Raw genomic sequence first — 141,580 nt, 5'->3', positions numbered from 1 at the left:
CTCTTGGGACCCTATAGGGTCTCTATAGGGTCCCTAGGGTCTCTATAGGGTCTCTATAGGGTTCCTAGGGTCTCTATAGGGTCCCTAGGGTCTCTATAGTGCCTCTAGGTTCTCTCTAGGGTCTCTCTAGGGTCTCTAGGGTCTCTCTAGGGTATCTGTAGGGTCTCTAGGGTCTCTATAGGGTCTCTATAGGGTCCCTAGGGTCTCTCTAGGGTCTCTAGTGTCTCTATAGGGTCTCTATAGGGTCCCTAGGGTCTCTATAGGGTCTCTATAGGGTTCCTAGGGTCTCTATAGGTTCCCTAGGGTCTCTATAGGGTCTCTATAGGATCCCTAGGGTCTCTATAGGGTCTCTATAGGGTTCCTAGGGTCTCTATAGGGTCTCTATAGGGTCTCTAGTGTCTCTATAGGGTCTCTATAGGGTCCCTAGGGTCTCTATAGGGTCTCTATAGGGTCTCTATAGGGTCTCTATAGGGTCTCTATAGGGTCTCTATAGGGTCTCTATAGGTCTCTATAGGGTCTCTATAGGGTCTCTATAGGGTCTCTATAGGGTCCCTAGGGTCTCTATAGGGTCCTCTATAGGGTCTCTATAGGGTCTCTAGGGTCTCTATATGGTCTCTATAGGGTCTCTAGGGTCTCTCTAGTGTCTCTATAGGGACTCTATAGGGTCCCTAGGGTCTCTATAGTGTCTCTATAGGGTTCCTAGGGTCTCTATAGGTTCCCTAGGGTCTCTGTAGGGTCCTCTAGGGCCTCTATAGGGTATCTATAGGGCCTCTAGTGTCTCTATAGGGTCTCTATAGGGTCCCTAGGGTCTCTATAGGGTCTCTATAGGGTCCCTAGGGTCTCTATAGGGTCTCTAGGGTCTCTCTAGGGTCTCTACGGTCTCTCTAGGGTCTCTATAGTGTCTCTAGGGTCTCTATAGGGCCTCTATAGGGTCCCTAGGGTCTCTATAGGGTCTCTATAGGGTTCCTAGGGTCTCTATAGGGTCCCTAGGGTCTCTATAGGGTCTCTATAGTGTCTCTATAGGGTCCCCTAGGGTCTCTTTAGGGTCTCTATAGGGTCTCTAGGGTCTCTCTAGGGTCTCTATAGGGTCTCTTGGGTCCCTATAGGGTCTCTATAGGGTCCCTAGGGTCTCTCTATGGTCTCTATAGGGTCTCTAGGGTCTCTATAGGGTCTCAATAGGGTCCCCAGGGTCTCTATAGGGTCTCTATAGGGTTCCTAGGGTCTCTATAGGGTCCCTAGGGTCTCTATACGGTCTCTAGGGTCTCTATAGTGTCTCTATAGGGTCTCTAGTGTCTCTATAGGGTCTCTATAGGGTCCCTAGGGTCTCTATAGGGTCTCTATAGGGTTCCTAGGGTCTCTATAGGGTCCCTAGGGTCCTCTATAGGGTCTCTATAGGGTTCCTAGGGTCTCTATAGGGTCTCTAGGGTCTCTCTAGGGTCTCTATAGGGTCTCTTGGGTCTCTATAGGGTCTCTATAGGGTCCCTAGGGTCTCTATAGGGTCTCTATAGGATCCCTAGGGTCTCTATAGGGTCTCTATAGGGTTCCTAGGGTCTCTATAGGGTCCCTAGGGTCTCTATACGGTCTCTAGGGTCTCTATAGTGTCTCTATAGGGTCTCTAGTGTCTCTATAGGGTCTCTATAGGGTCCCTAGGGTCTCTATAGGGTCTCTATAGGGTTCCTAGGGTCTCTATAGGGTCCCTAGGGTCTCTATAGGGTCTCTATAGGGTCCCTAGGGTCTCTATAGGGTCTCTAGGGTCTCTCTATGGTCTCTATAGGGTCTATTGGGTCTCTATAGGGTCTCTATAGGGTCCCTAGGGTCTCTATAGGGTCTCTATAGGATCCTAGGGTCTCTATAGGGTCTCTATAGGGTTCCTAGGGTCTCTATAGGTTCCCTAGGGTCTCTATAGGGTCTCTATAGGGTCTCTAGGGTCTCTATAGGGTCTCTATAGGATCCCTAGGGTCTCTATAGGGTCTCTATATGGTTCCTTGGGTCTCTATAGGTTCCCTAGGGTCTCTATAGGGTCTCCAGGGTCTCTATAGGGTCTCTATAGGGTCTCTAGTGTCTCTATAGGGTCTCTATAGGGTCCCTAGGGTCTCTATAGGGTCTCTATAGGGGTTCCTAGGGTCTCTATAGGGTCTCTATAGGGTCTCTAGGGTCTCTATAGGGTCTCTATAGAGTCCCTAGGGTCTCTATAGGGTCTCTATAGGGTTCCTAGGGTCTCTATAGGGTCCCTAGGGTCTCTATAGGGTCTCTAAGGTCTCTCTAGGGTCTCTATAGGGTCTCTAGGGTCTCTCTAGGGTCTCTATAGGGTCTCTAGGGTCTCTATAAGGTCTCTATAGGGTCTCTAGGGTCTCTATACGTTCTCTATAGGTTTCCTAGGGTCTCTATAGGGTCTCTATAGGGTCTCTAGTGTCTCTATAGGTCTCTATAGGGTCCCTAGGGTCCTCTATAGGGTCTCTATAGGGTCTCTATAGGGTCCCTAGGGTCTCTATAGGGTCTCTAGGTCACTGTAGGGACTCTATAGGGTCCCTAGGGTCTCTATAGTGTCTCTATAGGGTTCCTAGGGTCTCTATAGGTTCCCTAGGGTCTCTGTAGGGTCTCTAGGGCCTCTATAGGGTATCTATAGGGCCTCTCGTGTCTCTATAGGGTCTCTATAGGGTCCCTAGGGTCTCTATAGGGTCTCTATAGGGTCCCTAGGGTCTCTATAGGGTCTCTAGGTCTCTCTAGGGTCTCTACGGTCTCTCTAGGGTCTCTATAGTGTCTCTAGGGTCTCTATAGGGCCTCTATAGGGTCCCTAGGGTCTCTATAGGGTCTCTATAGGGTTCCTAGGGTCTCTATAGGGTCCCTAGGGTCTCTATAGGGTCTCTATAGGGTTCCTAGGGTCTCTATAGGGTCTCTAGGGTCTCTCTAGGGTATCTGTAGGGTCTCTACGGTCTCTCTAGGGGTCTCTATAGGGTCTCTAGGGTCTCTATAGGGTCTCTATAGGGTCCCTAGGGTCTCTATAGGGTTCCTAGAGTCTCTACAGGGTCCCTAGGGTCTCTATAGGGTCTCTAGGGTCTCTCTAGGGTCTCTATAGGTTCTCTAGTGTCTCTATAGGGTCCCCTAGGGTCTCTATAGGGTATCTATAGTGTTCCTAGGGTCTCTATATGGTCTCTATAGGGTCTCTATAGGGTCTCTAGTGTCTCTATAGTGTCTCTATAGGGTCTCTAGTGTCTCTATAGTGTCTCTATAGGGTCCCTAGGGTCTCTATAGGGTCTCTATAGGGTTCCTAGGGTCTCTATAGGGTCTCTATAGGGTTCCTAGGGTCTCTATAGGGTCTCTAGGGTCTCTCTAGGGTCTCTATAGGGTCTCTTGGGACCCTATAGGGTCTCTATAGGGTCCCTAGGGTCTCTATAGGGTCTCTATAGGGTTCCTAGGGTCTCTATAGGGTCCCTAGGGTCTCTATAGTGCCTCTAGGTTCTCTCTAGGGTCTCTCTAGGGTCTCTAGGGTCTCTCTAGGGTATCTGTAGGGTCTCTAGGGTCTCTATAGGGTCTCTATAGGGTCCCTAGGGTCTCTCTAGGGTCTCTAGGGTCTCTCTAGGGTCTCTATAGGGTCTCTTGGGTCTCTATAGGGTCTCTATAGGGTCCCTAGGGTCTCTATAGGGTCTCTATAGGATCCCTAGGGTCTCTATAGGGTCTCTATAGGGTTCCTAGGGTCTCTATAGGGTCCCTAGGGTCTCTATACGGTCTCTAGGGTCTCTATAGTGTCTCTATAGGGTCTCTAGTGTCTCTATAGGGTCTCTATAGGGTCCCTAGGGTCTCTATAGGGTCTCTATAGGGTTCCTAGGGTCTCTATAGGGTCCCTAGGGTCTCTATAGGGTCTCTATAGGGTCCCTAGGGTCTCTATAGGGTCTCTAGGGTCTCTCTATGGTCTCTATAGGGTCTCTTGGGTCTCTATAGGGTCTCTATAGGGTCCCTAGGGTCTCTATAGGGTCTCTATAGGATCCCTAGGGTCTCTATAGGGTCTCAATAGGGTTCCTAGGGTCTCTATAGGTTCCCTAGGGTCTCTATAGGGTCTCTATAGGGTCTCTAAGGTCTCTATAGGGTCTCTATAGGATCCCTAGGGTCTCTATAGGGTCTCTATATGGTTCCTTGGGTCTCTATAGGTTCCCTAGGGTCTCTATAGGGTCTCCAGGGTCTCTATAGGGTCTCTATAGGGTCTCTAGTGTCTCTATAGGGTCTCTATAGGGTCCCTAGGGTCTCTATAGGGTCTCTATAGGGTTCCTAGGGTCTCTATAGGGTCTCTATAGGGTCTCTAGGGTCTCTATAGGGTCTCTATAGAGTCCCTAGGGTCTCTATAGGGTCTCTATAGGGTTCCTAGGGTCTCTATAGGGTCCCTAGGGTCTCTATAGGGTCTCTAAGGTCTCTCTAGGGTCTCTATAGGGTCTCTAGGGTCTCTCTAGGGTCTCTATAGGGTCTCTAGGGTCTCTATAAGGTCTCTATAGGGTCTCTAGGGTCTCTATACGTTCTCTATAGGTTTCCTAGGGTCTCTATAGGGTCTCTATAGGGTCTCTAGTGTCTCTATAGGGTCTCTATAGGGTCTCTATAGGGTCTCTATAGGGTCTCTATAGGGTCTCATATAGGGTCTCTATAGGGTCTCTATAGGGTCTCTATAGGGTCTCTATAGGGTCTCTATAGGGTCTCTATAGGGTCCCTAGGGTCTCTATAGGGTCTCTAGGGTCACTATAGGGACTCTATAGGGTCCCTAGGGTCTCTATAGTGTCTCTATAGGGTTCCTAGGGTCTCTATAGGTTCCCTAGGGTCTCTATAGGGTCTCTAGGGCCTCTATAGGGTTATCTATAGGGCCTCTAGTGTCTCTATAGGGGTCTCTATAGGGTCCCTAGGGTCTCTATAGGGTCTCTATAGGGTCCTAGGGTCTCTATAGGCTCTCTAGGGTCTCTCTAGGGTCTCTACGGTCTCTCTAGGGTCTCTATAGTGTCTCTAGGGTCTCTATAGGGCCTCTATAGGGTCCCTAGGGTCTCTATAGGGTCTCTATAGGGTTCCTAGGGTCTCTATAGGGTCTCTATAGGGTTCCTAGGGTCTCTATAGGGTCTCTAGGGTCTCTCTAGGGTATCTGTAGGGTCTCTACGGTCTCTCTAGGGTCTCTATAGGGTCTCTTGGGACCCTATAGGGTCTCTATAGGGTCCCTAGGGTCTCTATAGGGTCTCTATAGGGTTCCTAGGGTCTCTATAGGGTCCCCTAGGGGTCTCTATAGTGCCTCTAGGTTCTCTCTAGGGTCTCTCTAGGGTCTCTAGGGTCCTCTAGGGTATCTGTAGGGTCTCTAGGGTCTCTATAGGGTCTCTATAGGGTCCCTAGGGTCTCTCTAGGGTCTCTAGGGTCTCTCTAGGGTCTCTATAGGGTCTCTTGGGTCTCTATAGGGTCTCTATAGGGTCCCTAGGGTCTCTATAGGGTCTCTATAGGATCCCTAGGGTCTCTATAGGGTCTCTATAGGGTTCCTAGGGTCTCTATAGGGTCCCTAGGGTCTCTATACGGTCTCTAGGGTCTCTATAGTGTCTCTATAGGGTCTCTAGTGTCTCTATAGGGTCTCTATAGGGTCCCTAGGGTCTCTATAGGGTCTCTATAGGGTTCCTAGGGTCTCTATAGGGTCCCTAGGGTCTCTATAGGGTCTCTATAGGGTCCCTAGGGTCTCTATAGGGTCTCTAGGGTCTCTCTATGGTCTCTATAGGGTCTCTTGGGTCTCTATAGGGTCTCTATAGGGTCCCTAGGGTCTCTATAGGGTCTCTATAGGATCCCTAGGGTCTCTATAGGGTCTCAATAGGGTTCCTAGGGTCTCTATAGGTTCCCTAGGGGTCTCTATAGGGTCTCTATAGGGTCTCTAGGGTCTCTATAGGGTCTCTATAGGATCCCTAGGGTCTCTATAGGGTCTCTATATGGTTCCTTGGGTCTCTATAGGTTCCCTAGGGTCTCTATAGGGTCTCCAGGGTCTCTATAGGGTCTCTATAGGGTCTCTAGTGTCTCTATAGGGTCTCTATAGGGTCCCTAGGGTCTCTATAGGGTCTCTATAGGGTTCCTAGGGTCTCTATAGGGTCTCTATAGGGTCTCTAGGGTCTCTATAGGGTCTCTATAGAGTCCCTAGGGTCTCTATAGGGTCTCTATAGGGTTCCTAGGGTCTCTATAGGGTCCCTAGGGTCTCTATAGGGTCTCTAAGGTCTCTCTAGGGTCTCTATAGGGTCTCTAGGGTCTCTCTAGGGTCTCTATAGGGTCTCTAGGGTCTCTATAAGGTCTCTATAGGGTCTCTAGGGTCTCTATACGTTCTCTATAGGTTTCCTAGGGTCTCTATAGGGTCTCTATAGGGTCTCTAGTGTCTCTATAGGGTCTCTATAGGGTCTCTATAGGGTCTCTATAGGGTCTCTATAGGGTCTCTATAGGGTCTCTATAGGGTCTCTATAGGGTCTCTATAGGGTCTCTATAGGGTCTCTATAGGGTCTCTATAGGGTCTCTATAGGGTCTCTAGGGTCACTATAGGGACTCTATAGGGTCCCTAGGGTCTCTATAGTGTCTCTATAGGGTTCCTAGGGTCTCTATAGGTTCCCTAGGGTCTCTATAGGGTCTCTAGGGCCTCTATAGGGTATCTATAGGGCCTCTAGTGTCTCTATAGGGTCTCTATAGGGTCCCTAGGGTCTCTATAGGGTCTCTATAGGGTCCCTAGGGTCTCTATAGGCTCTCTAGGGTCTCTCTAGGGTCTCTACGGTCTCTCTAGGGTCTCTATAGTGTCTCTAGGGTCTCTATAGGGCCTCTATAGGGTCCCTAGGGTCTCTATAGGGTCTCTATAGGGTTCCTAGGGTCTCTATAGGGTCTCTATAGGGTTCCTAGGGTCTCTATAGGGTCTCTAGGGTCTCTCTAGGGTATCTGTAGGGTCTCTACGGTCTCTCTAGGGTCTCTATAGGGTCTCTAGGGTCTCTATAGGGTCTCTATAGGGTCCCTAGGGTCTCTATAGGGTCTCTATAGGGTTCCTAGAGTCTCTACAGGGTCCCTAGGGTCTCTATAGGGTCTCTAGGGTCTCTCTAGGGTCTCTATAGGGTCTCTAGGGTCTCTAGTGTCTCTATAGGGTCCCTAGGGTCTCTATAGGGTATCTATAGTGTTCCTAGGGTCTCTATATGGTCTCTATAGGGTCTCTATAGGGTCTCTAGTGTCTCTATAGTGTCTCTATAGGGTCTCTAGTGTCTCTATAGGGTCTCTATAGGGTCTCTATAGGGTTCCTAGGGTCTCTATAGGGTCTCTATAGGGTTCCTAGGGTCTCTATAGGGTCTCTAGGGTCTCTCTAGGGTCTCTATAGGGTCTCTTGGGACCCTATAGGGTCTCTATAGGGTCCCTAGGGTCTCTATAGGGTCTCTATAGGGTTCCTAGGGTCTCTATAGGGTCCCTAGGGTCTCTATAGTGCCTCTAGGTTCTCTCTAGGGTCTCTCTAGGGTCTCTAGGGTCTCTCTAGGGTATCTGTAGTGTCTCTAGTGTCTCTATAGGGTCTCTATAGGGTCCCTAGGGTCTCTCTAGGGTCTCTAGTGTCTCTATAGGGTCTCTATAGGGTCCCTAGGGTCTCTATAGGGTCTCTATAGGGTTCCTAGGGTCTCTATAGGTTCCCTAGGGTCTCTATAGGGTCTCTATAGGATCCCTAGGGTCTCTATAGGGTCTCTATAGGGTTCCTAGGGTCTCTATAGGGTCTCTATAGGGTCTCTAGTGTCTCTATAGGGTCTCTATAGGGTCCCTAGGGTCTCTATAGGGTCTCTATAGGGTCTCTATAGGGTCTCTATAGGGTCTCTATAGGGTCCCTAGGGTCTCTATAGGGTCTCTATAGGGTCTCTATAGGGTTCCTAGGGTCTCTATAGGGTCTCTATAGGGTCTCTAGGGTCTCTATATGGTCTCTATAGGGTCTCTCTAGTGTCTCTATAGGGTCTCTATAGGGTCCCTAGGGTCTCTATAGTGTCTCTATAGGGTCTCTATAGGGTCCCTAGGGTCTCTATAGGGTCTCTATATGGTCTCTAGGGTCTCTCTAGGGTCTCTATAGGGTCTCTTGGGTCCCTATAGGGTCTCTATAGGGTCCCTAGGGTCTCTATAGGGTCTCTATAGGGTTCCTAGGGTCTCTATAGGGTTCCTAGGGTCTCTGTAGGGTCTCTATAGGGTCTCTAGGGCCTCTATAGGGTCTCTATAGGGTCCCTAGGGTCTCTATAGTGCCTCTAGGGTCTCTCTAGGGTCTCTCTAGGGTCTCTAGGGTCTCTCTAGGGTCTCTAGTGTCTCTACAGGATCTCTATAGGGTCCCTAGGGTCTCTATAGGGTCTCTATAGGATCCCTAGGGTCTCTATAGGGTCTCTATAGGGTCTCTATAGTGTTCCTAGGGTCTCTATAGGGTCTCTAGGGTCTCTCTAGGGTCTCTATAGGGTCTCTTGGGTCTCTATAGGGTCTCTAGTGTCTCTATAGGGTCTCTATAGGGTTCCTAAGGTCTCTATAGGTTCCCTAGTGTCTCTATAGGGTCTCTATAGGATCCCTAGGGTCTCTATAGGGTCTCTATAGGGTTCCTAGGGTCTCTATAGGGTCTCTATAGGGTCTCTAGTGTCTCTATAGGGTCTGTATAGGGTCCCTAGGGTCTCTATAGGGTCTCTATAGTGTCTCTATAGGGTCTCTAGGGTCTCTATAGGGTCTCTATAGGGTTCCTAGGGTCTCTATAGGGTCTCTATAGGGTTCCTAGGGTCTCTATAGTGTCCCTAGGGTCTCTATAGGGTCTCTAAGGTCTCTCTAGGGTCTCTATAGGGTCTCTAGGGTCTCTCTAGGGTCTCTATAGGGTCTCTAGGGTCTCTCTACGGTCTCTATAGGTTTCCTAGGGTCTCTATAGGGTCTCTATAGGGTCTCTATAGGGTTCCTAGGGTCTCTATAGGGTCCCTAGGGTCTCTATAGGGTCTCTAGGGTCACTATAGGGACTCTATAGGGTCCCCAGTGTCTCTACAGGGTCTCTATAGGGTTCCTAGGGTCTCTATAGGTTCCCTAGGGTCTCTATAGGGTCTCTAGGGCCTCTATAGGGTCTCTATAGGGCCTCTAGTGTCTCTATAGGGTCTCTATAGGGTTCCTAGGGTCTCTATAGGGTCTCTATAGGGTCCCTAGGGTCTCTATAGGGTCTCTAGGGTCTCTCTAGGGTCTCTATAGGGTCTCTAGGGTCTCTCTAGGGTCTATATAGGGTCTCTAGGGTCTCTATACGGTCTCTATAGGGTTCCTAGGGTCTCTATAGGGTCTCTATAGGGTCTCTAGGGCCTCTATAGGGTCTCTATAGGGTCCCTAGGGTCTCTATAGGGTCTCTATAGGGTTCCTAGGGTCTCTATAGTGTCCCTAGGGTCTCTATAGTGTCTCTAGGGTCTCTCTAGGGTCTCTATAGGGTCTCTAGGGTCTCTCTAGGGTCTCTATAGGGTCTCTAGGGTCTCTATAGGGTCTCTATAGGGTTCCTAGGGTCTCTATAGGGTCCCTAGGGTCTCTATAGGGTCTCTAGGGTCTCTCTAGGGTCTCTGTAGGGTCTCTAGGGTCTCTCTAGGGTCTCTATAGTGTCTCTAGGGTCTCTATAGGGTCTCTATAGGGTCCCTAGGGTCTCTATAGGGTCTCTATAGGGTCTCTATAGGGCCTCTAGGGTCTCTATAGGGTCTCTATAGGGTCCCTAGGGTCTCTATAGGGTCTCTATAGGGTTCCTAGGGTCTCTATAGGGTCTCTATAGGGTCTCTAGGGTCTCTATAGGGTCTCTATAGGGTTCCTAGGGTCTCTATAGGGTCCCTAGGGTCTCTACAGTGTCTCTATAGGGTCTCTAGTGTCTCTATAGGGTCTCTATAGGGTCCCTAGGGTCTCTATAGGGTCTCTATAGGGTTCCTAGGGTCTCTATAGGGTCCCTAGGGTCTCTATAGGGTCTCTATAGGGTTCCTAGGGTCTCTATAGGGTCTCTAGGGTCTCTCTAGGGTCTCTATAGGGTCTCTTGGGTCTCTATAGGGTCTCTAGTGTCTCTATAGGATCTCTATAGGGTCCCTAGGGTCTCTATAGGGTCTCTAAAGGATCCCTAGGGTCTCTATAAGGTCTCTATAGGGTTCCTAGGGTCTCTATAGGGTTCCTAGGGTCTCTATAGGGTCCGTAGGGTCTCTATAGGGTCTCTATAGGGTTCCTAGGGTCTCTATAGGGCCTCTAGGGTCTCTCTAGGGTCTCTATAGGTTCCCTAGCGACTCTATAGGGTTCCTAGGGTCTCTATAGGGTCTCTATAGGGTCTCTAGTGTCTCTATAGAGTCTCTATAGGGTCCCTAGGGTCTCTATAGGGTCTCTATAGGGTTCCTAGGGTCTCTATAGGGTCCCTAGGGTCTCTATAGTGTCTCTATAGGGTCTCTATAGGGTCCCTAGGGTCTCTGTAGGGTCTCTATAGGGTCTCTATAGCGTCTCTAGGGTCTCTATACGGTCTCTATTGGGTCTCTATAGGGTCTCTAGGGTCACTATAGGGACTCTATAGGGTCCCCAGGGTCTCTATAGGGTCTCTATAGGGTTCCTAGGGTCTCTATAGGTTCCCTAGGGTCTCTATAGGGTCTCTAGGGCCTCTATAGGGTCTCTATAGGGCCTCTAGTGTCTCTATAGGGTCTCTATAGGGTCCCTAGGGTCTCTATAGGGTCTCTATAGGGTCCCTAGGGTCTCTCTAGGGTCTCTAGGGTCTCTCTAGGGTCTCTATAGGGTCTCTAGGGTCTCTATACGGTCTCTATAGGGTTCCTAGGGTCTCTATAGGGTCTCTATAGGGTCTCTAGGGCCTCTATAGGGTCTCTATAGGGTCCCTAGGGTCTCTATAGGGTCTCTATAGGGTTCCTAGGGTCTCTATAGGGTCCCTAGGGTCTCTATAGTGTCTCTAGGGTCTCTCTAGGGTCTCTATAGGGTCTCTAGGGTCTCTCTAGGGTCTCTATAGGGTCTCTATAGGGTCCCTAGGGTCTCTATAGGGTCTCTATAGGGTCTCTAGTGTCTCTATAGGGTCTCTATAGGGTCCCTAGGTTCTCTATAGGGTCTCTATAGGGTTCCTAGGGTCTCTGTAGGGTTCCTAGGGTCTCTATAGGGTCTCTATAGGGTTCCTAGGGTCTCTATAGGGTCTCTAGGGTCTCTCTAGGGTCTCTATAGGGTCTCTTGGGTCTCTATAGGGTCTCTATAGGGTCCCTAGGGTCTCTATAGGGTCTCTATAGGTTTCCTAGGGTCTCTATAGGGTCTCTATAGGATCATATAGCCCACTCCAGCACATTTTGGCCCACTTCAGACCTCTCCAGACCACTTTAGCCCACCACAGCCCAGTTTACACACTGCACACCAGTCCAGCCCAGCATATCTCACTTCAGACACTTGACCCCACTTCTGTACAGGCCACATTAGCCCTGTCCAGCACATTCCAGCTCACCCCAGCCCGTTCAGACCACTTCAGCCCAGCGCAGCCAGCTTGGCCCACTTCAGGAGAGTTTAGACCACTTTGGCCCACTTCAGACCAGTCCAGCCCACTTTAGCCCACTTCAACACAGTTTAGCCTTGTCCAGCCCAGCAGAGCCCAGCCCACCCTCGTCTGCTACAGGCAAAACGGCTCGTTTGCTACACAGCATGGCTTGGCACTACTTTGGCCCAATTCAGACCAGTCCAGCCCACTTTAGCTCAGTCCAGTGCAATTAAGCCCACCCAAGAACAGTTTAGCCCACTCCAGCACATTTTGGCCCACTTCAGACCTCTCCAGACCACTTTAGCCCACCACAGCCCAGTTTACACACTGCACACCAGTCCAGCCCAGCTTATCTCACTTCAGACACTTTACCCCACTTCAGTCCAGGCCACATTAGCCCTGTCCAGCCCATTCCAGCTCACCCCAGCCCGTTCAGCCCACTTCAGACAAGCGCAGCCAGCTTTAGCTAAGTCCGCTCCACTTTAACCCAGTCCAGCCCACTTTAGCCCAATTCAGACCAGTTTTGCCCTGGCAAGACCAAGTTAGCTAAGCGCAGCCCAGTACAGACCTGTCACAACCAATTTAGCACAGTTCAGCAGGGTTTAGCCCAATTCAGACCATCCAGCACACCTTAGCCCTCTTGAGCCCACTTCAGCACACTTCAGACCAGCCCAGCACACTTCAGACCAGTTCAGCCCACTTTAGCCCAATTCACATCTATCCAGAACACTCTGTCACAGTTAAGCCCAATTCAGACCTGTCCAGCCCACTTTAGCTCAGTCCAGTGCAATTAAGCCCACCCAAGAACAGTTTAGCCCACTCCACCACATTTTGGCCCACTTCAGACCTCTCCAGACCACTTTAGCCCACCACAGCCCAGTTTACACACTGCACACCAGTCCAGCCCAGCTTATCTCACTTCAGACACTTTACCCCACTTCAGTCCATCCCCATTAGCCCTGTCCACCCCATTCCAGCTCACCCCAGCCCGTTCAGACCACTTCAGCACAGCGCAGCCAGCTTGGCCCACTTCAGGAGAGTTTAGACCGCTTTGGCCCACTTCAGACCAGTCCAGCCCACTTTAGCCCACTTCAACACAGTTTAGCCTTGTCCAGCCCAGCAGAGCCCAGCCCACCCTCGTCTGCTACAGGCAAAACAGCTCGTTTGCTACACAGCATGGCTTGGCACTACTTTGGCCCAATTCAGACCAGTCCAGCCCACTTTAGCTCAGTCCAGTGCAATTAAGCCCACCCAAGAACAGTTTAGCCCACTCCAGCACATTTTGGCCCACTTCAGACCTCTCCAGACCACTTTAGCCCACCACAGCCCAGTTTACACACTGCACACCAGTCCAGCCCAGCTTATCTCACTTCAGACACTTTACCCCACTTCAGTCCAGCCCATTCCAGCTCACCCCAGCCCGTTCAGCCCACTTCAGCCCAGCGCAGCCAGCTTTAGCAAAGTCCGCTGCACTTCAGCCCAGTCCAGCACACTTTAGCCCAATTCAGACCAGTTTTGCCCTGGCCAGACCAAGTTAGCTAAGTGCAGCCCAGTTCAGACCTGTCCCAACCAATTTAGCACAGTTCAGCAGGGTTTAGCCCAATTCAGACCATCCAGCACACCTTAGCCCTCTTGAGCCCACTGCAGCACACTTCAGACCAGCCCAGCACACTTCAGACCAGTTCAGCCCAGTTTAGCCCAATTCGCATCTATCCAGAACACTCTGTCACAGTTAAGCCCAATTCAGACCTGTCCAGCCCACTTTAGCTCACTCCAGTGCAATTAAGCCCACCCAGGAACAGTTTAGCCCACTCCAGCACATTTTGGCCCACTTCAGACCTCTCCAGACCACTTTAGCCCACCACAGCCCAGTTTACACACTGCACACCAGTCCAGCCCAGCTTATCTCACTTCAGACACTTGACCCCACTTCAGTCCAGGCCACATTAGCCCTGTCCAGCCCATTCCAGCTCACCCCAGCCCGTTCAGACCACTTCAGCCCAGCGCAGCCAGCTTGGCCCAGTTCAGGAGAGTTTAGACCACTTTGGCCCACTTCAGACCAGTCCAGCCCACTTTAGCCCACTTCAACACAGTTTAGCCTTGTCCAGCCCAGCAGAGCCCAGCCCACCCTCGTCTGCTACAGGGAAAACAGCTCGTTTGCTACACAGCATGGCTTGGCACTACTTTGGCCCAATTCAGACCAGTCCAGCCCACTTTAGCTCAGTCCAGTGCAATTAAGCCCACCCAAGAACAGTTTAGCCCAGTCCAGCACATTTTGGCTTTCTCTAGAGCTAACCATTTACCTCCAGGCACCCTCTACTGTGTCCTCAGACATTCTGGCTCAAATACTACATTGGAATGCTACATCTCAAACCCCTTCCTGCCATTCTGACATTGTACCCCACGCCCTCTCCTCCTGCAGGAGGCCCTCTACTTACTTTGCGTAGTGCCATTCTTCTCAAGGCCGCCTCTCTGCTCAGAACTCCCACAGCAGACGCCAGTCATGTTGCTGCCCTTGCCAAGTTGCTCTTCGTCATCTGACAGAAACAAAAAAAGGGCAACACGTTGTGCTGGCCATCATCTCCAGCACCCCAGGCATCCAGCCCAGCCTTTTCCTTACCTTCCTTCTGCCTCCTCCCAAGCTCCTCAACACCATGCTTGCCTGTCTCAAAGCAACTCCAGAGTCTGATGCAGGGCCTCTTCTCCCCTGCGTGCCCTAGGAGTTCAACAGAAGCCAATTGCCATGGTTCTTGCTTAAGTGACCAACTCCACAATCCTTCTGCTTATCCCTCTGACTCATCTCAAGCACTCGTCCGACTCCCAACATAAAAGACAAGACCTGCAACACCAAACACAAATACTGAATCTTTTTGCCATGTTCTTCTAAACATGAGGGCATCACACTCAAAATGAAACCCTTTACCTTTTCATAGCTGGAACTGGAAGCTGGATGAAAGCCTTAGAAGGCTCCTGCTGATGTGACTGAAAAAAAAGCTGTCCTCTGCTTCATGTTTGTAAGTAATGAACACGAATGCCTGACCAGCTTTTAACCAGCCAACACAAGCACTCAGTATATAACGGACTAAGTTCCAAGAACAAGCTTAACACTTTCAGTTCTAGCAGTGAGTTGGAAGCACCAAAACAGCTCACAAGCTAATGCACTCATTAAAACAGTCAAGCTGTACTACCCTGCCCACTATCAGATGGTGCTAAAAAAAGTCCCATTTAATTTTCCTCATCCCCATGGTGTATTTCAAATCTCTTTCTGCTATCCTGATGCTGTTTCCCCCGTCTATTCTGTGGAAAACTAATCTTTCTGCTTAGTTTTTATAGTGTCATAAGTCTCAAACTAAAGTTGTTGCTCAGATCTCCCACACTGGACACATGGGTGTTTACTGCACCCACCCAATTTATTTTTATCATTTGCAGTAACAGGAGTAAAAGGAAAAAATAAAAAAACTGCCACACAACATTCTGTAGACTAAGACAAGGAAATTCCCTGAAATATTTATTATATGCAGACTGTAATGAACAAGCACTCTGTAATTTAGAGTTTTAAAATGAGAAATATACAAGCTGAAAAGCATTCTTTTATCTTTCCCTGCCAAAAGTCATCAGTTATTTAACAGTCACTACATCCCAAAAGAACATTAATATTATGTTTGGTATTCTTTAGACCCAAGTGTCCAACTTAGTTTTTGAAAGAGCACAAACCCAAAGGCACTCTTGAAGTAACTCTTAAACATATAAATGGAATGTTTGTTCAGTAACCACTGTTATAACTATTTTATGAGAAATAAAAGACAAGTAATAAGAACATAAACTGTAAACAAATTTTTCTTTAAGTTCTGTGGCTAAGAGCAATAAAAAAACTTACCTGAGCACCACCACTAACAACAGCACCTCAAGTAAAACCACAGCACAAAAAAAATCATTAATACAAGAAGATGCAAAACCGAAGATAGCTTAAAAAATTTAGCCCAGATAAAATCATTTCAAAGAACTCAAAAAACAAAGCAATACACACATCATTAAAACCACAAAACACCCCAAAGACCTTACCTTGAATAGCATCAAATCCTAAAAAGGAGCCTTACCCTGAAGCTGTGCCTTATATACCCCAGGCCCCACCCACAACCCCCCCCCAGTGCCCTGGCTCAGGTGTGGGGCAAACCAGCTGCTGGGATAAAATCAGCCTGACAAGATGCACCTGGTTTTTGTTGTTTTGGGTTTGGTTTCTTGGCTGCTCTCTGATTTTAACTTCTTGGGTTTCTTTTTGGGGCTTAGATTTCTATTCAAAATTCTCAGATTCCATAGCTTCACTTTTATGAAGCTGGGCTCAAAACTATACTTGGTTTCAGACTGGGTGGGGGTTTTCTGTCTCACATTCTAGGGCTTAGTCTCAAAGAGGTTTTCTTCCACACAGACTGGCTCAGGCTCATATACTTAAACAGCACAGACACTCTAGTTCAGATTTAGGCTCAATTTGGCATTGACTGGCTCGCCCAACCACACGAGTCTCACATCGAGACTAACACAGGCTTCCTGGTTCAGACTCGCTCTCACATTCTAACTAAACAAAGACATTCAGGTGATTTAGCCAAGGTGAGCAAAGCTTAGACCACCCAAGCAGCAATTTATTTTAGGGTCTTGTCATTTTCATAAAGCTGCAATTACTTTTTGTTGGTGGTGTATTCCAGGGGGTGTACACGTTAGAATAAAGGGATGGAAAAGCTCTGAGGGCTAGTGGATGAGTAGTAAAGTGACAGGAGAGAGAGATGGGACTTCCTGAGGGAAGGGTGCAGCTTCTGTATCTCTGTCAGTGTGTGCATGTTCCCTTTTCTTTTCTAGGTGCTGCAGATAACTCGAGGGAGGTGAAGCTGCAAACTCAGGAGGGCTGTGAGAAGATCGGGGGTTGTGTGTGTTGGGGGTGCTTAATTGTTGAGAAGAGCATGGCAAAGGGGTTCAGTATTTGTGCTCGGTGTTGCAGGGCTGCCCTCTACCTTTGGAGTTGGATGAGTGCTTGAAGTGAGTCAGGTAAGGAGGATAGTGGGGTCGGTCCCTTTTTGCAAGCAGGGTGATCATTTGTCTCTATTGTACTCCTAGGACCTGGAGGTGAGGAGAGGCTCAATGTCGGACTCCACTGTGGGTTTGGAACAGGCAAGCACAATGTTGATGAGCTTTGAAGGAGGAAGAGGGCTGTTACAGAGCAGGCCAGCACTGGTGGGTGGGGTGGTGGTGATGATGGTGGCCAGCACAGTGTGATCCTGTTTGCTCGTTTACTTGCTGCAGGTGATAACGAGAAACTTGGCAGCTGTGGCAAGATCACAGGACTCTGATGTGGGTGTTCTGAGCATCAAGGCCAGCTTGAAACCCATGGCACTATGGAAGCTAAGTAGAGGGACTGCTGCTTGGGACTGGAGGGTGGGGGACAAGGTCCGGATGGCAGGAAGGGGTTTGAAATGTAGCATGGGGCTGAGGGAAAGGCAGGGGGTTACTCTGTAGCGTGAGCTTACATGGGTAGGGCAGCTACAGCTTGACTGTGTTAGGGAGGGAGGGTGTCACCCCCAGCCCTTCCCTCAGTGACCTGGGTCAGGGGTGGGGCAAACCCCCAGCTGGGATAAGAGCACCCTGACGATCCACAGCTGGGTCTTGTTTCATCTGGTTCTGGTTCATTGCCTGCTCCCCGGCTTTAATTTTCTGGCTTTCATTGGCTTAGACTCATATTCAAGACTGGCAGACAGTGCAGGCTCCTTCTCACACAGACTGGCTCAGACTCATGTTCATGTTTAAGCTGCACAGACGTTCTCTGGCGCTGACTTCTCCTCACACTCACTTAGGTTTAGTCTGACACGTACTGGCTCATGCATCCACACAAATCTCAAGTTGATTCTAACACAGAATTCCTGGTTCTGACTACCTGGCTAAAAGACTCCCTGGCTCAAACTCATCCTCGCACTCGAGCTGAAAAATAACATTCAGATGACTCAGTCAAGGTGAGCCATGCTTGGAACACCCCAGTAGCAACTTATTTCAGGGTCGGCCAAAGCTTCTGTTTTTCTCTCCATGAGTGCCTGTTTCCATTTCTTTTTTAGGTGCCACACTTAAATCAAGAGAGGTGAAGCTGCCAGCTGAGGAGGGCTGTGAGAAGGTTGTCTGCGTGAGTGGTGAGTAAGAGCTGAGAATAGCATGGCAAAGGGTTCAGTAGTAGTGTTGGTTATTGCAGGTCTTGCGTTCTACTTCTGGAGTCAGATGAGTATTTGAGGTGAGTCGGAGAGGTAACAATAATGGTTGTGGGGGTTGGTCACTTTTTACAAGCACCATGGTCATTTCTTTCTATTGTGCTCCTAGGTCCTAGAGTGCAGGAGAAGTCCAGCATTGTATTCTGCAATAGATTGGGAGTAGGTGAGCATAATGTAAAGGCGAAGTAGAGTTACAGGAAAGGCTGGCATAGATGGCTGGGATGCTGGAGATGACGGCCAGCACAACGTGTTGCCCTTTTTTTGTTTCTGTCAGATGATGAAGAGCAACTTGGCAAGGGGAGCAACATGGCTGTCATCTGCTGTGGGAGTTCCGAGCAGTGAGGCCGCCTCGAGACGCATGGCACTACGCACGCTAAGTAGAGGGCCTCCTGTAGGAGGAGAGGGCGTGGGGGACAATGTCAGAATGGCAGGAAGGGGTTTGAGATGTAGCATTCCAATGTAGTATTTGAGCCAGAATGCCTGAGGACACAGTAGAGGGTGCCTGGAGGTAAATGGTCAGCTCTAGTGAAGGTAGTGCCTCAGAGTTAAAAGACAGGATGCAAAAGTGCCATTTGTGGGGCTTAAGTGTGGGGTGTTGTGTCGGGGACAATAGGTAATGGTCTGTGGTGAAACACACAAAGGTAGGAAAGTAGTGTTTGTTCTCTTTGGCTCCCTCTTGTGGTGTACTGCTTTGGCTTTTCCCAAAAAGTCTGGCTTTGGTGCCTACTCAGAAAGTTGTGCTTTAGAACTGCCTGGAAAAGTCCTGAGCCTTGCAGACCTTCCCAGATATTGTTGGGCACTTCTTGCGACGTGGGCTGGCCCCCTGCGTGACAAAGAGCGTGCCTGCTTGTGAGTATGGAAGCCCAAGCCTCATGCTAGGTGAGGGAGGCAGAAGCTCATCCCACCCAGGCGACCGTTGCCTGCGTGGGGACGCCCGCTAAGGTTGAGCCTGCCACCTCGCACAGCCGTGATGATTGTCGGAGCTGGTTTGCTGATGGTCTTGGCAGGGTCCTTGGGGTTGGTAAGATAGGCAGCCATGAGAAGTATCCTTGACTATCTCTGCAGTTTCCCATGTTAATAAAGTAGTTGGGAGTTCTCTGGTTTTCTCTGTAGCTGGAGTTCTTGAGCTCTGGAAGGGAGGTGGTGGGTTTTTATAAGCACAGTGTAGCTGTGTACTCCTGATGATCTGTGTGAATGGACAGAAGAGCTCTAGGAATAAGCTTGTAATGAATGAGTCGGGGGCAGAGAGTCTGCTTGGGAGTGTGCGTGATAGTATATATCTGGAGTTAGTGTGTGAGCCGGAGGGTGTGAGGGCCTGCTGAGAGTGTCTCAATGCCAGTGTGTGACTGCATGTCAACCTAAGTGTCGGTGTGAGTGTGGCCTGAGGCTTAGAGGCAGGCTAAGCTTTTGCTTGGCGTTGCGGTGACTAATGCCAGGTTGTTCTTGCAGATGACGAGATGGGTAGTGGTATGTGAGAGGCTGGTGTGGGAGGGTTGAGCAGAGTGATGGTACCAGGTAGGTAAATTTGTGGTGTCGGAAGCAAGTTCCTGTTGATTCTCCTGGCGGGCTTTTGATTTGCTGCGCATATTTAATTTGAAGGTGCGGATCAAGGAGCGCAGCGGTGCTCTGTGTCCCGAAGCTGACTTGGACTGGGTGAGCTGTGCTTAGCAGAGTGAAGTAGCAACTGATGGCATGTCTTGTAGTTTTTGTGAAATCAAAACCAGTTCTTAAGGCTGTGTTCTGCAGGGAGAGCCCGGGCTCAAAGGAGAGAAGGTAAGATGTGCTAAGGCCAGTGGGACGAGCAGCAGAGTGACTGGAGAGGGAGAAGGGACTTGCTGAGGGAAGGGTGCATCTTTGAATCCTCTCAGCGTTTGTCTGTTTCCCTTTGTGTTTCAGGTGCTGCAGGAAACCCGGGGGAGGTGAAGGTGCCAGCTGAGGAGGGCTGTGAGGAGTTAAGGGGTGGGTGTGTGTGTGTGTTAGCTTAGAGTTGAGAAGAATGTGGTAAAGGGGTTCAGTATTTGTGTTGGGTATTGCAGGTCTCGCCCTCTACGTTTGGAGTCGGATGAGTGCTTGAGGTGGGTCAGGAAGGTAAGCGGAAGGATTGTGGATTCAGTCACTTTTGCAAGAACCACGGTCATTGGGTTCTGTTGCCCTCCTAGGGCACAGAGGAGAGGAGAGGCCCGGCGTCAGAGTCTGGAATCGCTTCGTGAGAGGCGAGCACGGTGTTGAGAAGCTTGAGAGGAGGCAGATGGTTGGTAAGGAAGAGGCTGGGCTGGATGGATGGGATGCTGGAGATGACGGCCAGCACAACGTGTTGCCCTTTGTTTGTTTGTTTCTGTCAGATGAAGAAGAGGAACTTGGCAAGGGGAGCAACATGGCTGTCATCTGCTGTGGGAGTTCCGAGCAGTGAGGCCGCCTCGAGACGCATGGCACTACGCACGCTAAGTAGAGGGCCTCCTGTAGGAGGTGAGGGCGTGGGGGACAATGTCAGAGTGGCAGGAAGGGGTTTGAGATGTAGCATTCCAATGTAGTATTTGAGCCAGAATGTCTGAGGACACAGTAGAGGGTGCCTGGAGGTAAATGGTCAGCTCTAGTGAAGGTAGTGCCTCAGAGTTAAAAGACAGGATGCAAAAGTGCCATTTGTGGGGCTTAAGTGTGGGGTGTTGTGTCGGGGACAATAGGTAATGGTCCGTGGTGAAACACACAAAGGTAGGAAAGTAGTGTTTGTTCTCTTTGGCTCCCTCTTGTGGTGTACTGCTTGGGCTTTTCCCAAAAAGTCCAGCTTTGGTGCCTACCCGGGAAGTTGTGCTTTAGAACTGCCTGGAAAAGTCCTGACCCTTGCAGACCTTCCCAGGTATTGTTGGCCACTTCTTGCGACGTGGGCTGGCCCCCTGCGTCGCAATGAGCGTGCCTGCTTGTGAGTATGGAAGCCCGAGCCTCATGCCGTGTGAGGGAGGCAGCAGCTCATCCCACCCAGGTGACCGTTGCCTGCGCGGGGACGCCCGCTAAGGTTGAGCCTGCCACCTCACACGGCCATGATGATTCTCGGAGCTGGTTTGTGTATGGTCCTCACAGGGTCCTTGGGGTTCATAAGTCTGTTCTCATGGGTTCAGCAGTATCAGTCTTGTTTTCTCTTTCTTAGTAGCTGGTGCAGCACTGTGTTTTGACTTCCAGCCTGGGAACAGAGCTGATAACACAAATGTTTTAGTCTGGGCAAGGACTTTCTGATCCTCATGCTCTGCCAGGGAGGAGGGAAAGCCGGGAGGAAGCAGAGAACAGGACACCTGACCCAAGCTAGCCAAAGAGGTATTCCGTACCACAGCACATCATGCCCAGGATCTAACTGTGAGTTACCTGGAAGGGCTAGAGACTGCAGGGTGGGATGAGGTATGGGTTGGTGCTCGGTTTGGCTGGGGGGCAGGCGAGTTATCAGTCGACTGGTGGTGAGGTGTTGTATTCTCTTCCCTTGTTATTTCCCTTATTATTATCATTATTGGTGGTAGCAGTAGTGACTTGTGTTCTACCTTAATTAATAACTCTTCTTAACTCAACTTGTGGGATTTGCATTCTTTTCGATTCTCCTCTCTGTCCCCCCAGGAGTAGGGGGAGGGCAAGAAGGGGGGGAGTGAGAGAGCAATTGCGTGATTTATGGCTGACCTTGTATAAACCACCACGGTTGTTTTACTATTAATCTTGTCAGATCTGTCGTTATCTCAACCTTTCGAGCTCCACGTTGGGTGCCAAAAAGAACCCATGGCAGTAAGATAAGCAACCATGAGAAGTATCCTTCACTATCTCTATAGTATCCCATGTTAATAAACTAGTTGAGAGTTCTCTGTTTGTCTCTAGTTTTCTTTTAGCTGGAGCTCTTGCGCTCTGGAATGTAGGTGGTGGGTTTCTATAATCAGTGTAGCTGTCTACTCCTCGTGATCTGTGTGAATGGACAGAAGAGCTCTAGGAATAAGCTTGTAATTAATGAGTCAGGGCCAGAGAGTCTGCTTGTGAGTGGGTGTGATAGTGTATCAAGAGTCAGTGTCTGAGCCAGAGTGTCTGAGTGTCTCCGTGTCTCCAGGCTGCTTTCATATCTCTGTTATCTTGGCATCCCGTTTCATTGGTTAGGACATTGTCTGTGCATTTTCATGCTCATGGGTCTTGAATTTTGAGTCGTGCTCATGGGTCTTCATGCTTTTTGCATGTCCATCATGTCAGGTTTTGTGGTTGTTTTTGGAAACACATGGTCATGTCGGACTTTGTTCTCAGGCTCCTGAGGAGACCTGTTGCGTTGCTCTTGCGGCTGTGCAGGTGATCTGGGTGGATGTAGTGTTCCATCTGGGAGGTAGTCTACTTCTTCAGATTTTTCTCTCTTTTCGGTGTCACAGAGTCTGTAGTGTTCTTTGTGTGTGTGTGTGATTGCCTTGAGTTGCTCTGCTCATGGTCAGTAGTTGGGCCAGGTGGAGCATCTGTAGTGCAAGTCTGTGTGTACTACGATTAGCGGCAAAGCTTGTGCGTTTTCTTGGGATGGAGGTTACAGGTTCTGGGCTCATCAACAGTCTTTAGAGATAAAAGGTTGTGTGGGTATTAACTGAGTTGTTTTTTAGCAACTCGGTGGTAATTTTGCAGTTGTTTTTTCAGATATCTGTTATGAATCAGTTGTCAACGTGATGAAAGTAGTCTTGCATCAAGGAGCTGTGGCAGAGATGCACAGCAATCGGTAGAGACTCGCACAGACCCCATAGCGATCACATAACGACCATACCATGATGGGCTGGGGGGGGCGGTGTGGCGCCCGGGTGTCTCGCTGCTGCCATCCTGTGTCCAGAGTTCGGTACTGCAGCCCGGGCTCCGCGCATGAGCAGTGGTGCTCCCTTTGTCCCCGCTGCTGTCCCCGGAAGTGGCCCGTGTCACGTGGTGGCCGCCGCGGTTGCGGGTTGGTGTGCGGGCATGCCCGCGGGGTGCTCGTGGCCGCAGCCCGGTGTTGGCGCGCCGGCTCCGGTCCCTCCGCGCGCCGTTTCGGTGCCGCATGCGCAGCGCCCGGGAGCAGCATGGCGGCGGGCAGGGTCCGGGTCCGGGTCCCGGCAGCGGCGGCAGCAGCTGAGGTCCGAGCGCGCCGGGGTTATCGGGGAGGCGAGCGGGCCCGGCGGCCCGCCCGTCCGTCCGTGCCTTGGGCGGGCGCAGAGGGGCGGCTCCTGCCCGCTGGCTGCCCGCGCGGGAAGCCTCACAGCGCCAGGGGCTCGGTACTGGGGGGAGTAAAGACCCGGGGCGGGGGTTACCCGGAGGCCCTTAATTCACACTGTGCCTTCACTGGCAGGGGAAGGGGCGAAGGTGGAAACACCCGATTAGGAAGCAGCCACGGAATTCCCTGTTTCTTTCCTCTGATCTAAACGTGCGGGTGGTTTGGAGATGAGACTGTTCACTGGAGCTTGAAGGTGCTGAGAGATCTGGAGCCTGACATTCTCCCTCCATGAAATGAGTCAGGTCTGCGGCAGCAGGGGCAGGGCTCATTGCCCTCCTTTTGTTCTGCAAATAGACCTTGCCGCGTTGTGCCCTAGGGGACCCCAGCCAGCTCATCGCAGCCTTTCCCTTGAGACTGTCAGTGAGGACTGCAGCTGCTGCTGCTGCTCCCCTGGTATCCCCCGGTTTGGACACCGGCCTTGCTGCAGTAGCCATCAGGTTTCTTCATAAATGCTTGGTATTCTGGATGCAGAGACAGCGTTGTGAGGGAGCTGATCCAGATCTCAGTCTGTCTTGGGAGGTGCTTGTAGCAGGAGACGCATCGAGCTACCAGACTGGGTGGCTTTAGGGCTGCTCTGTTTATGCTGAATGATTTAAAGTCTCAACCTGTTGCTTTTTTATAGATGCAGTGCTATATCTGACGAGTCTCGCAGTAACGCATGTCTGGGTTTTGCTTACCTGATGTGCTGAGGGTCTCTGTGGGTCCCTATGGGGCTCTGTGGGCCCCATAAGCTCTGTCCCACATCTGTGCCCCATAGAACTGCGCCGCGGCCTTGTGTAAGGAGCTCCAGTGCCAAATGGGCCCCATGGAGCCCCCCCGAAGTGCTGCGCTTTGAGGTCAGGGAGGACTTCACTATGGGGTGGATGAAGGAGGTGGGAAATGGCGGTCAAGGGGGCTTATGGGTGTTTATGGGGCGCTATGGGGTGTCTGTGGAGCGCTATGGGGCTCCATTGGGTGTCGATGGGGGGTGCAGGCAGGGATTTGCAGTGTGGCCTGCAGGGGGCGGTAAAGGGCCGCGGGGGGGCGGTCAGCCAAGGACACACCACCCCCCCTCCTGGGCTAATGGGGTCCAGTGGGGATATGGGTGTCTGTGCGGGGCTATGGGGGGTCTATGGGGTCTCTGTGGTTCCCTATGTGGTCTCTGTGGGGCTCTATGTGTCTCTGTGGGGCTCTATGGGTCCCTTTGGGGTCTCTATGGGGCAGCCCCCCATCCCCCTCTTTCTGCCCCACAGCTCCAGACCCAGCTGGAGCACTCGGAGCCCCCCAGCCTCCTGCCCCTCATACTAGGGGGGTTTCTGGGGGGCTCCTGCTCCTGGCGCTGCTCTCTGTGGGGCTCCACAAGGTGCGCTATGGGGCAGGCTTAGGGCGCAAGACCCATCTATGGGGTTCTGTGGGATCTCTGTAGTCTCTCCAGGGCCTCTATGGGTCTCTCTGGGGCTCTATCGGTCCCTATGGGGCTCTATGCAATGCCCATTCTCCCCACCAGGCGTCGCCCTCACCGCTGTCTCCTAGCAACACCCAATCCCCTCCCTCCTCCCCTCCCTCCTCCCTTCTCTCACGTCGCGTCTTTGCGTCACTTCTGAATCACGGTAATTCTCTCGTGCCATATTTCTGTTCCACCAGCAATGCCGAGAACACGTGGCACTGTGCCCCTGTACCTGCTGACGTTGTGACTGCTCTGGGGTTGCAGTACCCTGAACTGCTGTCTTGGGCAAGCGCATTTCCCCTTCCCACTTCCCAGGTTGTCTTAAAGCAGCTTCAGAAGTGTTTGTGCATTGTCTGTCTGTGCATTACAAACCAGCCTTTGAGATTAATTCCTTGTCATTAGAGTATGCTCGGCATAGAGCTTGGTTTAAACGCTTCTCTTGCGTTTCCAGGGACGGATTTTGCCTTTCTTAGGCTGCTTGTTGGTGGAAGCTTATAAATTAGTTACTGACTTAGTACGCCCAGCTCATTGATCCCCAACCACTGTCATTTTCATGTCATGGTCTTTGTTAGTACTTCAGTTTTCCGAGTCCCCCAGCTCCTGGGTTGTGAAAGTTTCACCACTGTACAGAAAGCGCTTTGCATCATCCTCAGATGTTGTCCACACATTCCTGGTGTCTGTATCGAGGCAATCACTAGCAGTATTGACCATGAGCAGGCAAAATGAAGCCCGAAGGGAGCTGAGCTCATAACATCTCTTTGGTGCGATGCTTCCCATCTGCAGCTTGGCGCTGTGGTCGCCAGACAAGGGCAGCTGTGTCTCCCGTGGGCCTGGTGAGGCTTCAAGGGAGGGACATACCATGTTACCGGGCGCAAAACAGCTGGTTGTGATGGTCGTGTTCACCAGGATATGTCAGAGCAACTCAGCACCAGCTACCAGGAGGCAAAGCTGTGAATAAGTGTTACCTGCAGAGACCTGGTGCGGCTCCTGGTGCGGCTCCTGGGTCTCTGTGTGACTCCTGGACAGCACTGGGTCAGGTTCCTCGTGCTTTTCTTTTCTCCACCTCAGCTCCGTACCAGCTACCCTCTAGGCTCTTGCAGCTCCTTATGGCTCCTTTCTTCCATCCAGTTGCAGGTTTTATCCCCTCTGTGTCGGGCCAGTGATGCTCACTTGGTGGTGTCCCCTGCCCCAGCAGTTCTCGGCCTGTCTCAGCCCTGTGAGCGCTGTCGCCGTGTGGCACAGTGCAGGTGACATGGGCTGTTTCCTCCCTTCCTTGCTGGCAGCTCTCCGTCGGGGTAGTCTGGGGACACTGCTGGGAACCGTCGCCTGTACGAAGAGCTGGGGCTCTGTTTGGTGGTCTTTGCCCCCAACCCTGTTTTGTCTGACTTACCTAAAAGCCTCGTTGCTGGTGTGAGATTACATGTGCCAATTCCTTTAAAATTCTGGACTTTCTGGGTTCTTCATCCTTACTGAAAGCTGTGACAAAGCAATAGGGTGGTTTTCAGGCCATACCTGGACAAGTTTGCTGGTTTTAGCAGCAGCAGCAGTACTAGGTGATCTCACTTCTTTGCTTGTAATTTGTAGGTAACTTGTCATGTCTAAGGGAGGAATTTGCTGAGACCTGTTTGATCTTTGTACTTCTTAATCTCTAAGATTTAACTGTGTTTTGTACAGTCGTTTTTCCTTCCCTTGTAAGCTCTGCCTGGTGTCCTGCTTGAGGTTGTTTCTCGGCCAAAGAAAGCCCTTCTCGTGAGGTTTTCCTGTGCTCCTGGTACGGTTTGCTAATAGACAGGTTTGATGGGCTTCCTGCCTCCTTTTTCTGTCGGGCAAGATCTCTGCCTTGTCTGCCTTGCAGGTCTGTCTGTACTCTAGCCGTCTTCCTACTCCCACAGCATCAACACAGTGAAATAATGCCTCATGCCAGCCCCTGCCTTTTCTGCTTAGAAGGGCCCAAACTGCTGCATTTGATGGCTGCTCACACAGAAGCAAGAATCCGGATTGCTTTCCTTGTGTGTTCTTTTGCATCTTATTTGCGTCCCCCCCGCTCCCCACAGCCTGAGTTTTTACTGCAGCATCAATTTCCTCATTTAAAGTTTAAGCCATTGCCAGCATCTTTTCTTTCAAGGGACAGAGAGGTTCTGTCTTGCTGAAGCATTAGCAGAATGCAGTGGTCCGGCCCTGCTTGTTGGAGCTCTGATGGACTGTGGCTGCCGCTCCCTCCTATTGCGAGCGAGGTTCCTGTGCAAGGAAATCGGAAAGATGCGTGGATCGCAGTGTCGCTCTCCTCCTGGTTTGCTATTGCAGTGCTGTGTGATGGCTGCTAGTTTGTCATGGGCCAGGTTGCATGGTTTCTTGTGGCAAAGGCACTGTTCCATTTACTGGGAGCACTCACGGAACTGAGGTTTTGTTCTGACTGAAGGCGGGTGTCGGAAACCCACCGTTAACAAACATCATTATAGCTTGGCATGTAAAGCAGATAATCACGTTTGTCCCAGGTAGCGTCTGCATCTTCAGGTAATCAGGAAGTTGCTTGCTCGTTTTTGGGTTACAGTGTAAGTAGCCTGTTGTAAGGCAGCTTTTATATCGTGCTAGCTGAGTCTCTCTGCGCAATCTCTGGTATAAGTTTAGCATTAGTCATAGAGGTCTCTGATGTATAATGGCGATGAATGAAAGTTTATTTCTAGATATAATACTATGACATAGCTTTATTATCACTTGCTAAAAATGCTTCCTTTTTTGTTTTCCTAGAAGTCAGCGCAAACAACAAAAACCATGACTTCACGATGACTGGGATTGCGACGTCAACAGATTTCTAGTTGACAATGAGAAAAAGAAACACTTAATGTTTTTAATGTAGAACACGAACAGTGGGAGGCCTCAGTTTGCGTCCTACAAGAGAAAAACACTCACTCCACACAGCTCTAAATGCAGCAAGCTTGGCTCTGTGTAGGAATGCCAACTATAAATGGTTGAGCACATTTACACTGGTTTTGGCATCGACAGGGAGTAAAGGGTTGTCTGTGTGGTGCTTAGCTGCTGGCTGGGCTGAAACCATGGAAGCTGTTTAGTTTATTTAGTAGAGTGCCTTGCCTGTGGTCCTTCCTGGAGTAGAACACTCTGAGCTTGGGGAAGGAGAAATTGCTCTGAAATTATTTGGTTACGAAACAGTAGCAAATGGTATCTCAACAGCAGGTTTTATTTGTCATCCTAGGAGGCCTATCCAGGAGGCCACAGACACAAACACATTACTGTTTTTCAGTATTTCAGAGTAGACAACTTCAGTGGAGCTCACTGGAAATTGGGCAGGGTGCCCCATGTCAACAGGCAGAAACCAGGAACGTGACAGGGGTTGCAAAACAAGTAAGTAGTTTGCTTTCTGGGTTAACGGTAGGAGAACGGGTTGATACGGCTCAACCTTTGTCTCTCTTCAAAGTAAGGAACATTTTCATGGTAATCTGTTTGGAACAGGCATTCATTATAACCAGTGAAATGCAGAAGCCCAGAAGGGGATCCTACAGGAGAGAGCGTTTTTGAAGGCCCTCTGTGCTGTTCCTGAAAGCAGAAGGTGTCTTCCTTGCTGAACCCCTCTCGCCTGGACACGTAAGTGATGCCCGTCGTGAGCATTGACAGCACACCGTAAAGGCGAACGGGCTAACGGGGACCCTAAGCCTTTTGCTTTCCAAGGGTAGTTAATAGCAGTGTACTTGCTGACAGCTGCAAGGGCGACAAGGCTCACACAGCCGCCTTAAGCAGCGGATGATTTTTCAGTTCAGGCACAGTTTGTGTCTGGTTTCTTTCGCTCTCTTTGAAAATGTACTTTAAAAGGCAGAATGAGGACCTTCATTCAGTGTGAGGGAAGGGACCTGGACTGAGCAGAGGGAGGAGAAGAAGAAGAAAACAGGGCGGGAAGCATGGTGTACAGCGTGGCATTTTCTGCTTCGCCTGCCCTCAAACCTGCCACATGTGTGGCAGCAGCCGTGGTTTTCCCTCTCAAAGGGATGGGTAGCTGTCAGCAAAGATTTAGTATGTATGCTGCACAGGTAGGAGACTAGACTTGGGCAGGGCAGTACTTCACGGGGGTGTTAATGCAACCGTGGGCGCTGCTGGCCAGGCCCTGGGCAGCGAGCTGACCTGGCAGGGAAGCACAGCCAGAAAGAGTGAGCGGACACACTGCCTCTGGGGTAGAAGAGCTCTGGGTGAGGGCCACAGCGCTTAGGTGAGGGCCTTTTCCTCGCTGATTCCAAACAGCATAAAGAAATCTGGAAACTGCCTGCTCTGCCCTTGCTGCTGTTGTTCACAGCTCTCAAATACAGTGACCTAAGGCACAACACTTTGTTCTTTTCTTTTCTTGAAACCTGTGTTCTTTCAGGCTCATCTGTCACCGCATCCCTTGAAAGCGGTAATGTCACCACCCTAACCACGGAACTGCTTCAGAAGACCCTGGGAGTGGATGCAAGGGCTCATTTGGTCATAAAAGGGGTGTTTTTTGAATCACTTGTTTCCCGTGTTAGAATAAAAGAAGGTAAATAAAAGAACCCTTCTGTTTCAGAGCAGCGTGCTCTCGCGTGGACACTGTGCGTGCCGGAACAGACCCTTTCGGGAGCTCCAGAAGATTTTTTAACCTCTTTCTTTCAGCTGCAAGACCAAAAAGAAAAGAGAAGTTTCTGCTAATGGGAAGCAACGGAGGAGAGCGGAGGTATGTCTGGTAATTGTAGCAGATGCTCCTCGGAAGTTGCCAAGAGAGTAAATCCATTTACCCTCTGCTTTCACCAATTGGTCTGTAGTTTGCCTGTAGTTACCCTCCCCGCTTCTGCATTTTACAGAATCCTGGAATGGTTCATGTTGGAAGGGACCTTAAAGCTCATCCAGTTCCAACCCCTACCCACAGGCGGGCAGGGACACCTCACACTAGAGCAGCTTGCTCCAAGCCCCTGTGTCCTACCTGGCCTAGAACACTGCCGGGGATGGGGCAGCCACAGCTTCTCTGGGCACCCCGTGCCAGCGCCTCAGAACCCTCACAGGGAAGAGCTTCTGCCTGAGAGCCCGTCTCAGTCTCCCCTCGGGCAGGTTAAAGCCATTCCCCCTTGGCCTGTCCCTACACGCCCTTGTCCAAAGCCCCTCTCCAGGTTTCTTGTGGCCCCTGTAGGCACTGGAGCTGCTCTAAGGTTTCCCCCCCTTAAGGAACCTTTTATTCTCCAGGCCGAACAAGCCCATCTCTCTCAGCCTGGCTGCGGAGCAGAGGTGCTCCAGCCTTCTCAGCATCTCCATGGTTTCCTCTGGCTCACTTGCGCGGCTCCACGTCACTCTGGAGTTGGGGCCCAAGATCTGGATGCAGGACTTTGTTTCCTCTTACATTGGCATAAATGCAGAGTGTCCCTTCAACAGCTGGACAGATCTAGATCCTCCTATAGGAACACCTGGGGCCAGTAAATCGGAGCAAAACTACGTCCTCTGCTTGAACAAGGACGGAATTATTTTGTTCAACTTGCTTGCGTGCTTAATTCAAGAAGTTTTTTTCCCTTCCAGTCAAGTACATTCATGTAATTGAAAGCATTGTCACAGGAAATCTCAGCTTGATTTGCTTTCCTGATTTGAGACCATTGCATTGCTTTTTGCCTAAGCAGCAATCGGTTTGCTTGCAGGCTGTTTTGCAGCAGCTCTGCGGGGAATTACCACTGTTTTTCTCATCATCCTGTTGGATGTTGTAACAATGCAGCTCCCCAGTTTCCTCTTGACGTTTGGGTACTGCCAGCAGAGTTTACAGCTCTTGGTATTGTCTTTGTTGAATTAGTACCCATGCAGTCTTTCCAACCCAATGGGAGTCCCTGTGTGTTGTCCTTGTTTACGGTGTCTTCCGTCTAGGTGATGTGCGTGACAACTTGACAAAGCGTTGCTATCCTGACCCGCTTGTGTGGGCGGAGACTCGTGGGGCAGTTTCAGGGCTCAGAGTTGATTTTCCTGAGGGGGATCCCAGCTCTGCAGCAGAGGAGCTGCACTGCTGAGGAGAAGGCAAGGGCTGGAGGGAGGGAGAGCCGGGCACTGCAGGTCAGTCCCATTATTTTTCTGTAATGAGGGTGGTAAAGCACTGGCACAGGTTGCCCGGAGAGGTGGTGGATGCACCGTCCCTGGAGACATTCGAGGCCAGGCTGGATGTGGTTCTGAGCCCCCCGATGTAGTTGGAGATGTCCCTGCTCGTTGCAGGGGAGGGGTTGGACGAGGTGACCTTTAAAGGTTCCTTCCAGCCAAAACCGTTCTGTGATCCTATGGTTAGAACCCCAGGGCATGCAGGTGTTTCCCTGCAGCTGCTGAGGGTCTCTTTAAAACCCCAAAGCCACAGCTACCCTTCTTTCTTATGGAAGGGCTTCTCCTCCTCACGCTCTTTGGTGTGTCTGGTGCGATTGTGCCCTTGCTGAAGCTCATCTTTGGTACCTTGAGCTAAAGTGCTTTGCTGACATGAGGCTCAGTTCATCTGGAGGAACATAGTGTAATGCAGCCAGGGAGGGGAAACTGGCTTGTTTGAAATACTGAGGTCTGCTCAGCATGTGGTTCTCATTAAATGTTTGCTACCACAGGTACCGGTACCAGCGGGAGTAACACCCAGCTCTGGGCAAATTTGCTTGCATTTCAGCCTATTTGAACTGGTCACTTACCAGCATAGCGAGTGTCACGTCCTGAAAGCAAGGCTCCTCTGGTGCAGCTGATGGACCCCTGAGCCCAGCAGGAGGCCTGAGGCTGCTTTGCCATCTGCCTATAGGAACAATGGCACTTGAACCGCAGCAGGGTGTAGAGCTTTCGTGTGCGTAACCCCAAATGTATCTACCTTTCCTAGCCTGCCAGGCACGCAGCATCAGTGCGGGTTTCTAGTTCCCTAAAGGGTATTATCTGCCAAACATTTTACAGTGACAGGACTTCCGCTGTACCACAGCTGACAGGGGGCTTACAGACCAGAGCACACGCAGCCTAGTCCACAGATTCGCTTTCCCGGCAGCCCCGGGCACCACTCGCAGGGACAGAGATGTGTATTTAGCCCCCGATTTCAAGGAGGTGCCGTAACAGCGCGGTGCCTGCAGGCAGACAGCACATTTCCAAGGGACCCCTCTCTACTGCTGCCTTTGCCGCAGCCTGGTGATCACAGAGCCCCGCAGGTGATGCGGGCTGCCCGGCGCGCGGTGTGCTCACGAACCCAGCCGTATAGGGACAGGGTCCTCTGGTGCCGCAGTGAAGCACGGCAAAGTGGCACGGGAGGAAGAGGTAAGGCCACTGAGGATATGAATGGAAAACTCTTGCTACTCAGTGCACACGCAGCAAGCGCTCTGCCTCTGCGTTCCGTGCACGCAGCAGCGTCCCCTCCTGTTCGGGGGCTGGTGCCAGAGCTTATCTGCTCCGTTGGTGGCATTCGTGTCGCCGCGCAGCTAGACATTGATGGGTGGCTGTAACAGGTCGCTGCTCAGCTGCTCGCCTTAGAGAAAGGATTCCCTTTGTGCAGCTGCCTCTCACAGCTGGATGACTGCTGCAAAGGTTTGGAGCTCCACGACAGACAAGGCTATTTATATTTAAAGATTCCTGCTTTTAATGAAGTCAGATAGTTGTCCTGAAAAAATAAAGACCTTACCAAGCCAGGAGCACATTGCTTTTGTCTTCTCTAATACTCTCTTACAGTCTCTTCCCTTCCCGTCTGTCTTCCCTTCCCTTCCCGTCTCTTGTACTCTTTTCTCTCCTGTTCTCCTCTATTCTCTTAGTCTCTTCCATTTTCTTATAGTCTCTTCCTTTCCCTTCTGGTTCTGTTTTCTCAGATTCTTTTATATTCTCTTTCCATCCATTCTCCTAGTCTTTTCTAATCTCTATTCTCTTCTTCTCCCTTCTCTTGTATCCTTTCACATTTTCTTCTATTCCCTTCTCTTTACTCTCTTCTCTTGTCCTGTATTCTCTTAGTCTCTTCCTCTCCCTTATATTCTCTTCTCTTTTATTCCCTTCTCTTTTCTTTTAAATTCTCTCCTCTTACGTTCTCTTCCCTTATCTTAGATTCTCTTATAGTCTCTTCTCATATATTCCTTTCTCTTCTATTCCCTTCTCTTTTGCTCTCTAAGAGTCTCTTCCCTCTTTTATATTCTCTTCCCTTTTTTTGTAGTCCTACATTTTCTTATTTTCTCCTGTATTGTCTTACAGTGTATAGTGTTTTCACTTATTCCTGTCTCTCTTCTGTATTTGCTTACATATTGTTCTCTTAGATTCCCTTCTGTTTTATTTGCTGGTATACTCTTACAGTCTCTTCTTTTCCTTTTCTTAGATTCTCTAAATTTCTCTTCCCTTTTCCTGTATGCTCTTCAATTTTTCTCTCTTGGCTTCTCTTAGATTCTCTTCTTTACTCTTGTAATCTTAGATTCTCTTCTATTCAATGATACTCTCTCCCCCTATATTCTCTTCTTAGGTGCTCTTCAGCTCTCTAATCTTAGATTCTGTTAGATCTCTTACGTTCCCTGGTATTCTTTTCCCCGGATGCTCTTCTCTAGTAATCTCTTAGGTCCTCTTCCCTTCTATTCTCTTCCCCGTATTCAACTGTATTCTTACCTTCTCTTCCATTAGATTGTCTCAGAACCTCTGCTCTTGTAATCACTCTCATTCCGAAGGAAGGAAGGAGGGAGGGAGGGAGGGAAGGAAAAAAGGAAGGAGGGAAGCAAGGAGAGAGGGAAGGAGGGAGAGGAAAGAAGGAGGGAGGGAAAGAAGGAGCCATTTACGGCCATTTCTATCCCATTTTTGCCCTGTTCTCACCAGTTTAAGCCATTTTTTGGCTATTTCTCACCCATCTTAAACCTTTTTTTCCCATTTCTAAACCATTTTTGGCCATCTCTAACCCAAATTTGGCCACTTCTAACCCATTTTATGCCATTTTTTGCCACTTCTAACCAATTTCTGACCATTTCTAACCCGTTTTGAGCCATTTTTGGTAATTTCTAAGCCATTTTAAGACATTTTGGCTTTTTTTTTTTTAACACATTTTTCCCATTTCTAGCCCATTTTAATGTTGGTTGGGGGGGGGGTGTTTGTATTTCTGAAGTGGTTTTGGCCATTTCCAATCCATTTTTGCCAAATTCTGACCCCTTTTAACGCTTTTATGCCCACTTCTAAACCGTTTTAAGCTTTTATTTGCAATTTCTAAACTGTTTTCGCCGTTTCTAACCCATTTTTGGCGACTTCTAACCTGTTTAATGCCATTTTTTTCAATTTCTGCCTCTTTTTGGCCCGTTTCTGACTCCATTTAAACCACTTTTTTCTTTTTCTAATGCATGTTTGCCCATTTGTCACCAGTTTTAAGCCAGTTTTGACCATTTCTAACCCATTTTTCGCCACTTCTAACATCATTTATGCCATTTTTAGCTCTTTGTAACCCGTTTGTGTCCGATTCTATCCTCTTTTAAGCCATTTGGCCCTTTCTAAACCATTTTTCTTCATTTCTAACCAATTTTTTGCCACTTCAAACACATTATTTCCCATTTCCTACCCATTTTAAGCCATTTTTTTCTGTTTCTAACCCGTTTTCCCCCATTTCTAACCTGTTTTAAGCCATTTTTGTCTATTTCTAAACTGGGCACGGGTCGCTGCTGCCATTATGTGGCCAAAACGGGGTACTGCAGGTGTTGGAGATGGGGGGGGCAAGTGAGTTGCTCTGTGCAGCGCTAGCTGCTGCCATCATGTGGCCAAAACGCGGTACTGCAGGCGTTGGAGATGGAGGGGTGGCGGTGAGTGGCCCCGTTAAGCATCACCACCCCCAGGCTCCCATTGGCTGAGGCGCCTGTCAGTCACTCTCAGTCCCGCCCCCTTTCCGCTCTGCCCCCCCCACTCCCAATAGGCGTCGAGTGGGACGAATTCTGGAGCCCCACACCGAAACCAGCAACCCTCTCCCCCCCCCGCAACAGGTCAAAAGCTTTTTGGAACCCCCAAAGACCCCCACAAATGTTTGGGGTCCCTCCATCCCAAATAACACCAGGAGGCGGCTGCAGTGATGGGGGTTTATTCCATTCGGGGGGGTCCAATAGACCGTGGAGGGGCAGAGCGGGAACGGGGCGGGACTGAGAGTGACTGACAGGCGCCGCAGCCAATGGGCGCCGTGGGGGGGCGGAGCGGGAACGGGGCGGGACTGAGAGTGACTGACAGGCGCCGCAGCCAATGGGCGCCGTGGGGGGGCAGAGCGGGAACGGGGCGGGACTGAGAGTGACTGACAGGCGCCTCAGCCAATGGGCGCCGTGGGGGGGCAGAGCGGGAACGGGGCGGGACTGAGAGTGACTGACAGGCGCCTCAGCCAATGGGCGCCGTGGGGGGCAGAGCGGAAACGGGGCGGGACTGAGAGTGACTGACAGGCGCCTCAGCCAATGGACGCCGTGGGGGGGCAGAGCGGAAACGGGGCGGGACTGAGAGTGACTGACAGGCGCCTCAGCCAATGGGCGCCGTGGGGGGGCAGAGCGGGAACGGGGCGGGACTGAGAGTGACTGACAGGCGCCTCAGCCAATGGGCGCCGTGGGGGGGCAGAGCGGAAGCGGGGCGGGACAGAGAGTGACTGACAGGCGCCTCAGCCAATTGGCGCCGTGGGGGGGCAGAGCGGGAACGGGGCGGGACTGAGAGTGACTGACAGGCGCCGCAGCCAATGGGCGCCGTGGGGGGGCGGAGCGGGAACGGGGCGGGACTGAGAGTGACTGACAGGCGCCGCAGCCAATGGGCGCCGTGGGGGGGCAGAGCGGGAACGGGGCGGGACTGAGAGTGACTGACAGGCGCCTCAGCCAATGGGCGCCGTGGGGGGGCAGAGCGGAAGCGGGGCGGGACAGAGAGTGACTGACAGGCGCCTCAGCCAATGGGCGCCGTGGGGGGGCAGAGCGGAAACGGGGCGGGACTGAGAGTGACTGACAGGCGCCTCAGCCAATTGGCGCCGTGGGGGGGCAGAGCGGGAACGGGGCGGGACTGAGAGTGACTGACAGGCGCCGCAGCCAATGGGTGCCGTGGGGGGGCAGAGCGGGAACGGGGCGGGAATGAGAGTGACTGACAGGCGCCTCAGCCAATGGGCGCCGTGGGGGAGCAGAGCGGGAACGGGGCGGGACTGAGAGTGACTGACAGGCGCCTCAGCCAATGGGCGCCGTGGGGGGGCAGAGCGGAAACGGGGCGGGACTGAGAGTGACTGACAGGCGCCTCAGCCAATGGGCGCCGTGGGGGGCAGAGCAGAAACGGGGCGGGACTGAGAGTGACTGACAGGCGCCGCAGCCAATGGGCGCCGTGGGGGGGCAGAGCGGGAACGGGGCGGGACTGAGAGTGACTGACAGGCGCCTCAGCCAATGGGCGCCGTGGGGGGGCAGAGCGGAAACGGGGCTGGACTGAGATTGACTGACAGGCGCCTCAGCCAATGGGCGCCGTGGGGGGGCAGAGCGGAAACGGGGCGGGACTGAGAGTGACTGACAGGCGCTTCAGCCAATGGGCGCCGTGGGGGGGCAGAGCGGAAACGGGGCGGGACTGAGAGTGACTGACAGGCGCCTCAGCCAATGGGCGCCGTGGGGGGGCGGAGCGGGAACGGGGCGGGACTGAGAGTGACTGACAGGCGCCTCAGCCAATGGTCGCCGTGGGGGGGCAGAGCGGGAACGGGGCGGGACTGAGAGTGACTGACAGGCGCCGCAGCCAATGAGAGCCTGGGGGTTGAGATGCTTAACTTGGCCACTCACCGCCACCCCCCCTTATCTCCAACACCTGCAGTACCGCGTTTTGGCCACAGGATGGCAGCAGCTAGCGCTGCACTGAGCAACTCACTTGCCCCCCCCATCTCTAACACCTGCAGGTTAGAAGTGGCCAAAAATGGGTTAGAAACGGCGAAAACAGTTTAGAAATTGCAAATAAAAGCTTAAAACGGTTTAGAAGTGGGCATAAAAGCGTTAAAAGCGTTAAAATGGGTCAGAATTTTGCAAAAATGGTTTGGAAATGGCCAAAACCACTTTAGAAATACAAAAACAAAACCCTCAAAAAAACAACATTAAAATGGACTACAAATGGGAAAAATGCGTTAAAAAAAAAAAAAAAAAAAAAAAGCCAAAATGTCTTTTCGGAAAGCTTCGGCTCCGCTCGGGTCCCTGCGCGAGGCCTCGACCCCCGCGGGCGGCCGCTGCCGCCCTCGGCTCCCTTCGGAAAGCTTCGCCTCCGCTCGGGTCCCTGGGGGCGGCTCCGCCCCCTTCGGGAGGCTTTGGCTGTACTCGGTTCCCTTCGGAAGACTTCGGGTCCCTTCGGGTGGCTCCCTCCCTTGGGGCTGCTTCGGCTCTGCTCGTTTCCCTTCGTGACAGCAGCCACTCCCGGCCGCGATTACCCCCCTCCCGCTGCTGGGCTGCCCCAGACCCCCTCGGTGACCCGGTTCTTCGGTTCTCCCCCCTTCGGAGCCGAGCTTTGCCGAGCCGAGCCGAGCCGTACGAGCTGAGCCGTGTCGTGCCTAGCCGTGCGCAGTTCTGTCCAGTTATGGAGGGTAATGGGAGGAAATGAAGGGCGATAAGCGGGCAATGTTAGGTGTCGGCTCCTCTGGGACCCCCTCGGAGGTACTCGAGTCCCTTCAGGCGGCCCCGCCCCCTTCGGGTGGCCTCGACTCCACTCGGGTCCCTTCGGGCGTTTCCCTCTCTTAGGGCTGCTTCGGCTCCGCTCGGTTCCCTTCGTGACAGCAGCCCCTCCCCGCCGCGACTACCCCCCCGCCGCTGCCGGGCTGCCCCAGACCCCCTCGGTGCCCCGGTTCCTCCGGGGGCGGAGCCGCCGGAATGTAGCCGAGCTGGTGCGGAAGCCTCCGAAGGGACCCGAGTGGCTCCCAGGGGGTCCCAGAGGAGCGGACACCTAACATTGCCCGCTTATCACCCTCCATTTCCTCCCATTACCCTCCATAACTGGGGACAACTCGGCACGGTTCGGCTCGGCACGGCACGGCACGGCTCGGCTCGGCTCGGCACGGCTCGGCTCGGCTCGGCAAAGCTCGGCTCCATACGTGGGAGAACCGAGGAATCGGGGCACCGAGGGGGTCTGGGGCAGCCCGGCATCGGCACGGGGTAGTCGGGGCGGGCCGGAGCTGTTGTCACGAAGGGAACCGAGTGGAGCCGAAGCAGCCCAAAGGGGCGGAGCCGACCGAAGGGACCTGAGTGGCTCCGTGGGGTTCGACAGAAGCCGCTTCCCCCTCATTTCCGTTACCCCTCATTAACCCCAGTTACCCCACCCTTGTCCTCTATTAACTCCCTATTACCTCCCCATTGCCTCCCCTTACCTCTCCCTCTCCCCTACTGCCCTCCCCATTGCCCTACATGGGATTCTGTGGGGGGATTTGGGGGTCTGGAGTCCCATTATGGGGGTCTATGGGGAGATTAGGGAGAATATGGGGTTCTGGAGTCCCTACATGGGGGTCTATATGGGGCTTTAGGGGTCTGGAGTACAATTATGGGGATCTATGGGGGGATTTGGGGGTCTGGAGACCTTACATGGGGGTATATAGTGTGATGGAGATCCTTCATGGGGTTCCATGGGGGAATATGGGAGGATACGGGTGTCTGGAGTCACATTATGGGTGTCGATGGGGGGGATTTGGGGGTCTGGAGTCCCTATATGGGAGTCTGTGGGTGGATTAGGGGGCATATGGCAGTCTGGAGTCACTACATGGGGTTCTGTGGTGGTTTGGAGACCCTTTATGGGAGTCTGTGGGGGGATATGGTGTGTCTATTGGGGGATTAAGAGGGACATGGGCATCTGGAGTCTCTACATGGGGGCCTATAGTGGTCTAGAGACCCTTCATGGGGTTCTGTGGGGGAATATGGGAGGATATGGGGGGAATTTGGGGGTCTGGATTCTCTCCATGGGGTTCTGTGGGAGAATATGGGGGGATTTGGGCATCTGGAGTCCCTACATGCGGGTCTATGGGGGGATTAGGGTGCATATGGTGGTCTGGAGTCACTACATGGGGTTCTGTGGTGGTTTGGAGACCCTTTATGGGGGTCTGTGGGGGGATTAAGGGGGACATGGGCGTCTGGAGTCTCTACATGGGGGCCTATAGTGGTCTAGAAACCCTTCATGGGGTTCTGTGGGGGAATATGGGAGGATATGGGGGGATTTGGGGGTTTGGAGTCCCATTATGGGGGTCTGTGGGGGAATATGAGGGGAATTTTGGGGTCTCGAGTCCCATTATGGGGGTCTACGGGGGAATATGGGAGTCAAGTGCCTACATGGCATTCTGTGGGGGGATATGGGGGGAGACAGGGTGTTTATGGGGGGAGATAAGGTGTCTATGTGGGGATATGGCTGGCTGGAGTCCCTAAATGGGATTCTATGAGGTCTATGGGGGGGATATGGGGTGTTTACAGGGGGATATGGGGGGATTTGAGGGTCTGGAGACCCATAATGGGGTCTGTCGGCATCTATGGGGGAATTAGGGGAGATACGGGGGTCTATGGTGGTTCGGAGAAAATTCCAGGAACAAACTCGCCAACAAAGGGTTCAAGGTTCAAGCAGGTATTCTTTATTGCGGTTCCGGCAGACACGGGGGACAGCTCCTCCTAACCTCTGTCTCCGAATTGCTAAACAATCCGTCCTTATATTCATAAGCATACATATTCACTAAGCATACATATTCATTACGTACAGACATGCATATTATAGAATCATAGAATCATAGAATAGTTACGTTTGGATAGAACCTCAAGATCATCCAGTTCCAACCCCCCTGCCATGGGCAGGGACACCTCACCCTAAACCATCCCACCCAAGGCTTCATCCAACCTGGCCTTGAACACTGCCAGGGATGGAGCATTCACAACCTCCCTGGGCAACCAATTCCAGTGCCTCAGCACCCTAACAGGAAAGAATTTCCTCCTTATATCCAATCTAAACTTCCCCTGTTTAAGTTTTAACCCATTACCCCTTGTCCTGTCACTACAGTCCCTGATGAAGAGTCCCTCCCCAGCATCCCTATAGGCCCCCTTCAGATACTGGAAGCTGCTCTGAGGTCTCCACGCAGCCTTCTCTTCTCCAGGCTGAACAGCCCCAACTTCCTCAGCCTGTCTTCATACGGGAGGTGCTCCAGCCCCTGATCATCCTCGTGGCCTCCTCTGGCCTTGTTCCAACAGCTCCATGTCCTTTTTATGTTGAGGACACCAGAACTGCACACAGTGCTCCAGGTGAGGTCTCACGAGAGCAGAGTAGAGGGGCAGGATCACCTTTGACCTGTTGGTCACGCTCCTTTTGATGCAGCCCAGGATACGGTTGGCTTTCTGGGCTGCAAGCGCACACTGCAGCCGGCTCATGTTCATTTTCTCATTGACCAGCACCCCCAAATCCTTCTCCGCAGGGCCGCTCTGAATCTCTTCTCTGCCCAACCTGTAGCTGTGCCTGGGATTGCTCCGACCCAGGTGTAGGACCTTGCACTTGTCATGGTGGAACTTCATGAGGTTGGCATCAGCCACCTCACAAGCGTGTCAGGGTCCCTCTGGATGGCAACCCTTCCCTCCAGCGTATCAACCGGACCACACAGCTTGGTGTCATGACATGCGATATGACCCTGCAAGAACCTGGCACTGCGCTGAGGAGCCACATGCGTGGGAATAGAGAACCTGCTGGGCACAGGAGAAGGGGAGGTTATAACAGAAACGAGAGTGCCCAGCTGGCTGCAGCCAAGGGGAGAGGCAGGGTCTGAATGGAGCAGCCTCCCCTTTAATGCCAACCCCCCCAAAAAAGTGTTGCCCTCTTTGTACTGGGCCAATTGCAAGCTCCACTCACCTCAAAGTTCATTGTCCTTCCACCAGTGTCTGCAGCTGGGGCTGCAGGTGATGCAGTGGCTGCCTCAGGCCAAGCAGCCCGGCCAGGGACTAGGAACCTACTGAGACACAGATGGGACAGATCAGCATGAGGAGCACCAGACCTCAGAGCTGGTGTGAAAGGTGTGGATGGGTTTCACCCAGGCTGAGGTGGAGAAATGAGAAACAGCCAAAATTCTCAGGCACCCACAGGGAGCATTGGGGACCTCTTGTGAAGCCAACAGTTAAGACCAAGCTTGGCAATACCAGCTAAAGCTGCGACTGGCTCGGTAACAGCATCAGGACAAGGGGAATGGCTTAACCTGCCAGAGCGGAGACTGAGATGAGCTCTTAGGCAGAAGCTCTTCCCTGTGAGGGTGCTGAGGCGCTGGCACAGGGTGCCCAGAGAAGCTGTGACTGCCCCATCCCTGCCAGTGCTCAAGGCCAGGTTGGACACAGGGGCTTGGAGCAAGCTGCTCCAGGGGAAGGGGTCCCTGCCCGTGGCAGGGGTTGGAGCTGGAGGAGCTTTAAGGTCCCTTCCAGTCCACACCAGGCTGGGGTTCTGTGCTTTCTCATGCCACAGGTGCTTCATTTGACCTCAGGGTAGGGCAGTGATCTGGGATATCACCTGTAATCTCTGTTGCTGCAAGGACTGCAACAGGCACCTCTCCTGGAGGAAGGTGGGTTATTCCTGCAGTACCAAACACAAATACTGCACCCCTTTGCCATGATGTTCTCAAGTCTGAGCAGTCACCCACGCACACAACCCACTTATCTTCTCACAGCCCTCCTCCATTTGCGTCTTCACGTCTCCCGAGTTGGCTGCAGCACCTGAAAAACAAGTCACTAGAAACATACAGAGAAGGTTCAAAGCGGCAACCGTGCCTCCGGAAGTCCCACCTCCCTCTCCCATCACTTTACTGCTCATCCACTGGCCTTCGCAGGCCTGCGGCTCTCTTCTTCAAGCCCATGCGCTGTCTACAGAACACAAAAACAAGGAACGTTTCTCATTTCATGACAATTGCAAGACATTCCATCAGCTGCTGCTTCAGTCCGCTAAACGTAGCTCACCTTGCCCAAGGCAGCTCTGGGTCAGAGGTCTCGCTCAGCTCCTTCTTCTGCACCTCCTAATTGAAAATAAACAGCAAAGCATAAGCCAGACAGGAGAGTAAGCTGGAACTTCTTCCTTCTGACACACCAAGTTCACCCCCCTGGTGCCTTCAACTCTGCTCAACCCTGTCACAGCAGCCTCTCACACGTGGCTATCCATCTCGCCATCTGCAAGAACAACCTGGCATTAGTCACCGCAACGCCAAGCAAACCTTAGTCTGCCTCTAAGTCTCAGGCCAGACTCGCACCAATGCTTAGGTTGACATGCAGTCACACACTGACATTCAGACACTCTCAGCACAGACCCTCACGCCCTCTGGCTCACACACTAACTCACATATACTATCACACCCACTCACAAGCAGACTCTCTGCCCCTGACTCGTTCATTACCAGCTTATTCCCAGAGCTCTTCTGTCCATTCACACAGATCATCAAGAGTACACAGCTACACTGCTATTATAAAAATCCACCACCTCCCTTCCAGAGCTCAGGAACTCCAGGTCAGAGAAAACCAGAGACAAACAGAACTCCCAACTACTTTATTAACATAGGAAACTATAGAGATCGTCAAGGATACTTCTCATGGCTGCTTATCTTACCAACCCCAAGGACCCTGCCAAGACCATCAGCAAACCAGCTCCGAGAATCATCATGGCCGTGTGAGGTGGCAGGCTCAACCTTAGCGGGCGTCCCCGCGCAGGCAACGGTCGCCTGGGTGGGATGAGCTTCTGCCTCCGTCACCTAGCATGAGGCTCGGGCTTCCATACTCACAAGCAGGCACGCTCATTGCGACGCAGGGGGCCAGCCCACATCGCAAGAAGTGGCCAACAATATCTGGGAAGCTCTGCAAGGCTCAGGACTTTTCCAGGCAGTTCTAAAGCACAACTTCCCGGGTAGGAAACAAAGCTGGACTTGTCTTGAAACAGCCAAAGCACCACTCTCTGCGAGGAGCCAAAGGCGACAAACAGCACTTGCCCACCCTTGTGTGTTTCACCACGGACCATTACTTATTGTCCCTGACACAACTCCCAGGACTTAAGATGCACAAATGGCACCTTTTCATCCTGGCATTTAACTCTGAGCCACTACTTTCACTACAGCTGACCATTCCCCTCCCAGGCACCTCTAAGTGTGTTCTCAGACATTCAGACATTCTGGCTCAGATACTACATAGCAACACCACGTTTCAAACCTCTTCCTGCTGTTCTGACATTGTCCCCCACCCTCGCCTCCTGCAGGAGGCCCTCTACTTAGCGTGCATATTGCCATGCATCTCGAGGTGGCGTCACTGCTCAGAACTCCCACAGCAGACTCCAGCGATGTTGCAGCCGTTGCCAAGTTCCTCTTCATCTGCCAGAAACACACAAAGGGGAACATGCCGCACTGGCTGTCGTCTCCACCACCCAGCCATTGAGCTCTGCCTGTTTCTTACCAACCCTCAGCCTCCTTCAAAGCTCCTCAACACTGTGCTCACATGTCCCAAAGAGATTCCTGAGTCTGACACAGGGCCTCTCCTGCCTTCCATGACCTAGGAGTGCAACAGATGCAAATGACCATGGTTCTCGCAAAAGTGAATGACTCCACAATCCTTCTTACCTCCCTGACTCACCTCAAGCACTCATCCAACTCCAAAGGTAGAGGGCAAGACCTGCAACACCAAACACAAATACTGAACCCCTTTGCCATGCTCTTCTCAACACTGAGCTGCCACACTCACACACAAACTTCTTACCTCCTCACAGCTGGAAAAGCAACCTGGAGCAACACCCCAGAAGACTACTGATGAGGTGACTGAAAGAAAAGCTCTACTCTGTTTATGCTTATAAATAGTGAAAAGAAATGCCTAACACATTTTTAAAAAACCAACGAAAGCAGTCAGGATATAAAGGACACGATCCGAAGAGCAGACTTAGTACCTTTACTTCAAGAAGTGATGTGGAAGCTCCAATGCAGACCACAAGGCAATGCACGCAATAAAACAGTTCAGTTGTACTAACCTGCCCACTGTAAAATGAGGTTATAAAATACCACACTAACCCATAACCCTAAACCTATCCTAACCCTAACCCTAACCCCTAACCATAACCCCTAACGCTAACCCGAACCCTAACCCAAACCCAAACCCGAACCCTAACCCTAACCCAGCCTAACCCTAACCCTAACCCTAACCTGAACCCTAACCCAGCCTAACCCTAACCCATAACCCTAACCCAGCCTAACCATAACCCATAACCCTAACCCAGCCTAACCCTAACCCTAATCCTAATCCCTAACCATAACCCCAACCCCTAACTGTAACCCTAACCCTAAACACTAACCCTAACCCTCATACCTAACCCTAACACTAAGCCTAACCCTAACCCCTAACACTAAGCCAAATCCTAACCCAAACCCTAACTCTGGCCACATAGGTTAGGCAGAACCATGAGTGTGACACCGCCACCCGATCTCAACCCTAACCCTAACACTAACCCCTAACCATAACCCTAACACTAACCCTAACCCCTAACCTTAACAGTAACCCCAAACCCTAACCCTACCTATAACCCTAATTCTAACCCCTATCGCTATCCCTAACCCTAACCCAACATGGGTTTATAGATGTAATGGATGTAAGGGAGCCCTATCCCTAACCCTAACCTAACATGGGTTAATAGATATAATAGATGTACAGCAGCCCTAACCCAAACCCTAACCCTAACACTAACACAACATGGGTTAATAGGTGTATTAGATGTAAGGCACCCCTAACCCTAACCCTTACCCTACTGGCTGATACTCTGAAGCTGAGACTCTGGTGCTGAGATTGTTGCTGAGACTCTACGGCTTAGACTCTAGGGTTCAGACTTTGGAGATGAGACTGTGGCTGAGGCTCTGAACCCTAACCCGTGATCTACTCACTCTGCTGCTGGACAGCAGGCACTGGAGATGTTGGATTCAAATAGACTTCTAGATGGAAAAGCAAGGTGCGACAGCAATGCGAGTGCACCGTTGTGAAGATCACTGTGTGCTGGAAACGCCCAGCACCAGCTTTCCATCTTGGATCTTCAGCTGTGGGAGCAGAGGCCAAACTTTCGTGCTCTACTCACTCTGCTGCTGGACAGATGAGAGCAGACACCAGAGATGTTGGATTCAAAATGAGAAGCGACAGCAATGTGTGTGACATCGTTGCAGAGCTCACTGTGTGCTGAAGATGCCCAGCAACATCTTTCACTCCTGGCTCTTTGGCTGTTAAAGCGGATTTCAAACATTCGTGATCTACTCTGCTGTGCTCAGCCAAGACTGGGCACCGGAGATGTTGGATTCAAATGGACTTTGAGGTAGGAAAGTGAGGAGCGACAGCACTGTGTGTGTCACCCTTGCAAAGCTCACTGTGTGCTGAACATGCCTAGCAACATCTCTCAGTCCTGGCTCTTTGACTCTGGGAGCAGAGTTCAAACGTTCGTGCTCTACTCTGCTGTGCTCAGCTGAGAACGATCACTGGAGATGTTGGATTCAAATGGACTTTCAGGTAGGAAAGCGAGGATCGACAGCAATGTGTGTGTCACCATTGCAAAGCTCACTGTGTGCTGAAGATGCCCAGCAACAACTTTCACTCCTGACTCTTCAGCTGTGGGAGCAGATGCCAAATATTCGTGCTCTACTCTGCTGTGCTCAGCCAAGAGTGGGCACGAGAGTTGTTGGATTCAAAATTACTTTGAGGTAGGAAAGCGAGGATCGACAGCAATGTGTGTGTCACCCTTGCAAAGCTCACTGTGTGCTGAAGATGCCCAGCAACAACTTTCAAACCTGGCTCTTCGACTGTGGGAGCAGACGCCACACATTCGTGCTCTACTCTGCTGTGCTCAGCTGAGAGTGGGCACCGGAGATGTTGGATTCAAATGGACTTTGAGGCAGGGCTTAAATCAGCTACAGAAATGTTTGTTTCAATAATTGTGTCATGGATAATGATTTAGGAATAAATTATCTGTAGAGAGGCATCTTGTTTGCAATGCCACTTCATACACCACATATTGAACTGCTGGATTGTACTGTGTTGAGAAATGAGCCATAAGTAGTTCAGGACCTTACTTGACTGAGAGGACTTGCAATCAGATATGTTCCAAAGAGGGGAAAAATGCTTTTCATCAGCATGTGCTGCCAATTCACATCAAGGCCATATCATTACTGATTGTAGATCTCTGCAGTCTGACTGCTGTGAAATCAGTTTGGCTGTTCTCCTCCTAACACATAACTGCCCATGTCCCAGGCCCTCACAACTGGGACACTTGGTAATTCAGTTCATATTGCTGCTCCCTTCAAGCAGAACTGCATCATGTCTGCTGCATCCATGAATAAGGATGGGGTTTGCATTCCCCATCACTACGACCCCTTTCTGTGTCAAAAATGAGCATACACCATTATCTGGTGTATTAGAATAGCACTCAGTCGTATTTCAATGGTGTTGGCTGGACCATGACCTTTAAAATTAGCAGCAAGCCACAAATCAGTCTTGGCAGTGCAGAAATGATGGATGACGCAGATGATTCTTCAGGATTTGGGGGCCACGCAGACTCATTTTTAGCATGATAAGGGCAAGTTTACATGGTTAGGTGCAAGCAGTCCTTCAGTAGCTTTGCTGGTTAGAAGTCAACAGGATTTGAACTAATAAGAGCTCTGTGTCGTCATAGAATCCCAGAGTGGTTTGTGTTGGAAGGGAACTCAAAGCTCATCCACCTCCAACTGCTGCAAGGGGCAGGGACCCCTTCCCCTGGAGCAGCTTGCTCCAAGCCCCTGTGTCCAACCTGGCCTTGAGCACTGCCAGGGATGGGGCAGCCACAGCTTCTCTGGGCACCCTGTGCCAGCGGCTCAGCACCCTCACAGGGAAGAGCTTCTGCCTAAGCGCTCATCTCAGTCTCCCCTCGGGCAGCTTTAATCCTGAGTCTCCATATCATAATACTGCACAGACCTATGAAATTAAACCATTGGGAACCCTTTCCATGTTCAGTAGAAGTCAAAAAGGCCACAGGTATGATTAGCTTAATATTGTGCTTTGAATCCAAGCAGCTGAGAAGCACACTCTAGAGCACTCTGCTCTCTCGCTGAGCCTTTAGCATCCACATGACTTAGCTTTCTCTGCTGCTTGTGCTGATAAATGAAGTGGAGGAAATCTCAGGAACAGCTTTCAGTTATGGAAGAGTTGATATAAATAATCAGTTTCTGTATATGTGCCATCAACTGGATAAGGTAAAACCTCATCTCGAAGGAATAGGTTGAACCTGCAATTCTAGTGGTCAAATACCTGACAGAATGTAACAAGCACCACTGAAGATTAAGTATTACTTGAACTGGATGCTCATTTTATGAGAATTTATGGTCTGTATCTTTATAAAGAGCCAGTTAAAGCAGGGAAGGATGAGATTTTAATCAGGCCAGAGAGTTACATTTTTATTGCAGGAGTGATACAGACAATTATCTACATGGAATACGGTGTTACACGTGGCAATTTGGTGTGAGCTTAAACCTGATATCCTGACTTTGCTCATGCCCTGATTTCTTGGTGTTGTTTTTGTGTTGCTGAAGTCCAGTGGCTGGGGTCACCAACCAGGCACTGATCTTTCTGTAGGTGTTTACAAGTATGATTTACATGACACTAACTTCACCAGACTTCTCAATCTTGTAGTTAAAGGTTTGGAGAGGGCATAAGGCATAGGTTGTTTTTTTTTGGGGAGGGGGGGGATTTTGGTTTGGTAGCTCATTCTTTTTTGGATCCCCAAGCAAAATGAACCAGAACAGTAGCTCTGGCTCTTCTATTGAGTTTGCACAGACTAATCTGAGACTTGAAGAGTTTGGAGTGTCCTGTGTGCAGGTTTCCACAACATGGGCACAGAAGTTGGTCCTGAGGATGTGATAGACTTCAATCTGAAGGATCTTGCTGCTTGCTTTGGTGCCTGCAGCCTGATTGCTGGAGGTTGGTGCTGTGAGTTTGATCCACAGCTGGGCCCATTAGTGGCTTTTAGAGTGGGGAGATGCCTCAGGTGTAGTCAGTTGCTTGTGAGAGCTCCTCAGGCAGTGCAATCTGGTTTGCAGAGTGTGGAGGAGGTCAGGTAAAACTGTTCTGGGTTCTTGGCTTGTTGTTCTTGTGGGTCTGAGGGTGCTGAGTCACCTGCAGGGCTGGGGTGTAGTGGGAGTATGTCTTGGGAGGCTACAAAGAACACCAGCAGAGATTGTGGTGACTTGCCAGAGGGTATGGAAGCACCTCTGTGCCTATATCTGTGAGGCTGGCTTGGCCATGTGGATCCAGCTGGCCTGCATTCCCTTGGGCTGAGCTGCCTGCAGCCTTCCTTTGGCTCTTCCCAGAACTGAGGGTGGCTGTGCAGTCTAAAAAGCCCCAGGCGTGGTGGGCAGCAGTTTGTGGCATGCTTCAGTTTCCCAGTAGGTGTTTTTACTGCTTATCCCACTGAAGTAACACGGCTGCCCACTGGTTTTAGTTTGCTGTAAACCTGGTCCTAAATCCACCCAGGCAGAAATGGATTTAGGTTGAGTACTTGTGCTGTGCTTCTTCCCCACCCACATTGCTAAAAGAAACAGCAGCAGAACTAACCCCCATTTTTCTTGAATTTCACTGTGCGATCTCTTGTGGCCACAATTGCATTTTATAGGGTGAGGAAGTGTGTGGAGAGAGCGCAGGGAAACCACAATTGGTGAATGCTCCTAACGTGTTCCTGATGGGTGGCATTAGGAAGGTTACTGCCGGGTGATGTCACTCCTCAAATGCTCCGCTTCATTTGGACTTTCCTTTGGGTTTGAGCCTGTTTCCAGTTGGGTGGTGGCTTTGCGTGGGCCTGGCTTTATGTAGCACAGTTACTCCTGGGCAAACCTGCTCATGGCTCTTTCCCAGTCCCAGGGAAGCACGGTCTTGCTGACTGCAAACCCTTTTCCGTTGTATTTACTTTGGCAATCCTGACTCAGAGTTGCTGGTTTGCAGATAGACTTCCTTTATGTTTTACTTAAGCAGACAGGTTATATAAAAATCAAAGAAGCTGATGTTTTCTTAAGCAACTCCCTGGGAAGTTCAGTCAGCCCAGGGCTGATGATGGCTTTTATGCTTCTGGTGGAAGTCTGACTCACAGAATGTAATGGTGGAATTCTTTGTCTAGCTTTATCATTCTTAATCTTGAAGTGAAAACATGGTGTAAAAGGAGTAAGAAGACTTAATGGAGAAGTCCTTCCTGTTGCAAGTATATGACTGGAGAAGCAGGAGAGCTTACTTTTGATTTTCACTGCCCCATCTCATTTTGGTGAAGCAGAAAATAGCTGAACTCTGTAGTACCAAGAGTTGTACTGTCAGTCCCTTAGATATCAATATTCTAGCTCTTCAAGTTAGATGAAGAAGAGGTGGTTAGTTAAAGGTAGTTAATGCTACTTACAAAAGCAGCAATAGTGAAATCCCAGACACCTGATTTGTGTGTGCTGGATTTAGCCCATAGCCAGGCAGTGCTATTCTCCTGTGTCACTTGAAGGCTGTGTTATGGCCTCTTTTGTCTTGGGCACTTAGTTGACACTGTTGACATCTTTACCTTGCCTTTGTCCTTCTCTGTAGTTTGTGATGGAGGTGCTGTTCACAGTCCTTGCCCTGCAAAGAGTTGTGAATATGGTGTAGAAAGGGGCAGTGAGTAAATCACTGACAGTGCTGGGTGGTTTGGGTTTCCAGCCCAAACGGCCAGTGCAGTGTTAATGTTTGATGCCTCTGCAGGTATTGAGTCTGAGGATCTCAGACAGTGTCCAGATTCACACACTGGAAACAAGGACTATGAAAAACTTGCTGGCTCCATTCTCAGTGGGCTCAACCATGGGCAGAGATCAGGTAGGCTACCAACGGGGATGGATTTTATTGCCTAGAAGGCACAAGTTTTTGTGCTACAAAGCAGGAGGCTCTGCTCATAAGTGCACAGAATCGCTTCCATTCTTCACAGTCTGTCAGTCATTGTGGCAGCCTGGAGCAGCTCTAAGTGAGCATCCATTGTTAATTACTTTCTCATCAATTTCCAACGAGAATGGCAAAGATCTTCACTAAGTTAATTGCATGATAGATGAGGGGCGCTCTGAACCACGGACTGTTTCCCTGTTGAAAAGCTTTAGGGTTGTTTTTTTTTCCCCTCCTTTTTACTTAAAAATCAGTTTCAAAAAGCCAAATTAAAAGAAGCTTAAAGAAAAAAATAGGTAAATCCCAAAGAAATTCCAATTGGAATTACTCCAGTGTCCTAAGTGCACTATTGTAGTTCTGCTTTCATAATGTGAGACGTTTTAATTTCTATCTCTCAAGAGGCATCAGCTTAAATCTGCTCTCAATACTTCTTATTTGGTGTAAGTTTATCATTTTAACAGCCTATTGGAGCATGCAGCAAAGGATTTTGGCTGGGGAGGAAACATGGAAATAGAGGACTACATCAGGCTTTCTGTATTCAGCATACACAGCATTGATGCAGGTTTGCAACAGCTTTCATGAACTGATGAATTTGGAGAGCATTTCCATGCCTGTTGGTACGAATATTGTTTCAAAAGTATTATTTGTGTTGCAATTCCTGTCTTCAGGTCAGGGCTGGGAATTCTCTCATCCCTTCTGCCGTGTTTCAGTGTTATTGTGTTATGCTCAGAACAATATCCAGACTGAATGAGAGCATATTGCTTTTCTGCATGGATTCAAGGTCAGCAGAGGGATAGCTCTGTGACTGCAGTGCAAGAGTCTTTCCTTTTGGCTTTCCTCATTGACCTTGAACAAGTTACTTGAGAACAGAAAGGCAGCATTATTTTCAGACTTGGTGGGGAGCACATTGATGGCTGGGAAGTGCTCAGGCTCTGCAGAAGTGTGTGACATGCTATCTGGACTTTCTAGCTCTGTGTTGTTAGGGAATACAGCACTTAAGCACCACTTGAAAACTGAGGAGTAAATGGGAAGAGTTTCTCATATGCCCAAGAGTGTCATCTCACAATAGCTCTGTCTGTGAGTTTGTGTCCATGCCCTCGACATATCTGAGCCCTGTTTTAACTGCAAAGGAATGCTGAAGTACTGGTGAACCAAGCTTGCTAAATCCAGGGCTGGGCCAAGCATAGAAATCAGGGGAGTGGAAGAGAAAACAGTATTAAAATAGTGCTCCACAGGGAACCAGGTCACAAGCTGTAGTAGCTTACTACTCTATGGAGGACTGCTGTACTCCATGACAGAGATTCCTGTTGGGAGAATGGGTGTTTCTATGGTGAATCTGAAAAATGGGCAGGAGATCTGGAGAATGATAGGCAGAATGTATGACATACATCAGATTCCAAAGACCGAATGATGAGATTGGATTATGTTCATTGTCCAGCTACAACCTGGGACTCTCACATGCATCTTCCTGAATTATATGCATGTGAGGAAAGATCATTTCAGTGCTGAATCTGTGGCCTTGCAGCCCTGATAATACTGATAGCAGGGTCTCTCTGAAAATGTGCAATCGTAGGTGGGCTTTATATGTGGGAGTCTAAAGCCCTGTTCTACACCAGCACCTTGTTGTCTTTGCCTTCCTGCATGTCTTTGCCAGCTTTATGTATTACACAGAACCTCTGCTCTGTCACCACATTGTATGTTTGTGACCATAGACACCCCAAAGACCAGGTATACCAAGGACGATGCTGACAGCTTGGCTGCTGACAAGGACCTCTTTAATCCTCTGTGCATTGCCACCCTACCTCTTTCTTGTACAATGCGGTTCCCACTGCCTCAAGCACTATCTGTGAGGCCTGATTATTCCTGCTTTTACCATCATCCCAGTAAATATTGTCTGAAGGCAAGGTATGTATTACTGATGTGCTGGTTTACAGCACAGCGCACTGCTCTTTATTGCAGGGTCATGCAAAGTCCAGGACCATGACCTTTGGGAAGCTCTCACTCTCCCCTAAGGAATTCACAAGTAAATCACTGACTTTTCTTGCTGATTATTGCAGTTAAGCAGTGAGGAACAAGTCTTCTCCCTATTCTTTTCTATACAGTGTTCTATCTGCTGAAGTATCAGGTACCTGATGGTGACTGTCTCTTGAGCTGCATGTCCCAAAAGTTAGATTCTATTTAAAAACTTGATCCTGGAGGCTTCCTTTTCCTTCAAACCTGTCTTGGAGCAAATGTCAAGTTATTTCAAGTTTGATTTACAAAAGTCATGATTCATGCCAGCTACAAGATCCCCCTTATGCCCTCCGTTCCCTGTGATATCTGTGCCTTGCTAAAAATACACCTTCTAAAGTCAAGGAGGTGAATAAGACTTTTACCTCTCCGAAACAAAACTTAGTGTCAAGAGTCCTCATGCAGGAGCAGATTGAAAAAGCTGAACTAAATGATTGTGGTAGGGAAGTTTCTGTCCCTCCTGGAGGTAAGACTCTGGTGTCATAATCTCTAACTAGATATAGCTCAAAGCAAATGCTAGCCCTGCTCACAGATGCTCTCACTCATGACTTGTTTCTAAGAATGCGCCTCTTGTTAAAAGAGCTAAATCGGTCTGAAAACAAGTTTTACAGCTCAGTCCCAGCACAGAGATGGCTGGAGATACTTGCTCTTGTTTACCTGTTAAGCACTGTGTAACTACGTCAGTTCTTCAATGAGTTTTCTCTACCAACCAATGATGGCTTGAAGAGATAAGTGCTTTCTTTACAGCCCCTGACCTACACAAGTAAACAAGAAGCTGGTTATCACTGGTATGGAAACAGGACCTGGCCTGTTACAGCACAGTCATGTTACAGCCAGATCTGCAGTTCTTGGGCTGGAAGAATAATATGCCTAAAAGGGTGGGTGGGTGGACAGAGGGAGAGTGTGTTCGCTTGTTCATGCCCACCTCAGGAGTAAGGTTCTGATAAGCTTCTAGTGCTAATGGTGTTTGCTGTAACTAAAAGATCTTTCATTATGTTCATGATACATGAAAGCTACAAAGAGGGCTGTGATGCTGAGTGATGTGTGCAAGAAGCTGAGTGATTGTACTTTACACCTTTTAGTATTTCTATTTGTGTATGTAGATCTTTAGTGTCTCTTTCCTCTAAAGTAAAAGTTGTAGCTGATACCAATAGCCAGTTCTGTCTCTAATGTGTTTTGTAGTATGAACTTGTGTTTCTGTAGATGGCAGGTGATGCTCCATGCAAGCAGTGTGTCAGGGATTGAGGGCTTCACGCATTGTGTTTATTCCTTAGGCTTCTGGTACCCTTCATCGGAGCTAATTCCCATTTTTCCACAGCAGGACCCCCTTTATCCACTCTGGCTTAGACCCCAGTGTCTATTTAGCAGAAGGTGGACTGTGTGCTGAAGCACCTTGCTGAGCACTCGGACCTCAGGGCTCACTCCTGCTCTCCTCTAGGGAGTTAGGAAGGCTCAGGAGTGTCACTTCCACTTGGGAGGCAGTGTTTCCTCCCATAGCCCATGCATCTTGCATCCGTGCAGCAGGAGGTGGGGCATGTTGTAGAGGAGAGGTTGCTCTCTCTTTGATGTTCACATGGCTCTTGCTCCACCCCTTCCCCATTGTTCTGCCAGCACTTAACAGGGCTTCTTTCTGGTTCTGCGTTGGAGGCCTCTGCCTTTCCTGGGAGGTGCAGAGTCCTGTGGTCATATTTATATGCAGGAAGAAAGACAAGCCTGTTCCCTTGGACAAAGCTGGCATTGTGCTGCATGCTCAAATAGAGGCTTGTCAAGGGCTCCGTGCTCTAAACATCCCTTAGGCAGTGCCTGCTCGCAAACCCCAGGCAGCTGAACAAAGTGAGTGCCACTTGCACGAGGGTTCTTTTGTTTCCAGGGGAAGGAGAAGGCAGTCTGTAAGCAGAGTTTAATGCACTCTGCTACCTGGTGGAGTTGGTGTTCCTAAAGAGTGCTGGAAGAGCACTAAGGCCTAGAGGAGGATGCGAGAGGAAGCAATTGTTCAGAAAGAACAAAGGCAATAAAGGAATGCTGCCCAGCTGATAGAGGCTCTGGACAAAACCAGGCGGGGGGCCTTAAAGGCTATTCATGCATGAAGTTGTAAGAGTTTTGTTCCATTCCCTGAGCTTCCTGCCTGTGTCATTGCCCGAAGTATCTCCTTGGTACACTCTTGGGGTTGCAGAACTGCCTTGTAATTGGCACAGGCCAGCTATCAGAGGTGTTTCTCTCAAAGAACAGGCAGGCCCACCAGTTTTCATCCGTTAGTGCAAACTGTGCAGTATGAACATACCCTGCTACATACTTTGGAGGAACAAATCAAACCTTCTTGGCGTAGGCTACCTGGAAGGAAGCAGTGCAGTATGGCCCTTCCCTTGAATGCCCATTTGTGTCTATTTGCCGTATAACAGTTGTTGTATATGCGAAAGCTGTTTCTGAAAGCTCAGATTTCTATGTTTCTACAGGTTGTTTTTATCCTTTTCAACCATTAGGAACTGGTCAGTTAGACTGAAGACTTCCAGTCTTGTTTTGAGAGGGTTTTGATGGGGGGGTACTCCTGATGGCTGTAAAGGTTTTGGTGCCAGACTTAGTTCAGAAAGTTCTGGAGTACCTTTCATCACCACCGAGTAAGACAAATCCTGTGCGTCATGTTCTGGACCTCACTTCCTTGATACAGTGCTCCTTGTCAAAGCTTTGACATGCTCTGAGGAGACGTCTCCTTCTGCAGCAGCTTCCTGGGGTAGTAAGTGGTGTGTGAATGACACCTTGTGGCGCATGGCATAATCGCCACATCTGCAGGATAAAGGCCGAGCCATTTCATAGCTCTCTAAGTGAGCACCCGTCAGCCTGATGTGTTCATCCTAAAATCCCACTGCCTCTTTGCTCCCTGAAGGCCAAAGCAGAAGAAGCTGTTGGAGTTTGGCCAGTGCAGGAGTCATTAAGCAAAGCAAATCCCATCTTTGCCTCTGGAATGTGATGGGTACCACTCCAGAGCTGATTCCTTACACCTTGTCGCACCTCAGAGCACTGAAATGGCAAGACACAAAGTATTAGCACCAGAAAGAACCCCATCTCCAGGTTACATTTTTAGAATAGCTCAAGGATCAGCTCAGCAGCATTACCTGACATTTTAATTGGCTTGGTTGTGAATAATTATGTATTCCATAGATGGAAAATAATGGGGGTTACTTTATTTTTCATTACAGAAGATTTCCTCCTTCTACAAAGCAATTTCAGTAAGAAAATGTATTTCTGATTAAGAGAGGGTGCTGAATAGAATCTTATTATCTGTCCTGATGATGAGAAAGGCTTTCTGTTGAAGGAGGGAAGGGAAAATTCTTAACATTGCATTTAATTTTAGTTTGCAACCTATATATAAAGAAAATCGTCTACTTCATGCAAAATTCTCAGCTGGAAAAATATAACAAAGACAACAAGTGGGGAGACAATATTTGGAAATCTAATTCAAAGCATATGCTGCCCTCAGATAACACAGAGAGAGCTAATCTGGCTCTATAGGTAAATATCCTTTCAGGAGACTCAGAGCTGAACAGTGATTAAGATGAACCAAGTGTGTAATTTCATGAGTTATCCACATTCCCACTTCAGATTCAGCAGGGAGAGTGCTTTATCTAATGCCAAACTGTCTGAACCGCTCTCTAATGGAACCTTAATTATCCCCAGTGTTGATTTTTAAGGGAAAGTTGAATTCTCAGTAACACTGTTGGCTTGAAAGCTTCTAGATCTTGGTAGAGCTCTTAAAGTGGAGCTGGTAACAGTGATAACCAAGCATACCTTGGGTGAATGTGGGGTTTAGTTTATGAGTTGGTGTTCTGTGATGTTCAAACTGAAATAGGGCAAGTTCAGGTTGGATATAAGGAAGAAGTTCTTTACTGTTAGGGTGCTGAGGCACTGGAATGGGTTGCCCAGGGAGGTTGTGAATGCTCCATCCCTGGCAGTGTTCAAGGCCAGGTTGGACAGAGCCTTGGGTGAGATGGTTTAGTGTGAGGTGTCCCTGCCCATGGCAAGGGGGTTGGAACTGAATCATCTTAAGGTCCTTTCCAACCCAAGCCATTCTATGATGTGAATATCAGCTCTACCAGGACTGAAGGTCATTTAAACACAGTAAATATAAGTTACTGAAGAGTTGAACTGAATTTTTAGTCAGCAGAGAACAGGGATGTAAGCAAATCAATAGATGTGATGTGAAAGGCATCAGATTTAAAGTGCAAAAAAATAAGTGCTTTTGGATGAAAGTATCTTCCCTGAATGTGCTTTTCTGTGGAAAATAGGATTTTTCTAAGCAAAAGGAGAGTAGATTGGGTCTGAGCATCATGAAGCTTGTGTTGTCCTGACAGTGCTCTGCTGCAAAGGGATGTGTGAGATGGGATGACAGAAATAGCACTTTGCTAATGGAGATGTGGTCATTGGAATGGTCTGGGCAATCTGGAGCATGAATGTTCTATCTGAAGGGCTCCCATGCCTTCAAATACAGGATAGTGTCAGCATTGCCAGTCCCAAATGCCTACAACCACAGAGTTGCTCACTGCCTAGTTTTCATAGATGGCTGCTACCTGCTCCACACTAAAATGAAGCAGAATTCCTCCAATAAAGGTTTAGGATCCAATTTGCGTGTGTGTAATAGGAATTGAGCACTCCAGTGCTACATGCTGAGATCCTAGGACACCCAAAACTGTCACAGAAATGGAAAGAGTGCCCTGAAGTGATTGCTTCAGGCTGGGGGAAGGCTTTGAGACATTCAAAGCCAAGCACTAGCTATTCAGGAGTTGATTACTGTGAAGGAAAACACATAAACTCAATCATCTGCATACTGTAGCTCTTCCTCGGTACCGCTGCCCTTAAAATTGATTCTCTGTATACAGGGTTTGTGGCAATTACACTTTTATAAGGGAGTAAATGTTTAATATCGCTGTTTAATAGTGCATGGTAAAACCCGCTTTAAGAGCCTGAGTGTCCCTGCTGCTACTTCACTTTCCAGCATTGATGAACATAGAGGGGATTGAGTGATCAAGTGAAGATGGAAGAGTAAGGACACCCTTTACTGCATGTGTGTTTATGCGGAGCAGGAAGCAGAAATTCATTGGTCTGCCTTGTAGCAAGACAGACAGATCTGTTTTGGAGCTGGTCTTGCCCTGAATTTAGCAGCTAATTCATCTTCCTTAGAGAATGCAGTTGCAATCTTGAAAGGCGAAACACTGAACGGATAGGAAAGTCTTTGACCTACAGACCTGGTCCACAGTTGTCAGGATGGAGTCTTGGCAATGGGTTAGAAAGTGTGGTTATTTGCTACTTGGAGAATTCAGTAACACAGAAAACACTTCAGCTAGCAGCCTAAGCGTAAAAACTTGGGGAAGGCATCTTGTTGGGTCTGTGCCCAAACAGCAGCTCTTGCAGCTATGGTTTTCCCCTGCCACAGCTGGGGAGTCTCCTTTGAAGCATGAGAGGATGCTCAGGCCATGAGCAGACTGTGCCTGAGATGGTGAATGAGGAGATTCCAGTGGCTGCACTGGAACAGGTTGGCACATCCATGTCTTCAGATTTACGGATAGTGAATCCAAATGTCTTTTCACAATCAATATACTCTATATTTTTTTCTTCCCCCCCCCCCCCCCCCCCCCCCCCATTTTCCTGTCTTTGGGAAGACCATCTCTAGGGCAGCAGGTCCCATCTGTCCTGAGACTGGAGGAAGAGGATTGTGAACTTCTCCAAAGTATTTTTCAGTTGTGTGCCAAAATACCCTTTACAGGTATGGTGCTCTGTTTCCATGGCAGTGCTGGGGTTGGTAGGCTACATTTATGATAGAATGCCAGAACTTATGGGACAGGGAAGCCTTTGTTATCTTCTTATTAAACAGCAATATTAGTCCTTTGAATTGTATTTCCACTTTCAGGAAGTATCAGAACTGATTTTGGAAGGAATGCAGTTCTAACCTTAAGTAGCTGGGGGACTTTCTCATAAAGTATTTTTCATTTTAGTGCGATGTAATGTATAAATCTGCTCAGAAAAGGGAAAAATACAGCACCATTCATTTAGATACTACAAAACATGCTTCTGAAGATCCCATTTCACATGTTTCCTTTACCCCATGGACACTGTTCTTTCACTCTGGAAGTAATCCTCGTGCTGAAGAGGATAGCAGTTAGAGTTGAATGATAATGATAAAGCTGATGTGGAAGGAGGGGATCCCTAAAAGTCAAGCTAATGATCAGGTGAGAGGATTAACACCTCTTCCCAAGTAACCTCCAGTAGTCTGTTGGGAGGCTGTAATAGCCTGGGGCTTGTAGCTCGGAGAGTGGCTCACTTAGGCAGCATACAGTACAATTAACTGCCTGCAATTAGTGTGAGTGCTTTAATTACTGTGTTTACATTTTGCAGGCTCTCTGCTCTGAGCAGACAAAGCTTCCTCTGCATATAAAGCTGGGCACAAACATCTTGCTTTTCACTCCTGTTTCCCTACCATATGCTAATTTGAAGAGGTGAGATTGAGTATGGACAAATGATTAACTCAAACAACATAATATAAAGCAGCAGAGTTTGGATGGTTGTTTTGGTCTGCCTTTTGCCTTTGCACTTGATGGAAATGGATGTTTGCTAATCACTTCTCATTCCAACTGCAAACATGCACAAAATGGACTTGAAAACCTCTTAAAAGCCTATTTTGTCTGGAGTTGCTTTCTTTTCCCTAAACACTTTGGTTGAACAGGGATCTTTGCTGTTGCAGGAGGGTGTTTTTTACCCCTATCCCAAGTGGCTGCTGTCTAAAGCTTGTTTGTGAGGTGCTTCAGAAGTTAATACCACAATATCCTCAGCTCCTTTGTGGTGTCAGATCTGGCTTTTGAAAATCCACAACTCCCACACTGTGTAAGTCAATGTGTAAGAAGAATGAAGCCTACTCTCTTAGCTTTCATATCTACTCAGCCCACCTCATTTAAAAGGAAAGAAGATTCTCTGCTCGTTTAGTTACGCTATTTGTTTGCTATCTTAATCTCTTTCACGCAAACTGACTGCTTTTGGAAAGCAGCATTTGTTTAAACTCGCACGATTGAGTTCAGCTTTGTGTGGAGTGAGAATCCTCACACGTTGCTTTTCTGGTTCCCTCTACTTCTGTATATTACATGATATAATATGCTCAAAAAAGGTTTTAGTGCTGTGTTGCCAGTATAAGAAGCAGGAAGTCAGTGACGGGAAATCAATGAGTGTTATTGTCTGTGCTTTGCCTTAGAGAGCAGATGTGCAAACAAATATGAAAACCAGGGGGGAAAAGTCAGACATCAAGGCCAGCTCTCTTGCTTCAGCTTGATGTTAAGGATGCTTGCAGGTGGGTGGGCAAGCTAAGTACAGACAGCGTAACACCAGCACATCTTGTCGGAGATGGTCTTCTGTTTGTTCAGAGGTTCTCCAAATCACAGCTCAAGGATATTTATGGCTAGGATCATTTGAAGGCCTGTTTCTGCGGTACTTCATACTTTTTGCATGTATCTTGTAATCTTGCCAAATTCCCACCAAAACCAGGACAAAACCCAGTTTCATTAAGACCTGTCATCTTACTCGTTCAACCTCTTCCTCCTGTTACCTCTTCTCGCTGCTGAAGTTTGTAATAGGGCTGGAAAGTCTAAATCAGAGGAGAACATAATGGTGAGCTAGTCTGGTGTCTTTTAAACAGCAAGCCCTAACCCTGAACTAGTGATACCCACTTAACCTTCTACTTGCATTAGTTCTTCCTGGAAGCCACCCAGCCTTGATTCTAAAGATTTCAAATGGGGGAATCCCCGATGTTCTTTGGTAAACTGCTCCCATGCTTTAATTTCTCTTGTGGTGACTTCTGTAATGCTTTTGGACTTGCAGACCACCTTCAAATTAAAGCAAGATGAAGAATGATCTGTTTAAGTGATGCCTTTTGTGTATCATCCCAGTGCCCTTGGCAATAGGATCTACCACCAGGCAAATATTTACTTTACAAATTGGGTTGAACAGGATGGAGAGAATGAAGCATTTAGTGCTCTAATCGAGTAAATGATCAGATTATGTGAGTAAATCTATGTGGGAGAGGTTACTTATCTGTTTGCCTTATCTTAATGCATGCTCAAAAATAGGAAGGTAATGATAAGGATGGCTCACGAATAGAGGGAGAAGGCTGAAGGGGCAGAAGTCAGAGGACAGAGGGCTGAAAGTGAAGCAGCTTATAAGTGAATATCCCAAGGCTCAAGGATTTAAGTCAGAATTCTGCTGGTATAACAGGGGGCTCAGATGCTGAAGGTTTGCATGCTGCAGGGTAGGTGTAGCAGGATGCCTTAGGTCTCTGTTGCCCCTGTGGTGTATGAGACTGCATGTCCCAAAACAGCTAATACTCTCTTTATATCAAGCCCTTTTTAGACTTGGCAAGTTGACTGACATGATAAAGTAAGTCTGAAAATACAGCTTAGGGTTTCCTCTACTGTAACAGCATCATAGAGAGCAGAAAATACATTACCTTACTTACACTGTTCTCTTCTTGGGTGATGTTATCTATTTTAAAGGTATTCGTACGTCACTGGGTATTAATGAGCCTGGAGAGAGGATGCAAAAATAGAATGTGGTAGAAAGACGTGTGAATATGCAAGTTGATTCCATGGGCTGTGTTTTATGACTTGATTAGCTGGTAGTTGATTAGTGAGCTCTGGGATAGTCTGCAATCTTGCTGCTCTCCTGGTTTTCCTAAATACCCTAAGTAGCAGATGAGCCATTTATCCTTGGGCAGGAAGAGGCTAGATATTTTTAAGCCATAGGTTCCCTCTTTGGCTATTCTTCGCACTGGACAGGTATTTATATGTACAGCTGTCAATAACTCTGGCATTAAAGAGATGTCTACAGCAATACCCATTGATTCTGTGAGAAATACAGCACCCCAGCTGAAAAGGAACTGACCTTGCAGGATTCAGAGCATGGGTTTGGTTTGTTCTGTTCTAATTGGGTCTCCCAAGGCAATTCATGGGAGTTGGGAGCTGTTCTTACCCCTTCCTCACTTCTCCCTCCTCAATACTGGGAAACTTATAGCAGTTAATTGCTAATACTTTAATGCATGTGGAATAGCAGATTGCTTCTGGGGTAAGCTGACCTAGAGCCACGGACTGCTGGAGCTGTATTTAACTTCACTGAATGTTCACAATGGTACATCCTAGATAGAACCTGGCTGAACGGGGTGGTGTCACTTTGCAATGCTTTGGTTGTAAAGCTACAGGCTTTACAACTACATGTTGTAAAGTACAAACTGCACTCAGTTTATGTGTGTGTGTGGCATACCTCAATGGCAGTAGGATTTCTGATGTGTCTTTGAGGAGGTGAAGGAATCTAAGTTGTAATGCATATGAAATTATCAGCCTTGATGAGCTCTTCTGCTAGAAGACATTATATGCAGCTGAAGAGGGAAAAGACATAGCGATATGTCAATTAAAACGGCTATAAAAGGAGGTCACCAATTTGCTGGAGTAGGCAGAGATGCATTGGATGTATCTTTCCAAAGAGTTAACTCTTCTTTGTTCTATGGTGTACAAATCTTGGGTTTCTCTTCTCAAGACCTCTCCCATCATTCACAATTGCTATCACCACTCTTCCTGAAACACTTGGGCTTCCTACTGTGAAGCCTATATCCTCCCTCATTTTTTCCTTCCTTAGTTTTCATTTGCCGTCACAGCACAATCTCTGCCCTCTCCAGTGCTTGGGGAGTGGAAATCCATGGACCCAGAGCAAGCAGCACCCTGTTGGTGTGGCCACTTGGGGGTGTTAGAATGCAAGGCGTAGTGTCCTCCTCCTGCCCAGGGAGCACTTCCCTTTCCAGCAAAGTCTTTCTCCTTCTGAAAGCTTGGTTTTTTTTCCGAAGACGTTAATTTTTGTCTTGCAGCATTAAGTGTTGTCGCAATAACAAGCAAAGGACCCCACCTGAACTGCAGCCAAAGGATTCCCTTCTCTGCCACACCACTGTCAGCATCGTTCAGTCCCAACAGTGGTAGCTCCAAGTATTAGCCAGTTCTTCACCCACCTTTTAGGTGGTGATTTGGTCTGACTGCTACCCCATCTGAAGGCTACAGGAGACTAAACACAGGCAGTTAACTTTGCTGCTGTTTCTCTGCTCCCAAAACGTGTAAATACTACTTAAGGGTACTCCTGTAGGAGAAAACTGAAAAGCTCTGATGCAACTTTGAACTAGAAATAGCTATGGATGGGAGGAGCATGGCGAGCTCTCCATCCTCACAGGAGCTTTTGACTATTTCAGGATCATAAAAGAAGTGGACACTTTGAACATGGGAGTTGTGTTGTAACCAAACTTTTCATACAGTCAGCAGCAGCAGGTTTATCCTCCCCTCTCAACGCACACCTACTCCCGCAAGCTGTTCCTTTATACCGGTTGCCTCTTTGCTAATAAGCTTTGAAAAGCAAGTTCGTTAATGTGCTCCCTGCCAGCCTGTGCTTTAATGAGCCTTTCTCAGTGCTTCCTATCTTATCTTGAGCTTGATAAGTACAAAATGTTCCTGTGACATTGCTATAAATCACATTTTATTGATGCATCTCAATATGAAACGCCTGATGCAGTCTGATGGTGTCTGTTTGCATTGGAAGGGATAGTGCTGTACAAATACAGGGCTGAGGTTTTCTCATGATGTGGGGATTGCTGGGAAAGGATTTTCTTTGAGGTAGATGGGAGGCTTTTGCATGCATTGGAAAAAGGGGGATGTTGCCTGTTGTCTTCCACATCAATGAGTTATGGAATTGTGTAAGGTTAATGTTAATTTTGATCACTAATTTTATCTAAAATTAGGAAAATTGGGACTTTTTCTATTTCCTCTTTTGTAAATACATGAAAATTGCTGTATACAGGTAGGCTGCCTGTGCTTCAGCCTGCGGAAGACCTGAGCTGCTGGCTACATTAGCTGCTTCTGTTCTGCTTTGTTAGCACACAAATGCGTTTAAGATGAAGGGAGTAATTGAGAAGGTGGATGTAATAAAAAAGCCTACCTGGTGCACACTGTACAAACCTAGTGGTGGTGTGAACTCTGCTCAACATGAGGAACCTACAGACAAAGGTAATCCGTGCTGGACCAATTGGTTTCACACATTAATCTTTAGCAGCTTTAAGTTTTAATGCTGAACAAATTGGCTGAGAATCCTTGGAGGCCAAACCCATCTGACTGTGCCTTGTACTCCACCACAGAGAGGTGGAAAAGGACTTTTGCAAGTGTTATTTAGCTGGGTTTCCCAGAGTGAAGATTCACTCTTTGCACAAAGCAGCCCTGCTGTGGGACATACACATCGGAAAAGTTAAATTCCTGCAATTAATCTTATAAGCATGAGTTTAAATACCTCCATGCCTTCTGTATCCATAAAAGAAACACAAGGTGTTTGTCCTTCACCAGCTGTGTGGGTGGGGAAGCGAGCTGTGGCTTTGAACTCGCTCTGATGGATGTTGCTTAGTGATCGTTTCCAATTGCTGTGGGCAGCATCTGCGGGAGGAACGCCTGTCGTGCGTGTTCCTGGGTCCAGCCATGGGCGTGACTCAGTTTACACACAGCAGCGTCAGTCGCGGATGTTTTGCAGGGGTTTTGTTTCAGTGCTTTCAGCTGACGGACGTTGTTATTCATGCTGCTGTTTGTCTACCTGCAAAGCAGGCCGGATCCTTCAGCCCTTCCCCAGCAGGTCTTTCTTTCCCATGGATGCCAATTTTAATGGGGATCAGGAAGTTGAACGTGGGGAAGTTGATTGTGTTCAGGTTTAAACGGTGGAGCTCAGCTGTTTTCACTGAGCCTGGCTCTCAGCATTTGCCTGTACTTGCATGTGAGAGTGTCTTTGAAGTCACAGTTCAATACCCATCCAAAATAACTTTTAAAATAGAATGGTTTGGGTTGAAAGGACCTTAAAGCTCATCCAGTGCCAACCCCCTGCCATGGGCAGGGACACCTTCCACTAGACCACATTGCAAATCTCCCCTCTGGCAGGTTAAAGACATTCCCCTTGTCCTGTCTTTACATCCCTTGCCCCAAGCCCCTCTCCAGGTTTCCTGCAGCCCCTTTAGGCACTGGAGCTGCTCTCAGGTCTCCCCTTAAGGATCCTTCCCTTCTCCAGGCTGACCCAGCCCAGCTCTCTCAGCCTGGCTCCAGAGCAGAGCTGCTCCAGCCCTCACAGCATCTCTGTGGCCTTCTCTGGACTCACTTCAACAGCTCCACATCCCTCTTGTTGCCCTGGAGCTGGACCCAATATCCATGTATTGCTAAAAATTCCCTTCCCAGAGCCACTGCACCATCCAGCTGGAAGGTCCCAGGTTCTTGCTGTTCTGCTTTTGGTGCAGTTAAACAATGAAACCCATCAGTTTGTATGATAACTGCATGCATACCTGTTTACACATCCACGCAGGTGTTTGCTTAACACTGTTGTGTAATACATGCTGTGGGTGACAATAGGTGTACAGAAACGTGCTTCTGAGTTAAGAGCATTGACACTTTAAGAGCATGTTTCCCTCTTCTCTAAAATGCATGTGGCTGTGTTATATTTTCAGCTCTCTAATGGGGACAGACACTTCACCCAACCAAATTAGACGTGTTCTGTGTGTTCTCTATAGCAAATGAGATGAGAAGAAAACAGGGAATTTTGTTTGCTTCCTCCTGACCAAGGCAGAGGCTTTGCTCAACTGATTTTTCTGGTCTAACAACATGTAATCAACAGAGACAGCAATTTGAAGTGCCTGTTTTAACGAAGCTTTAATTGTGCAGGTGCTCAGCAGCTCTATTACTGACTCCACAGCTTTCAGGGTGGAAAAGGGCAGCTGCTGTGATTGAAGAAAAGCAATCAGACCTGGGTATAATATTGACATGCACAATAATAACATGGTGTTGTATGAAAGGAGGGAGATGTTTGCAGTGGGGCTCAGTTGGCATTGCCAGGTTTGTGGTTTCATGTGTCTGCATGCAGGAAAGGAAGCAGTTTCTGTACTGGGCTTTGTTGTGAGAATGGACATTTCTTACCAGAAGGATGGTAAAATGAAGTGAAAAATAGAGATGATGAAACAGATTCTTCAAGCCTTGAATGAAGTATTCTATGTGGGCACTCATTAAGTTGTGATTGTTTGCTAAGGAATTCATCGCCCTGGAAGCAGGAAAACATCACTTGGAAACATCATGTAGTAGTGGAATGAGCATGGACCTTGGATTCAGTGGCTTCCTGGTGCTGTCTGAATGATGCTATAACTCTCATGTTGCCAGGTGGAAGGGTCCTTTAATAATCCACATTATACAAAGTTAGTTGAACATCAGCCACTGAGAATCTGCTCTTTTAAATGTCTAGGTACAGTTGAGGAGATGGGGTCCATTCCCAGCTCCCCCACTTGTTTGATATATAACTTCTGAAGTGGCTTGTTCCTTTGTTTCTTGTCCTGGAGCTTTATGCATGTTAATTTGGTGACTTAAGGTAGATTCTGCTAGTTAGTGTTGGTAATGCGCTTTAGCACAGTGGGGCCTGGATTTCAGCTGGTCCTCTACAGAGGTACCAATACAAATAACAGCATAGTTGATTAGAATTGCTGGCTGCTATTGTTTTAGCAGTTCTGTGTGGATTAGGTTGCATTAACCCCAGTAAAACCATTTGTGAAGAAAAAGAAGTGGGAAATCACAGCTCCTGAAAGATGCAGTCTCTCAGCTATGTGCTTATCTCTTCATTTCCCCAAGAACATTCATCATCTTCAACCTCTTCCCCTTGTCCCCTCCACCCCAGGGCTGCAGCTGGAAAGGGACAGTGCTTGTGTCCCCCCCGCTTTCCCCAGTTAGGAGATCTCCTTCCATGAATACATAGAGAAGCCCTAATCAAGCAGTGAGTGTCTGAGCCCCTGATTTCCTCCCCAAGCTGAAGTTAAAAATTATTCAATGTAGAATTCCTGGCCTGTGAAACAGAGGCTCTGTACTGTACCAGGCAAAGATTTTCACCAGCATTCTCTTGCTTAGCCAAGGCTGAGATAACAGACACTGTAAAGCACTTGGTGGAATAAATCTACGGTTCCGAGATTCCAACGGGGTGTTCATCTTCCGCTTTGTTTTCCCTTTGCTGAATAAGGTATTGCATGAATTTAAAGCTGATATTTGACCTTTTTTAATGCAAACAAGGCTAAATGGAGTTCCTCGTCATTGTTTTGCTGTTGGCTTTTTCTGCGTGTTTAAGTGACAGGAGTGACTGGAGAGAACAAGTAAGTGGCTCGACTTTGCCTTCTTTAAGCGAAGAATGCTCTTGAGGGACAGTTGTCATTGTGCTCTGCAGTGTTTGGATGCAATTTTGAGAGTGGGTTAGGAAGAGACACGTAAAAATGGCTCGGTTTTTGAGACACTCAAATCGGGCTGAATGATAACAGTTCTCTGATGTAAGGTTACTCCTAGAGACAGTGATTAGCAGCAAGGTGATTCTTGCGGCTGACCTGCGCATTTAAAGAGTTACCTGTGAGTTACTTCTGAGCTTTCTGGGACGGCCGCTGATACAATTGTTTGAGAAGAAGGAGGGAAATCACCACTGGAAGAAAAAGACAAACCACTTTCTAATTATTATTGTTTTAAGCACAGGGATCTGTTGTAATCTGTTTGTACTCATCTCTCAGCTGTTTACTTGGGGATGTGAACTCTCATTGTTGGCTTATTGTAATCATCCATCAGCCTGGAAAAGCCATTTCCTATTCAAAGGGATCTGAGATTTGCTGTGCATGTGTTAGCAGCAAAGGCAGATTTACATCACTGTGTTGGGTTTGTACTCGAGGAGGCCTGATACAAATCTGTGAGCTTTCTGAGTGGAGAGCTGAATAACAACTGCAGCTGGGTAAAAGGTGCAGCTCTTCAGCAGATGTAAAATGCATGCAAAGGTTAAGCTGTAGGAGTATTCCCAGCTTGCTCCCTGAAATTAAGTAGGCGCTAGTAACTGTGTCCTGTTTGTTTGGTTTATGGGATACTTTCTATGTCTATAAAAGCCCAGCATCCCTGGGAAGGGAAACTGTGTATTTTTAATCTTAAAAGAAGGTATTGAAATTCTAGCAAAACTGGATATTGTAACTTGTAAATTCAGGTTAATACTAGAGCAGAATGCAGGAGACAAATGTGGGTTTGGGCTGGAGATGCAATCATGGCAAAGAACCATTTGCAGCCCCCACCACTGTGGTGCCAAGCTTTCAGGGCAGTGTAAAGCCAGATGAAGCCCTAAGGTTTTTGCCCTTGAGAACACTGTGGGAATAGTTGCCACTTATTCCAGTGGGAAATCATCACAAATGTCTCTCCCCTCCTTTTGGAAATCTGTTCATCCCTGTAAAAAGGGTTCTGGGCTTTATTAGACAGTGATAAGCACTGTTCTTATTGTGGTGCCTTTTCTTAGCAGGCAAACCTGTGCACAATGTTTTCCTGTTGCTCCACAGGAGGAGCAGGGTATGGATGCTATGGAGGAAAATCAGTGTAAAAGGAGCCAGGACTTTTGAGGAAGTGTTTCCTTATTGCTAATGATTGCATGTGTTCATTTTGACAATGAGAACATACAAAAGTGCTGCGCTGGAATTACAAGACTTCCTTAATTTCCCTTCTGTCTTCCCTATACACTCCCCTGCTTCTGGGTGTCTCCACGCTATTTCTAGCAGGCTGTGCCACAACCTGCCCTCGGGTGTCATGACCTTGCCTTTCAGTGCTGTGGCCTCTAGTTGAACTGGGGTGGTAATAAAGTAGCATCAGTGATTTCCTCTGCACTGTGAGGCTGGGAATCTTTGCTTCAATGTCCGGGGCTAGATCTGGTTGCAGGGATAAAACTTCACTATATATGTGTATATATGTGTATACGTATGTATGTATGTAAGAGATACATGATTATATATGACTTTATATATATAAATATATATTATATAATCATATATATAAAACTTTATACATAAAATTATATCTATTATATAATACATAATATATATAGTCGCACTCAGGAGCTTTCTGACCTTGCTGAGCAGCTTGGTCTAGGGGCATGGGGACACAGGGACATATCTTTTGCCATCTCTTGATGTCAAGGACAGGTTCTGATCCTCAGCTGAAGTACAATCCACAGGTCAGAAATGACCTCTGGTACAACCACTACCAGCTATTGCTGGCCAGCCAAGATGCAACGAGAGAGACCTGATGACCTATTAAACATATTAAATAGTCTTTCTCATGCTATGGTGGCAGGGTATAGAAACAGGTTGTCCTTCAGTGGTTAAAGGCACTATGTGAGGAAATTGCCTTAAAACCCTAGCCTGCTGTCTGCCAAACCTTCCTCCGCCCTGGTTGATAACTCGCTGGTGTAGTTCATGTTTCCCATGGCCTGGCAAGCCAATCCCTGGGACATGGATGGCTGCTCTGAGTCAGCAGCCCTGGTGTGAAACCAGATATTAATTAGCCTACACAAGCCTACGTAAGGTGTGCAGGACCTCTCCTTCCTTATAGCAAACTTGCATGGTTTTTTGAATGTTTCCAACCTATAAAGTTATATAAATATCGAATGTTATTAAAATTCAGCTGTAGAGCTTTTAATTTGTTGTTATTCCAAGGGTTACCTCTGTGCATCTAAGGCAGGTTGAATATTTGCAGATCAGTGTAGTGGCCAATGCAAATCAATGCAGTTATGTGATGTGCACTCAGCTGAGCGGTTCATAAGCCCAAGTCCTAGAGGCTTAGAAACCTGAGAACTCTCAATTCCAATGTAAATGTGTGTATTTGATAGATCTTCTGCTTTCAATTACTTCTTACAGCTACACATCAAAACCTTTCCCAGTAAAACCAGCTCTGTGCATTCCCTTTTATGCCTGGATCATACTTTAATCCCTTATTTTGGGAAGCATTTCCCAGCAGGAAGAAACAAGGCTTCAGAACACATGAATCACAGCTGGAAAAAGCATTTGTGGTGTTTTAAGCTGATGTTGGTCTCTTCCACAGAACACATGAGTGACAGATGGTCTATGAAAAGGGAGAAGATGTGTTGCGAGAGGTAACAATGGGAAACTTGCCATAAGATTAATCTAATCATAAAACAAAGTAACTAGAAATCAAAATGAAAGTGGCTTGAGAGAAGCTTTGAAAGTTCCACTATGAAACACTGTTTTATCAACTCAGAAATGCCTATTTCAGTAAGTATTGCAACAGCATTGAAAAATTACACTAATCGCACCAATTAAAACCAAAATGGTATTTGGTTTTACAAGCTCAAGTAATCTAATGAAGAATGAGGTATAGGGACATTTTTACTTCTTAGATGTAGTTAGATATAGTAGGATGGAGTTTGTAATTACAAATAGAAGCCACATCCTTCCTTATCTGTGAGCACCTATCTGTCAGCGTGTTATTTTGGGGTATGTCATGGTATCAGAACTACTCATGACTACTTATATGTTACATATGTGTTACCTGTTTGTTCAGAGTGCCAGCAGCCCCTTAGGAGAATTCCAGTTCAGAATGCTAAGGAACAAGGGTTCAGCTTTTTACCAGGATGCTCCATTCTTCACAGAGGAGAAGCATTGCAGACAACAATGGTAAAAGGTGTAATATTAAGGCACAAATGTGGGGCTTTTGTAGAGGCTTCCCATCAGTCTAAGAGCCGCAACACAGCATATTCAAGTAACATGCGTACTGTGTATTCTCTCTATTTCACAAACAGGGCACTGTGAAGCTAAGTGTATGCAGAGGTTTCTGGAATTAACACCTTGCGTGGGCCATTTGGGCACAACTTCATTTTTCCAGGAAGTCTTACTGGCATTAAAGGTTTAAAGTTCCCTGGTTTGTATCTATTGATCCAAGCAGCCTGAGTGTGGTGCTGTATTAACAGAATAGCTCATTACACTGAGCCACTGCAGTTCTGCATATTGGAGGATGCTTTGGTTTCATGTGAACCATGTAAATCTGGGCCTGCTTTAGGAGAAGGTGATAACCACTGATCTGAATCTCTGGTGATTCATACTATTAATTCACTTGGTTTCTTCTTCCTGCTTGTATAGATCCACACTTTCAGTCTGGAGTACAGGAACAAGTTGCACTTGCATTATCCTGGTGTTATTAGCCCTTTATATGGATTGCAGTGACTCACATGAACCTTAGTATTTGCATTCAGGTAACTGGGCAAACAAATGTTCTAAAGGCATCTTTTCCCTACCTTAGTGCCTGTTCCTAGATTTGGACCTAGTAGGAGTGAGACAAAGATTGCATCATATAATTAATCCTTTCATATCTTCTACCTCTGGGATTGCTTTTAATGCAGCTTTTGCTAGAAGGACTGAAACCTCACCAATGAATGTACTCCATAGGTTGGTTACAGAGGTGTTGAACAGCCCCCAAATAATCGCTTTGCCTGTGAGTCTGCTTTGAACCATGTTCTGTAAGGAACATAAAGTCAGGAGAACAAGTTAGTTGAAGCACTTGGCTGATTCCCTGCAGCCCTTGATGGAGGTGGGGGTTCCCTCTGAAATGCCTCTTCTCATCAGCATGCAGAGCAATCAGGGTCAAGTCTCTGGGTAGGGGATGTATATCTTTATTTTTATGGCTGAAACAGGGAAAAAAAAATAAGGATTTTCCATTTCTTCTTATTCCCAGTTAATCCATCTATAGTGAGAAGTTCTACAGGCCTTGGGGAAAGACTCTGATCTGGAAGGAGTTATTCTTTTCTTTGATCAGCTTCTAAAGCTCTCTGCCAAGTGGTTAAAAAGACTTGGGATGTGTGAGAACTGGCTCCAGAGATCATGGGCATTTTCAGACATCTTGTTCTCTTGTTCCAATGTCTTTTCTTTATTCCAACTTCAATTCCCAATAGATTTTAACCCCAAAGCAATTAATCCAAAGCAAAAGAGGCTTTGGCTTTTGAGAAACTGGCCCTTTAAGCTTCTGAAGGTGCAAAATGTTTGCTGAGCTTAGTAGCAGGATAAAGTATGTGCTGCAAAGCTCCCAGGAAAGCAACAAAGCTCAACAAGCTCACAGAAGCTTCCCCTATAGAGCTCTCCGTTGGATTGCTCCCTGGAGAAGAGGATGGGAGAATGGAGTATCTGACAGAGGATGGGGTTACTTTTGAGGCTGATTTCATGGTGCCTATTTGCAGTGCTGACAGGAATTTCTACCCTGATTCTCACTTAAAACAAATTCTACTGAGGAGCTGAGGAACCCTAAACCATGTTAGCTCTTCAGTGGGGTGCTCATGTTAAGAGTCGAGATGGTGCGTAACTGGTACGAAGGTGTGGGCAGGATGTACAAACAAGGATGTGAGGGAAGTTTATGCAGGCTTTCAGGAATTCTTAGCTGAGAAACTTCCTGGAATAAGAACAGAAGACTCAGTCACTCCTAATTAAATGGTATTTCAGTGGACTTAAACTTTATCCTCAACTGTGCACAGAAAGAAGGAAAATGAAGGAAGGTTTCACCCTATTCCTTATCTTTTTCCAGTCTTTACTGTCAGGGTACACACTTGAAATCTTTCTCATTTAGAGTTTCAGGCAATTGTGAGTTTTCTTTTAAGACTAGCTCTGAAGACACCATAGGTTTAACCACCTTGCCCTGATGTGGACGGCATGTTAATTAATACTTATTCACTACTTAATGTCAAGTGCTGTTGGATGTGCAGAAGAGCAACAAGAATGCAGTTCAGAATCATGGTAATGAGGTTGTTCAGATGGAACCTTTGATTTTACTCCCTTTACAATTCCCTGGATTTCTGTTAATATTCAGACTCATTAGGAACATATTTGATTTTTCCAGGCAATTGATTTGCTTTGAATACATGTGCTAATGATCTTTCTTAGTGGGTTAAGCTTTTGGATGAGTTAATCAGATTGGACTTATTCACTCATGGTCCACCTATTTCAGCTCTTTTTGTTTGTACAAAGGATGCTTTATTCAGTCTCAAGTTAAATGTTTGGACCAATTAGCTAAGAAATTTAACTTCCAGTTTTCCATCTAGCTACAGGTTTGCCAGTACATCTCCATTGTGATTAGCATTACTTCTGCTGTCCTTAACCCTCACCTGCAGATACAGGTGTCTGCCTTTGTTCTTGCGTTAAATATATCTGCTACCTTCCTTTGTATCTTAACTGAGCTCTGTGGAAGGACCATGTTCCCAGTCTAAAGAAGTTCTGTTTCCTCCTGCTGAACTTCAAGTGCATCTCTCAGTCTAAGGTGTATATATCTTAGCACATGTTTATTATCTGCTAGTCCTTGATGTCTCCTTGGCTGACATAGCCCTCTTGGCAAAAGGCTGGCTGCCTCCACATGTGAACGTGGGTTTAGAATTGCAGTATAAAAATGAGAAAGCAAGTCCCACATGTCATATGTGAGAGGCCAAACCTTTGGCAGTACTGATCTGGAGAAGGCAGTGAGACATTTGAATGTGAACCTCCAATCAAGCAATGGAAGCAGTCCAGACAGGAAATAGAGGATGGGTAAATCATTCTCTAGTGATTCATGTAACCCTTTTCTGCTAGTGCATTAGCTTCCATAAGGATTTATTTAAATCATAGGTGAAATAGTTCATATATCTGAGGCAAGAAGTCAGCTGATCCAGCTTCTATTGAGAAAGAATCATCCCAGAACCATCCAGCCTGACTCTGGATGCAAGCCTGCCCTTGTTATATGTTCAGTACAGCAAACCCTGTACCATTAGGGTAGTAAATCCAGTAAGTCAAGACATGACCAGCGGATATCATTGCTAATTGTAGGGTGAAATAGCAAAGTGAGGGGTTAATGTGCTGTAGGTCAATAGTGGTTTTTTTCCAGTTCAACCCAAACTGCCAGTGGATCAGGTTCCAAAGCTTGGTTAAGCTCCTGTACAACCCCTGATGAAACAGGAAAAACCTGTGAATTGTTGGCTTTGAATCCTGTACTGAGGACAAGGTGCACTTGAGTAACGTGCATGCTTCAGTGTTTCATCTAAATGTCCAAAGCTTCAGAGGAAAGGGAAAAAATAGAGCTCTTTCTATAAGGGGGGGGGGGAAGATCTAATCTGTTTACACCCTGCATTCCTTACATTCCTTTGGCAGTCTGCAACTATAAAAGCCCTTAGTCCCACCTACAGTTTGAATTTAATGGAGCTAAGTCTTTCTGTAGAGGCAGATATGACATAATGCATGTAGAAGTCCTATTATTTAGACACCAGTGCACCTAAATTGTGATGATTTAGTGCTCTGAACAGAGCTTGGTTTTCCTTCAGTGGAGGGGGGGGGCATGCACCACTTTAATTCAGAAAGGCTTCTTTCCCTGATAGGAACTTAGAAGTGTCCGGGAATGGGAATGCCCTTTTCAGAATATGAAGCTGAGGGTGGGTTTTGCTGCTTTTCCCTTCTTTTTTTTTTCCTCTCCTGTTTGAATGTGATGACTCAAACTTGGTACAAATCCAAGGCAAATAAAAGGTGCAGGCGCCTCCACTATGCTTAACCCCTGAGTTGCTGTAAAGAGAGATCACAAAGCAGAATGAAACTGCTTCCCAATCCTTTCAGGGTGCTGTGGTCCGGGCACTCTCCTGCCTATGACACTGAAGGATTAGATGGGAGTTGAAGCTTTCTTATCTTGACTGCTTTGGTTATTAAATCATCCTTTTCACTGCAGTTTATCATAGTGGTGGGGTTAACAGCACCTAGATTACTTAGGTTTACTTTCCCATGTGCACTCTTAGCTTGGAGCCAGATGTTTGGTTGTTCTTGTTCACGTAACACCCTTGTGTCAGCCCATTGAAATCAATCAACAGCAGGATGCCCATGGAATTTGGACCAGGACCCAGGAGAAGTGAGCATGAAGTGATTATTTCTGCCACATTCAAACCATGATAGGCTTTTAAAGACTGAAATGGGGTATTTGAAATCGTTTTGGTGTGTGAGGAAGGGGCAGCCGAACCTGTGACCTGTAGCCAGGACTTAGGGCCTGAATGTAGACCCAGGTATTTGGATCAGGAAGCCACCAGGTCTCTTGGGAAGAGGATAAAGTGATTTAAAGATGGATCTGCCCATTGCTAATAAATTTATAGAACATATCATCTCCATATTCAGTGAATTTCACTTCTGCTCCACTTGAAGGATGTGCAAAATATAGATGGATATTCATCTGTCCAAAATATAGATGGATATTCATCCATCCAAAATATAGAAGGCTATCCAAAATACCCCCACCCCCACCCCCGCCCCAAACAACCTAAATCCCTAAAATCTCTATCACCCTACCGATCACCTCTTCATAAGCCCAGCTGGGATACTTAACACTTGGCTCCTTTATGTATGTAATTGTTTTGGAAGGAATTGCTGCTAGAACTGAATAAAGAGCACCTGGAATGCTCAGAAACATTTATTGTGTAACTGAATAAAGCACTTGGTATCTTTGGACCAGTTTTAGTAGCACTGTTGGGTTTAACCCGATGGTGTGGATGTCAAAGCACTGAAGTGTTGGTCTCTGAGGTGGAATTAGCTTCTTCACCTATTGGACCCGATATCACTAAGAGCAAACAGAGGCTTTTCTTCAGGTGGTTGCAGTGAAAGGAAACCAAAAAACTTAGTAGCAGGGCCATAAATGCAAAGTTAAATGTCTCCAGGGACTATACTATAGCCACAGCTTCCAAGTTCTACAATATTTAACTCCATGTTAGTACACAATATTTAACACCTGGTACATTGTGTCAGTCAGTCTCTAAACTCACAGGGGCAAAGAGATTAGATTTACTTTGAATGAAAAGATGTAAATCCCACGCACGAATATCTTTCTCTAATCATGCTTTGAGAAGTCATTGAAGAAATCAGTGGCTCTGACAATCAACGTTGGAAATAAGGGTATGTTTTGCATAACTCAACAGTAATATCCTGCAGGTGCCTCTGAAACAAAGACACTATGGGGAAGAAATGGCAGCAGAATATCAACAGCTCCCATCAGAACTGATCTAAGCTCAGTGACCAGCATTTCATAATCAAAACCTGATTTGAATAGTGTAGCCTTGAATCACAGCTTCTTCTCTTCCTTCTACGCCTTACAGTAGCTCTGATTTCATTTGCAAATGAAGGCATAAGCACAGCAATATTTGTTCTGATACCAAAATATTCTCTGGAAAATAGTTTGAATATAATGGAACAAATCTTCAAGGCTTTTCTTTCTAATACCTCCAAAGAAACCAGACTAAAAGAACCCTCTTGAGTTCTGTGCAGCTCAATCTTGTATCAGCTGTGGCTCATGCTTATTTCTTCCTCTTACCTGTCTTTCCCTTTCCTTGTTCCTTCATGTACCCACTTTAAAAATCAATAAGGTAGAGTAAAATCTTGCATGGTTTGAGATAGAAACACTTGTTTCTGTTGCACAAATCCTCACTGAAATTCCAGCCAGGTCCCAGTGTTATTTTCAGTCCCTAAGGAGCAGGGGAACGACCACTGAGTTGTGACCTGTTGCAACAGTTCCTTATCTTCTGCTTCAGAAAGAAACCAAGCCTTTTATTTTGCACTATTCATGTAAGCTGAAGAGTCAGCCTCTGCCTTTATAGACTTCCCCTCTCAGCTCTCAGAACTAGGAAAAGACCTTGTCCTTTGCAAGGCTGCACAGTTCTCCACAAGGATGCAGAACTGATGTGCTGAGTCCTGCTTGCTGGGGGGTGCCGGACATGTGGAGGGTGACGTGTGGACTCTAGTACTTCCCCTAAGGTCAGCTTCCCCACCCAAGCTGGGAATGGGTGTTAAGGGATGGTCACAGCAGCAGAGTTGCTTTTGGAAGCTCTTGAACAAGCTCTCTTGTGATGGGATTGGTACTTATCAGGTGTGCTACAAAGAAAAGCGTTTAAAAACAAATCCTTTGCTGTGCCACCCGTTCAAGAAGTGCTTAGGAAGCATCTTATCTACTGAGCAGAGTGCTGCAACACAGTGAAGCTCTGCTGACACGAGAGAGCAGTGCTGTTTTATAGCAGACATGAACCGTTGACTGAAAGCACAGCAGTGAATCAGTGTGTTTGTCGGTAGCAAACAGGGAGGGCTCCCTCAGCCATGCAGATTTGCTTTTGTCTGTTCCATATTTACACTCTCAGCTTTGGGTTGACTCTTCCTTTGCATGTTTGTGCTACAGCATTCAAACCATTCCAGCATCTTCTGCTTCAGTACATAACAACAGGGTCACCAATTGGGGAAGCTGCTGCCTGAGGTGCTGGTGGAAGGGCTCAGGCCTGTGGGACTCCTCCATGGAGGGCGTTACACAGCCGTGCCTGGCACAGCACACTCAGCCCAGTGAGTATTATGGGAGCACAAACTGCTTGGCATTAGGGGCACAGGAGGGGCTGCAGAGATAAGCAGCAAGTTAATGAGGCATAGAGGCACTAAGAGATGACATAACCAACCACAGGAGACTCACAGTAGCTAAACCCATTACTGCAGAAGTGTATTGGTCAGTCTTTGTAAGGAGATGCTTCCAGAACTCTTCACACTCTCAAACTCCCCGTAGGCTGGTTTTGGAGGGATATTTTCCAGATATAAATCCAGTCCTCAAGTACTGTCTAACTCTTTTTTTCACAGCATTCTTCTTGTTTCACCATTTGCATCCCTTGGCTTCCATTTGTCATTTGTTTTGCTGCTTCTGTTTCCCCGAAGGTACCTCATCTCAAAGGAATGAAGTATTTTGAGCCAGTGCCCAGAGGCCCAGTGTTAATTTGTTTTATGGCCCTTTCCTCCTCTTTTTCTGCAAGGAGAAATGCTTTTTTTTCACCTAGAGGAGCTGTTTGAATCAGCAAGTTGAAAACATCGCCGTCAATCACGGTCAGGTTCAGCCTAATTTCCAAGCGTCCAAGTGATTCAGGGAGTTCTATTTGTAAAACCGATCAAAGCCCATATGCCAGATTTGAAGTCATTTCAGAGTTTACATCCCTTGATTTGAAGGCGTCTTCAGTTCCTAAACATATGCCATAATGATTTCATGCCTTAGGGCTGACATCCTCTAAGGTATGTAGCTTCCCAGAATCTACTGAAATCACAGATGCTGGGGAACAAGAATCTAGGAGTTCCAGGATGTATATTTCAACATGATAGGCTAAAGTCAGTAACTGAGACTTTTTTTTTAGGGTCCCAAAATCCACAGTTAAAATACATGAATGTTAATGCAGGCAGTAATTTCACATCTCTTTCTCTGCCTTCAGTCTCTTCCACACACCACCTGCAAACTTCCTTGTTTAGGAAGGATTCACATCTTTGGGTACAAGATAAAATACTGTCCCCTAAGCTCTCATTTTACAGAATCATAGAATAGTCAGGGTTGGAAAGGGCCTCAAGATCATCCAGTTCCAACCCCCCTGCCATGGGCAGGGATGCCTCACACTAAACCATCCAACACAAGGCTTCATCCAACCTGGCCTTGAACACTGCCAGGGATGGAGCACTCACAACCTCCCTGGGCAACCCATTCCAGTGCCTCACCACCCTCACAGGAAAGAATTTCCTCCTTATATCCAATCTAAACTTCCCCTGTTTAAGTTTTAACCTGTTACTCCCTGTCCTGTCCCTACAGTCCCTAATGAATAGTCCCTCCCCAGCATCCCTATAGCCCCCTTCAGATACTGGAAGGCTGCTCTGAGGTCTCCACGCAGCCTTCTCTTCTCCAGGCTGAACAGCCCCAACTTTCTCAGCCCTTTCAGGCTAATTGAATGGGCTTGTCTCCTCTGCTTTGAAGCCTGTGGCCTCCAACAATCCAAGTCAGCCTCTGGCCTCAAACACTTCCCCAAAACCCACAGCACCAAATGATTACTTTGCCCAAGAGCTCTTTACGTGATGTGACTTACTGACAACAACTTCTGTGCTGTGTGAGCAGCCTGAAATCACTCTGCTTCTCTCCAGTCACTGCCTGGGTTGGGCTCAGCACGCAGCTCCTCTTGGGGAAAGCTGTTTAACTGCGTATGTGTATTACAGGAGGTTTGGAAAAGGTAGTCTCAGGGCTTTCTGTAAGGGGTTCAGGCAGCTGGGCAAGCAAACTCAATTACAACAGCCTTCTTAATGCTTGGGCTGTGTCCCCTACCACAGGCAAAGCAGACAACAGCCTGCCATGGGCTGTGAGGGGTACCAAAGGGCTCATCACTCTACTTGTCTACTCCAATTATGCAAAGCCATGGAGAGTTACACTGGCAGCAGCAGCCCCAGAGGTGTCAGGACATCGAATAGTCCAAGAGGAATAATAATAACTCCTTTAGGAGGAGGCCAGGCCTTCCTAAAACTGGGAACTTCCTATCAACTCCCATTGCCTGGGAGCATCCACGGTAGAAAGCCCATTCTCCAGTTCCAGCCATTTCCCTTTGGCTCTGTGCCTTCCATCTGAAGAACTCTTCTTGTTTCCTGTTGCCTCTCTTACAGAAGCTTTCTTTTAGCCCAGCTATAGGCAGCTGAATACCCCAGTCTGCCTTTGCTTTTAACAAACATTCATCTACTTTGCTGCTTCTCCAGAGTGAAAGAAATAACATCACCTATGGGCAGACATTAGCTGAATAGACCTGGGGTCACAGACAGAGACATCAGCCTTGACTGAAGCTGCTGACCCCGGGTGTTTTGGCTCTTTGAGTTTGAATATTTGATCCATTAAAATATAGATTTGAATTCAGCCATGGTGAGGCATTAACAATCCTGCTCTAAATGATTAATAGAATAAAACAGCCTCCTGCAGCTCCAAACCATAGATGAGCTCATCTGTTACTTGCGAGCTTTACTTTGTTCTCATCATTAGAAAGAGGAGGTTTTGAACCCATCAGAACTCTTCTATCTGATATAAATCACAGGGTTTAGCCCTTTCAGCAGCATGAAAATAAAATGGAGCATAAATGGGTAGAAAAAGTTAATTTTCACTTTTCTGAAGGAATTAAATTGATGTAAGATACCTTGTCATTGAAACAGTGGTGTCAAACTGTGATTGGGGTGCTTCACAGCAAAGAAGCAAAGGGTGGTAAATCACAAGGTGGCTTGGTGATTGCTCTTGGAAAATTCATTCATTATCAGCATAGTTACTCATTTATACATTGCCATTAGCTAACAGCAAAATACAGCAACCAAAATGTGCCCAACAGGTGATAGAGTCTTTGCTTGAAAGGGTTAAGTCCACTGCTGCAATAAAGCTACTATAAAGCAACAGAAAAGTGATCAGACAGCCATGGAATGAATGATGGAAGGGACGGGAGGACCCTGGGAGGTCATCTCTTCCACTGCCCCAGCTGGGAGGAACTCTAAGAGCCATCACTAGCAGACCTTTCTTGATGCCACTGAGAACAAAAACTGCCAGGATCTGATTTTGTCCAGCACATATTTGCTTTTCCTCCTACTCTTCATCCTTTTTTTTTGCAGTTACTTTCATTGAAATGATCCTCCACTCCTTAAATACAACTCAAAGTCTCTTGACTTTTAGAGTCTCTGCACTCATTCAGCTCAATAGTTCCTGCTACTAGTAGACAGCTCTCAAAAAGAAGTACAGTGGGAGGAGTAGCAGCACGGAGCTTGTCTTGTCTAATGAACCAAGCTGAGCGAAGCCATGCCAAGGTTATCTAGGTATGGTTGTATTTGATAGTGACTCATCCAGGGAGCTTCCTGGCTGGCCAACACCCTTTTCTACTAACTGCTCTGGTGGGAAGGGTGACTCAGTGGCTGCTTTGCTGGGAAGAGTGCTATGGTGCCCTTTCTATATGGGCTATCTTGGAAGCTGCCAAGAGAGAAAAAGACATGTTCTAACTAGCTGGGTTTTCATAAGGGAGGCACCTTTTAGATAGAGATTGCTTTGTTCAAAGTTGGAAAGTAAAGCAGGAAATTCGGAGTTAAGGACAATACTTTCTCCTGACCTAAACCTCCCAAGTGAAGAATCATAGAATCATTCAGGCTGGAAAAGATCATTGAGTCCAACCAACTGTTGGATCACACCAAAACATCAGCATTTCCAGCAGGTTCAGTGGGAATATGCTCTCCTTATACTACTAGCACAGTGTGGACTCTCACTTAACACAATCCTGACTGGTCAAGGGCAAGGAAAAGGGCCGCTTTTCCCCCCCTCATACCTCCCTTGGATTCACACTGCACTTGAGCAGAGTCTGTCTGGATTTGTATAGGGTAAATCTCAACTCAAAAGCTAAAATCTTGTCTCTGACACTTAAATTACACAGTCTGTAATTTAAGGGCAAGAGCATCTGGCCTTTTGTCTGAAGGAGTCACTTCAGGGAAGCTGCTTTCATCTGCACCTCCACATCCCCATCTTTAAAATGGGAGGAAGGATGAAACGGCTCAAGTTCTACCCATGGCAATGAGAGAGGTGAATGTTTCAGTAGCTGTGAAGTCATCCCACCACAGTACACAAGAACTTGAAAGCATTGAGGTGTTAATCCCATTTCCAGCAGGACAAATAGCAGTTTTAAGGCAGCCCTTCTTCATCTCAACTGAACTTGAGTGAAGTTTTAAGAACTTAAGGGTTGGGCTCATCAGATTGATGAAGAGTAGAATGTATTTTTATACGTGGCATCAGGTGAGATTTATTCTTCAGAAATTGGCCTGAACTGGCCCTGAGTCTGTTGGCCCCAAACTGTTGGCTTCATCAAACCAAATAAAGCAGTTTTAGAAGCTGCAGCCACTAAACACTGGCATTACCCATGTTGCTTTGATCAACGTAATCTGGACACAAAGCTCCTTCCCTCCTAAATTCATTGTTTATGGCTTTTCTCCCTTGTATTTTTTACTGTTTGGTCTTCTCCCAGGTTTTCCTGGGTTTGATCCTCCTACCTCCCCAAGACCAGATGCTTACAAGGTTTGCTATAAGCATAGTTCTGTGGAATTTGCTCATACCATCTGCTTTAGTAACTTGGCAAGTTAATGAGGAATCAGATGAAAACAAGCTCTGTATCTTAGCCTGGCACAAAAGCAACGGGTGCTACTCTCCATCTATTTTCCTGGCTAGAGGATTTCTAGAGTTTCAGAACTGTTGCAGTATTACCAGTGATGAGTTTTGGAGCCAATTGTTATCCTTGCTTATGTGCCTGCTCCAATCTAATTAAAGCAGAAGGGAAAATGCACTCCAAAGGCACATTTGGGTTCTGGGAAATAGAATAATGCTTATAAGAAATGACCAACACCATCAACCTGAAATACTCCAGTTTGTGAGCAGATCACATACAAATAAAAAGGCACCTGAATAGTGAGAGTGCTGCAATAGTTTAATTGATACTTGCATGGGCTGAACTAAGCCCCCAGGCTATGCAATACCAGCTCCAAGCAAAGACTGATGTTTGCACATGTTTGCTCACTGGCAGTGGTTTGGGTGTAATGTGTGAAGGGAACAGAAAAGGTCTTGAATCAAGTCCCATTGCAAGCAAGGGCAGGACTGGACCGCGTTTGGGAGCAGTTTTGGTGAGTGGTTCACAAGAACGAGAATGCCCATGAAATTAATCCCTTCCCCTGTTTTCCCTTCAGGAAATAGTAATCTAAACACTTGTGTTTATTGGGCTTTGCATCCCTGCGTTGCAGCTTGGTCCCTGTGAAACATCTCCCAAATAACTATGTGATGGAGAGGTTTCAATCAGTGCTCGCTATCTTAATGTTGGCTTTGGTTGTTCTTAGAGGAAAAACTACAGGATGGAAATGCCCTCTGCACTACTCTAAATGCTGGCATGAGGATACTAAAGAGAAGTTAAGACAACAGGTCTAGCTTGTACTGAATTCTGAAGGCTTGATAAGGGTACTTTAAGTGATCCATGCAGTTGGATGCTTGCTGTAGCATGCTGTCAAGAAAATAAGATGCTACATTGATGACCCTGTCTTCTCAAGTAGTTCTCATAATGAAAGATGCCTCTGTGTAAGCATCACCTAGTCTGGAGTAAGCAGCAGCATATGGAAGGTTGTTTACACCTCAGTTGGTGAGCCTCAGACCAAAGTGATGTGGAAGTAGGAATGATTTGATAACTGAGAAAAGGATGTGTTATAGCTGGCTAGTTCAGTTCTGCCATTGGATTGAATTGTGTGGCCACTGTTCAGAATGCCCTGTTTCAACATGCTGCCATCACTTGGGGTTACACTGCTGCTTTCTTTTCCCCTATAGAGGTGGTGGGGTTTTTCTACACAAGAGTGTTGATGGCTTAGGTAACACATTAATTAACTCTTTTACTGGCAAGCAGCTGTGATATATGCCTGTGTGGTACAGGCTGTCAATTGAAAGGTCCCTCCATCTGTTTGCTTTAAAAGGAGCTAAAAAACCCAAGCTAAAACCCCATTTCACAGCTGATGAAAGGCTCAGCCCTTCTCCCTTCCTCCTCTCCCTCCCCAGTAATCACATTATTCACTGGGATGGAAAAAAGCCTTGGTGTTAATTTCCTCCATTCTCACACCTTGCAACCCAGCACAAGTTACTGCCATTTCTTGTCCTTCAGAGACCAATTACTGCAGGTGAAGTCAGGCACAGAAGCAGTGTTGCTAGGAGTGGGAAACGGGGACTGGGGCTGGATGTAGCCTTTGAGACTGGCAAGATGCAGAGATCTGGGTTGACCCTTTGTAAGCCTTATAGAATGGAAACCTTGGGGCAGATTGAAAATGGCATGTTTGGTAGCTGCCCCAGTCAAGTCTCTTGTATATGATATCTTACAGATGTGAAGGGTGATGTCCAGATGTGGCCCTGAGATGGCAGCGCTTGTGCAGAGCCCTCCAGGTTCTGATACAGTGCGGAAGAGGGATGCTGTGGATGATTTGTATAACACTAAGCTGCTCCATACTTTATTCTTGTGGTCTTTAAGTCCTGTAGTATTATTTCACATCCATTGTAGGCTTTTAGCCCCATGACTTACATGGCAGGTACCTGTCTATTCAGGTCCAAGCATCCTGGCTGGTGGGTATCTTCCCTATCTTCCCTGGGATGCACATTCCTCCTGCAGGTACACAAGAATCCACTGGAAAACAACCCTGGCTCTTGGAGAAGCAACAGAGCAGAGTCTTCTATGGCAAGATAACTCTGCTGTGGAAAGAGGATTCAGGGAAACTCCCGGTAAGGTTAGCACCAAATCTGTTTTATTTTCCTTGTATACAAGTGGGTTTCTGCTGAGTACTCAGCATGTGGGAAGACATCTGTCATTTCTCAGGGTTATTTTGTCAGCAGCTCTCTTCCACTTTCAAAGCTGGATTGACACTGCCTGTACTTGTAGTTCAAATGTTATGGAAGGAAAATGCTGATATTGGAGGAGCACTCCTTGCCCTGGCAAAGACGGTCCATGCCATCCAGTGGTGATGCTCAGCAGCCCTGCTGAAGGTCACGATCACATAACAGAGCAAAATAGTTCTTAGTGAAGTAGTTTCCCTTTGTTTCAAGACTGAAACCTCTCAGAATTCAGTTACTGGAATTAATTACAGGTAATAAAAGATAGGCTTAACTAAATACATTCACCTCAGTGTATTAGGCTTCTGTTGCACCAGATGTGCTTATACAGTGATGGCGTGGCTTGTATTCTTTTCATGCCCTGCCCCTCTGTTTTAGAAGGAAAAAGGAAGCTATGTCTATATTAGACATAGAAAATGTCTAATAAAGCAAAAGTGGCCACCATGGAGAAAGGGTGTCACAGCATCCTTCTTCTTCTGCCTGGTTTTGTTTGTCTTCTCTTTTAGCATCGCTTCCCCTGGCTGTAAACACACTCTGGATTTTGCTCTCGTGTGTCTGTATCACAACTTCTGTCTTGAGAAAAGGCCTTTCAGCTTTGTTCATGTAATTACAGTGCAGCAAGGACAGGCTGGGAGAGAAGCACCATAATTAGGAGGTTTTTCAAAGACACATTTCCTGCGCTGACTTTCTGGTCTCCTGCTAGCGCTGCCACTGCTGTCTCTTGAATAATACCTGCCTCCTTTCTGTCCTTAATGCCACTGGTGAGGCCAGCTGTCAGGAAGGCACAGTTTACCTCCTTTTTTCTTTGTAAAAAGCCTTTTTTCCCTTCCTTTTCTTTTTTCCCTGCTTCTTTCCCTGATGGTGCTGTCAAATGCAGCTCACTGTGAGACGACAGTGCTCTGTGCCGCTGTGGCACTTTTCATCTCAAGCCTTAAAGTCCACTGCAAACATTGAGTACAGACTTGCTGTGTTTTAGTTTTGTTCAGTTTCTGGCTGGGCAGACTCATGGTTTTGGGTTTAAATTAGGGCTACTGAGAACTTCCTTAAGGGTTTGTTCTTCAGCTGCATCTATGGAAGATGCAGTTCCCTGTCTCCACAGCTACTGCTTGGGGATGAGGGGTGTTGGGAAATGTGGTACTTGGACACCCTGGAGAGTCCCAGCACTAAGAAACTGTACCCACAGCATCTCCCTGAAGATGCTCCTTCCACGTGGCAGTCAAATGATCATTGTAGCTTTTACAGCAGTTCCCAGCACAGTACAGTAAGTATCCAGTGGAGTCTAGAACCAAACCCAGGTCTAAGCAATTCCTTGTATTTATACACATATACATACACATACCTAAGCTATGTTCCAGGTTTCTAAAATGGTAAATCTATTTAATGACAATAAATAGAATGAGCTTTTCCTCAAGTCTTTGGGTCAGGTTGATCTTTGGGATATATAAAGCTGCTGTGCCATTTCCTATCTAATGATGAATTCTTTTGATGCTCTGATTAACCTAAAAATAACCCTTTCTGTTTCCTCCTACCTTAATGCACCCTTTTGCTCTAGCAGTACACAGACTGAAGGGTCACGTAGCCATTTCCTTGTACAAAGGGTCTGTTTTTTCCAATCCAGATTATTCTTTCAGGAAGATAACCAGGACACTGGAGCTGCTTTCCAGGAAGACCCAAGTAATCCTTGCCCCCCACTGTTTTCTGATTAAATGAAGTTATAAATGGTTCAAATAACCAAAGAAATGAAGGGATAACAGCCCAGCGTAGGTAGAAGCGTATGTTCCATAAGGAAGAGTATTAAGGCCAGGTTGGATGGGGCTTTGAGCAACCTGCTCTAGTGGAAGGTGTCCCTGCCCATGGCAGGGGTATGGAACTGGATGAACTTTAAGGTCCTTTCCAACCCAAACCATTCTATGTCTCTAAGAATCTATGGTTCTATGATTCCCCACCTTGAAGTAGGTAGGAAAACCATCCTGAAGTGCTTTTCTTCCTAACCAATTTTACCATTCAACACTCAAGTAAGGCCCTGTGGAAGGGTCACTGTGCAGCAGTGTCCTACTGCTGAGTCTTTGGTGACAATTTGTGGTATTTTTCCTCTACAGTGTCCTAGGATCTGCTCAGTTGAGTCAGTCTGTTGTGTTTTCACTGTTGTACCATTTGGCATTCAAATACATGCAGCCGGTGAAGCAGTGCTCACTCTCCTCATTTGAATTATCCATGCAAAGTTGATGTGGTTTTGAAATGTCATTTAACTCATTGGCTTGTTGCCTGTCCAGAAGATCTGATGCTGCTGCAGTGCTGCTACTGGAGTTGTACCACAAATTCTCATTTCATAGGATTCATCCACATTTCACCTGGGGAGGAAGCAGGAGGAGCTGGTCATGATTATTGCCATCCTCTGTTTTCACTATGTAGCATGTTTATAGCTGTGAGTTTGGTCTTTCTAGTCCTTGCTGCCACCTCATCCTTCCAACACCCCACAAAACACCATGTCATCCTCCAGCCCCTTCTTCCCACAAGTAGGTGATTTCTGTTCTATTCACCCTGTCTGTCTATGAGCTTGTCTGGGGAAACCAGTGTATTTGTATCACAGGAAGGAAACCCCATCACATCCACCTTCCTTTTGTGTTTGCTCACATAATCTTCCAGTTACTCAGGCCTTGGCACCGGCCGTTGAAAGAGTTCACATCTGCTGCTGGAAACAAGATAAGTGTGCTCGCAGGCACTGAAATGTGCTTGGCTACTTGACATCTATCATGTCCCTGCCTGCCTAGGGGGGATGCATCTCACAGGCAGGGACTATCTTGCAGCATTACAGAATTGATTTCACTTACCCAGGCCTCCTATAGATAGAAAACAGATGCAGTTGCCAGCAACACTGGCATGAGCAGGTAAACAGATGTGAGTATCAGAGATAAAAGGTGGTTTAAATTTAATAGCTGGACAGTTTGTTGGAGTTGAAACAATCCCAGTGGAAATGATCTCCTCTGTGCAAACCAAGTCTACAAAGGGGGATGATTTGTAGCTGACAGTGGCCCCGATGCAGCACATCTATGCTCAGGGTTTGTGTCAGAGAAGGGATTTCCTGCTGTGGTGGCATGTCTGTGCTGGGGACAGCATTCCCAAGTGGTGCTGCTAGGATAGACCTGCCTACGAGAGCAGCAAAGCTGAGACACTGCAAAGTGTTCCCTGAGAACCCCACACACTGATTCACAAGGCTGCTAATCCCTGGATGACTGCACACAGCATCCCAAGGGTCAACATCCTGCACTATGGGCCTTCTCTCCTACAGGGATCCGATAGCTGTTTTGCTATCACTGCCCCCCCCCCCCCCCGATAACCCCAGAGCTCAGAGCTTTGCTAGCTAATGGGGTGCACCATTTGCTGCCATGAGGTAATGCTGATGTCTTCTCCTTTGCGTGTATTTGATACTACATGAGGTGGAAACGTGACTGTCTTTGTGCAGGCCTGGCATCTCGTTTGCAGTCGCCTGTTTGCCATCACCTCTTGTGATTTGAATGAGTAATTCCTGACATTTGTTTTTGGGCAGGTGGCTCTGACACACCCTGACTCCTGCTTTCAAATACAGGAAGGGCCATGGACAACACCTCATTTCATGGAGTTGAACAGGAGCACCATCCCATCAGGTACATGTACAAAAGACACTGCCCATGTTTGGTGTTGCAGGAGCCTGAAGGGACACATGCAATAGAGAAGGTGGATTGCTATGGATGGAATAGGGCTTCCACAATCTTTGTTTCCACATTAAAGACAGGTTCAGATCGAAACTCAGGCTCTTGACAACTTACACGAAGTCTTGTTACAAAACAGCATCTGGGTTTGATGTTCTTCAGTATTCACAACTCAAACCCTCTGCCTGTGTCACATGAATGGCAAAGGTATTTGGCACCTTTGGGCTGAAGTTGTGTGGGTTCTTTGAGTAATTCTGACTGAATTTTGAGTCTTTGAGCACACAAGGAGGTGACCAAACACTGTGAATGGTCTGTTCCATACCATGGATGCTCCCAGTCTAACAGATTGTTTCTTAGAGCAAAATGCTACCCTGGGTTACAGTCAGCCATGACTGACCCTTACAGAAACTGTCTCTGTGCAGCATACTCACAGAGTAATGTTGTTTAGAGATTGGAAAAGCACATCTAATAATCTAATTATAACAGAATCTCTTTGGTTCCTATGTGTGTTACTAGTACATTGATTTTTATATTCCCTTCTGTTATATACTATCCCATTTCTGTGACGAGGACTTTTTCATAGGCCAGGCTCTGTGCATTGCTCTGGGTGTTCACTTCCCACCTGGAAGTGGTGGCTATTCCATGGCTTTTTGTCCATGCACTTGACTGCTCTTTCAGTGCGGAAGATGGATGTGGGTCTTCTATACACAGACAGGGTCTTGGGGAATGCTGGATCTGAGCCATAAAGCAGGTGAGCATTGTGGTTTCTGGCCCAGCCCTAAAACAAGGAGAGAAACCATAAGATCTACTCATTGCCCTTGGTGCTAGAACAGTTCCAGCTTGGCTCAGCCACAGACAGGAAGCTTAAATGAGGCCACTCATTACTGTTGCAGACCAAAGGGTTTCTTCAAAGCTAACTCAGTGGAGAGTCTGCCCCCAACAGACACCAGCACATGAAATGCCTCAGCATGAAGGCACCTTTCTTCACCTGAGACTTGGAAATCGAACACTCTGTGTGTGTTTTCAGCCCAACCCAGGGAAATAACTTGTACACAGAAAAACAGCAGCATTGCCTGTGGAATAAGACAAAGAAGACACAGTTTTTGCCAGTTCTGAAAGGTTTCTCAGCACTCAGACCTAAATGCAGCTGATTCTTGCTGTTCAAAGCATAAGGTTAATCAGTGTCAGAACTGGGTTTGTTCCATAGGAATCTGTTGATTTAAACAAGTCTGTTGTATCAGACTTGGGAAAAATATATCAGGAAACAACCAGGAAGACGATCTCCTGTTTGCTCAGCATGGATTTATGTGTCAGAGTTGATGGGTTTCATGCTTTAAGCCAGAATTAAGGCTATTTCTTTGGGGTTTTTGCCTCATCATTGTAGGATCAAAGCTCTGAATGTACCAGTGACAGTGTTTAGCTCTTTTGCAAGGGGAGAACCAAGATGTATCCCCATCATGTAATGGCCAGTGTTTGTAAGATGGGCTGCGACCAAAGTCTCTGCTATCTGACAACGTAGACCAAAAGCTTTGAGTAGATTCTCAAGGAGGAAAGATGTTTCTTCCTCCTCTTAAGAGTTACAGGCAGGAAATACACCATGAACTGCAGTTGTCCGTGTTGTGGGTGTGAACCAAGGTTTCAGCTGCACACAGGACATTTGCTTATCCACAAGGATTTGAGGTAGTTGGCATGTCAGTGATACACAGCGGGCTAGGATATACTGTCAGTGGAAATGAGGATGGGAGAGAAAGGCTGAAGCCAAGTCTCTGTTTCTTCAAATGGCATCTCTTTCTATAAGGGCTTTAAAAGTTCCATGGTACAATCCCTAAGGAAACAATGCAATACAAGTATCAAAGCCATTTCTTGCCTGGATACCATGGTCACACTTAGAACTACCCTGCTCCAAGCTGGGGAGAGCAGGATGCTGTTTGTGGTCCTAGGCAGGAAGGCTCAAGAGGGCTTTGAACTTCACAGGAAGGATTCCAAAGTGCCATAGAGGATTGAGCAATGCTATGGCTCACAGCCTTGAAGTGAATTCCCTGGGAAGGAAGTGGCCTGTGGAAGTTGTACCAAAGCTGGGTAATGACTCCAGGTCCTTTGCAAGCATAAGCATTCTATGGTTCTATGAACTCAATGAGCCTAAGCATGCTTTCCTGAAGCCGATGATCAAATACCTGCTCATCCCCAGTGTGAACAGGTCTGAGTGCAGTAATGTAGCAAACGCCATCTGAGGTGAGTGAGCTTTCAGATGGGTGGATTCTTTTTGCCAGTGATCTAAACATTGGCTCCTTTATGGTACATTCTGCCCGGTTTATGGTGCTTTTATGATGTATCCTGGGACTCGCACTTGCCTCTGCACCAGATCCTGCTCCCTGGGGTTGGTGTGTCCCTGCTCTCGCTGTAACCTGGGGTTTGCCTGCTTTTAGGAGTGAAAATTGCACCCATTGTTCTCGGGTTTGTGGGTGTTTGTGCTGTAATTCACTGACTGGATCTGCAGCAAACCTGTTTTGAAGTGCAGCTCTAACGTGGGAGACTGTTCAAAAGGCAAGGTGTGTCTGGCTGATTAGCTGAGCTGGAGTCACCTGACCCTGAACAAATAGTTCCTGACCTGAATTTAATGTTAGCTTTATTTACTTAATATAGTAACGTTATAACTGGACTGCAGCCAGCTGTATCCTTAACCATTTCCTCTCTTGGATGTGTAGTTTCAGAGAGGACCTCACAAAGCCAACATCAAATCGTGCTGTGGATCCAGACATCTTGCAGCGAGGTTGTTTCCACCTCCCCCCCCCCCCTCCCCGTGGATGCATCAGCTGCAGGATTGAGAGAATTGAGAGAAGCAGGGACATTAAAGGTGTTACAACACGCACTGAAGTGTGATGGGAGGGGAAGGAAGCGGCTCGGCTCGGTGTGCTGTGTGCTGGTGATTCAGAGCAATGCACAGCCAGTTGGGAGGCAGCACTAAAGAGTGCTGACTCTCCCTTTCATGCTCACTCCTGGCACAGGGTGATGGTGAAGTCAGGGCAGTGTTAGCACTGTCACGCGATGCCGGTAGGGAGGATCGGCTCCATAGGCAACTGCTGCCAGTGTAGGTTAGAATTGAAACCAGCTCTGTGTAGGCAGAGATGTTGTCAGTGCCGATTCATTGCCCAAGAGGTTCGTGACTGCATGTTAAGCAGGTCTGAGGGGAAAGGGAATACTGTTTGTTCTAATAGAGATAGAGTTTATGGGCAGGAAGAAGAAAACTGGATTAATGATCCGAGGTTCCTTGGATGCTGGGAAAGCATCACTGCTGCTAGTTCTTGAAAGGCATGATAGGCAAATAGCATGTAAGCCATAGAATCATAGATCGGGTTGGGAAGGATCTTAAAGCTCATCCAGTTCCAATCCCCTACCTCAGCACCCTCACAGGGAAGAACTTCTGCCTAAGAGCTCATCTCAATACAGTGTGTGCTGCTTAAACACTACAGTGTCTGGAAAAGTCCATTCCAGTAAAATAATGTGGTATTCTCAGCTGCTGCCTTTATTTAGACTGTGGTACTGTGGTATATCCACAGAGCCTTGGGGCTGCTCTAGTTCTGTGGGTAACTTGACCAGCCCATGGTCTGTACCAGCCCAACTACTCTTCACTATCATCCATGCTAAACTCCTTTCCAACAACTCTGAGCACAAAGAACTGGCTCACATCAGCCACCAAAATACCTTACAATCTGACACCCAGCATGAGTCAGTGCTGCACACTACCTACGGCTGCACAGCTTTGAAAGACAGTGCTTGTGTCCCACTGCAAGCACAGGCTTTGTGTTTGCTGTTGTGATTAGAAAAGAGCTTTGTGTGGGGTTTGTCTGGAAAACCTTTAGGGTTTTTAGGGGGCTGGTGGCATCTGCAGATTCCTGCTGCTGAGACAAGCACAGTCACATTTGGGGAAGCAGTGTGATACATGAGCGCTGCTGGACCTATCCTCTCTAGGGCTAGGAAATAATGCAAGAAGACAGTGGTTTTCCCATGGCCTTCTTTGGTATTGCATGGCCGTGATCCATGGATTAACTGTCAGAGCTTCCCAAAGCAGCTCAAACATCACTTCATTTGGGAAATCCTCATGTTAAAAACAAAGAGCTGTGTAAGGATGAACTGCAAACAGGGAAACACCATGAAATCAACTGCATGTAGAAGCATTTAACAGGGCTTCTGTGTTTAACAGCAGCCAAGTGCCTGGCTCCATTTACCTGCCTGGGACACAGGAGCCGTTGCTGGACCTGCCTGAATGTCCTGGAGATTAGCAGGGTAGGAAAACACCTGCTTCCACTGAACTGATCCGAGAGGAGACAAAGGGCCAGAAAAGCGACGGCCCCAACAACACCGGGCTGGATGAAAGCTAATCTGTACCTGCAGCTTGGCAGTTGGCAGCCACAACCCCCCATTTAAAGGCAGTGAGAGTCCCAGTTCTTTAGATCTAAAGCCTCGCTGCTCTGAAGATGACTTTGTTCCATACCCCCAAACCCTTTTCCTTTTCCCTCTTTCTGTTCACTCAGCTGTGTCCAAATGAGGAGCAGGCAGATGGGAGTTCAGCAAGCCCAGATGCCAAACTGCTGCCCTCTGTAACAGGCAGGGAGGAGGGGCAGGCAACTCAGCCAGCAGGAAAGGTTAGAAACCTTCTGGCCATTGCTTACGAGCTTGGTGACACCCTTTATTTTTACTCCTGAGGAAGATGGGGTTGATTGGGACACGCCGATGACCACAGTGTAGGCTTCAATTCAGATATGGGATAGAAACTCTGGTGATGGGAAAGAGGGAATGTGGTGCTTTCATTGATCAGTGAGGGCTGTTCTCAGCACCTCTGCAAGCAGTGGTCTCCAGGAAGGTCTTTTAAGTTGGATTCTCAAATATTATGTGCCCAAGACCACTTAAAAGGTGAGCAGAAAGGCCAGACAAGCATCACTTGAGGCTCAGTGTCACTGCCTGACCCTGAGCTCTGTTTCATTCAGAAACTGGACTTAGCATCCACTGTCATTAGGCTCCTTTCCCCTCTGCTGTGATTGGAACAGAAACTGTTCTTCCAGCTGTTAACACAGATACACACACTGCAAACCAGGCCCCTTCATGGACGCAGTGCACAGATTAATGGGACACCGATGGCCTCTCCTGGGGCTCTTCAACTTCATGTTCTGTGTAGGTTTTGTGTGTATGTGTGTGTAATCTTACCTTTTCCTTGTTCACCAGCTTGTGCCCTATGGAAACACAATGGCAGCCTGGCAGATGGGATGTCTGGAGTGAGGTTTGGATGCCTGCAGAGAGGGGAGGGAAGAAAAGGTAAGGCTCAGAAGGTTGTAAAACTTTCTTTTGTGTTCAGATAACCACAGATGAGTCTCTCTTGCCTGCTCACCGCTTGTGTCACCTTCAGAACAGTAAGGAAACAGTGGAATGGACTTGTGACCTTACACACTAACACTGGCTAAACATGTTTGAGCTGTGCGATTGCAATGCGAGCCACCCCTCTGGGTTATTGTACCTCTCCAAAGGCTGCAGAGAGCAATATACTTCTCCCCTCCTCCTTTTGCTTGCTTAACTTGTTAAGACATGGAAGGTTACTCCTGCTATGACTCCTCTTCCTGAGCTGGCAGGTGGTGCCTTGCACTGAACTTTGCTCTCACAAACACGGTTGGGTTTCACATATCAGCCACCCATTGGGTGGACTCACCTGTGTGCACTGAATTTAGTCATTCTCCATGTGCTCCGTGGTTGTCTCAGGGCTGGGTTAAGGAGCTCTGTGGAGTGCAAGGGGGTTGCTACACAGAGAGGAGGGCTGAGGATTCCACACGTTTAATCTCATGCCTTTAACTGTAGGGATTGTGCAATGGGTTGCTGAGTACAGGTAAGGAGATGATAGAGATTGAGGGGATGCAGGAAGTGGTACTAATGGCTATCACCCTCGGATGAAAGAAATAACCACCTTTATGGGTCTACACTGATGTGACCCCTTAGTGCAGAGCTGCTCCAGGAGCAAAGAACTGTAATGCTGGATCAGAAGGCCAATGTGTTTTGTAGCCTGGTTTGAAGATCTGCTCAACAGGAGCTTGTTGAGGAATGGCTGTGAAATGAGCTGCTGACAAACATCTCCTATGTTTGGTTTTGACACAAGAAAATTTAAATTTGAACTGTGTGACCAGGTTTGCATCCTTTCTTCCTGTATCCACTCCAAAGCCATGGGCACATCCAGTGCTTCCTTTTGATCATTTGTTTGCTACCAACCTTTTGGTGTCAGTGACATCCCGTGGTGTAGTTACATGTGAACTGCACCTGGTTGGGTCTTGGTTTTATTCCTTCCTTCTTCACAGTTGATTAACACAGTTTTTAACACTTAATCATTCTATATTCTATGTTTGTCCCTAGATTATTGTATTGTGAAAGTGGAAATAGCTACACTGCTGGGTACCACTCACTGAGCATCCCAGGACACACATTTTACTATACTTATCCTCTTAACCCCAACCTGTTGTATATTTGTATTCCTCCAGTTAAATCCTGCAGGTTTTGCCTAACTGCCATTTGGGAAAGATTCCTGTTCACTTGAACCACCTGCATTAACCTGAGGAGGGATTATGAACGTAGGGATTTGGCTTGCTGGTGAGTGTTGATGGGCCAGATAGAGCTGAACTGATTTGATAACCCCAAAGACGAATGTTTCAGTGTAATAAGTCACACATTCATCTTGTCAAAGGTGCAAAATACACCATGGTTTTTTTGTGCTGTACTTCAGGGAGCTTTATCAAGTGCAGAGACCACACTTGGAGCATAAATCCATCAGTGCAGTATATGAATGAAATCTCAAAGCTTGGTGCATGAAGATCATTTATGATTAAGGAACTGTGATTAAGCCCTTAAGGAATCTCACCTCTGCAAATGGCAGAAAAAGCCTTGTTTGCTATTGCTGCATTGTAAAAGGAACTCCACTGAGCAGATCATTAAAGGCACCAGCAGGTATTGCACAGCTTAGTCCTCTGCTGTGTTATAGGAATCCCATTAAACGTTGCTGCTTAATGCTCTTGCTCTGTAAATTGTGTATTGAAAACCTGGGTGTTTCTGACCCCAGCACAAGTGACAGTAAACTCAAACTTCAAACTCTGTGAGCCCCTTGCAGAGAAACCAGGTTTGCAACTAAAGGTTTCCAAAGTCTCTCTTGAGTTAGCTCTGAGGATAAGTTGGGTCTTGGGGGACTCCTTCTGCCAGCTGGGCTAATGAACGTGATCATTTGTTGTTTCATTAGCTGCATCTTTCATGGGAAATGCGAGTGCTTTTCCTCCATAACAAGGAGGAAACATTTTACTTGTTTTTCTTTTTCAGGGCATTGAGGAGAATGTTCAGAAAACTTCCTTGAAAAGAGATGAAAATGGGATTTGGAATCCCACAGCCTTAATTCTGCTTTCCTTTATTCCAGACACTGTTACTAAGCACACTTGGAGCTGAGCATCAGTTCTGCCTGAACCCCTCTTCCACATTAGGTTATCTCACAGAAGAGATCCCATTTGCCAACATCCAAGAAGCTTTTTGTGTAGGAAGGAAGAGTTTCTACCTCCTAGATTAATCCAGGAGTAAATACCACAATAACCTGGGCCGAAGTGGCCTGTAATCATTGGAATCTCGATCCTGGTGCCTGTGAATGGACCTTTATAAGCCTCTGCTTTTATCAGCCTGTATATTGGGAGACCTGAGTTCTGGCTGGAGATTTTATGGCTTTCTGAGACATTTTGTGTGTCATCACTGCATGGGGATGGGATTTAAGCTGCTGCTAAGTTTTTGTGTGAATTTACCAGCAAAACTGTGTGGATGCCCTTCAGCAGGTCCTTGCCTCTCTTTGTGCCTTACATTGTCCCTGTATATGTTGCATAGAATCCATTTCCAACACCCTGCCATGAACAGGGACACCTTCCACTAGAGCAGCTTGCTCCAAGCCCCTGTGCCCAACCTGGCCTTGAACACTGCCAGGGATGGGGTAGCCTATTCCATCAGTAAAGAACTTCCTTATATCTAACTTAAATCCCCCTGTTTCACTTTGACCCCACCACACCTCATCGTATCATTTTTTCTTTGGAAAAGCCATCGTCAACCCATCAATGTCCCTGTTGCGGGTCAGATGACCTGGAAGAGTTCCCATTAATAACCTAATTTCTGTTTCAACAGGAACCACATTCTGCTTGGCTGAACAATCAGTTGGGTTTAAAACACCACCTTGTCCGCACGGCATTCCTGTTGGCATATGGGAATTGCATTGCAATGGAAGAGTGCCTGGAATCGACTCGATGGCAAGAGAAGAACACCCCTTCACCATCAACTCTTGGTTGTCCATAGCCTCTACTCTTCAGCATACCTTAAGCATATATCTACACTGTTGAATCCTAACATCAAACCTGAATCCAACAGGAATTCCACCTTTGTTGCGCCGGAGCTGGTTTCGCCCCAGCCGCTCCCAAATCCCGAGGACACACCTGTTAATAGCTAGAGGGAAGGAGATTGGTTGGGTGGAAGGAATGCACCTGCGCAGGGAGGGGTGAAGGACTACATGTAAGACGAGCCCTAGACACCCGCCGTCTCTTCTCAATTCCAGCTTCAACAAGCCACAGCACTCTGGGGCTGCGAAGGGAAAACCACACGCCTTTTCCTCCTTTGCTTTTCCCTGTTTGGGCTGAAGCTCTTTGTTTCAGGCTCTAACACATCTCAGCCACGTGTTGCTTTTTTTCCAGGTACACTTCTATTTTTGCCTCCCTTTGTTGACCATGAAGAGCTCTTTCGCTCCAAGTTCGTCTTTTCCAGGACACGGGAAGATCGGAAGAGGGAAAACTCTTGTGCACGCTCTCCTGCTGATCCTTTTTGTTACCTGCTTTGAAGCTGTCTTGGTTTGGGCGAAGGTGGTTGTGCTTCCTGCACTGAAGTTGCTTTGCGTGTGTGTGTGTTCATGGTCCTGGTAAGACAGAGTGTCCAGGTTTAAAACTAGCCTGAAGAATGACTTCTTTAATGCCTTTTGTAACTTGCTCATCAATATTCTCCTCTCAACTTTAACTTTCTATAGGACTCTGTCCCCTTTTCCCCTTCCTCCTCCTTTCCCCAGGTAGATTAAAGAGGGTTTTGTTATACGTATCAGGTTTTGTCTGCTCAGAGTTAGGGGGGAGGGGAGCTGGGTGCATGAATTCAAACGTTCCTTTTACAACTAGCCAAACCAGTCAGGGCAGGTAAAAGCAGAACCAAGAGGTTGAATAGGAGGGAGCCAGTGGGGGAAAGCTGGTTTCACTGGGATGTCATGGGGAGCTCGGAGAAAGAGACCTCCTTGGAAAGGCTTGAATGTGACTAAAACGAAATGGGGGTGACATTGAAGAGGGCTCCTTGTGAAGAGAATCCTTGTGTTTCAGCAAGGCTCCAGCTTCAGCACTAACAGTCGCCTTTCTCAATGCGAGCGTGCCCTGGGCTCCTTGGATTTCTGTGTAATGATTGCCATTCCCCAGTTAGTTTTTAAATGAACTGCCATTTTAACTCATTTCCCTGCAGCTGGAAGCACCAAATCCTCCAGGTTTAGTTTTTCTATCACATTGGAGCCCCAACAAATTCCTTGCTGCAAGTGAAGGGAACAGATTTGGAACGGTTTGGACCACACTTGTTCAAGTGGAGCGGTTGCAGGGGAAGCTCTTGTTCTGTTTCAGCCCTCAGTTTCCGCTCAGGGCACGGAGGAGCCATTTTGGGTTCGTTTTGTTTATTCCTTTCTTACCTGAGGCTTTCTTTCGTGCATGACAAAATGAGCATAATTAAAGCTTCTCCTCACTCTGGGGATCGTTTGCTCTCGTTCGGTAGCTTCCCTTTGCCAGCTGGGACCAGCCTCTACTTGCACTAGGCTAGTTGGGCACCAAAGAGACAGAGAGAAGACAAAACAAAGTGGTTTGCTTCATATTTGAAGTGTGAAGTTTAGGGGCGGGTTGGAGGCAGTCCCTGTGCTGCTTTCTCAAGCAGGGAGATCGAGGCACCTAAAGAGCCCCATCTTGTCTGTTCTAGTTCGGCCGGTAGGAGATAGCGCTGGGGGGATCATGTTGGATGAAGTGTTTTGTAAGCAAGCAGCCTGCTTGGCTAATTCCTGATGCAGGAAGAGGCACTGGGTTTTGTAGACACTGAAGGAGGCAGCAGAAAGTGTTTGCTCACTGCTTCCCTCCACCCCTTCAATAAAACTCCCTTCTGGAAGGTTCTGCGGGGCACAAAGCTCCAAAGAATTCCAGCTTTGAGCTAAAATCCATGCAGATTATCCAGCTTCTCACATCAAAACGCTCTTTGGTTCGTTTCGGTTCAAGGAGGTGGTTTATAGCCCTTTACTGAAGGGTTTTGTTAGGAATGCTTTAATACTGGTGGTTCATTCCACTTCAGTGGGGTGGATTCTGTATTGTTCTTTTCTTCTTTTAATTGCAAGTATTGAAATCCAGCAGATTTAGCTTTTCATTGAAAAATCCTATGGTTTAAACGTGGTTTTGCTTTATTCCAGACTCCTCTCTAGCCTATGCTTGTTTCAATCTCACAGAACAGCATTCACATCAATAGTAGAGTGCTGTCCTACCTGTGAGCAAACACAATGCTCAGGCCAACTGAAAGCTTGCATTGGCACAACTAAACATTGAGTTTTGCCTTTGCAAATCCAGGAACGGGCTTTTGAATTGGTTTAGATGTCCCTTCTTCACCTGAACTTGTGTTGCAGCTTGCAGATGTGGGTGGCTGAAGTTAAGTGCTACCCAGAGCTGGAGGTGTTACATGACAAGGGTTTGCTTTGTGCGTGTCTAAATCCCTCTCCAAACTCATGCATTTTACTATTGGATTATCATCATCATCAGTTATTAGTGAATGAGCATTTGGGCTTGTTCATAAAGTGCTATAGAATTGGAGAATAGAGGAGTGTAGGAGAGATCCTGCGAATGCAGGGGTTTGGAAGCTGTGAGCTCAACACTCAGTCCTGTCTCCTCTTCCCTTTCCGTACAGCCATGAAGGCACAGGCATTCCTCTCAGGAGTTAACTTACTCTCAGTAGTAGTCATGGACACAGCCTTGGATGGTTTCATACATTGCAGGGGAGATAAGAATCAGTGCTTGAAAACCTGGTGTCTTACAGAAGTCCCTGAGATCAGGGGGTGCCCAGTGTGGGACTCTACATGCACTAATGCAGTGATGCTGGTGGCTCTTCCAAATGGAGCAGGGGCTGAGTTACTTTCTGCTTGTTGTACTGGGCAGTGCTGGTCTGAGTTTAACACTGTCAGTGAATGAGCTCAGGAGTGTGAGGCCACTGACCTGGTGACACAGTTTTCCTGCTGTATTTTGTCCTATAAAAACTGAGCAGTGTTTCTTTATGCCAGAAAGATGAGGGAAATACTCCCTCAAACAAAGCTTTCAGTTTAATCGACTCTAAATCAGTGAAAGTACACATTAAAATACACGCCAGTTCATGACACTGTTTGAAAACTGGTTTAATGGGATATTCATAAAGCTTTAAAGGTCCTCTGAGGCTTCCCCTATTCTGGATGGTTTAAATGTGTAGGAAATGGGGTTTCTTGTGTCCTTGGTCTAAAAATCACGGAGGAAGCTAAAGGGATAACTTTCTTTTCCTACTATAAAGGCACCTAATGGGATTTGGAATGCCAAGGTGCAGACTGGACATAACAGATACCTGCCATCAGCTGTCCCCTTGTGAAAACATCTTGTTTGCAAACCAAGTTAATGACAATGTTCTCACCCTATTTTGGCCAGTGGAAAGTGGCCCCAGGAAATTCCCTTTTACACTTGGGATGCACCTTTCACTTTAATGAGGTTCTCTTTAAATGGCTCAGTCCTTAGAGTCCAGGAAGTCAGTTTTAGGGTCTTACTTTCGTTTAATCCCAGGCTGTGGCAGAAGTAACCAGGAATCAGTAAGCAGCTGAGCTCTGGTACAGACCTTAGTGTGTGCATTGATGCTTTGAAGCTTTCAAATCAGCCTGCCTGCCCTTTCAAACTCCAGCTATAGCTGATGGAGCTCCAAGATATAAAGGCTTGAGTTTCACGTGCTTTGTTCTTTTCATAGCCATTGACTATTGATTAAGGCTCAGCCCTGCAGGTTAACTAACAAGTTATTTCCCCCCTGCACCGGAGCTGCATTCTCCTTCAGACCTGCAGCTACCTGGGTACAAACGGGCATCCTGGTATTCCCACATGCAGGATAATTCATACCCTATTGTTTTAAGGCTGCTGGAACTTTGTACTTGAGAAGGGAATGGGGGAGTCATGTAAGGAAGTAGAAGGGGGGAGGAGGAAAAAAGGTGCAAAGCTAATGGCTAATGGGGGTGGGGTTCACTTCAGTTCCCTGTTTTCCACCCCTCTTCAGTCACTCTTTCCCTTTTACCCCAAGGTCTGAGCATTGGGACTAATGGTGATGATTAACTAAATGAAGTCGGTAACCTGGGCGACCATAGGGCTGGTTTTGTATTTCATGGGTACCGACCAGCCTGAGCCAAGCACATTAGTGAGGGCTGGGGAGGTGAGATGGGGCTTTTGGGGGGGTTCTGGTGGGTGGGTGGGTGTTCTTCGCACTTTGGTGTTTTACTTTGCATTGTGTGCCTTGATGTTTGACAACGGTAAGATCAACGCCACCTTCTTCCATGTCTCCCTCCTCCTCCTGTCCTTTTCATTCCTTCTCTTCCTGGCTTACCACTTGGGAATGATTCTATATATGACTAAAGCATGTTTTCCCCCTGTTTTTTGGCCTACCTGTAAAATGCTGCCTTGGGAAGCAGAGAGAAAGGAGGTGAAAGGAAGGATGTATGTCTCAATCTATCAGCTATATGCTACCAGCTTGGAGATTGGATTTTTTATGGTATATAACTTAGACTTGTCCTGTTTTCTGCCAGAGTAACTTAAAAGCATTTAATTGCTTCACTTAACGTGCTAGCACCTCACTCATATGGAGTGTTCTAACAGCAAGTGCCATCTTCTATGGATCCAGGAATTCTCAGGCCTGTCGTGGGCATGAATTGTGTATAGAACTGGTGATGGTATCATAAGCAACAAGCTGGATGGTCTGCACTTGGTTCTGGGGGGTTAAATACTAATAACTCATGTGCTTGTTATGTATTGAATAAGTCACACTCAAAGCAGACTCAATAAATGAGCTGAAATTGTGTATTAGTGCAATGGGAAATAAGCATCTGTATTTGCTGAACGAGACAGAATCAAACCTTTTAGCATTAAAAAAGCCAAAGCTCTGGCATTACTTTTGGGTGTGAAATGAGGATCCAGCTGCAAAATACGTGCATCAGCAGCGAGTGCTTCCATTTGACTTTGTCTCCACGCAGGCTGAGCTGGCTGATAGGACCCATTAGTCACTTGTGTAAGTGCTGTGCCTCTGGGGGGTCTGTGCTTTAGGGTTTGCTGTCTCCAGCATGGCCTTGGCTTGCAGGTGGCTCCGGTGTTGGTTGCAGTTTGGCTGTGGCTCGGGGTAACCTTCCTGGTTACTAAACGTGCCTCAGTTTGTCAAAGGCTTGGCAGCTCCTGTAGTAACAAAAAGGAACTATTAAAGTCCCTTCCACCCTGTGAGCAGTTGCACGGGTTCAGGTGAAGCTCAAACCCTGTTTCTCACCTACAGCATCACACATTAACCATTTAAGCTGATCTTCGTAAAATCATTTTCCTGACTCTTGTTAGTTGCTATTAAACCTTTAAAGGAGCAGCTTCTCCATTTTGAGGAGTCTGTTTTCAGGTCTCAGCTCTGCAATTGTAAGAGCTATATAAACTCTTAGATGCAGACGTATAATGTCCTAGCAGGGATCAAGGCTTGGTGTTGCCTTTTGCCTGCTGGTATCAGCACAAAATTGCCCTATTTTTGTAGGTAGTGCAAGTTTTCCTTAAGTTTATTAAGTATAATTCACTCTGCAACTTCTTTTATGTATATTTTATATACATTATATATATAATGTCTGTCCTGTTGTACTAATGGGCAAACAAATGAAATAGGCACAGCACTGTGCAGAAGATGCCACAAAAGCCCTTTCTCTTGTGCTGTGCTCTTCTATTGACAGCAGTGAGGCGCAGCAAGCAGATGGGTATTACTTTAATGGATTAGCTCTAAAGGAGCTCCAGGAAGAGCCCTGTGAAGGAGCTGGGCTTTTGGGGGAATTATTTCCCAGGTTTTAGGCTTTTATAATGTTATTTTTTTCTCTGTTTTCCCACAAAGCCATGGTTTGTATTGCCCAAGGATGATGGACAGGCCATGAGTGATACCAAGGTTTGAAAAGGAAAGTCAGCAGCCATTGTCAGGGTCAGTAATGATTAACACAACAACCAGGCACAGTGATTGTTCAGAACTGCATTCAGCAGCTCAGAACTCTGTGCCTTTGTGACTACTGTGGCATGGTACCGTTCCCCAGCTTAGATATGAAACCGGTGCAGAGGTAGGGGTTGGGTTGGTTTTGGGGTTGGTTTTGGGGTTGGTTTTTAACTCCGGATGCAGGTTCCTCTGACTGCCTTAATCTCCATGTATTCAGCTCTTATGCAAGTCAATACAGGACGAGGCCTTAAGAAGTGACTGTTGAAGCTTTGATGGGAAGTCAGTGTAGGACTGGGGTGCAGTTCATAGCATCCCAGACTGGTTTGGGTTGGAAAGGACCTTAAAGCTCATCCAGCTCCAACCTCTTCCACTAGAGCAGCTTGCTCCAAGGCCCACCCAACCTGGCCTTGAACAACCTGATCCATTTGTGGTTTTAACTCAATTGGAAGCAGAGCTTGACCTCTGCTGTGCTAACCTGCAATACACAGAACACCAGCAGAGTCCGTATTTTCACTGGGAACAGATTTGGAGGTCACAGCAAAGAACAGAGTCAATGGAAAGGCTTTGAGGAGCCCAGCCTGGGGCAGCTTTGATGCACAGGAATCATTTGAGTTCTCCCACTTCCACCAAGGGCAGCTATGGAGGAAGCACTGGGTGACTTGGCAGCTCTGCTCTAACTGCCAGTTGCATAATGATACAGTTATTGTCTTTTCACAGCAATACTCTGTGAGTCAGGTCCTGCTCTTGGCAGACAGCCCTGCTCTGCACTGGCCTGCATTAGTACTGTCTTTGGCTGGGGCAAGTGGAGCCTGAAGGTAACTGCCCAAAGCTCTTCATGCAGTCGTTCCATGTGAAGCGCTCTGATTTGTGCTGTATGCCCGCTGTAAGGGGGCCATCTTCATGTTCATGGCCATCTGCAGCGTCTGGGCAGAGCAGAATAAAGCAGAGGAGATGGTGCATTAAGACAAGGATTTGAATTAAAACCACCTTTTTTTCCCATTCCTATAAGGAAAACAGGAAATTGAATAACAGACTGAGGCCCTTCCCCTTTCCACAGTGAATTGAATCTAGACTGGCTCTTTCCCCCCACCCCTCTTTTGGCATGTGTGAAGGGAATGGATTGATCCCATTTCAGTTCTTTCAGAGCAGGTGCATTGGTAGACTTTTGTTTGAAGTTGCAAAAGGCAAGGTGAGGAATGAAGGAGCTTTAAATTCAGAGGCACAGCTGTGTGCCTGTCCAGGTAGCACTGCCTCAACACCGGACTGGGGTCACTGACAGACTGAGATCGACTCATGTTGTACTCGTGAGAAATGGCCATTGCCTCCTGTATGTACCTTGTGGTTTCCTTGCAGTGACCCCATCAAATGTACTCACCCCGTGGAAGAAAAGCAGCACCAGGAGAAGGAAGGGCACTTCCAGTGAGAGGCAGAGCTCAGTTTTGTGCTAATTTGACCTCAAAGGCTTTTCTCTATCAAGAAATGTGTCAAAGTCAGGAGGATGAAAGAGATCTTAAAGGAAAAGGGTCTCAAACCTTCCCCATTTCCTTGACTTTCCCTTATGCCCACACCTCCTACAGAAAGACCCAACCCTTTCCTATTGCAGTATCTGTCTATGTTAGGTGTTAACCCCTGGCGAGCAGGAGGGATTATGTGAGGTGGTTTGATAGTGCTCTCTTTGGTACATCCTGGACACAAAGAGGCGTCCTGTTGCCTCTCTTGCCTAGATTTGGATTTTCTACCCTTTAAGCATTAACTTGTGGCATTGCTGTATTTGGTTGTTTGGCTTGAACATGCATCCAGGGAAATTGGGTTCCAATTGTAACAAACTGGCTTAGGGAATGACCCAGGAGGGGCAGGATTGCTGCTGCCTCAGAGCAGTGATTTGTTAGCTTATAGTTCTTATATTCCTTATATTGCTAGGACAGTGGGGGTTTCATGCTGATAAAAGCAGATTTCACCTTCAGCTGATACTTTGCATCAGGCTGAAATATCCCTGCACCATTGGAAAAGAGCAGGATCATGCCAACTGTTCCTGTTGGGTTGGCTCCCTTTGGAACCATAGATTGGAAATTCAGTGGTGATTGCCTTGAATTCTCCTTATGGCATCTTTGAGATGTCAATTGTAGGAAGCACTGGCAAACTGTATCCACACAGCAGCTTCCACCTGCACCAAACGGAAGCACATGTAGCTGAGGGCAGAACTAGATTGCTAAATTCAACTATATGAGCCCAGGCTCACTCTAGAGTGATGGGATATGTTGTATTTTGGCACATATTCAATGGATTAAGGGTCATGAATGGGTTTTTGAAGTGGCTTACATGGAGCAGCATCCTTTGCTTGTAAGGCTGGAGTAACTCTGGGTTTGGCAGCTCTTGGGTCAATGTTCAAGCCAAGGAGCTTAAAAAGCCTTTTTGTCACTTGAGAGTGAAAGGGATAGCAAGGGTTCCAAGCGATGCCTGTTCTGAACCCCCCCAAACTATCTTCACAGGACCAGGAAACTCTCCCAAGAGGCAGGAGACCAGAATCCACACTGAAAGCCTTCCATTAAGCCTGTGATTCCACACTGTGGAATGGAGTTTGCTTCCCAGGGTCTAGGTTGGTTTGGTAGGAGACTGAGGTCTGACAATCCAGGCCCCTTTAGAAGTGTTCCTACCTCTGTTCCCAAAGGATTTAATGACAATGCAGCTGTTTGGCCTCTAGCAAACAAACAGGAAGGAGTCGTTCCTCAAGGACTGAAAGACATTGTTTGTGCCAGTTAAAACTGATGTGTCAGTACCAAAGGGACCCTAGCAGAGAATGTCCTGTTATGGCAGCTACTTAACTCTGGTTATTAAGTGAGATTTTGTATGATATGGTTCTAATACAACTGTGCAAACATCTATTTCTAATGCACCTGCCTTACTTAAAAAACACCTATGTGGATATATATATATATTTCTTATATGTGTATCTATATATATCCTATATATATGTATTTCCATTTGCAAAGAGCCACAACAGCCAGGAAAGGAAGGGTGGAAAATGCCACAAACCCTTTTGAAATCGAACTTAAAGCCACAGAATAAGAAAGGTTTGGCTCTTTCTGCTTCACTATTCTATCAATAGAGCAGCAAATTAAAAAGCTCATAAATCCCACCCTTGCAAGACACTAGAGCAGGCAAAAAGGGGTAAATTAGCCAGAACCTTAGCTTATTCTTTATGCTGTTGTAGTCAGCTGGCTGGTATTCCCTAAGTCATATGCAACTGAATATGTTTGCTCTAATTATAACTGAGCATCCTGGGATTTGTGTAAGCTGTGGTCACTCCAGCAACTTATTATTATCCATATTAAATGGGAACAGATCCGGTTGCTCTGCATCAGAACAGTTAAACACAGTCTGGGGGTTTATTGTTTGGAAAGCCTCTGTTCTACCTCCTTTTGTTTCAGCTGCAGCTATCACATCTAACATGCAGGGTGCTTTAAGACAAAGAGCTATTGTTTAATGCTCCTTCTTGTTGACTGACTTCATTCCATGTTATTGATGTAGGAAAGACACTTTCTGTTGGAACAGTCAAGTGGAGCATGGCTGTTTGCTGGCTGTCAGTGGGATTGAGGAGGTTCAGCTGTTACAGAAGCAAACCCCACATTTGCCAACAGCAGCTCACCTCCAGGATCTCTTTTTGCAGTGGTTTACTTGGCTCTTTGCAGATGGAGTGGGGAGCTCAAGCACAGATTTGCATCCAAATGCCATTGTTTGCATTACAAGGCTTAGGAAGGTGTCTGGGGTAGTCTCATAGAAGGGATAGATAACACAACTTCCTTCCTTCAGAATGGGATTCTCTTAAGTGACTCTTGAGGAGGTGTGGAGTAGTGTAGTGATGTGTAACCCATGTGAACTACCCACTAATGTACCTAACAATGGGACAGATGCAGGTATCTTAACCTGGGATGGGATTCTATTTGCAACAACGATTTACTTCTCATTTCACCACAGTTCGTTCTAGCTCTTTTTCACCTTGTTTTTCACCATCTTCACACTGAGTGCAGACCCGCTGGTCAAATGGCTCTTGTGCTGATGAGCATTTGGGAATGCCTTCTCCTTAGTGCAGTTCTGAAGCCATCAGTGCAAGCAGGAAGGGTATTTTCAGTCTTGTTGCTTTAGCAAATTAAACCAGGATTGAGTTCCTTTTCCTCAGGAATTCAACCCTTTCTGACCTGGAGTTATCTGGAACCAAACAAAACCTGCTCTTCTCCTCCTTTTAGCTGCACCCTTTGCATCCCTCAGTGTTTGCTGAGTTGGAGGCATTTTCTTGTTGTACCTTAATTAAACTGGGTTTGGTTCAGGAACTGGGCAGTTAAAGGAGATGGGTGGAGGGACTGAATGACAAGCACCATCCTGGAGCCATGGGGCTGGGGAAGGTTTAGCTCTCAGCAGTGTCTGCAAACAGATTTCCAATGGGATTCAGAACGCACTGGAAGGAATGTTTGTCAGGTCTTGTCTTTTCCAAGGGTATGAAATGTCAATGCAGAGTTTCTTTGTGGTGAGTGAATTGTAGTAATCCATGCAGCTGTTTAGAGGACCAAGTGTATTTGTTAATGTATAAAACACATGCAAAACTCTTGTGAACATTAAGAGGCTTCAAACGCTCTTAGCATTGGAATATTCATGGTTTCTTTGTAAGAACCATGCTCAGCAAGATCTTTGGCCTCCCCAAATAGAAATCTGATTAAAAGATGACTGAAGGAATCAGCAAATATGAATTGCCTAATAAAATATAGATAAAGCTTAAATGGTTGGAGGCACTGGAAGAAAGGTAAGAGCTATCTCCCTGAGTCCACAAACCTATGGTGCTGCCTGGATTTTGCACTTCCCCCAGCTTTAACCTGCAGCAGCAGCTAGGGCAGAAGGTTGGCCATAATTGCCCATGCCTCAAATAGCATTTACCAGTTCACAACCATGATTCACTAGGCATCAATATGAATAATACCACTCCTGGGTAAGTGACAGCTCTGAAGGTTTATGGGGAGGGGGAGGCTGGTGGGAAGAGGCAGGAATACATGACCTGTACAAGTATTTCTGGGATAACGCTAGAGAACATCCTTGTTTTCACCTCTCCCAGATGAAGAGCATTTGGCAATCACTGCAATCACAAACTACAGGTGGGATTCTCCCCTCACCCCTTCTTTTCTTTCCTACTCCACACAGGCTTTCTAGCTTGTGTTATCTCTGCTGTTTGTAGCCCATGACCCTGAGATGCCATTACCATCTTACTGGGCAGCATTGGATGTTTTCAGTGTTTCTAATACTGCCTGGTAATGATGATGATGGTGTTTCGTGTACAACGTGGAAAAGCTCAACAGCAAGTTTGGAAGCAGGTCAGTGGCCGAGAGAGAAACCAGGCAAACCTCCCCCCAAGCATAAGTAAATTGAATGTGAAATGCTTTGGGTTCTAGAATAAAGGGTAAAAGCCAACCAGAAGTAAATGTTGGCCTCATTCTAATGTTACAGCGAGCCTGTAAATAGAAAACTGCAGAATGTGGCACATGTTTGGATACTGCAGTGCTAGGATGTGTTCAGATGAGAATGCTTTGTAGGGGTGAGCTGAATGCAGGCACTCTGCTCCAAACACATTCTTTATCTTTCCTTTCAAACCATGGTAGCTTTGCAGAGAGTGAGAGCAAACAGGTATTGAAATGTAACACTTGAGTTTCCTTCATCATCATTGTCTCTCCAACTCATGAAGTTCTTGTCAGCTAAAGAGAACTCAAGAACCTGGCTGCCAAAATCAAACGCAGGGTTTGCTCTTTCAGCTTTGCTGCTGTAACTCACTCTGTCCCTTTCACAGCAGCTCCTCTGGAGTTCTCCAGTGGAATGTTCTCACAGCAAAGACATTCAGTTTAGATCTTTGAACTGTCATATAATGCATACACCTTTACTGTTATACAGATACAATTTTACATCTGTTTGTCACTTCTTGAGTGAGACTTAACTCCCATTCCCTTGGACTGTTTTCATTACTTTAGTGGCCTAATGATGCATTTTAAGCTATGATGGGCTTTGTTCTTATTCTATGAGATTTCTTGCCCTAAATCAACGATACTACTTAAAGTGACCTTGAAAGAACTAGCCCAGTCTAAAGGGACTTAGTGGAGGGGATAATGCTGTTTTATATGGTTTAGGGAGGCTTTTTATTCTTTACAGTGAATTAAAACAACACAGGAAGTTGTACTTCCCAGTTATCAGATGTGAAAGGTCTTGTAAAGAATGATTTATAACAGCTCTCACTGAGAAAGGGGATTATTGCTGGTTTTATCTGACACATGGCTTTAGGGGCAGGTGGTTCAGTGTACCTGGCAGGTGTGAAGCAGCAAAAGGCACCAGCAGCATCCTCCTGTCATCCCCCCTTGCCCTGAGCTCTCTTACTGATCTATGGGGTGCTGGGGTTTTAATTACTTGCACTGAGAATGTTGGTTGTTTCCTTGAACCCTCTTCTGAAGCATCAGCTGAATGATTCACTGAGTGGAGCGTGGATGAAATGTACTCCTTTGTCATTTACTTTGATAGAAAGGTTGTATATTTGCTGCGCTGGAGCCACAAAGCCTTGTGAGTACCTTATAGCTATATTAAATATTACATGCACTATAGCATTACCTACATGTTATAGCTCAGATCAGAGCTCTCTTAAGCTGTCAAAAATTGAAAGGCCATTACTACCCTGAGAGATAAGACTCACACTAAGGGGCGAGGAAAGGAAGACCAAGGAAATGCTGCTGCCTTCTTCCTGGGTGATGCAGCAGGTCGGTTATCTCCAGTCCTCAGAGTAACAACAGCCCCACTTAGAACAGCACAGAGCTCTTACCAAGGGAACCGCTCCAGGGTGAGCAGCCTGAGCTATGATTTCTACCTTCTGTTGCATGAGGTGCTCCAGCAAACTTCCCCTTCTTCTGAAAAGCACAAACCAAAGCAGACAGATACCTTATCATCGTTATCATTAGCATTCACTGTGCTTAATTACATTACTAATAACTACACCAAAGTCTCCTGCCACTGTCACTTTTATTTAAGACTCAAATTTGTTTGCATCCCTGCAACTGAAGCCAATACAATAAAGGATTTGTTGTAAAAGCAGCTGTGTTTAATGCTAGGCCACCTCTGTCCCTTTTCTGTGCCCTCCTCAGTACTGTTTTCTTTATTGACCGGCTTTCAGTATGTCTTTTCAAGTGATTAATAAGACCTGAATTAGTATGGTTGTGAGTCAAAAGGGAGGAGGGAGTGAGGAAGCCAAGAAACAAACCGCAAGCAATCTTACTGGTGTTAAATCCTGTTGAAGGAGAACTTAACCTTTTGTTTCCATTTTAGATCTTTATTAAACCAACTTTTTCTACTATCTTTGTAGAAATGCACCATGATTTTGAACCTATCCTTTAATACAGAATGTCTTCCTTCTGCCCACCACCTATTTCCCCACCCAAGGATATAGGGCAATCCTCCTCAAGCCATTTCTATTAGTTATTATGGAACACTGACAGCCTGAAGAATATGGACTCATTAATAGCTGCTTCATTTCTCCAGCTGCTGGACAGACTATGGTCCTCTGTGGGCATCTTACTAGACAGTGCTGGATTTTCTGGATCTACTCTAACACTGTCTGGTAACGATGTTTAAAGGGTGAACCAAACACCACCATGCATCAGGAGGAGCTCTCAAAGACATTGTACCACAATGTAGGCCAAAGTGGAACACTTGGACAAGAGGGTAAGGATGATGGCTATCACGTTAACAGGTATTTTTAGATGTAGTAAATGGCTATAATCATAAATACATTGCTGGAAACCACTCTGGTGGATGCTGAGCCTTGATGTTGCTGTGAAGGAGGTGAGACAGGCCATGTCTAACATACAAAGGGTGTATCTCCTCAGAGGCACAGGCAAGCTTTCTCCTCCCCTCACAGTGGTTAGAGCTGTGATGCAGCCACATGGCACAGCCCTTGCCCAGGAGGCTGAAGGATTTACTTGCCATGCTTGGCTGTGAAAGGTGGTTAGGGCAAGATGCTGGTTGTAAAGGTCACTCTTCCCAATTACACTTCAATTACACCTCCATGGTTGAATGGCCTATGAACTTCCAACCTTATAACACACCCCATCATAGGCAGTGCTTGCAGCCCATGGAACAGGTGGGTTAATCACTCCCATCATTCCATTAAGAAACAAAGGAATGTAACCAAGGCAAGGAACAACTACTGAGTGCTGACTCTGCCCTATTTACCAAGCAGAGAACAAGAGCTGCTGCTGCCTCACTCTGTGTAGCAACTCAGATAGAAGTACACCACTACACTGAGCTTGAGAATGGATTAGGTTTGGATGAGAAGCCAGGCCTCCTTAAGGAATAAGTACACTCAGATGACCTAGAGGTCAGATTTAAACAAGTTTCCTGGCATGACATAGGAACAAGTGCTTGAGGAGACCTTTCCTTACTGTAAGAGTATTATCTTAGTGACCTAGAACATTGTGTTTGAGCCAGAAAGTCCAGCTCCATCTGCTTCAGTAAAAAAGCATTGCAAATGTTAACATTGCTGTATTAAAGCTCTGTCTCTGCAAGCAGATCCTGGGATCACTCAACTAAGCAGGTATTTGCATGCCAAATCTGGGGACTAAATTAGGTGCAAGTCTTGCCCTCCTCTAGTGATGTTTTCATGCCTCCTGCCTGAACTACACAGACATGTTCAGTGGCAGCTTTTGCTTACCCTGCAGGTCCTCCCTAGTCCTTGACAAATTAATCCAGGTCAGTACTTCTTTACTTTGCAGACAACCTGTAGAGGATGCGAATTCGTGTCAGAAGTCATTAGCAGTTCACTTTACAAGCTGAGATTCAGCCTTACACAAGGAGCATCCATACTACCTGCACTTCTGAAAGATTCTTGGGATGGGGCACAGCCCTTGTACTGATGCTTCAGTCTTGTCCCCATTGGTTTTCAGCTCCTTCCTCTGAGAGATACAAGACAATGTTACACATGCACTCTGACCACAAACTCCTCTTTAAATATATTCCAAGTATTGATTTGTGTTTGAAGCACAGCACCAAAACATCCTCCTCATCCTCAACTGAGTGTTAATCCCCTTCCTCACTCCAAAACAGAACTGGGATAGAAACACAGTGGTACCCAAGCAAATTCTGCATTCTCTGCCTTTGCCACTGGAAATCTCTCTGTGTTTTTCCAATTCCTTGCAGCAAGCTGGGCGTTTCCTTCCCAAAACTACCAGGTAATACAGGAAGAGTGGAAAAACCAAACTGATTTGTGTATAACTTCACCCTGTTGCCACTACAATGTGAACAGCTTGAAAGGCGCTGACTATGCCTGCTTTAACTCCACGGGCTGACTCACTGGAACAAGCTCAGTTTTGTGCTCGCCCTTGCAGGTTGTAATTCCCAGGGCAAGAGAAGGAAGCAGCAGAAGAGGCTCTCTGGTGATTAGCCTCTGTGTTAATGAGTAACTGGCTCACAGCAGATTGAGGAAATAGTGTGAAATTTGAGTGACTCTGCAAATTGGCTTTTAACAAGCATTGCAGCAAGATGGATTGGAGTGCACACCTACCTCCCAGCTCTTCTTAGCACAAAGTGTGGGTCCTAAGCTTGGATGGAGCTGAGTAAATAAATGTATAACTAACAAACAGCTCTAATGGGGCATCCAGGGCAGGGAGAGGAATGTGGCCTTAAAAACAAAGAAACAGAGACCAGGGAAATCCCTCTGCCCACCCCTATAGTGATGTATGCTTAGGAAAGTGTCCCTTCAATCCTGCCTCAGACAGAGACAGTCATGAGAGCCAGGGGCAACCCAGAAAAAATCCCCTTCTGCCTCCATATCTTTCCCTCCCCTTCTCCTGCTGATTTTCATCTCCCTTCAATTGGTTTCACAAGAGAGCAATTCCACAGGCAGGATTCTTGGGATGGCTTCAGAGCTGCCTGAGGCCTGGGCTGCATCAGATTCATTCTAAAGCAGTTGTCTCACTGAGGGGATTTTTACCATGGGTGAGGGCACATTGTTTAGCTGACACCCATGTGCATCCACAGTCCTGCTGTGCTGCTGCTGATGGAGCTGCTCCAGGCATGGGCACGGTGAGCAATTTCACAGCCAGATGGATGCAGTGGCCAGAGCTGTTGGTGAGTTCTGTACAATCCTTTTCAACTCCTATAGCAGTGAACTGGAAATAGTTGTGTTTTATAATGGTACTGCTTCATAATCAAGCAAGTTAAATATTTACTGGTTATAGCTTTGTCTAAGGGAAAGGCCCTCAACCTTTCCCTGCCCTGTCTTTTTAGTCCTGGATTTAATGGTGGAGTTTTCCTTCAGCCTGAGTGAGTGCCTGCTGATTGCTGTCTTACCAGGCAAAGTTAGATCTAGCTATCTGTGTCTAATACTGTCTGGTAATGCCGTCAATCGCATCGGCAAAAAGCTTCGTCTTGACCCAGAGGTGGAGAGGAAAGCTTGCCTTGATCAGAAGAATGGATGAAGCCTGATGTCTGGGCCTTCCCACTGGAGTTTCAGCTTATGCTGAAGGCTTATTCAACTGCACTGTCTTGTTCACACCCAAGTATGGACTGTAATGCCTGCAGAAGTATAAAGAGACATGAAGAAAGTCAAGAGAGTATCAGCTTGTAGGTAGGTCAAGATATGTTTTCTGAGCTCCTGTATGCCAGCAACCTTTGGATCTATTGTCAAACTGGCCTAAAATGTGATGGGTGCAGGCACAGCCACCTCAGCTCTCAGTTTAAATAGCTGCTTCTGCTTGGAAATGATGTATTAAATGAGCAAAACTCAGCAATAGCTCATTGCACCCTGTAAATAAAGTCTGCTTTATTCTTACGCTGACAGAAAAGTACTTCTAAAGGTACCTTACAAAATACAGGGGTTTGCAAAGCCCTCACTTCAGCAGATCTTCTATTTGAGATGTGATTAGTCAAATCACACAATAAGAAAGGTGCTCTGATTCCCTACACATGGCTTTCAGCTTTTATCCTTCCCCTATGGAGAAGCAGCAATAGCTTATGCCAGTTGTTTGATTCCTTAGTACAGCACCCTTAGTTGTGCAGTGTAAGAGCAATGAGAGGGAGCAGCACCATAGAATGTATTCCTGACCTCAACTGCTGAGCATCCTGTGCCGCAAGGCATGAGAATTGAGACAGCAAAGTTCTCTCCATTGAGTCTCACTGAACTGCCAGGAATTTCCCAGCTAGGAAATGGCCCTGCTCAGATGATGAAGATGCTGTGAATGTCCTGGTTAAAGTGACTCATGCTGGCAAGTCTCACTCTGCAGGGTACAAATTGAATACCTTTGCATAGTACAATTACTGTATGGAAACCTGTTACCTCTTTTGGTACACAGCAGTGTTTCACCAAGGTATTAGTGCACTACGATTTATACTTTTACCTGTGCTATCCCTGAACTTCAGCTGTTGGATTCCTTGGCTTTCTTTCCTCCATAAGCCTTTCTTGGTCCAACACTTACTTACCCTTTGGATTTCACAGAAGCTACAGCCTCTTACTGGAAGCCTCCCTGTTTCTATTCCTGTCTTCATAAAGATGCTCAGGATGACGTTCAAGGGTGGGTTTGAGTTATGGTGTTTCCTGAAATGAAACAAATTTGACCTTTCAGCAACACTCCCCCCTTTCCTAATTACCTTGAAATGAAGTGGAAACAAGAACTCCACGTCTTTCACCACAATGTGTTCTTGGGTCTATTGGTAATAAACCAAACCCCATGAGGTGCCCAAGCAGTCGGTTCTGAAGGGCAGGTATGCACAAAACACCCTCAGAGAAGGCACAGGGGTGAAGATGTGACTGCAGTCCCTAAGTGCTGTGCTCACAGATCCTGGTACCAGGAGCTTGCTCTAATTGTTCTGATTAATATTCTACTGTCACTGCCTTTATCACTAGAACCCACCCATGGATAAACACATCCATAAAGACTGGTTTCTTTGGATATTGTAGAGATACATTTTTATATCTTACCTGCTATTTAATGGGCTGTTTCACTACCTTAGAGCTTCTGTTACTCATTTTAGGCATTTTAGTTGTATATTTAATAAACTATGGCTCTTAACCCAGCTCTGAGTTGAATTTCTTTCGAAGCAATACAGATTTCTGTGCATTTAAACCAGGAAAACTCCTTCCCCAATGCTTGAATTCAGTCGAACAATTCCTGCCTAAGAGCAGTAACTGCTTCTCAGTACAGCTCTGTATGAGATACAAGCTGGCTCCTTAGAGTGTTCTCAACTGCTTTGGGTGTAATCTGGCACTGATACAGTTGTGTGCCTCTAATTTATGACCAGCTATAACGGGTCACACCTCTGTGAAGCTGGATGGGGGTTTGAGGCAATGCAGATGAAACATTGCCTTCTCCTCACCCCACTCATCAAGTCCCAGCCAGCCACATGAGACTGAAACCACCCCAGCAGTGTTTCAGCAAGTTATACACTGAAATAGCCTTGATTTCCAAACAAAGGGTAGAATTTCTCAATGAGAAACCCCTTTATCCAGACAAAATGGTGCTGACACACCATTTAGCCAGGAGCTAATGTGTCTCACAGAACACAAGCATTAAACTGCGCATATATATATATATATATGTATTTGTGAAGACTACAGATCATAAGAGGGTGTGTATATATAGATATATAACTATATATATATATAAAAATGCATATAGTTATACTTAATGTTACTTGTCCTCCTGATCTGCAGTCTGGACTAAGCCAAGGAGACTTGACTTCAACACCCTCTTATGATCCTTGAACTAGGAAGTCAGACCCACCTGCACAAAGGGGGAGAGATCCTAATCCAAATCCCCCTCTGAAGAGAGCAGTGGGAAAGCAAGAACACCTACTTGATCAACCCCACTTTTTCTCTGACTGACAAGGGGACACCGTGGGTAGGTTATCTGAGCTGAGCAGCAAACAGAAAGCTGTACTGCTGTCGGAATCGCTTGGGCTCAGACAAGGTGCAAACTGAAGCAATCTGTTTCCTCCCAGCACAATTGCATCTTGCCTTGTTGATAAAGGACTTATCACAAGAGCAAGGCAAGTAGGAACCTTCCACCTAGCTGTAGTATCTTCAGCAACACTCAAAGGGCTTCAGAAACTCTGAACAGAGCCCCTAATACCAGATGGTTTCTAGGCACAGGCACAACTTTTAAATCCCAGCTTTCAGTCTCGGTTCCCTAGCAGATTTGGGGGCTTTTTAGTAACAAAACTTTGTAAGCAGATTATTATATTGAGGACAAAAAAAAAAAAATGGACAGATTTCCCTTTTATTTACCTTAAAATGCTTTGGTACTGAGAATTCTGAAAAGTAGGGACAAAAACTGGATTCAAGGCATTTTTTTCAGCCTTATTTGTTCCTCCAAACCCCTAAAGCCCTTATTTCAACATGCTTAAGGTGAGCATAGGTTCTCCTGAAGTTAAATATCCTCTTACCATCCTACAGCTTGTGCTATGGCATACAAAAACAGTTCCGAGGACTCTGGTGCATTAACACTTTATATACCAGTAGGTAAAACACTAAGTACATTCTACACCATCAGGCCACAGCCCATTGTGCCTTTACACAATAAAACCCAGCATCAGAGCAGGGACAGCATTGTACCAACCACAGCCCTTCCTCTTCTTTGCTTGCCTCTCATGTAAGTATTACTGATGCTTCCTACTGCTGCGTATGAGCAGTAGGAAGAGTTCAGAACTGGCTTTGTTTGCTATCATAATGCCCTAGAGCGATGCCAGCTGCAGAAGCAAATAACCAGGAGACTTTGTTGTAGACTCCAAGTATTCAGACTTCTTATTTGGCTTTATGCTTACTAACATTAACATTTAACATAATGGCATAGCAATGTATAGGTTGAGCACATCCTTTCCTGTTTCTAACAGGGAACTGAGCAAAGACAAAGCATTTGGTTTTCCCAGGATTTTCGTAGGAATCTAAACATTTAGGGGGAAAGACCCAACCTGAACCCTCTTAAATACTTTATTAGGCATCATGAAGCAGTAGGAACTCCAGTGTGTTAAAGGCGCTTCATATCTCCTTTAAGTAAGATGAAAGCACAATCAGTAGCAAGGACTGTTCTCAGTATGGTATGGATGTTCTTTACATCTTCAGAGTATCATCAGCCTTATAAGTAGTGTAGAGGCTATTTATACACATGGGTGGTAGGGAAGAGAAATGCAATACCCAGCCCCCTTAAGAAGTTCTTATTCCTTTGTCAGTTTATTTTAGGCAAGGAAAGGTGGAGTCAGCTTCCAAAGCAGTAAATTTAATAAGCACCTCCTGGCCCAACTGTTAAACCTAAACTGACTCAAGAACAAAGTTCAAGACTACAGAAACTACGCACACGTAATTCAACTGTCTTACTCAACAGAAGCAGACTGAAGTATTAAAGAAGCTGCTCAATGAACAATACATCCTCTATTAAACTATCCCCCTTTTTCAAGGCTATAGCAGGTTTCTTCCCAGTTGTTGTGAACTTGCTTTAAAAGCGCATGGAATTCAAACTACTTCCAGGTTCAGGTGAGTGGATTGGTGCTCATGATGCTGCTCTGGGATGGCACAGAGCAAGCAGAGGGCTCAGGAGGATATATGTGCGTGTGTATGTGTGTATAGATATAGATCAAGCACGATGATATATATATATGTATTATATATATAGGATACATCAAGCACGATGACTCCTTGGGCAGGTTCTGCTCAACCAGTTACCTTCTGCCACTGTAAACTCACTTCTAAACAGTTTTACAGCCACAGGACTTAAGGAGGGATGGGAATGACCAAGATGATCCAATATTTGGTTAAGATTCCATTTAAATGTTGGTGTCCAAATGCAAATCACTGAACAGGCTGCATTAAGCCCTTCCCTCAGTCCCTGCAGGTGGGAGCCAAAGCCAGGGAGAGACTAAGTAAACACGAAGAGAAACAACCTCATCTGGATTGCTAATTCTATTTGCATACCAAACACCACTTTAAACAAAGCCATCTGGATTTCTGTGGGCAAACCTATCTCATTATTCCCTATCTGCTACTTGATGGCTGTGAGCCTTTCAGTGAATGCATGCAGAGTGAGAGAAAAAGCCTTGAGTGCCACTGAATAAAGGGAAACCCAAAACAAAACTAGGGTGGGTTAGTAACATGCAGCTCTTTCATTGCTTACTTGCCTTTGGTCTCTATCTCCCTTAGAACATGTCCTAAAATCAGGGCTTTTTTAGAGCTGTTGGGAAAAAAGGAACTAACTATAAATATACCTTAAAACATAACAAGCAGGAAGAGTCAGAGGTAACAGTGTTTGTGTGCTGAACAAAGTGAATTAGACACAGCCTGCATTTAAGGCCTTTTTTCTTTGTTTTTAACTGGATTTCTTCCATAGCTGAAACTCAGAAGTTTTAGGCATGACTACACTGAACTGAGAGGTCTCCTATTCCCTGCTCTATCCAATTTTCCCACCCTTTGTCTGGATATAAGGGTACGAGGGGAGAAGGTTGTGTTTTGTATCATTTTGTTTGCAATATTACACTATCTCATCAGCTAAATAAATGGTAAGAGGTCCACACACACACCCTCCTCTTGTGTCCCCCTTGCTGCCTCCTTATGTATCCCTATGGCAGCATCCATGAGCCCACACTCTGCAACAGAGCAGGAAAATAAAGCAGACTGGGAAAAACACCTGTTGCTCCCTAACACACACCTTTCCTCCAGGAAGAGAAGGAGCCATCACACTGTGTTGAAGGAAGAGGCTGGGCACAGAAAGGGAGCAATCTGCATCCCTTATTTCTGTTTTTAATGAGAATATCCCAAGCTTTTCCCTGTTTATACCTCCAGTGGCTCTCTCTGATACAGTTACTAAATTCAGCTAGTTCTATTCATAGATAATATGGTCAAACCACTGCTGGTCCCAGAAAAACTTACTTGTTTTGATGAGTAAATGCTATAGGTTCAACCTGATAGATCAACTGGGATTCTAACTGTCTGTATGTGAACAGTGTTACCTGTTTATACTGCAAGGTGCACTTCTCTGCAGAAACACTGTACATGAGATCCTGTTTCTGTGGAAATGAAACAGCGTTAATCACTCCTTCAGTACTGTAACAGTCAATAAGCGAGGCCATTTGAGGCCAGAGCTGTAGTTGTCACACACCCAATGATACCTAACCAGCCCTTCAGGCTGTTCTCATAAACCTGATAAATCAAAGACAAGCTCATCAGCCATTGAGCTATGCTGTTGTTCACAGCAGACTGTACCTCTTCAGTAAGGGACAGGTATCTGGTAGAGGCAGCTGATGGAAACAGAAGATCATAGAATCCCAGACTGTTTGGGTTGAAGGGACCTTAAAGCTCATCCAGTTCCAACCCCCTGCCATGGGCGGGGACACCTTCCACTAGAGCAGGTTGCTCCAAGCCCCATCCAACCTGGCCTTGAACACTGCCAGAAAGATACCTCTGTCAGCACAAAGCCACCAGGACATTGAATGTATCTCAATCTGCATATAGCTCACTAATGTAAAGCTGTTTCCTAAGTGAGCAGCCCACCTCTGCTCCAAAATCACAATGACCTTCTAGTGGTTTTTAGTGCTGGGATGAAGCAAGAGTCTCCTCAGCCTGGACTACAGCATCCATTTGTGTCGCAAGGCATTAGATGCTGAGTGTCTCAAAAGAGAAGCCAAGCTCTGGAGCACTACAAGGGACAGTTCCCTCAAGTCCAGGGAAGCAGTGTGAACAGTTTGCAAATGACTGGCTATGCCACATAAATGGTTAAGCTCTCCACAAGGATAAAGTAAAAACAGCGAGCGGCACGCCTCTGTGGGATGGGCTTTGTGGCTTATGCAAAACCTGATTGACAACACACATGAATACCTGGCCCCATCTGACACTGTGAAGCAACTGCTTTTCTGAACTGCAACACACTGCCAGCAACTCCCAGCAACAGATGGGGCCCTCTCAGGGATCGAGGAGCTCACAAAGTACAGAAAGAAAGAGCTGGAACAACACATAGCCTGTCACAATCCCATTGCTGTAAAACTCACCATAACCATTGGCATAGTTTCCCCTTGGGCTACTGGGCTAGTAGCTTTCATCTGAAATTCATTTCCAAGAGCATCTGGGCATCCCTCTCACCTTCCCAAGGAGGGCAGGAGGAGGGAGCCTCCTGCCTTCTCTGGCATCACTTCACAGTGCGGGAGGCATCCAAGAGACAGGCCCGGACTTGAGCGGTGGTAGATTCTGAAAGGAACCAAAGACACTTCGAAAAGAGGGCACATGCCTGGTTAGCCCGACTGGTACAGCAATGAGCAATGTGTTTAGTCTCAGGAAAAGCCCTGCCAAGGAATGGGTTGTACTTAGAAAGCTTTTGAGAGGCTCCCAGTGTGGTACATGAAATGAAACGCCTGAAGAAAATTCCACAGTGAATAAAAGAACACTGAAAATCATCTAGGGAGGCAAAGGTACACAGCTGAGCACAAAGAGGGCTGGCTCTGGGTCTGTAGTAGCTCTCAGCCCTGGTAGATTGGCTCTCTACTGGTAGCACTGACAGCATCCCTGCGTTTTAGGGAAGGTCACTGTGGTTATTCCATCTTGACCACAATATACTTAAAGTGACCAAAAGCAAATGTGAGGGAGACTTTGCACAGTGGGGTGACTGTTGCAACAACAGGCAGGAGCAACACCTTGGCAGTAGTTTATCTTTAAAACCAAACAACCACTTCTGCATTCACCACTACTACTCCTGCTCATTTCCTATGAATTCTGGAAGTCAGCTACCCAGGTAGGAAACTGAAGCCAGTGAATTCACATGTGATTTGGTGCCCTGTGAGCAAAATCAGAACTTGGCCCTTGTCACTTACACCTGCTGCTTTCATGTTTTAAATATATATTTATCATAGAACATCATTTGGAAGAGACCTCAACATTCCTAGGCAAAGCCAGACCTAGTCTAGGTATCTCAGTACCTAAAATTCTTGCTCTGGATCCAGTTTTAAAGACATCACACACACACACACACACACACATATATATGTATCTCTGTCTGTGGCAGTGAGCTGCTGAAGTTATTCATTAGATGTTTCACTGATGCAAGGATGAGCTACAGAATCCTAGAATCTTCCAGATGCCCCAGGTAATGCACGCCCTTGTCTAAGGGAGTTACACACTTGTCTCTTAGCTGCCAAAACAGCCTTAGCATCCATCTCCCTGTGCCCCTGTGATGACAAGCAGTCTTGGTTTCTGTTCTTGAGCTTAAGAGTATTTGCAGCTCATGAGCATTGGCCCAGACCTCTGGCAGTAATTCACCATTGCTGCCCTACGAGCTCATGTACCTGTAGCAGTGAATTTCATCCCTTATGATTCCACTGCAGCTTCTCAGTTCTGCAACTGCTCCCTCCAGTTTCTGAGTTACTGCCTTGTGCTGTTTTCTGGTTTTCCCCCTGGCCCAACCTAACATGGACAAAGCAAACAAATGGTCAAAGGCTGATCTTTTATTTCTTGGTCTCCATCATGTGGCACAAGCTGTGCTAAAAGAAAGCTCAGAACTGTTTCATAGCAATGTCAGTAAGACCCTGGGCTTCCAGACACTGATTTTGTCAAGGCTGTAACTGTGTCTGAACGCTGGGAATGCTGCAAGCTAGGACAGTTAGAATTGCTCTGTTGTGAACACTGGGATGCTGTGTTAGTTTGCAATGGGCTCAGCCTTGATGCAGAGCAGAAAGCAGATGTGGTAGAGTTCTGTGGGCCCGAAAGCAAAGAACCATTCCTCCTGCCTGCAACATTCCAGCCTTTGTTAGTGTGAAACAAATATTAACAGGTCTTGCGCACAGCTCAGAGTCACCCCTTTCCCACAGCCACCTAACAGAGGTTCTGCATCATTAAGAGCTTCAAACACTCTGCACTCAGCAAAGCACACTTCTCTTACTGTAAATGGTCCTCTGCTTTGTTCTTCACAAAGCCATCATCTGCTGCATGAGACAACTTGGAGAGAAGGGGGTTTCAGTGCTCTTGAGAAAGCTCAGCACTTCATGTGCCTCTTGCAGCAATGCACCTGCAGCAGCAGGGCCACCTGAGGCATGGCCAACTGAGGATTAAATCACCTGAAAAATATGCAAAGGGCTCCTCATGGTGCACACAAAGAACCTGGAAAGCCTTTGGTCAAACCTGGGAACCAGGACTGGTCAGAGGATCCACCTTGGATGCTGTTTCAAGAGCAGGGCATTTCCCTACCTAAATGGGAAAAGCAGCAGAACAGGAGGGGAGGGAAGGAGTTCAAACAACAGGAAAGCAATTTTAGAAACAGCACAATAAAACAAAGGGAAAGGCAGCGAGGGAGTAGGACACTTTAACAACAGCTCTTTCACGTATTTTCCCTTTTCCTCAGTACAGTAAGGTCCTGGCTGCAAGTCCTGACCCACCAGAAAGAAGCAGAGCATGGCATGACACACAGTTCAGCTCTGCCCCAGCTTCTGCCCACAGTTCACCTCTGCCTCCTCAGCAATAACCTTCTCCCCCTACCTCCAACGCAATGAAGCCACCCCTCCTCCAGCTTAGTGTCCTGCAGCCTCCAGTGCTCTGCTGAAGCTCTGTTTGATGTCAGGGATGAGACACAAGGGTGGACTGGCCTCAAGTCTGATCTCCATGACAAACTCCTGTGTTCCTGCTGATGGAAGACAGACTGCTAACGAGGTATGAAGAGGCGAAGAGAGTTCACCTGCAAGTGTGGAGGTGTAAATTGGGATTTAGCTGATCTCAGCTGCTCTGCTGTCCTGTTGTGGTACAAGAAACACCTGGGGGAAGGGGATGGGTCAGTCTCTTTGTAATACATAGGGTTTCTGTGACAGATTACACGAAATGGGCTCATGTGCTGAACCTCCCACAGGTGTTGGGGGCTTTTAGTAGCCTTGGTACAAAACCATGACAGTAACCAGCCAAAACCCTTGGATTTCATGTTTGAATCCAGTGGGTTCTCCTAACTGCACAGCTTTGTGTCAGAATTGGGGCTTAATAATAAATTTCCACATGTCAATGGCCTGCTGTGCAGGGGGAGGCAAGGCCAGACTAATAAGCTTCTCTGGGAAAGCTGCTATACGTTGCACTGCTTCCTATTGTTTCCCTGTGGTACTGAAATAAAACCTACACACACCACAATCAAGCTGCAGCTCAGTTCTGGATGGGGACCACACAGTTCACTGCTGGGAGGCCCAAGCATGTTTTGTTTAACAAACATATCCAATAATTATCTGTTCTTGTCCACAACATGTAAAAACTGGGGTTTTCCATTGTACAGGTGAGAAAACTGAAGTCTAGACAAGTTTTCCTGTCTCTCACAGTGGCTTTCTTGCAGGGCCAAGGGGAGATGACGCTTTCTGACCCCTACAACCCTGCTGCACACTCAAGAACATCATAGAATAGTCCAAGTTAGAAGGAACCTCATTCAGTTCTAACCCCCTGCAATGAGCAGGGATATCTTCATCTATATCAGTTTGCTCAGAACCACATCCAACCTAGCCTTGAATGTGTCCAGGGATGGTGCATCCACCACCTCTCTGGGCAACCTGTGCCAATGTTTCGGCACCCTCCTTGTATAAAATAGCATGCACAGTCTTTCCACGCTACCTCCACAAGGCAGGTTTATCCCTCCTAGATTGTGCTGTGACCTCCTGTAAGAAACACTGCTCCCATTGGAAAACAGCAATGGCAAGCTAGGAAAAACCTGCTTGGAACTGACCTCCAGAGATACTTTGAGAATTAGTTTATATAAGGGTGGGAGCAGCCTCCAAACTTGATTAAAACATTGTTCTCTGACAGACATGTTGTTCTGCCCCTCCAGTTAGCTGTGGGAAAGGGCACTGGGAGCACACACACCACCAGCACATGAGTCACCGCTCAAAAATCCTCCAGTGAAAGAGATTGTCCAGATAGTGCTGCTCTCTCATGAGAGGGCTGGAGCTGGTATCCAGGCCCCTGTGGTGCTAATCGCAGCCCTGAGTGCTGGGTTTGGCTCAGTGGCTTTGGGATGGAACAGTGCTGCTCACCTGAACTCTGGGATCATCAGAAGCAGGAGCTGCTAAAGCATCTCGCATAAGCCACTGAAACTAGTTTTCATCCTCAACTTGCATCTATTCAGAGAGAGAAGCATTAAAATGCATTCCTGCAGTAAAGCTAAGATTGGTTTCCTCAGCAAGAAAACATTAGCACTTTTATGTAGCTCGCTTCCTTCCAGAGGATGGTTTGTGAAACCAATCTCTGCTTAAAAAACAGAGGGAATTCCAGACCCACTGAGACCTGCTGTCTCCCCTGCCTGCAGCATGTGTTCATGTGCGACATTAGTTTTCTATTCCATGCTTTTCCTGGCTGTTGAATAACAAGGCTCCATTGCTTGACTCAAGATTCTGCATAAGTAATGATGTAGAACATTATTTTTTGAAGGAATTTTCCATGGTTTAATATTTGACTTTTTACAGGGCTTTGTTTGATACAGTGCTCCTTGGATTTCATGAGCACCTTGAAAAAGAATTATAACCTTATTATTGCATCTTCTAGCAAGGAAATAGATGTCTTATATAAATCTTGATATATCTTATAGTCAAGGGACTAGTTTGTTATACTTGTATTTCATATGGATCCCGTAAGGCCTTCAGAAACATGAATGCAAAAGGGCTTTTCACATCAAAACATTCCAGCTTTACGCACTTAAATGAGACCAAATGCAGCAGCAAGCTGTCACACTGCCTGATTCCCAAACCTGATGACTCAAATGGCACTTGTAAATATGATCCAAATCACAGAAATTCTTTGAAGAGTGAATTAAACACGCTCTGTCTCCAACTGTTCCTGTGTTGGCAGCCCACATTCTTTTCTATTGCAGTGTTTCCTACCCTGGTTTTCCAGGATAATAAGGATCATGCAGCCACTTTGCCACTGCTCACTCTAATGACTTTTAAAGCTATTGGTGAAGTTCTACAAACCTCAGTTTTTAGAGGCCTCTACATTCATGTAACCAGGCAGAAAAGAATAGGTAAAAGAGGGAGAAGCGATGAACACCCCTTCCTCCTCCCATGCAAAGGAATACCTCTGTTGTTCTTTGAATTACATGCTCAGCACTGGAGATTCAAATAGAAAAGGGTGGAAAAATAGTGTCCAAAGTGCATTTAAAAAGGAAAACAGGGCAAATACACAGTTCAGTCTTCTCTGGTAATTCCCTATGGAATATCTCATTTCACTGTATGCAAAGCAACACATAAGAGCATTTTCAGTGAAGGAAACTCCTCTCTTAGCCCTGTACCTGTCAGCCTCTCCCCTTCTCCAACAATTAGGCAATATTTCCTAGAGGGTGTAACGTTTGCTGAAGGTATTTGCAGTCGCAGGTTGCGACACTGCCATCCTCCCACTCCGAGCTGCTCTCTATGTGACCAGAGAGATTAAGGTTGGGAGGGTTGGCCATGAGAGGTAATCCAGGAAGACTGAAGGTAAGGCAAGGTCAGGATTCCAACTGGCTCCATGTGAGCACTGGAGCTAATCAGAGGCATTGTGTATGAACAGGAAAATAGAATGTTCCTGAAGGTCACAGTGACCGGCAGGGAGGAGTGCCAGGGCATTCACACTGGCTTGGCCTAGCCACACTGAAGGATGCATGGCCAACAGAGAGGCTGAATGGAAGCCAAATCCCACCTTCCATCAATGTTTCTCATCCCTTTTAGTTGCAGGGTGATAGGGGAGTTACCACATAAGAAAACACAGGCCCAGCTCTCTCAGGCTGTTTCCAGAGCAGAGCTGCTACAATCTTCGGAACATCTCCATGGCCTCACTCCAGCAGCTCCGCATCCTTCTTGTGTTGGGGCCACAAAGTTGAATACAACACTCCAGGAAAACTGGAGTGCATTTTCAGCACCAGAGCCCCTTGCGTGACCAGCACCAGCCTCCAGGCAGCTGTTGCCAGGGGATCAGCCTGTGTTTAAAGCACTGAAGGTTTTCTGACCCTCCCAGACAGGCATGGCAGACTTGGAATAAAGCAGAAGCAATCTGAGTTGCTGAGCCTCTGCTTGCTGTTGTGGATGCACTGTGCTTCAGTCCATGAAGTAAGGCAGGCTGTACTCTTCCAGAGTGCAAACCTGCTCCATCACAGGATGTTTTGCTTCTTTAGAAGCTCTTTGTGGCCTGACTAGAAGTCAAGTGCAAGTTCTCCGAACTGAAAACAGACGAGGTGCAGTTAGAGCTCTGCTAGTGTTTAGGAACTGCCAAGCAAAGGTTAGAATTTCCATACCTTCTTGTTGGCTTAAGATACAGTTTTAGCCCCTGAAAGAGGGGGCTAAAAGGCATGAAGTTGTGATTGTACGGAAGACATCTAATCCCCACAAAGATATGGTACAGAGGGGTTTATCACTAAGATGCTGAGGCTATTTTGTGTCATCTCATGACAGCAGTGGTGGCTTACACACTGAACAGCTATTTGCATCTCTAGCATGATACTTGGATTGAATGTTGCAGGCCCTTACTCCAAACATGATTTGGCAAATCCTCAAAGCCTTCTTTCTGAGTTCTCATCAGATCACCAAAACTGGGATCACCAACCTGCTGTCATCAGATATCCTTTGGTAAAAACACTGAACTGCTGTTTTGAGGTGTTGCAGAACTACCTCCCCAGACAAACAAGATGATGCCTAAAATGTTCTTCTTTGATATCAAAGGCTTTACATAAATTCTGGATGCAGAAGCACCATCACTTTATTATCACCAGCAATCACTGTTTGTATTAGGCCTCTTACTGAGAAAGTGCTAGAGACATCATTAAACAGAAAGACATAAGGATGATGACCCTTCCTTTTGCAGGTCAGGCTGAGATGGCCTTTGTGCCAACCAAGAATGCCAGGAGAAAGAATACCGGATGCAAGATGCAAGGGCTGCCAACAGGCTGGATCCTTATCAGCTATCAGAGGTGAATACTGTATCCTGTTTTAGCTATTGATTGTACTAAGTCTTACGACCAGGTTCTCATCTGATGCCAGTTACCTCTTCTTATACCACCCAAACATAGAGCATGAATTCCAGACATACTGCACATAATTTACACCATTTTCATTTAAACCCTGAGAAAATATAAGCCCATCTCTTTACTTCTAAAATAGCTAAAGACCAAAATTATTGATATTGGCTGACAAATATCTAATGAAATTAAATTATTTCATACCAACATTTTGACTGTTTTGTTGAAAACATGAAGAGAAACACAAGCCATCCATTAGCAAGCAGCTCCTTTGAAAAGAAACCACTGCTTTGGAGGGAGAATTTGGCTGAAATGCCCCAAATCTTTCAATGCCCAAACTAAGAGTATTATTTTTGTGTCATGTTTGTTGCTGAGCTCAGCTCTGTGCTTTGGCAATAAGAAATAGATTTATTTGTTTCAAATGAAAACCTTTTTAATACAGAGGTAATCTCTAGGTCTTGTCTTTAGGAAGATGTTTAGCTCATTTGGTGTTCTTAAATGCAAATTTCATACATTCTGGGGAAATCAGTCAGCTTCTACACTGTTAAACCTTCCTTTACATGGAAGAAGGAAGGTCTGTCTTCCAAGGTCTGCCTTTTTCCCTTTGGTAGCAAATGACATAAAGTAGCCGGCTTCTCCCTGCCTGTGTTCATCCCCATGTGCACTGAAAGCAAAGCTGAGATAGGAGCTGCTTGTGCAAATGCTGCAAACGCGCAATTCCCAAAGAAATTAGTGAGCCAAATTCAGAATTGTCTCAAGCAATGCAATTCACTGGTGATGCCCAGTGTGAAGATAACCTCTGTGGGGGCTCTCTGGAAGGGAATCGTGCTGTTTCATTCCATGCTGCTAGTCTCTGTGACAAGTTAAAGACTGTTTCCCCAGTGGCTCTCCCCCACTCCCCACCACAAACACCTTCTGGACAGAGAAACTGCCCAGAGCCGAGTTCAGATGCACAAACTCAGCCTCTGGAATACCCACTCCTCTCTGGTGATGAAGTGTGCAAGCCAAGCCACTCTGTTCTTTCCTAAGAGCTCAGGTCCCAAGAAGCATCTAATCCCATCTCTGATAAACAAAGGAAAAGGCCCTTGTTTCAAATTTATGCAATCAGGCAACAGGAATACGCCCTGCATCCCTGTTTGTCCTTACCTTGATCCAAAACACACAAGCAAATGAAGACTTAAGAGGACTCTTCCTTAAATAATACGTGTCAAAAGATTCAGTGAAACGAAGATTCATCTTGAACACTGGGAGATACTATAATTAAACAGAAGAGATGATAAAAGGCTCCCACTCCCTGGGTCTCTGTATAAAGATTAGAGAGGGAGAGACAAGTACGTGTTCAGACTAATGGAGGAATACCTTACCAGCACTTCAATCACTGCAGGATATTTCACGTGTCCATGTCTCAGGATAAATGGGACTGTTTAAAATTGGTTAATCTCTTAGCAATCCAGGCAAAGAGGGAAGTGGTAAAAGAGCCCAAAGCTCTGGCAGGATCTAGGAACAAGCAATTAAACGTTAAAAATAGAGAAATCAATATTTACATTCCCATTATCAAAGAATAACAAGAGCAGCACTTTAACACCCCGTGTTAAGGCAGACGAGAGACACCAACCCCACTGGTGGAAGATACCAGTAGCTGGAGGGGTGGGACTGCTTCACGGTACAACCTTTTCATAACATGCTCTGGGTTTAGGAAGCAACTGAGCTGTACTGCTTTCCTGCATGGCTTTTATTTCCCTGATGCTTATGCATAATGCATTAACCTGACTTTGAGCTGCTTTCAAACAGCCTGTCCAAAAACGTTGACTGAGTCGCCAGTGACAGCCTCTTCTACGGGAGAACAGAGTGTTTTTGTTTGGTCTGGTGCTCTGATGGCAAACGGAGGGTGACACAAGAGCCAGGCACTGCTCCCTGCTGGAGATCCTCCTCAATGCAACTGTCCCACCATCCTGCAGGGCACAATTGGAGTCTGCAGCTAGATGCTCACTGTGGAAAAAAGCTCGTTCCAGTTGGTTACAAGACATTGCCGAGGCAGGGTTCTTCACCGTGGACGCTGTGCCCTGGCTTGTCTGAACTGGTTGTTTAGTGTGCTCTTTTGGTTTGTTTTGGTTTGAATTTAAGGAGGAACTTCAAGGCAGGAGTCCAGGGATTAGCACTGATAATGCTGCAGTGTGTAACAACACTGAGGCTTTTAGTCGTAGAACCCTTTGGTGCCAAGGATTACGTGAAGCAGGAATTTAAAGCAAGTCTTGCCTCAAAGAATTTGCAATCTACTTCCTTTATTCCAAAGCAAAGTGAACCAGGTGTGGGAGCCTGCTGGGAAATCCAGTAATCGGGCACAGAGTTCACCATGCACTGCACCTGTGTTCATAGGTGGAGTGCAACAAAGACATAAAACAACTGCTTGTAAAATAGGAGAGATAACAGCATCCAATACCTTTGTTCCACTTACGGCAAAGGAGTTTTGTCATTGAGATGGAAGTTTTTACACATGTAGCCACAGGATGTACTATAATAATGAGAAAAGAACAGTCCAAGGAGGAGGCAACTCCAGTTTCCTGCTCCCTCCTTCCCTGCCACCACTAATTCCATGGGAACAGAACTAGGAGAGGGTGGACTTTTTCTTCTATTCACATGTTGTTCCAAAAAGTTTTGGGCATGGCCAAGTTGAAGAGACAGAGGCATAGTTTCTGGAAGTGTTAAGCCTTTGTATGTTTTCCATAAGCCTGGAGAAGAGGGTACTGATATCCCAAATATACATTATAAAGCACAGTGTTAGACCTCTGGGCCTGTATCTGTGTCAGGGTGAGATGGTACTTGAGTTGTTCCAGCTACTTTAGAACTTGATTGTAGACTGCATCAGAGAATTGTCTGTGCTGTATGAAGAACATCAGAGACCTGAAATACAGACAAAGCATGAAGGAAAAGTAATGAAGTCTCATTTTGCCTTGTGAAATAAAAGCTTTTGCTATAAATTATAGAGAAAAAACACTTGACAGGAAAAGATTTGGAAGTGATACTTTTGGTTTAGTTTATCCTTCCTAGAAAGCCAAGAAGTTGGAAGATCTTCACAACTGCTAAAGCTAGATACAAGCTCTGACATTCTCCACCCAACAGCACTTGTTAGGCAGATCCATTCACTTTATACTTAAAAAGTATTATTATCCCCTATGAATTCACCAGCTTTTGAGCCCTGGGCCCTGAGAATAAGCACCAGAACCACTGTAAGACTGAACTGATTAGCTACCAGTTTGAAGTTTCCCATTCCCACCCCTCCAGTCATTGTCATACCAGTTCACATGTGCCACCCCTCTTTGTGGCTGCCTGTCAGGGGACCTCAGAGCTGTCACATCCCGGGCTTGTCAAAATTCCTATAGGCTTTACAGTTGAAAGAGAATCTGTTTCAATGCACAGTGTATGGCTAATGCTTTTTAGGAGGCTCTTCTTGCTCTTCTCCCTGTGTACCTCCACACCTCTCTAGACCTTGCAGTCTGTCAGATTCTGCCATAGCCACCAGCTTTCTATCTGGAATGACTTGTACTCAGCTTATGCAGTGGCTATAAACCCAACTGAAGCAGTTACCTTACAGTGTCTTCTTCTCTACCAGCTGTCTTTCTAGAGATGGATTTTATGGAGAAGATCCCAGCTCATCTGAGGTTTCTCCATTTCCAATTTTGCAACTACTTTCCAAGTGCAGCTTGAGAAAGCCAAGAATGATGAGAACAGAACACAGGGTAAAGCAAACCCTCAAGAAAAACAGTCAAAAGAAGAGATCCTAAAAGTACCAGTGGGACCAGGACCATATTTTTGTATCAATGGATCTAATGGAGCTAGGCTGTAACTAGCTCCTGTCAGCAGACTCATATGAACCAGATATGAAGTGATGCAGTATTATCCATTATATCCTTACATAATTTTCCTTTGATTTCCTATCTTTTTGGAGGGGTAAATCTGGGGAACCATTTAAAGATAAATCAAATAGAAAGTACCCATAGGAAGGCCACCAGTGGTGAAGCAGCTAACTGCATCTTTGGAAAGGAATGAAGTACTTCTATTTGTTTAATGAAAGTTCCTCTGTTTGGGCTGTGCAGAAATCACTTTGCTACACCATGTAGGAAAGCTGTTAGCATCACCACTAGAGCTAGCAACCCCTGTTGTTGATCAACATTCTGTTGTGCTAAATGCAGAACAAGCGAAAAAGAAGATTCCTGCCCAAGAAAAACTGTCGGATCAGAAGTTCCATGCGTTCCTTTCTGAGCTCTTTCCAGCATGTTGGCATTCTTCTTTAGATGTTGTCACCACCAAGCACCACAGAATTTCTGCGGCAAGCAGCACTTCTTTGCTATGTTTCCATAATCTACAAACAGCTTTCTCTACTGCTGTTTGTCATCTCTCCCTGCACTCCTCAGCAGAGAAGCTCCCTATTAAGACTGGATTCTGAACATTTCTGTTCCATGGGTACCATCTGCATCCTAATTGGTAAAACCCTGCTGAAATGGTACAAGGTCTCATTAAAGCTGCTGAATCATAATGTTCTTTAGCATCCTCAGCTACTCCCCCCGCCCCTCCCAAGTTCAGAACTGGCAGGTCCACTAGCAGCAATTCTAATGAATGCTTCCCACCTTATCCCACAACCAGGGCCTCCTGGGCATATCAGGTCAGGCTGCCAGGGAAAATTATTAGGAGTTCAAGGGATATGAGCTAAGTAAGTATTTGTTATTAGAAGGGAGGATCCTGTTCTATTTTGTTTTCCTTATGCAGTGTGAGCATCTACTGCCAGCAAAGAGGCTGGCAGTGTATCTATGGCAACACAAGAGAGGATTATGCACTGAAAGGGTGTGAAATCAAATGCCAGGAGACCTATTACCATTTCAAAGAAGGTAAAGGTACCTGTGGGCCCTGAGCGGGAGAGGGTGGTGGGAAAAACTTGGGAATGCTGGAGCTGTGATTCCCAGGGCAAAGGAGGTCACCTGAGGGTAGGAGAAAAGGGTAACCTCGACTTCCTGACAGAGTTTGGAGGGGACATCAGAGATTGCAATGGTGATTAAAGGGTTAGACAAGAAAACAGCTTTGGGAGAAAGGATACCATTGAAATGGACTAAGGGGAGTGAAATGAGTAGTAGAGATTTAAACACAAACCATCAGTCATGTTAGAAACACAGTCCTCCCTCCTCCCCAGGCTTGTTGAATTGCTCTTTACCTTTGGTCTGATAGGAGCATCCTGACTCCCCAGCTTTCCCACCATTAAAGCATAAACCCAAGGTCTCCCAAAGCAACACCTCTGCCTGGCACCCTCAGAGCAGTACTTTGCATAACAAACACAAACTCCCTAAGCACAGCCCCTGGGGCAATTCTTTTACTCCTGGGAGCTGGTCAAGACCTGTGCCCTGGCAAGCCTGAGCATCATAGCACATTGCTGCAGGCTTCTCTGTGGTAGAAAGAGTGGTATCACTGCCCTGCCAGTCCATGTACAGCAGCCACCTTTCCCTTTTCCTTCCTGCCAGCTCTTCTGGCAGCTGTTTGTCAGGCTGCCCCATGACAACAGTTGGCAGTGCAGAAGGGGTATGTTTCAGTGCAATTCTGCAGCTGGAATGCTGTGACAGCAGTGGCAAGGGATGCACTATTTCAACAGTGACAGTCAGCTTCCTCCTCCAGATTGGGATAATGAGGGCAAGTTTTATGTTTCCTCTCATACAGGTGAACAACTTCTCTACCAGATTCCCACCAACTGAGTCCTCACCAGTAAGACAGGGCTTTTGCGCTGCCTGAGGGAACAAGAATGGGTGATGAATACCATCACTAGGAACTCTAATTCCAAGTAAGAACCCTTACCTCTTTGACCAGAAACATGCCAACAGAAAGGACCATTTTCTTCTGAATGCTTAACAGTAGAGGGTACAAAGTATATGGGGGTTTAGTACTTTCTTATTTTCTAGAAAGGCCATTTCTTCACCTACAAATACATAGATGAGAGACTGAATTCCTTTCTTTCTCTATGTCTGGAGTTGTGGGAGTGCCAGGTCCTCCCCAAAGACAACAGCCATAGTAATTCCCCAGTTTGGGGTCCTACTGGAAAGGCCACAACTTCTTGTGCCGTGGCACTGTAACTGAAGAGAAACTTATTGCCATTTCCGCTCCTTTATTTTTGACCTACCAAAAGCCCAGTTGGCAATCCTGTACCATGGGCACTGCAGCCACCTCATCTGGTTTCCTAAACACTGACCATATGAAGAATGTCTTCAGGATAAAATAGCTTCTTGAAAGCTGATGGAATGAGGAGCTCTGGAAAAACATACAAACACACACACACAACTGTCCACAAGCAGGAAAGAAACCCCATGATCTCTGGAAGTAGCAGAAGCATGAATGTTCTGGACAGGGGTTTCAACTTGTGTTTGACTCTCCCATAGGTTACTGAAGATGGAAGAATTCTTCCCAGAATCTTTTCACCTGGACTTTAAAAATGAGAGAAAAGCCTTTTTTGCCCTTTGCAAAGGTGAACTGTCTTTATCATGGTGGCAATCGATGTAAATACCTATGTGATCCTCTGAAATGCTCATAGAAGTATACCCAGTAGTAACAATGGATGTCTATATGTGTATGTACATATATACACATATGTTCATGTGAGTGGATTTCAGAGCCCATCAGTGTTTCATGCCACACACAGTGGCATTCTCTGCCACGTTCACTCTGCAGATGAACACATCTGGATCTGCAAACCAAGTTGCTCTAACCAAGGTCAAGGAATTTTCCTGCTTAAAAATACAGCTGTTGTCAGCACCCTCCAAGACAAGTTCCACAGAGCCGAGGAATACCTGCTCAGTAAGAGGGTGCAGTGCAGGTCTCCTCAGACAAGAATAGTGCAAAGGTAGACATTGAAACCTGGAAAGTCATGTGTGAGTAGTGAGCTTGATTGAGCCTCAGAGAGCTGGATTGTTACATGGGTATTTCACGTGGTTACACCACATCTCCTCAGTCCATTCTGTGGGACAGAGGCTACTTCTCTGGTTAGTCTGTCTTATATCTGCACTTCAGTCATTTCAAGGTAGATCCTTGTCATCAGAAAGACTGGAGTTTACCTTTGTCTGGAAGCTTAAGAATGGTTTCAAAAGGCCAGATGCTATGGGTCTGTACAGGTCTATACATAAAGCCTTTTGGAAAGTAATTTAAATGAGATATAATCCCAGCTTCTTATACAAAGCTGGCATTTTACAAATGATACAGCTGCGGTATGTTTTCTGCAGTATAGTAAAGCCTCCCAAATACCTTCTTAACTCTGCTTCAATGCTGCTGCAGAACTCTAGACCTCAATCAATAGGCACTGGCTACCAGTCACTAACATTTTGGGTTGGGGCTGGTTTACATTTCATTCTTTGCATGAATTAACTATGCAGGTTCTTCTTTGTATACTATATACACTAAAAGCCACTATTAGAATGTTTGTAGAAAGCAGCAGCAGGAAAAGGAAGGGAAAAATAAGGCAGCAGAAGTCACGAGAAGAGTTTCAGCGACTGAACAGTACTTGTGTTCTGTTAACTCCACTTCCCTTTGCCTCAGTGTCCCTCCCACAGCTGAGGAATGCATTATAATCAAATCACTTCAGTGCTTTGAGATGAGTGAATAAACCTTTCAAAGAGGAATGCAAAAAAGATCAATTATCCCAGGAGCTGCACTTCCCAGCTGCCTTTGATGCTGCCTTTGGTGTGCAGAGCTAGGCATGCAGGGCTCTCTAAACTTCATGATGCCCAGCCAGGCATGGCATTGTCATGACATGCCAGCAACGACAGTGTGATACAGTCATGATAACACTGTAGTATTGGCATGGCAAAAGCACATTTTGCCATGGAGTGATCACTGCATGTCCTGCCAAAGTGGTGATACCAGTTCCTCACACTGACCCTGTGCCACATCCCTGACATTCTGCTCTCCTGGCTTGGCATCTTTATCTTGCAGAAGAACACAGCACACACAGCAACCTTTCCAAGGGCTTCCCTGGCCAAAACAAGCAATGTTCTCTGTTTACATTCATCCACACATGTCTTTTTGTTACAAAGGAATGGTTGGCTTCATTGCAAAGGGTAAGAGAGACTTGTAAAATGATGATTTTACAGGTTGGACTGTGTTTATCCAGCAACCATTGCATGGAGCAAAACAACATCTGCCTAACAAAATCAGACCAAGGGCCTCAGTTAGACCAAAATGTGGTCTCTGACATGGACAAGTGCCAGGGGAGAAAGTGGTTGGACCCCATCTTAGATCCCATCTTGGTTTCCAGGAGTGAGGAACGGCTTTTGCTCTGAAGAAAGGGGCTCCATACACCTTTGAAAACTGTCAGCATTGTTTTAACAGCATATCCTTGTTATTTCTGTAGCCATCCAGCAACCTTTGATGATAAAGGGAAACGATTCCCAGATTACATCACTCTGGCAATAAAAGCAATGGTGCTGTATGAAGGGCTCTTTGTGTGCAAATATAAACTTTGTGTATTCTCCAATAAATATTAGTAAATCTTTAATTACCTCCTGCTCCTGTACTCGGCACAGCTTCTATTCCTCTTAGAGCTGCTCTTCGCGTTTTTATCCTCTCCTACAAGCGCCCTCTGCTGCCGCTCCCCTTAAAACCTGGGAGAAAGGGACACAAAGGTGAATTCTATGGGGTGACTGAACTGGCTGTGGGTTTGTGTGAGCTTTCAGTGGTCACGGATTACAGCTGCCTGCTGTGACACGTGTTGAAATACTGCTCTCACAGGTACATTCAGCACCGCTGGAAGGGAAGAGGTTTGATGTCCGCTCTTACCTCCCTCATTGCATGCATGGCACCATACGTGTTATTCTTTGCCCAGGGTTATGTCAGGCTGACCTGTGTGTGTCAACTATGATGCTGCTTCTGATGATCTGACTGCTCATCTGACCAACCAGGTAAGCTGAGGTCACTCAGCGCAGCAGAAGGGGAGGGTGAGATTGACAGATGGGAAGCAAAAAAGGACTTTTGGAAAGCTAAAAAAAAGGGTTTCATGCATGCAAAATCTCTGCAGCCAGGAAATGCACTTGGGCTTGTGGTCAGGCATGGCAACAGAGCAGAACAGAAGCCTTACCAGAGTGGGTTCTGTTCTCTGTCATGGACCAGCCCCCAGCTTACCTGACATTTTCTCTCCCTAGACCTCTTTTTCCTGCCATTCTTCTGTCTTGTATCTGCAGACCGTAAGCTTCTTAGGGCAAGAAACCTTTGACTGCAGCTACCTAGCTCAAAGGTGCCTTAATCTTGGCTAAGGATTTTGCTCATCCCATTGTGCTGAAATACAATAATCATAACGATGTAAGATGCAGATGTGTTCTCTTGAGAGCCATCATTCTTAAACCTTCATCTTTGCTTGTCTTCCTTCTCAACTGTGAGCTGTAACAGAGCAAAACTGTTCTGGCATTTACCCCCATACAAAACTGAAGCCTTCCTTGCTCACATCTACCTCAGTTTTTACTTCAAATGAAGCCTGTAAGTTGTTAGAAGTGGCCCTTATGAAAGAGAACTAAAAGAAGGAAGAAAACAGTTTGCTTTTAAAGCCCTTCTGTGCTCCCAGAAGCATGCTGTGTTCGGAGAACTAGCAAAATACACATTAGGGAGGCATCAGACAAGCCCACTTCAGTTGGAGTTTTACTGCTCCTATAGAAGTGCAGTTCAGGACAGCAAGTTATAGCTGCTTCCTGCAATATATGCTACTATCAATGTGCCACTTGTTTTCCTGGAATAGTTTGTTTGCTCAGCTACAGAGCTATCCCCATGGGAATTCAGGTGCTGGGGTAGGATCCCAGGGCACAAGTGATAATAAACAGAGGACAGGTGCTTATTAGCAGAACACAAATTATCTGGGATCCTGCTGGGAAGAGGAAAAGGAAATTTGCAGGAGCAGCTGGTAACAGGTCAGACTTCTTCAAATTACAGCTGATTCTGCTCTCCTTTCCTTCCTGCCCTGGCATCCCACCTGGAATCAGCCATTTTCCTAGTGTCTTTCCAAAAGACAAGCATCAGGAGGCACATCACTAACCAGAAGCTTTGCAACCTCATAGTAAAGGTCCCATAGTTGAGTTGGGAAGTTAAAAACAAGACTTCTGAAAGGCTTAACTCCATCTGATAAAGGGATTAATGAGCAGAAGAGAGAAGCCCTCACCTTGGTTCCCTCTGGGGATCCATCCATCCATCTGTCCCAGATGTAGGAGACTTCCAGGCACTGGAACTGGATTTAGTCCAAAGAATATCATGTCTGTGACTTAAAAGCACCTCTTCCTGTCACACAACACTGCTTTGACCTTGGGTAATTGTCACTACAGCATCCACGTGGGTCAGGCACATTTCTGCTTGTGGTAGTGTTGAACAATGGGAGTCAGGACATTGGCTCAGCTTTAGCTCTGCTAGTGAGGGGCTCTATTCCCTCCACCTCTATTGTGAGATCCTGGCGCTCATCCCAACTCCAGATGCCTGGAACAACTCAGGGTAGCTGGATGCCTGCCGTGCAAGGCCATTACTCTTCAGTGCCAGAAATCTAATCCTCCCTTTGCTGTGTTTTCCCACCTCTCAGTGCATGCAGAAGAAGAATTCCCTGTACAGCCAGCTGAAAGATGAGACCATTTGGCGGATGGAGCATTTCAACAGCTACATTAATGAGAAGTTCAGAAAGTCCAAAGGGCTCCTCAAAGACTGGGATTTCACTGTGTTTACTGTAAGTGGATGGTGTGCTCATCTGCCTCATTAGGGTGACAGGAATAGCAGGAAGACACATCACTCCCCCCAAGGAAACACATACGCTGAGCGAGAAGGTATTGATGGTCCCATAGTACCCATTTATCTGCAGATGCTAAACACAGAAGTGAAGACAGAGTTTAGTTTAAATAACAAACAGCTGAGAAAAAGAGTGTGATTGTAAATGTTAGCTCTAAAAATGTTATTATGGTCTTCGTGTTCCTGGGCGATGCTGTGGTCCTGCATTAACACATCAAGTACACATCATAGAGCTCTCCAGCCTGTCAGCCTGGAAAGGGACTACTCTTTTAGTGGTCTCTTTCCTGTTTAACTTGGTCTCACCATTCACTCTGTCTGATTTTGCCCCATGAAAATCATGTCAGGGCCTCAAATCTTCTCTAGCATGGAGGAGGGATAAGAAGACTCAGATTCTGTCCATCTTCTTGTCTCACTGAAGAAATTATCTGAGTCCCTGAGACTTCATCAGCCTGAGTCTAATGATGCATCAGTTCCCTACATGACTTGCTGGGTGAAAAGGGCACAGGACAGAGCTTTCTTAGGTTAACTTTGGAAATGGGGTAGTTTAAAGCCAAACACAAAGAAAATTCATTGTTAAAGTACATTGTTGTTCTGAAAAAAGGCTCAGAAGAAAACGTAGTTGAATTTGCCAAATTTCTCAGGGGATCAGAAACTTCTCAGCCAATTTTAGGGTATCTTTATCCACTCAGCAATTCCCCACTGTGAGTTTCAGCTCCAAACTGACTGAAGCTTAGTATCCCCTACTATAAGTTGCTGTGACTCACCAGGCTTCTTCAAAACACCATGTCCAGCACAGCTGTGAGGGGCTTCTGAGTCATCACTGTCAGAAATGGCTGTGTTCAGCTCACATCCAGGTGTCCCCTAGGAGTAAATGAAAGAACATTGCTAAACATTGTTCGGACAGCTCATTCAGAGTAAGGGACAAGGGCTGAGATTCCTCCATGCACCACTGCATTAGTCTGGAGAACCAAGTTCAAGATAGGGTTTCATTCCACTCAGTCTAGAGAGAAGCTCTGCAGGAAGCAGGGGAAGGATGAATGTCCCTAAACCCAGACTACACCTCTGACTTCCACTGACTCCTTCCCAATGATCAGTTTCCACCTTTCCCTCTCTTCCATTTCAGAAAAGAATGAGGTAGATCATTTTGCAGTGCTTCCTGGCAGGCAAGCACAAACTGGATCGCAAACTGGGCTACTTCGATCTCATCGGCTGCAACTTTCTAATTGATGAGAACTTTAAGGTATGAACACAATACTGTGAAATACTAAGCATAGTATTGGCCAGATATCCAACATAGCACAGTTGACACAGGCTCTGGTACCAGGAACTAAATAGAGCATTAAATCAGTCAGGATCAAGTGCAGGATTCATTTTTCCCTCCAGTTCCATTGCCCAGCATCATGGCACTTGCATGTTCACTGCACAGAGAAACCCTGCCATTAACAGCTCAGGATGGGAAGAGCAGTTTTCATTGCAGGTGAAGCTGTTGTGTGCAGAATTCCCACAGCAAAGTGCAGTTCATAATGAAAAGTACTGAAATCTTAATGCCCACCCAGTTTCTTCTTTCTCCAGAACATGCCAGGTGATCAGCCAGCATGAATCAGTGTGTAATGCCTCTACCATCACATCAAGTACAGTGATCTATACTAGCTGAGTATCCATCAAAGGCAATGAAGAACTCACCCTCCCTATGCTGAAGAATCAATCATTATTGATTCTGATGTCAGCATCAGCTTCTCCATGTCCACCTTTAGCTATAGGTCAGGACACTGAGTCCACAAAATATGTTAGAATTACAACTCAAGCTTGTAAGAAGTGAGTAAAACACAGACAAGAAGAGCCAGAAGAAAGGGAAAGGGAAAAGGAAACGTTAAATAAAGCAACTGAGGTGCTTTCAATGAAGCACAGTCCTTTAAAACCACCTGGCCTAAACATAACAGAAAGCCATCTGGCAGATTCTGCTGTTGCTAAAGCAGAAAGGAACTCAAACATATTCCAGCAAAGGGCAGTGGGAACAGCAAACCCTATGAAAGAATGGAATTAATGTATGCAGCAGAGGGTAAGGCACCTGAACAATAGACTCCTTTGTACAGGAAGTCAATGGCAAAGGAGGGTAAATGGCAAAGACACAGAAACTGGTGCTTCTCAGATTTCAGGGGGAATTGTCTTTTACAAGGTTGGCATGCAAAGCCCTGGCTGTGTAAACTTTAAGTAGAATAGAAGATGCAGTATCACTCTATTGTGGTAATTCTGACTTGGCTCCTTAAAAGCTTCAGTGTTTAAAGACCATTATGTCCCCATGTATTTTACATATGGAGAGATAAACAGAATCTGTTTCTCTAAAAGCATTACCTACAAGAATTATGAGGATTTCTGGACACTGAGTGGAGACAGAGTCAGCTGGAACCTGGAACTTCCCTTTGAGAGAGAATAATGTAGAAATAGCCTTATTCTCCCTGTTATCCTATTTCACGATGTGTAGAATCCGCTTTATGCTGATTCAACATGGTCTTATACATCCAGTCCTACAGCTCATCATGCCTTTTCCTCTTTCTTATTTGTCTGAGATACAAATGCCCCCAGCATCATCCCTAATAATTCTTGAGGGCCCTGCAGCATCCTGATTCTAGAAGGTGTTTTTCCTCCCTCTAAGTTCTCAGAAGCACAGACTATGACAGCAGGCCCTGAAGAGAAACCACAGCGTTCTGTAGAGCTTTGCATATTCATATGTAAGCTGAGAAGAAAATAAAGTGCTTTAAGAAGAGAAGGAGCTGAAGTGAGGGATGTGGCTTTCTGAAGTTTCCTTATGCTGCCTTACAAATGCTTAAGTCACTGAACAGCTTAGGACAGTGTCATTGAAATGCCCAAGGAACCTGCTTTCAGAGAGCATTGCATCAGCCATGCAGAAGGGCTTCTCTCCAGATGTATGCTGGGAAAACAGATGTGTAAGTTTTTTATCAGCCATAAAGGGATTCAGCTCTTTATCAGCAGAGAACAGACTGAACATAGATAAGCTATTTGCCAATTTGTCAGAGGTGTACCTAAATGAAGATAACACTCAAATCCCTAGTCAAAGCAGGGACGGTTCCTTTGATTTGAATGACAGAGCTTTTCATTCACCCCCAGAGCATGAGGTACCATACGCATACTATAGACTTGGCTGTGTCCATCCCAGGTCATGATGATAAAAAAAGCTCATAGGAGCTTGTTAAGACTGTGGAAAGCAGACCCCACTGCCTCAGCCTCTGGTCTCCACTATCACTAAGCAGGTCCCTTTCTGGGACAGCAACATCTGAGCAGCCTTTCCAGAGCCTGATTTGTGACTGTGCTTGTGGCTTCAGCTATTTCCACACAGGATACAGAACAAGTTATTTCATTCCTATTTCTGACTGATATTTCAGTGCTGCTTAAAGCTCCAGTCAGAGGTCTGGCTCCCTGCACACAGGGGCAACAGGGAAGGAACCTTGACAGGTCTTTTGCATGAACTTAGTCTCATCATCCAGTGTTCCTTCGAAAGACTGAACTGCTGCAGTAAGGATGATTCTACAGCAATGAGACTACAATAGTAAGCAAACTGGATGGAAACAAAAACACTGCAGCCAGCACTATGCAAAGCACAAGAAACGAGCCCACAGGTCCTGGTATAATGCAGGACCTGGCTGCAGCAAGCCTGTTGTTCAAGAGCCTTTGGACAAATCCTATTTAAAGTTTTTAAGCCTACCTGTGATGTCTTGACAGAGCAAGTCTGATGTGACAGAGCAAGTTGTACTGGCAGGCTGCAGGGAGCAGTAACCTCTTCATCCCTTAGAAACATCCCGAGCAGCACTTCTGACCAGAGAAACAGGGCACTCATTATTGTTCTCATCACTTGAAATGCCTAAAGGAAAAGATCCATGGTTAGAAAGTCAAGGACAGATAACTCTGGGGTTTGGTTTCCTTTCTTTGTCATATGTTTGCTAGGAAATTCTGAGCAAGATACCTGCATGGCAGATGCAGAGAAAAGCACAGGAATTTCACTTACTTGAAATACCCATGAAAGTTAGGGATATTCACATAGATGTGGTGAATCTTGGCCTTATTCTCTTTGCTTTTCCTGGAATAGAACAAAGGGCATTTATTAACCTGCCCTGGTTGTGGAGAGGTTAAGTGTATTTCCAAACTGTGAGACATTCAGACAACACAATAATAGGGAATGTAGAAGATGAACAGCATGACAGATATCACAGAGAGCTTTCTTCCTCCTGTCAGTTGTATTTGTTTTAAAGGAGAAGAAACCAAAACCTAATCAGGACAATTATGAAGGTTTGTTGAGTTTGTCTGTTAGCACAAAATCTTCGGAGCTTTTAAGGGGAAAAAGAACACTTACTGAGAATGGGTTTGCCAAGAAAAACGTATGTAACTTCGGTGCCCTCTGTTGGCATCTGTAAAGCAGGTTTGTCAGCAGCAGCTCCACTTGACTGGAAAATCAAACACCAACAAAGCTGCGTCACTGCCTTCACTTGCCAGTCTCTTAATAAAGTATTGCAAAGAAGTGAAAATTGTTGTTGTATTTTCTTCTCGGCGAAATAAAGCGCCAAAGTGAAGGCCATCATGTTGCCAAAGCAAACTCACTGCTGCTGCAGGAAAAACACAAACCTTTCCAATTATATTCCTAAATCAATCAAAAGAGAGTAAAATCCTCCTGGGGCTGTTACACAACTAAATATCCCCCCTTACAAACTGCTGATAGTTCCTACGTGTGCTATATGCAGGATGCAGCACCATATGGTGGAGGCAGGAAGTGAAAAGTTTCTCTTGCTATAAGGGAAAGGAATAGTAAATAGAATTACAAACAAGTCAATTGTTTGGTTTCACACAGGACATCATATTCTGTGGCTTGTAGCTTCAGCCCTTGTCATTTCAAAGAGAAATGGAGATGAGACAAGTACAGATATGTATAATTAGTGCCTTAAGTGGCTTCTACTGGAAACTAAACCAGGAAATCAAGGCTGAGGGTTCAATGAAAACTCAGTACCATGTTTGCCTAGTTTTTATCCCATGTCCACTTCAAATCAAAATGAGTCCTAGATTCCTTATAACAGTATTTCATGGTATCCAAAAAAGTCAACTACAAACTGTTACAGAAACTGGTATGTTAAGAAATACAAGTGTCTTTACATACCTATAGAGAAGAGTTAACCTAAAGAGCATCAGCTGAAGACACAAAACAATGTGTGGTGCTGTTCTCGTGTAAGTAAATGAATGCAAAAATGGGATTTCGTTTAACTCATCTACTCTGTCCTGTCTGCATTCTGTATTAGGGATTTTGTTGGGATTTATTAGTGCTCCTACCTCCCAAAGTGGTCACTAAGTCATCCAGAGGGCAATCCTCTGACACCAGCTGCCTGACTGGTATTCGTCTTTCCTAGGTCTGGCTTCTGGAGATGAATGCAAGCCCAGCACTGCACACCAACTGTGAAGTCTTGAAAGACACCATCCCAGCTATAGTCTATGAGAGCCTTGGTAAGTGAACAAGTCACAGTCTAAATAGTAATAATCCACAGACCACAGGTTGGAAATACCTTCCCCTCCGCACCCCTCATCCTTCCCCAAAGCACAGCTGCTCTATGCATACACACAATGGCTTGGGTGTATTCTAGCACCAGTGTTCAGACCATCCCATAACTGCATCTTCCTTTCCAGATTTGGTTCTTGAGTTTTTCAACAAGCACCTCAAAGGCCACAAGATTTTGCCTTTAGAGACACTGTCATTTTGTGCGTCTCTATCTCAAGGATGATGCAGACCTGGGCCAGAAACAACCCTTGAAGCTCCAAAATGGTCTGTGTAAAGGCCAATACATGCAGCCACACACACACACAGTGCCAGCCTGGCCAAAGTGCTGGAGAACTCTCCACAGAAGCCTGGTTGAACTAGAAAGTTTGCCTTGTTGGCCAGAAACATCAACACTGTCCTCACTATACCACACGTGTGGTTCTTCAGCTGGCATAGAAATCCCCCCAAACCAATGCAGAGCAGAAGGGTTTTCACAAGTTCAGAAGACTAAAATAAAAGCTAAATTTGAATGTGTTGTGCATGTCCAGCTCCTTTCCACCTTATATAGACAAATAGGTATCAACCTTAGCTGGAAAACCAGGAACTTAAATTTCCTCTTAGTTACAGTAATAAGACTCTCTCACACAAGCTACACGTTGCAACATCCACAAGGGTCACAAGATGGCAGGATTACACTGCCATTGAAAACACCCGTACACTGAAACAGCCATTGAATGCCCTGTGCCTTTGGGAATTCACAGGTGGCACCACAATGAATCTCCCAAAGACTTTGCCTATGTCCTGGTCTGGCCAGGTTCCTGAAGGGTAAGTCAACTGGAAAGCCAGATCGTCTTCTACCCCTTCCCTAGTGTCATTTACTGCCAAGGTTTCCCCTTTTTCACTCATCCACTCCTTGAAGTCTAGCATGGCACAGACTCTTGGGCAGCACTGTACCTTAGTTGTGCCCAACAGCATGCTTGTCTTCAGTTTGGGGGGAGAAAGCACACCACAGAGCATCTGCCCTTAAAGGCTGCTGATTT

The 141,580-nt window shown here is 46.6% G+C and overlaps 2 protein-coding genes and 4 long non-coding RNA genes across 27 annotated transcripts; 5 read left to right on the top strand and 1 right to left on the bottom strand.

Annotated features, from left to right (window-relative positions):
* The first annotated feature begins 16,885 nt into the window (after positions 1-16,885).
* LOC136022709 (uncharacterized) lies at positions 16,886-32,107 on the top strand. Of its 21 annotated transcripts, none has more exons than XR_010616277.1 (14): positions 16,888-17,732; positions 17,819-17,872; positions 17,984-18,558; positions 19,159-19,482; positions 19,606-19,668; positions 19,746-19,797; positions 19,869-19,964; positions 20,052-20,175; positions 20,855-21,054; positions 27,628-27,728; positions 27,837-27,968; positions 28,738-28,890; positions 29,004-29,064; positions 29,568-29,958. XR_010616277.1 is itself a non-coding variant. In XM_065696362.1 (14 exons), exons 11-14 carry the CDS (start codon positions 20,943-20,945, stop codon positions 29,796-29,798), a joined length of 933 nt encoding a protein of 310 aa, XP_065552434.1. In that variant the 5' UTR covers positions 16,916-17,732; positions 17,819-17,872; positions 17,984-18,558; positions 19,159-19,224; positions 19,309-19,362; positions 19,456-19,482; positions 19,606-19,668; positions 19,746-19,797; positions 19,869-19,964; positions 20,052-20,175; positions 20,855-20,942; the 3' UTR covers positions 29,799-29,958. The 21 variants fall into 21 exon arrangements, 16 of the variants coding, with proteins under 16 accessions (XP_065552442.1, XP_065552434.1, XP_065552426.1 ...); XM_065696362.1 differs by lacking the exons at positions 27,628-27,728; positions 27,837-27,968 and having other exon boundaries at positions 16,916-17,732; positions 19,159-19,224; positions 19,309-19,362; positions 19,456-19,482; positions 29,192-29,958; XR_010616275.1 differs by having other exon boundaries at positions 16,886-17,732; positions 29,004-29,958.
* A 15,186-nt stretch (positions 32,108-47,293) lies between these two features.
* On the top strand, positions 47,294-59,005 carry LOC136022851 (uncharacterized). The gene is made up of 4 exons (XR_010616348.1): positions 47,294-47,342; positions 48,992-49,102; positions 56,824-56,927; positions 57,557-59,005. It is a non-coding gene; the product is annotated as an uncharacterized LOC136022851 (long non-coding RNA).
* A 9,111-nt stretch (positions 59,006-68,116) lies between these two features.
* Positions 68,117-68,892, top strand: LOC136022853 (uncharacterized). The gene is made up of 3 exons (XR_010616350.1): positions 68,117-68,170; positions 68,599-68,718; positions 68,837-68,892. It is a non-coding gene; the product is annotated as an uncharacterized LOC136022853 (long non-coding RNA).
* A 16,868-nt stretch (positions 68,893-85,760) lies between these two features.
* On the top strand, positions 85,761-92,552 carry LOC136022852 (uncharacterized). Its single transcript, XR_010616349.1, has 3 exons — positions 85,761-85,895; positions 91,161-91,250; positions 92,456-92,552. It is a non-coding gene; the product is annotated as an uncharacterized LOC136022852 (long non-coding RNA).
* A 6,494-nt stretch (positions 92,553-99,046) lies between these two features.
* On the bottom strand, positions 99,047-119,882 carry LOC136022697 (uncharacterized). 2 transcript variants are annotated; one of them, XR_010616271.1, is made up of 11 exons: positions 119,764-119,882; positions 119,171-119,345; positions 118,578-118,695; positions 117,382-117,486; positions 116,256-116,312; positions 111,741-111,855; positions 110,720-110,837; positions 109,131-109,216; positions 108,976-109,041; positions 107,092-107,176; positions 99,047-101,173 (listed from the first exon to the last, which is right to left on the bottom strand). It is a non-coding gene; the product is annotated as an uncharacterized LOC136022697 (long non-coding RNA). The 2 variants fall into 2 exon arrangements; XR_010616270.1 differs by lacking the exon at positions 119,764-119,882 and having other exon boundaries at positions 119,171-119,438.
* A 2,808-nt stretch (positions 119,883-122,690) lies between these two features.
* On the top strand, positions 122,691-141,362 carry TTLL10 (tubulin tyrosine ligase like 10). Its single transcript, XM_065696842.1, is given in 16 exon segments — positions 122,691-122,697; positions 127,891-128,071; positions 128,996-129,114; positions 129,932-130,052; positions 130,645-130,730; positions 130,934-131,105; positions 131,162-131,172; positions 132,996-133,036; positions 133,038-133,100; positions 133,102-133,155; positions 134,808-134,948; positions 136,131-136,247; positions 140,416-140,509; positions 140,690-140,750; positions 140,752-140,883; positions 141,302-141,362. Coding segments are annotated over 16 exon segments (1,461 nt in total).
* The last annotated feature ends 218 nt before the right edge of the window (positions 141,363-141,580 follow it).

This window comes from Lathamus discolor, chromosome 16 (genome assembly GCF_037157495.1).
Source record: "Lathamus discolor isolate bLatDis1 chromosome 16, bLatDis1.hap1, whole genome shotgun sequence".
Taxonomy (NCBI): Eukaryota; Metazoa; Chordata; class Aves; order Psittaciformes; family Psittacidae; genus Lathamus; species Lathamus discolor.
Note: the sequence above shows the minus strand (reverse complement) of the source record. Positions and strands in the feature narration are given on the sequence as shown.

What these genes read in the sequence shown, in the direction of transcription:
- LOC136022709 (XM_065696354.1), top strand. Translation starts at nt 20,943, where the DNA reads ATGCTCTGCCAGGGAGGAGGGAAAGCCGGGAGGAAGCAGAGAACAGGA. An exon ending in CCGTGTTAGAATAAAAGAAG is followed by an intron (nt 28,891 to 29,003) that starts GTAAATAAAAGA and finishes TCTTTCTTTCAG; the next exon opens with CTGCAAGACCAAAAAGAAAA. An exon ending in AGCAACGGAGGAGAGCGGAG is followed by an intron (nt 29,065 to 29,191) that starts GTATGTCTGGTA and finishes TGCATTTTACAG; the next exon opens with AATCCTGGAATGGTTCATGT.